General features: G+C 36.3%; 9 protein-coding genes, 3 long non-coding RNA genes, 1 other non-coding gene and 2 pseudogenes across 33 annotated transcripts; 4 read left to right on the forward strand and 11 right to left on the reverse strand.

Annotated features, from left to right (window-relative positions):
- Positions 1-11,793: 11,793 nt before the first annotated feature.
- CPK13 (calcium-dependent protein kinase 13) lies at positions 11,794-20,325 on the reverse strand. Its single transcript, XM_086580461.1, has 7 exons — positions 19,424-20,325; positions 16,055-16,198; positions 15,750-15,902; positions 14,563-14,678; positions 14,301-14,468; positions 12,450-12,680; positions 11,794-12,373 (listed from the first exon to the last, which is right to left on the reverse strand). The coding sequence occupies exons 1-7, from the start codon at positions 20,064-20,066 to the stop codon at positions 12,209-12,211; spliced, it is 1,620 nt and encodes a 539-aa protein (XP_086436587.1). The 5' UTR covers positions 20,067-20,325; the 3' UTR covers positions 11,794-12,208.
- A 402-nt stretch (positions 20,326-20,727) lies between these two features.
- Positions 20,728-22,322, reverse strand: LOC147483266 (uncharacterized). Its single transcript, XM_086580462.1, has 2 exons — positions 21,271-22,322; positions 20,728-21,128 (listed from the first exon to the last, which is right to left on the reverse strand). The coding sequence occupies exons 1-2, from the start codon at positions 22,181-22,183 to the stop codon at positions 20,752-20,754; spliced, it is 1,290 nt and encodes a 429-aa protein (XP_086436588.1). The 5' UTR covers positions 22,184-22,322; the 3' UTR covers positions 20,728-20,751.
- Positions 22,323-23,762: 1,440 nt separating this feature from the next.
- LOC147483267 (omega-3 fatty acid desaturase, endoplasmic reticulum-like) lies at positions 23,763-27,675 on the reverse strand. The gene is made up of 8 exons (XM_086580463.1): positions 27,187-27,675; positions 27,007-27,096; positions 25,502-25,568; positions 25,291-25,383; positions 25,007-25,192; positions 24,783-24,860; positions 24,264-24,401; positions 23,763-24,184 (listed from the first exon to the last, which is right to left on the reverse strand). The coding sequence occupies exons 1-8, from the start codon at positions 27,594-27,596 to the stop codon at positions 23,996-23,998; spliced, it is 1,251 nt and encodes a 416-aa protein (XP_086436589.1). The 5' UTR covers positions 27,597-27,675; the 3' UTR covers positions 23,763-23,995.
- A 19,337-nt stretch (positions 27,676-47,012) lies between these two features.
- LOC147483268 (uncharacterized) lies at positions 47,013-48,135 on the reverse strand. Of its 2 annotated transcripts, none has more exons than XR_015203484.1 (3): positions 48,012-48,135; positions 47,758-47,860; positions 47,013-47,589 (listed from the first exon to the last, which is right to left on the reverse strand). It is a non-coding gene; the product is annotated as an uncharacterized LOC147483268 (long non-coding RNA). The 2 variants fall into 2 exon arrangements; XR_015203485.1 differs by having other exon boundaries at positions 47,758-47,863; positions 48,012-48,131.
- A 499-nt stretch (positions 48,136-48,634) lies between these two features.
- Positions 48,635-57,967, reverse strand: LOC147483269 (RING-H2 finger protein ATL40-like; annotated as a pseudogene). The gene is made up of 13 exons (XR_015203482.1): positions 57,670-57,967; positions 57,509-57,589; positions 57,341-57,399; positions 57,193-57,261; positions 56,641-56,717; positions 56,220-56,334; positions 55,803-55,964; positions 55,585-55,696; positions 54,062-54,224; positions 53,659-53,972; positions 53,474-53,572; positions 49,793-49,854; positions 48,635-49,586 (listed from the first exon to the last, which is right to left on the reverse strand). The product of XR_015203482.1 is annotated as an RING-H2 finger protein ATL40-like (transcript).
- Positions 57,968-58,353: 386 nt separating this feature from the next.
- On the reverse strand, positions 58,354-59,129 carry LOC147483270 (uncharacterized). The gene is made up of 4 exons (XR_015203483.1): positions 58,988-59,129; positions 58,824-58,904; positions 58,656-58,714; positions 58,354-58,575 (listed from the first exon to the last, which is right to left on the reverse strand). It is a non-coding gene; the product is annotated as an uncharacterized LOC147483270 (long non-coding RNA).
- Positions 59,130-60,486: 1,357 nt separating this feature from the next.
- On the reverse strand, positions 60,487-65,751 carry LOC147483271 (U-box domain-containing protein 44-like). Its single transcript, XM_086578076.1, has 5 exons — positions 65,249-65,751; positions 64,372-65,160; positions 63,716-64,022; positions 62,942-63,406; positions 60,487-62,103 (listed from the first exon to the last, which is right to left on the reverse strand). The coding sequence occupies exons 1-5, from the start codon at positions 65,681-65,683 to the stop codon at positions 60,977-60,979; spliced, it is 3,123 nt and encodes a 1,040-aa protein (XP_086434202.1). The 5' UTR covers positions 65,684-65,751; the 3' UTR covers positions 60,487-60,976.
- A 462-nt stretch (positions 65,752-66,213) lies between these two features.
- LOC147483272 (uncharacterized) lies at positions 66,214-66,630 on the forward strand. Its single transcript, XM_086579520.1, has one exon. The coding sequence runs from the start codon at positions 66,214-66,216 to the stop codon at positions 66,628-66,630; it is 417 nt and encodes a 138-aa protein (XP_086435646.1).
- Positions 66,631-69,430: 2,800 nt separating this feature from the next.
- Positions 69,431-69,513, forward strand: TRNAK-UUU (transfer RNA lysine (anticodon UUU)). Its single transcript has one exon. It is a non-coding gene; the product is annotated as a tRNA-Lys (tRNA).
- A 21,795-nt stretch (positions 69,514-91,308) lies between these two features.
- LOC147483274 (uncharacterized) lies at positions 91,309-98,658 on the reverse strand. The gene is made up of 4 exons (XR_015205232.1): positions 98,001-98,658; positions 97,815-97,899; positions 97,492-97,598; positions 91,309-91,557 (listed from the first exon to the last, which is right to left on the reverse strand). It is a non-coding gene; the product is annotated as an uncharacterized LOC147483274 (long non-coding RNA).
- A 2,666-nt stretch (positions 98,659-101,324) lies between these two features.
- On the reverse strand, positions 101,325-101,867 carry LOC147483275 (uncharacterized). The gene has a single exon (XM_086579521.1). The coding sequence runs from the start codon at positions 101,865-101,867 to the stop codon at positions 101,325-101,327; it is 543 nt and encodes a 180-aa protein (XP_086435647.1).
- A 4,380-nt stretch (positions 101,868-106,247) lies between these two features.
- Positions 106,248-109,401, forward strand: LOC147483276 (peptidyl-prolyl cis-trans isomerase CYP22-like; annotated as a pseudogene). Its single transcript, XR_015206304.1, has 7 exons — positions 106,248-106,551; positions 107,084-107,107; positions 107,660-107,747; positions 108,019-108,112; positions 108,268-108,300; positions 109,015-109,071; positions 109,183-109,401. The product of XR_015206304.1 is annotated as a peptidyl-prolyl cis-trans isomerase CYP22-like (transcript).
- Positions 109,402-114,215: 4,814 nt separating this feature from the next.
- On the forward strand, positions 114,216-115,457 carry LOC147483277 (putative LRR receptor-like serine/threonine-protein kinase At3g47570). Its single transcript, XM_086577041.1, has 2 exons — positions 114,216-114,373; positions 114,861-115,457. The coding sequence occupies exons 1-2, from the start codon at positions 114,253-114,255 to the stop codon at positions 115,175-115,177; spliced, it is 438 nt and encodes a 145-aa protein (XP_086433167.1). The 5' UTR covers positions 114,216-114,252; the 3' UTR covers positions 115,178-115,457.
- A 5,469-nt stretch (positions 115,458-120,926) lies between these two features.
- On the reverse strand, positions 120,927-129,949 carry LOC147483278 (uncharacterized). 18 transcript variants are annotated; one of them, XM_086577059.1, is made up of 12 exons: positions 129,795-129,949; positions 129,629-129,712; positions 129,394-129,513; positions 128,917-128,996; positions 128,318-128,387; positions 127,035-127,266; positions 125,329-125,626; positions 124,978-125,081; positions 124,729-124,778; positions 123,446-123,526; positions 122,497-122,556; positions 120,927-121,612 (listed from the first exon to the last, which is right to left on the reverse strand). In XM_086577059.1, exons 3-6 carry the CDS (start codon positions 129,408-129,410, stop codon positions 127,188-127,190), a joined length of 246 nt encoding a protein of 81 aa, XP_086433185.1. In that variant the 5' UTR covers positions 129,411-129,513; positions 129,629-129,712; positions 129,795-129,949; the 3' UTR covers positions 120,927-121,612; positions 122,497-122,556; positions 123,446-123,526; positions 124,729-124,778; positions 124,978-125,081; positions 125,329-125,626; positions 127,035-127,187. The 18 variants fall into 18 exon arrangements, with proteins under 18 accessions (XP_086433185.1, XP_086433180.1, XP_086433172.1 ...); XM_086577054.1 differs by lacking the exons at positions 124,978-125,081; positions 127,035-127,266 and adding exons at positions 125,703-125,775; positions 127,626-128,145; XM_086577046.1 differs by lacking the exon at positions 124,978-125,081 and adding an exon at positions 127,626-128,145.
- Positions 129,950-132,605: 2,656 nt separating this feature from the next.
- Positions 132,606-141,744, reverse strand: LOC147483279 (uncharacterized). The gene is given in 26 exon segments (XM_086579522.1): positions 132,606-132,772; positions 132,775-132,847; positions 133,241-133,264; positions 133,267-133,305; positions 133,380-133,483; positions 133,554-133,625; positions 133,700-133,895; positions 133,983-134,073; positions 134,168-134,223; positions 134,783-134,900; positions 135,125-135,252; positions 135,334-135,572; positions 135,712-136,003; positions 136,130-136,257; positions 136,464-136,539; positions 136,619-136,717; positions 136,847-137,053; positions 137,161-137,496; positions 137,754-138,204; positions 139,607-139,679; positions 139,816-139,919; positions 140,032-140,123; positions 140,910-140,963; positions 141,148-141,232; positions 141,306-141,433; positions 141,545-141,744. Coding segments are annotated over 26 exon segments (3,366 nt in total). The 5' UTR covers positions 141,614-141,744; the 3' UTR covers positions 132,606-132,740.
- Between the last annotated feature and the right edge of the window lie 2,435 nt (positions 141,745-144,179).

Consider the following 144,179-nt stretch of genomic DNA (forward strand, 5'->3'; position numbering starts at 1 on the left):
AAAATAATTGTTTTCTATATCATCAACTGAAAGGCTAAGTCTTTACTTAGCATATTGAGCAGGGGTAGAATCAAACTTCGGTTCACCATCAGTGCTTGCTGCTGCACCATCATCAAGAACTTCTAGTTCACTCTCAGGAACAGACTGTGTGGTTAGATTAGCTCGAACGATTGAAGGCTGAACATAAAACTCACCTAAAGCTGGCACTAGCAAAAAAGGAAGTTGAACGGGAGGCATATCATCATCGGTGTCTTCTTCAGAAGGTGAGGAGGCATCAGACATAAGTTCATTCTGAATAGCTAAAATACTGGTGCTCAGATCAGGAAATAAGATGAAAGGATTGGTCACCCGTCCTTGATCATCCAACTGAAAAACATACCCGGCCAATAGCCTCAATAACCTCTTCAAAATTAACTTATTTGGCTACATTGAAGGACTCTTCAGAAACATCAAGCACTCTCAGAGCAAAACGAATGTCATTTTCAGCTGATCTCCTCTTCACCTCCTTCACCACTTGGGAATATAACTCAGAGGTTTCTGCCAAGAGGTCACCAGCCTTCTTATCAGAGTGAAAATGTTCTCCTTCACCAGCATTTAGAGCCTTATCGTAGCCTGACATGACATCATTTGCATGGGTAATGACTTAGCTAAGGGTTCTCATCTCGGTGTTCCTACGGTGAAGTTCCCCTTGGACTTGGTCATGTTGTAGTTGCAGGGTGGTGAAGTGGGAGCACAGTTCCAAGAACTTCACTTTCCAAGAGGCAGCATCAGTTGCTCTTTTTTGGGCTTTTTTCAGAGAGCTCCAGAGGTTGGAGATAGTGTCTTTCATATTCTTGAAGCCAGTATAAAATTTCTTCTCTTTTGCCAAGAGCTGGTCAACCTGGATCTGCATCTCCTCAGTTCTTTTCTCAGTAGCATCTTTTGCCCATATCAACTCACCGGTAGCCATGGCATCAATAGATGTATCAGCAGAGGCTGCAATAATGGTTTTTTCATGGCCAAAAAGTTATTCACTAACTGGAAAAGAATATAGAATGTGTAAGTAACACAATGAGATAAATAGAACATTGAACAGAGAAAAAGGTCTCACCTTGGCAAGATGAACAGCAGATCGGTGAAAGGACAGATCTAGGCTCCCAGCCATAATGGCTTCAGCTTTGTCAATAGGAAATTGCACAGCTTCTAGAACTCCAAGCACAGTATCAACATCATTAACAGAGTGTTTGTTGGTAACGAGAAGCTCATCAGTTCAGCCCCAACGCCTCATCTCTACAATCATCTCTTTTTTAGGAGAATCTGGGGATCGTGGCGAGAAGGGAATGTCATCACTCATCCTCCTCCTATCACCAAATCAAGGAGGAGGGAGAGCAACAGTTACAGCAGTTGTCTCAGTAATGTCATTCCCCTTATGATTATCAGGGAGGGAAGGGTCAACAGTCAGAGGTACATTGTCACCAGCTTGTTCAGAACCTGTATAAGGATCTAGAACTGGAAGGGATATAACTACTTTCTCAAAAGACTTACCATAGTGGGGAATAATATCAGGAACCTTGAAAAGTGTTTCTTCATTCACAATTAGAGGATAAAATTTTATTTTATTACTAGATGGGGCAATATCAGAAGCAGGAGCAGGGTCAGTTCTCTTCAATCTAGAATGGTTGGATGCACGTACTTCCCTTTTAAAATTGCTTGTCACCAACAGTTCATGAGGCAGTTCAGGGCCCCTCCCACCAGTGATCACACAATCATCACTGACCGTAGGCTTTTGAACTGAGCCCGATGTCACAGCATCACCGGAAGCAGCCACATAGCTCTTCTCCTTGCGGTTTCCTTTTCTTCTAGTACTCAAAAAGGATTCATCCTGAACTAGAGGAGGAAGAAGTCCAGCATCCTGAACCACAGGAGGAGGAAGTACTGTGCGCCCAGAATTCACAGTGTTTATCCCAAAAGGGGAAAAGTCGGGGGCAAGTTGAAGCAAATCTTCAGCAGACATGTTGAAATATTCAAAAAGATGGGTGGGATCATGAACTATCACCCAAGACATCCTTTGTTCCTTGGGGATCTTCTTGATGAAGTCCACCGTAGCAGCATTAGTTGCAGTTAGTTGATTCCAGGGGGAAGAGTCATTTAAGGAAAAATAGTAAAGAAACTCAGTCGAAAGACTCTTATAGTGATTGCAAAATTCCTAAGAAAAGAAACTTACTGGTTGGAGCATGAGTGTGTTTTATGGGAATAGGAATTCCCACAGGTTCACCGTCAGCATCAGAAGGACGAACGTCCCACGCATCACCTAACACACGAAGGTGGTGATCAGCCCAGCCTTCGTCACTCTGCTTCCCCACAAAAAAGACAATCGGAGAGTTCTTGTCTCTGGTCATGAGATAGTAGTAAGATTGGTCTCGAATACACCGGACCTCAAAAAAGTACCCAAACACCCAACGATTCAGAACGAATCCATGCCTCTTGGCCAATATGGTAGAGTACATGACAGTTCTGTAGAACAAAGGTGCTGCTTGACCAAGAGCAAGATTGAAGTGAATCAGGCACTCTCTTAACAGTGGGTGGAGGGGAAGAGTGAGTCTGGCCCTGAGTTGACCAATGGTGATGAGCGCCACTTCCTTGTAGGCTAACTCATTAGACAACCTCCCCCACTCCAGACCGATATCATTAGGGATGTGGAATTTCTCTTAGATTAGTTCCAGGGAGGAAAGATCTCTGAAGTTTACAAGTGACCAGTTGGGATTCATGATCAGAAAAGAGAGAAAGTTTCAAGTTTTGGTTAAACCTTAAACGGGAGATCAAAGGGTTGGAATATACAGGAAAAAAGTAGCGGTAGAGATAATGAGGGTTCTCTCACCAGATCCTTTATATACAAATAAGATGAACGGTTACAATTAGCCCAAGCATTGCGTCTTTTCGGGATAGAACTGCCATCATTACCTTTTTTGGGAAATGGCATGTATATTCGAGCCGTCTTTTCAGAGCCTTAATTAGTTGAGTACGTAATCAGTTCTAGCAATTGTTCAGCAAAAAGATTCTCGCGCCAAAAGCAGTGTCGCTTTAAGCACCCACGTGCTAGATGGCACAAAAGGGGGCATCTGTAAGGGGAATTTCCCGTCATTAGATGGATGACACATGTATGGGAAATAACCCAGGACTATAGGTGTCCAGAATGAGACGAGGACCATCAGATCAATTTTGTGAATAAGTGATCTCGTGTTTAACATGACTGTTTAGTAGGCATGTGTCAGGCACGTGATTGACCGCCTCTAAGCATAACAGTTCTCCAAGTCGTTAGGAACTGATATAGATAGTTTCTGAACAGAAAGAAATTGAAGAGGGCGATCTTTGATGATAAGGAAGGAATCGTGATGACATATCTTTAAGAGTTATCTTTTAGATATAATCTTCCCATGTACGTTGGAACATTATGATCAACAAGGAAACCTACTTCTAATAAGATATTGTCTAGATTCAAACTTCCATGAGGAGAGGATTCCTAATAGAAAGGTAAAATCCAAAGATGGAAGGGAACTCACAAGCGGGGAGGATAGCCCTAACCTTAGGACTTTCAAAGCTCTTCTTATATAAACCATAGGAATTCACTCATAGGAACTACGCAAAATAGGGTTTGATTCTTCTAAATAAACAAAGAGATACATAGGCAGCCGCCAGGCGGTTCAACCTTGAACTCACAATCATCTCATCCCTTCTCTATCAGTAAAAGCTTCTAGATCACAAGGCACAGAGGAAGATCAGGGGATACTCGAAAACTCCCCTACAACATCCATGAATGACAAGAGTTCATGCCCACAAGTTTGGTCGACGAGTCGGTTGATTCTTGGTAAGGGGAAACTATCTTTAGGAGTTTCTTGATTTAGGTTGGTAAAGTCCACGCAAAGGCGAACTGTGCCATTCTTTTTTGGGACTACTACTATGTTAGCGACCCATTCAAGGTAATTGACCTTCCTAATGAAGCCAACTTTTTTGAGATTTTTTACCTCTTCATTGATTGGTTTTAGAAACCTAAGGGGTAACTTTCGAGGTCGTTGGCGAACTGGTTTAGCATTTAGGTTAATATTTAACTTATGGCATGCAACATTGGGATCAATTCCAGGCACATCGATGTACAACCAAACAAAAACATCTTTATTCAATGATAAAAAGGTTACAGGTTGTGCCTTGAGAGTAAGATCAAATTTAGCTCCTACATAAACGAACTTGGGGTCCTCCTCAGTTCCTAGGTTGATATTTTTCTTCAATTCGGGCTGAGAAGCTGCCTCAGTGGGCTGAACCAACCTCTAGGGTGTTGGTCTCTTGGGGTGCCTCCTTGACCTGAAGGGGTGGGGCGACCTCTGGGGTCTTGGCTTTTGGAGGGACGTTTTCTACCAAGCCCCCAGTGTTTTCCTTTGACAGATCGCTTCCAAGGGTCTTGGTTAGGGTATTGACCTCAGAGAGTCTTCTGCCAACTTGGTTTTGGCGATCTCTCCCTTGTTTTTGAGTGAAGCCCCATCAGGCTTGTTGACTGAGAAAATCTAGTTGCAATTGTGAGCACCGAGCTGGTTGTTTATGAGCTCCATCATGCCTTTGGGGCTAGGGAAACATAAAACATGATGGAGTGTTAATGACACTGCCTGCATCTTGTGGATCCAACGGCGTCCTAAAATAGTGATATAGGACGAGTTAACATCTAGAATGCTGAAGCGCGTGTTGATGCTGACTTTATTTTCACGTGACCCGACTGAGATAGGTAGAATGATGTCTCCAATTGGGTCATCTCGAGATCCATTGAAGCCATAGAGGGGGGCTATTGGATCAATCATAACCGACCTAGGCAAGTTTATCTCTTTGAGGGTTTGAGATAACAGAATGTCGCACGAACTGCTTGAGTCGATCAGGATGCGCTTGACTATCCAGTCGTTGATTTTGACGTGGACAACTAGGGCTTCATTGTGTGGGAGGCAAACCTTGTTAAGGTCGGCCTCAGTGAAGGTTATGTCTCCTGAGGTGTGGCTGGCTAGTCGTGGAATGGTGGCCGCTTGGGAGGAGAACAAGTATACTTCTTGGAGAGCACCAACTCTTCTCCTCTTCTCCCTAGAGGACGTGACAGAATCATCTTGGAAGGTGATCATGTTGACATCCTGTTATTATCTCTGTTAGATGAGTGCTGGCGGCGCTCATGGCGAGATCGCTCATTTGAGCATCCTCGAGCGTGAGATCATTCTCTGTTGGTGTTATGTTGTGGAGTTTGGCTTCGCTCTCTACGAGCCATGAGCTTATGGTGCAGGTCACCATCGACAATATCTGTGTAGTGTTTGATATGCCCTGCCTCAATGAGGTCTTGGAGGTAGTGCTTAAACCCCCGACATTCATTGGTCTCATGGCAGTTTGCTTTATGGAAAGCATAGTACGGCTTTCCTGGTATGTCTTTTGGCCATTTTACCTCAGGCCGGTAATAGGCTGTTGTTTTTATTTTCTCCAGTATGTAGCTTGGAGATCTTGTCAGCACAGCGAACTAGCATTTTGTGTGTGTCCTGGTATCAGACTTCTATTATTGTGGTCTTGGACACTTTTTTGAGGATGGGGCAGCATCTGAGATTGCTGCGACTTCCCCTTGTTCACCTTCGTGGTCTAAAGCTTTTTGTAGCTTTATATACTTGTACACGCGAGTGTACATGCATGTCTTCCAATTTTTCAGGACGCTCCTTCATTATCGACCTATATAACCAAGTTTCTGGATCGCCTTGGTGAATGCCAAGGTTGGGAAGGACTCCTTGAGGTTATTGCCCATAGACATCAACTCGGTCTTGAATCGTCCTAAGAAGAAGTGGATTGACTCGTCGCTCTTCTGGGACAGCAGGAAGAGTAAGTCGTGGTCGGTTTTCTTACATCTGTTTTGGATGTAGTGGTTAGCGAACTGATCGGTCAGTTTTTCGAAGCTATTAATGGAGTTCGGTTCCAGTTAATAGAACCAGTTGAGAGCTCCGTCCTTCAGGCTTGCAGGGAACAAGAGGCATTGTAGGTGGTCGAACTCTTGTGCACTATAGAGTGCGAGGCTCTGGATGTAGCAAGCTACGTGTTAAATTGACCAGGACACGTACTGCCATCAAACATCACAAAGCGCGGCTGGATGAAATCTTGAGGGGAGGGTTTACTGAGTACATCCGCTGTGAATGGGGACGCTCGATAAGTTTTCAGCATCTTCTAGACGATCTGAGTGGCGTCCTTCTTCACAGTGCTCTGCTCGATACGCTGAGATAGCTCGTTGATCTGTTGGTTCACCTCGTTTATGCCGTCCTCAGCGGTGACTTCGTTTGGGTTCTGGGTTGCCACCTAGTTTTTTAGTATGGCTTTTTCCTGTCACAAGATGTTGATGTTGTCGTTCATGGCTCCCATCTGGGTGGTCATACTCTTTATTTGTTATTGTAGGCTTTCCATGCTTCGTAGGCTTGAAAATTGACAATTTTATGAAGATGATTAGAAGAAATTGAAATTTGTGTAGATGAATTTTCAAGTAATTTGATCCACAAACGGCACCAATGTAAAGGTTAAGATTCGTTTAACCTTACAAATGTAGACAATTTTGAGTGAGAAAGGGTTGGAAGATTGGATTAGACCAAGTTCGTGTGCACGAACTGCTTACGTATCAAGCTTTTTGTGGGGGGGACTTGAATCAGGTCAGACGTACTGATGTAGTTCCTCTTCTATTTATATAGGCAAGATGCCCGTGTTTCCTCTTCTCCCGCATCAGGTCAAGTTCAGGACTTGAGGCCATTTAATGAGTCATGATGGCGAGTTGTGGTGAGTAATAAAGTGCGCACCTGGAGCTCCAGTCTTAATGATGACAGCTGTGGCATCCATTACTAGTCGTTATAGAGTGAACAAGTGTGGACCTTCTGAAGGTCGCCTAATGGTCGAATTGGTAGGACGGTCTCTCTGAAGAGATCGACCACTTGGTTTGATATGCTAAGAAGCAATCTGGACTGGACGTGTTATAATGAAGCGACCTGAAAGACTACTTGGTACAGGTCGGTTGGTAGTTTTGCTTGTGTTGGGCACGTGTATAATATTCATAGGATTTGGGTATTAGTCCCACACACACACACACACACACACACACACACACACACACACACACGCGTATATATATAAAAACAGTAATTCTCTAAAAAGTAGCTACTTAAGTTAACTTAAAATAAATATGTAGGTAAAACTTCACCTAGAAAATGAATTCAACCCTAATGTTTTGTGGATGTAGAGGTAGTATTTGTTTGACTGAACTCGATTATGTCAAGCTGCCTATGTATCGAGTTCTTTAGTGAACTCGAATCAAGTCAGACATAGTTCAAGCTTTTGATTGGTTGATTGGATGGGAGATGGAGACAGATGATCGAGAAGATGGAGAATTAGCCCCCCTTTGAGAATGGAGAAGACGCCTCCTTTTATAGGCGTATATCCCCCTTTTGCGCTATCTTGATGATTTCTTTTACTCCTTCCGTTATGAAGTAATGATCTCTCATTAATGATGTTATTGACTAGCTTGCAGTGATTACGTTTCCTAGGTCATTTGGATGACATGGCCTTAGGTTGTATGCACGACCTACTTGTAATCTAGACACGTGGTCTGCCATGAGTGGTTGAGAGTGGAGGGTACTGACATAGCCCCTTTTCTTTATATCATTGTTTGTAGAATAGTGGTGTAAAGAAAGATAATAAAGGAGACCGTGTGTCTTACTTAGTTGAAAATGGAGATTGTTGCGAATTGAATTTTATGTATTTGTAGGCTGGATGTCATTTGTTGTTTAGAGCTTTCTTGTGAGTTGATGTGGTAGGTCTTACGTTGTAGTGTGCAAATTGTAGCTTGTAGTGTGTAGATTGTAGTTCGTAGATTGGATTTAACTGATAATTAGCCTTTGAGTGGTAATTACAGTTGAATCAAGCTTAACCCTATCAGAGGCCTTAAGTTAATTTGTGGACATTTTGGGGCTACCATGGATTGGATTTGATTGATAATTAGCCATTGAGTGGTAATTACAGTTGAATCAAGTTTAACCCTATCAGAGGCCTTAAGTTGATTTGTGGTCCTTTTGGGGGTACCGTGGATTGGATTGGATTTGATTGATAATTAGCATTTGAGTGGTAATTACAGTTGAATTAAGCTTAACCATGGCGTTGGTGTTAAGTTGAATTGTACGCCTTTTGAGGGCATTTTTGTTGATAGCTAGCCTTTTAAGGGCATCACTATGGTTGATAGCTAGCCTTTTGGAGGCGTCACTAGCCTTTGTGGGTGTTAAAGTTGTTTAGCCCCAGTGTTGGAGCTTGATTGACATGTTTAGATGGCAATAACTTGTCCCAGTTCAGAGATGGCTATGGCTTGATTGGCTTGCAATAAACTGCAAGGGAGTGAACTTCCATTTTGCAATTCGAGCGACTCACTGGTTTGTAGTATATGTGAACTGTCAAGGAGGGAACTGCGTGCTTTGAATTGTTATATCTGATTTGGGAATACTTAGATGCTTCTCGGTTTGGAATTTATTGATTCCTTGATTCGACAAAGTATTGTTTCCCCTTGATTTGTTATTTCAATTGATGATGGATATGCTGACAACCTTTTGTGTGTGGTATAACTCCATGGCGAGCAAGCTTTTTTAGATTGATTGACATCATCGACACGAGCTTTGCGGTGTGGTCAGTCTAGGACGACCTGGAATATTGATGTTCGTTCAAGCTCTAGTGAACTGATGGCAACCTGTGTACAAGCTAAACTGACAATGATTATGTTTAAGTTGAACTGATAGTTGGAATATTGGTTGGTTCTTCCAGGTTGTAGACCTGCTCTGACCTGACTTGAGGATGACTTGATTTGAGGACGACCTGACCTGAAGATGACCTGAGCTGAGGACGACCTGATCTAAGGATGAGCTGATCTGAGGATGACCTGACTTGAAGATGAGCTGATCTGAGATGAGGCCGACCTGAGCTGATGATGCGCTAATCTGATGGACGACCTAGCTAAGAACGACCTAGCTGAGAACGACCTGGCTGAGGATGACCTGATCAGAGGATGACCTGACTTGAGGACGACCTGACTTGAGGATGAGCTAATCTGAGGATGACCTGAGTTGAGCTAATTTGAGAATGAGCTGACTTGATGATGCGTTGATCTGAAGGACAACCTGATAAGAGGATGAGCTGATCTGAGGATGACCTGACTTGAGGATGAGCTGATCTGAGGATGACTTGAGCTTAGGCTGACCTGACCTGATGATACGCTGATTTGATGGACGACCTGACTGAGTGATACAGGAGGATCTGAGTCAGATGATGTTGAGTTGTCAGATTGCACATTGATGGTACTAAAGTATCATGAGTTGGCGGATTAGCGCAAAGATGGCAAGTAATCGTGATTTTTAGCTAATTGGAGTAAGTTTGGATGTATTTTGGTATTTTGGCCATAACTTTGGCTACAATTGTCAGAATCACACGTGTGACTCCAATTTGGAAAGATCTCGGCGGCGCGCACACTGTCACCATCTAGTTTTACTCTGTGGTGGCCATTTTCAAGGTCAAAATCCACTGTTTTCTCTTGCAAATTCATCTTTTTCTGTTTTTGTCCTGATCTGACGAAGACCTGGCGAAGGACGACCTGGTTTATGGAAGACATGACTGATGACGACTTCGTTGATGGAAGACCTGGCGGAGGTCTTTGCATAAGATATGGATGAGGTTTTGATATAGCTCTGTGATAAGTTGTGCTGGAGTGCGCTTCTCCTCATTGATATAGGTCTATAGATTAGCATGCTCTGAAATTTTTGTTTGAGATTGGTTGAACCAACACCTTAGTTGACCTGGTAAGGAGCGACCTGTAGGATGGATTCCTGAATCTGTATTGTCACTGATTTGCCATAAAAGAACGTGTGACATGGTGGTAGTTGCAGCCCTCAAGTCGATACTGGATCGACTGCAAGTGATCTGTAAGTATGAAGTATATCTTGCAACATAGAAGTGTGCACAGATTATTCAAACTGATCCAAAGATTAAAAATTAGTATAAATGAAGGATAGTTGAATGTAGACTTATCTCTTAGAATGCTGACTTTTCGCTTGATGCCATTGATAATCCACACCAAGCTTTAAGTTATTCTTCCATGGTGGTTTTACCAAGTTTCGTGGGCTTAAGAAAATGGTTTGAATGTTTTTCTCAAAAAGACGAACCGGTAGACGGTGCCAATGTAGAGGTAGTATTTGTTCGACTGAACTCGGTTATGTTGAGCTGCCTACGTATCGAGTTCTTTAGTGAGCTCGAATTAAGTCGAACGTAATTCAAGCTTTTGATTGGTTGATTGGATAGGAGATGGAGATAGATGATCGAGAAGATGGAGAATTGGCCCCCCCTTTGAGAATGGAGAAGACGCCTCCTTTTATAGGCGTAGATCCCCCTTTTGCGCTATCTTGATGATTTTTTTTACTCCTTCCGTTACGAAGTAATGATATCTCATTAACGATGTTATTGACTAGCTTGCAGTGATTACGTTTCTTAGCTTGCAGTGATATATATATATATACAGTAATTCTCTAAAAAGTAGCTACTTAAGTTAACTTAAAATAAGTACGTACGTAAAATTTCACCTACAAAATGAATTCAAACCTAATTTTTTGTGATTATGAAGCACTCACTATAATGATTATCTTCTCAAAATTTCAGCTCATTTGGAAACCTCTAACATAGATAAAAAATATTGTCATCTTTAAAAAAAAATCTAACGGTCTAGAAATGTTGAATTTTTGTAATCATTTTTTGCCAATGTTAGAGGTTTCTAAATGAGCTGAAATTTTGTAGAGATGATCTTAATATTGAGTATATCATATCCACACAAAGATAGTTTAAATTCATTTTGTAGGTGAAGTTTTATTTACGTACTTATTTTAAAGTTAACTTAAGTAGCTACTTTTTAGAGAATATATATATATAAGGAGGGATAGAGACACATTTATTATGCGCACATTATAGCCACATTTTCGACATACAAATGAATTAAGGCCTAGGCTGGTAAGGATTTCTGTACGACTGTCAATGTAACTCGCAATAACTTTAGAAAAATCAAATTGGCCACTGTTCTAAGTGAGAATATTAAGTTACCCATGCATCCTGCTTTGTCACCATATATCCATATATTTTCCAAGTTTTTACAAATGACCAACCATCTCTTGAATTCCGCGTCTAACAAGGTAGAAACTAGAAAGCATGGAGAGATACATTGAACTAATTTGCATGGACCAAAATATCGCCGATATATCCGATGTCGTCAATATATATCGGTATTTTAGTACATTGATATCGATATTTCTGATATATATCCACTGAATATAAAATCTTTTTTTCTCCGATATATATCGGAATTTCCGATATAAAACTTTATATCACCGAGATAATCGATATATCCGATATTTACGATATATCATTTGACTTTTTGACTATTTTTTAATATAAATCTGATATTATATTTCTGATATATCTGATATTTTAAATAGCTTGGACTGATCACAAAAAAATAGATATATCCGATATATATCAGTTTTTAGGTACACCGATATATTAACCGATATCGATATTTTGGTCGTTGCTAATTTGCCCTTTTACAATGATCAATCAGAACATTCACCTAATACCCATGAGGGCCTTCAATATTGTGCTACTGGGTGTGAAACCGTGTCTGAGTGTGTAGTTCCACTGCTCAAGTTAAAAGATCCTAAACAGTTCAATTGCCATAATGAGAAACTGTGCGGACTAGCATGCTGAAATGCCTGCCTTGATGCCTAGCAAGTTTTCCAATAACGATTATGCGCTAGTACAACAAATGCTTTGCATGATTACATAGTGCAAAATGAGTGGTTAGCAAAACGAGAATATCTCGAGTTTATGTGATATCACAACACACTGACAAACACCAAACCTAAGAAACCTTTATATTACAATGGAACAAATCGGATCAACCGGATGTGTCCTTCGAAGTGGTAATGGGGAACATAATCATTCATACCATGGCCAAAACATACAAAAGCCTTGTGTTCCTGACATTGCCAAAACTCACCAAATAATTCCTGACCCCCACCAAAAATGCCCCTAAAAAGAAATAATCAGAGGAAAAGAACGGAGTCCAAGGAATACATAGGCCAATCCCTTGCGCTCAATGACCAAAACCATGTTTTCATACACTAATCACTTGTTCACTTCCCATGTTTAGAGAACCATCTTTCATCAATTTAATGCTTAGACTGTTAAACCTTCCTCTTGAATAATGTCTAGAAGCCTTTCTCCAGTCTGTTCCAGTTTTCATCATTGCTGCAAACTCATCGTAGCTGATCTTTCCATCCTGCATTTTACAACATTATAAGGAAATTAGAAGTAATGGAATTGATAATTGAAACGCAAAGATAAACGGTTTCGACCTTGTCGGTGTCTACTTCTTGGAAGATGTCATTTGCTACGTCTGCAAAATCGGTAGCTCCATCTTCCATCAAGGCATCCTGGAGCTCCTCCAGTTCAATATAACCATTGCCATTTTTATCAAAGTAGGAGAATGCCTTGTGGAGATGCTCATCATTGGCCATCCTTTGTACATGGAGAGAAACAGCTACAAATTCTTCATAGTCCAGTGTTCCTTTCCCATTTGTATCAACCTGTTTATCTTCAAACACTCAGCATCCACCAAATAAAATGATTCCAGTTGAAACCACACCCACGCACATGCGCATGCAACTCTAACCTCATTTATAAAACATGATTACCGTCACAAACACTAAGAGTAACCCATAGAAGAAAATCTAACCCTTAGAAACCCCAATATATCCATGAAGAAAGATATTATGGCATCTCTTAGAATTAGCTCACCGAAGGTTGCGATGTGGATAGAGAACCAAAATTCGGTAGACTTTCTCGACTACGACAAAAAAGAAACAAAACACAAATTCCTCACTGGATCTCTCACCTGAGTAAAGGAGGAATTTGAGCCAAGCAGCTCGGGAACGGCTTGCTAATTGCTCGCCTCGGGCTTGTTCATGTAATATTATATGAGCCAAGCTTGAGCTTATTTTAAAGCTCGCTTAATAAACAAGCCGAGCTTGAGTATAGTGAAGCTCGGTTTGATAAGCTCGAATTCCACCCCTACACCTGAGTAATAAATGACCATCCTAAACAGGAATGTGCTATGTGCCTGTCTTCCTAAAGCCAACATGTTTGACAAGCTGTTCCATGCATTCAGATGTTCCTTAAAATAGTTTATTTCGTAGTAACTAGTGAGCATAAATAACTAAGAATTGGAGTTAAATAATGTTGATAATCAGTATATACTGCATAACGCAAGTATGCAGAAATTTCAGGATCAGACCAGCTTGGGGCACAACATAGTACCATACATCACAATCTAATAGACTGTGTTGTATACAAGAGGGTGTTGAGGTGAAGAATAGCAATTAAGACACCGTTTTAGGGATTTTTTTTTTATTGGTAAAATTCACTCTATGTTTATAATAGTATAATAATTACAAGATTACAATCGTCAAGAATACAAGTAGCAAGAAGCTACTCTACCACACTCAAGCTCCCCAAGACCCCAAGTTACAATAGATCCTTCATCTTACAAGCTCATCCCAATTGCACATAAATTCCCAAATACACCCCTAAACAATGGATTAGCACAATGCCCAATCAAAGAGACACTCTTGGACTTCCCTTACCAACTCATGCCCCTCTCTTGCCTTGTGTTCAAAGACCCTCAAGTTTCTTTCCTTTTAAAGTGTACAGACCATGGCGTTTGGAAGCCATAGTGTCCACACTGTTTTAGGTCATTTAAATCACGAAGGGAGAATCTGGAAGATCAGAGAAGAGGAGCAAAGAAGAGTGCAGAGCTTTGAGCTTCAGGGAACGAAGTGAAGGATTGAAATGAATTTGAAGAGTGAGAATTGAGTGAAATACTGAAATGTGTTACAGTAACAACACGTCTCAACTCTGGGTTATATGATACCCATGTTCATTTAAGGACCAAATAATCATCTTAAAACAAACACAACATCCCTTGACAATTTTCACAACAAGAAATAGTCGAGGTTTAGACATGGCCAAGAAGCTAAGTAATGCTCACTAAACTTCTACATATAACTAGATGAAGTTTGCATAAGAACATTGTCAGTCTATACATTTCCAAGTCACGACTAGATATGCTTGGATCTTGAACAGAAAAAGGTTCACATGTGTGGCATTAGACAAACAAAAAGGCTTAGTATTTGCAGTTATTTACTTACAGCTTCTATAAGCATCTGTACTTCCGACTCTGCTAGCTGGGTACTGAACTTGTGAAGTGCCGCTTTAAGTTCCTCGATCGTAACAATTCCATCATTATCAGTATCTATCTTCTGGAACATTTCTTTAATGTCTTCGACTTCTCCAATAGATAAGTGATCAGCAATAACCTATACAAAGTTTGTTTAATCTGATTGTTTCTAAAAGAGAAATTGACACAGAAAGAGGAGCAGCATAAAAAGACTGTAAAGCTTGTTAACTAACCCTGAGGGCTTTCCTCTTGAACCTGTTCATAACAGAGAACTGCTTAAGCCTTGACTTGACAACATCCCCAAGAGAAACATTTGGAGCCTTTTTAGCATTTTGGATCCATGGATGTTCTGTTAGAAACAAGAAATAACGGTAATGAGATTATTCTATACATGGTTTCTATATGATAGGCGTCCACAACTACAATTCTGTAAATGTCCAAACCTAGTCTTCTTTGTTTTAAGAGAAAGTTATAGCTAAAGAGTAATTTTCTTCTTCGTCATTCTACAATAATACTTGCTTAATAAGCTATTTTTAAATTCTATTGATTAGTGTATCTTGAAATTAATCTCAGAAACAATATGGACCTATAAATAGACTGGAATCTGAAAAGGATGGTGTTATGTGAGCACTGAGCAGAAATCACACTTTACTATCTTAGATCGGGTAAACGGATCTTATTTAAAAAAATAACGGAATACGCCTTTAAAATGAACGCTTATGGGGTAAACAAAGTGTATAAAGAACCCCTAACCAAAATAGGAAGTGGAAATCGTATAGAAAGATGAGGAAGGGCTGACTGTGATCTTTTCTCATCTTCTTCTCTTACGACATTCACATGCATATGTAACAGAAGTGAATAAACTTGTGTCTTCCAAATAATGCATAAAATGCTATGGTACATGGACACGCCATATTTTGAAAATAATCCGTGTCAGATAAGTATCCATGTGCCCGTGTTGGACATTTATTGAACACATTGTCTGTGATATTGTGAGATACTTCATTTTGTTCCATTTCACCATGTCAGACACTTCGTATCCATGTCAGATACGGACACGCCTAGTCGCCTATCCGTGTCAATGTAACGTAGATAAAATGTATGCTTTTTGCTTTTTTCTATCATGTCATGAGAAATATACAGGGATTAAACAAAAGCAGCAACATATAAGGATAGATAGACTAAGGCATTTTCTGACAAAAGTCTCTCCATGCATCACACTTGTAAAGACATCTCCTTTGGAAAAAAGGAAGTTTCTTATTAATTACAACAGACGGATATGCAACATAGCATTGAAAAGAGAAACTCAATATCTAGCAAGTAGTAACACTACAGTAGTGTAAATCCGTAAATATGGAGACATCAAGGCATCCAAATAAAACTTTATAAACACATTTACACATCCGTAAATGCAACTTACCAAGCACTTGCTTTGCAGTTAACCGAAGTTTTGGGTCAGGTTCCAACATCTGCCGGACCAAACTCTTAGCATTTTCAGAAACACTTGGCCATGGATCTCGTTTAAAATCAATTAGTCCACGAAGAATAGCCTGTGCAACACCTTGCTCTGACTCTGAAATTTTTGAAAAATAAAAATCTATGAGGTGGAAGAGAAGCAACACAATCAATAAATGCTACTGACGTAGCAACATTTATTATAAGATTTCCTGTCTTACTTTACAGCAAGTGGTAAATCCATTACTTCCAGTGAAAAAAACACCTTACCAGCCCAAAATGGTGGAACTCCACATAACAGAATGTATAGAATAACACCTGCACTCCATATATCTATCTCTGGTCCATAATTTCTCTTTAGCACTTCTGGGGCCATATAATATGGACTTCCAACAATTTCCGAGAACCTTTCACCTAGATGTTAACATAAACGTTAGACAATAACATATGTTTAGATGATAAGAAAGCATTAATATTTTGTTGAAAAAGTTTAAAATCAACCTGTAACAAAAAAATAAGAAACGAAAAATGGTTGCCTATTCTTCAACTAAATGGAACGTCCATGGGTACATTTGTATTACCTCGGCCGTATAAAAAAAGGATATTCACCAGGTATAAATCACAAACATCAAATGCATAAATGAATTATCCATATATCCGTTCTGTAATGATCTAAGTGATCCGATGAGGTGCTATTTTCGAAATATGGAAATTTTATAACAGTCATAATACAAAATATCTCGATATATCGCGATATTTGGGGATATCTATCCAGATTTCAGAAAAAGATATATAAATATCACGATATGTTCAGAGATATATACAACTGCAAATATTGGCGATATTTTGATGATATTTGCGATATTTGTGATATTTTGAGATATTTAGCGATATTTTGTATATATAACAATTTTATTTAATATTTACCATTATATTTCAAATAAATATAAATAATGTATCATTATATATCAAGATATATCCACAATATCTATAATATTTTAGATATTTTAGATATATCCACGATATTTGTATGTGAAACAATGTCAAATATCCCTAAAGAGAGAGATATATCCACGATACATATCCAGAAATTGAGTATCGATAAATACCCATATCCTGATATTTTGTACTATGATAACAGTAACACTATGTTTCTATAAAGTCTGCATTTATAGGCATGAGACCAGAATGAAAGATTGAATTTTAAAATCATGAACTTCAATCAACAAGGAGGATTTACTTAGTCGATTTTACACCTACAAAGACTCCAGTATGAACTTGATCAGGTTTCGAGCAAGTCTGAATCGAAAATAGGTCTATGTAAAAAACTTACAATTTCGACCCTCACTTCCATATATTAAGTACGTACCATACTTAAAAGGATTTGTTTTCAGTTCGGTATCATACTTTCCATAGGCCTTGGGATCCACCATTAAATGTTAGAGAAGCCTTAGTAAAGCAATTGATTGTGGGTCCTTTGTCTAACAAGTCCAAGTGGCTTGTGGATCATTTTCCTAGTGCTATTGTGTGGACTTTATGGAAAGAAAGAAATATGAGTATCTTTGAGCACAAGGAGAAAGAGAGACATAAGATAGTGGAAGAAGTCAAAGAATTGTTGTTCGAGTGGGCTAGTGTGTGCCCAAGCTTCCGGAGAGTGGGTTATGTAGATTTTCTATGTAATTGGGATACTCTTGTAACTTAAGTGTACGAGTGGGTATGATCGAGTAGCTACTTGCTACCTAAGATCTATATGCAATTGGTAATGTGTCACCTTTTGAACTATATTGAATAAAATTGAGTTTTACCGATCCAAAAAAAAAAAGATGTTCATTCGTTTACATAATCCCAAGAAACAGATAAACCAGACAAGTATTTTGTGCCAGCATTCCTCACCCTACTCCCTTGTAAACTGATTCATCAATGCCAGGAAAGGAAAGCCAACTCTTCTGAAATCCTCCATATACATCCCCATTTTTCCTGCTTCCAATCATAGCCAGAGTATTCTGTCTATTATTTCAATGATGTGCTTAAAACATCCAAAGCTAACACCATGTTTATGTGTTTCGAGGAGAATTGAGTCATTAATTTCTTAGATTACGCAAATTGAAAATGGAATGGGTGTGATATTTGGTCATAGGTTGTATTGCTAGTCTAATATGATGACCTATAGACGCCACTCTCGGTATTTGCACCTTCATCAAGGCCATGAAATTCGTCAAAATACAACCCAGTCAATTATTTCTAACACAGATTTTGGCAGATTTCCTTGTGAGCAAACAAAGAGTAACTATCCCTTCACTAAAAGAATCTTTTATGTCGAAAGTGCCTCTTTAGGATATCAACTGCTGACAGATACAGGCAATAAACTATAAAGTTTGCACTAACAATGGGAATGCACAAGGATTTTTATTATTAATTTCTTAATTTGTTTTTCTATAGGTACTATCATAATGTTGCAAAACACATTAACAAACTCAATACCAAGTACTATCGCATATAAGGAAATAGACTCTCTAGAAGGAAGCAGAGCTGAAATCCCAATAGTTGGGAAAACTTTCCTGAATACAATGTATTATTCTAATCTTTGCGCATACATATCGTTCTTACTTCATTCATAAGTTTTAGAGCATACAGAGCACATGTTTCAGGTTGCACTTGTCAATTTTTAGCAGGCACCCAAATCTGAATGCGAGACTGATAACATTAGAGGAAGATAATTTTCTTGATATATGAATGCATACTATTACATCCATAGGGTTCATACTACATATATAGGATTAAGTTATTCAAAACAGAAAAAAATAACAAGTAATCCAAATGGAACAAACCCTAATCAAATCACCAAGAAATTCAACCCAATCCCATATGCGCTGATGATTTGCATCATATGGCTCCTGAGCTCTTGGGAGAAATGTGAACTCCTCGCACCTCTCTGCTACACATGCTCACTTATATGCAAATCTCTAAGAATCTATTAGAGATATCCTCAAGACTTCACCACGTTTCTGCCATATATGGTGCAAAATTTTGCTCCGTTATCATCCACAGTATCACAACATGTCATTGAACAACAAACTATTTCTCATATAAACACCCCTTACTCTTCTCTATCCTATCTCTCTCTTTCTCGAACATTTGTTTTGATAACTTAACTGCTATTTTCTTTAATTAACTAATGAGGAGAAACTCACATCTTACCGCTTCATTTTAATTTTTCAACTTTCAGTAACCACTCAGATCTTTACCTAACACTTTCCATCACAACATACACTGGCAACAGGCCAACTACTGGAAAGCTGCCATCTATTAAGTTGCTATGCAATCTAACCTTTATCTGATGAACCAGTCCAAAAGTTTAACAGCATTCCAATGGACGCCTCATTCAGTACAGATTATTGTAGGTTAGTTTTTGTATATCTGTAGTTCTGGTCCATTCCATCGTTTGTAGCTAACCTATACTACCATGAGTCATTAATTACAAAAACAACGTGCAACCTTAGATACATAGATAGCAACATGCATTTCCAATTCTAACAACGAAAGTACTAGTGTCTTATCATAAATACCGTAGTTATTAACAGTCAATAAATAAATAGCAAAATGACAATGATAACTATATCGAAAGCATTAAATTCTTACCGGGCTTGAAGAAAATGGAAAGCCCAAAATCAATAGCCTTCAACGGCGAATTCTCCTTCTTATTAGCAAACAAGAAATTCTCCGGTTTCAAATCCCTATGAATAACACCATGTTTATGACAAACTTGAACAACTTCCATAATTGTCCTAGTCACAGCAGCCGCAGCTCGTTCCGTATAATGCCCCCTAGCAACAATCCTATCGAAAAGTTCCCCACCTTCACACAACTCCATAACTAAATGCACAGCATTTTCATCTTCACAAGCTTCTCTCAAAGTAACAATATTAGAATTCTCAGGCAAATGTTTCATAATAGCTACTTCTCTTCTAACATCTTCCACATCAACAGCAGTTCTTAATTTCCTCTTAGATATCGATTTACAAGCTAATAACTCTCGCGTATCGCGATTAACACATAAATAAGTAACCCCAAATTCACCTCTACCTAATTCTCTATCAACCATGTACTTATCTTCAATACCATTGTTCTCTTTGTTAATATCATTTAAAACAGTAATAATTTGAGGGGTTTTCTTGTTGTTACCTTCATGATTTTTGTGATTTTTGGCATGATCATGACCTGAAAAGCTTGATTTCACATCTTCTCTAGCTACAGCAGCTGGAGATCTACAACAATTACCCATTTTTAGTAGTGATTTGTAGTAAAGTTTGAATCTTTATTGGCAATTTGTACTTTTTTTTTTAAGAATAAGGTTGCCCTAATTTTTGAAATTCAAGTAAGGGCATTTCTTTTGCACAGTGTTGTTGTTGCTGCCCCCTTTGTGGAAATGAGTGTCAAGTGTGAATGTTTTTTTTGAGGGAAGAGAGACAGAGAGGGAACAAGGTGGAGCAGAGAGGAACTTAGTTTTCATTACAACTACACGTGTACGGTTCTGATTCACCTTTTTTTTTGCCTCAATTGGATAAAGGTCCTAGACATTGGCTTTTGTGTGCCCAGTTTGCCATGTGACATTTGTGTGGAACGGCTATATGGTTACAAATAAGTGAAAGTTACGTAATTTTCATGTCAAACGAGTGGCAGTGTTATCTTCTACTGAATTTGCAGTCCAAAAAGTCGACTTTGCAGACACTGTAATTTGGACTATGGATAATTGGAGTTGATTATTTGGTCAATGATGGCTTACATACCGTTGTTTTAATTTTATATATTCGGCCTAACCCAGGTTATCATGAAGAAAGCGATATAACAGAAAATGTGGTGAGACATGAAATTTTGAGAGTTTGGTCACACTAGCTGCATGTAGATTTAATGATTTATACACAAGTTTTTAAGACTAGGTGGTGAACCCGTTGTACACAAATTTAACTTCAGGGAGATTCCAACATCAATAGAAGACCCAAATTCTCTGAGCCAAATCCAGAAAGTTCAGCCACGACCTCATGAACAAGGCGGTCGAGGATCCTTAGACCTAACTCCATAGCAATCTCTTCTATGTATACGGACTTCCACATCTCTACTGGCTTCAAACATGTACTGCCCACATCTTCTTTTGCCAACTGGAAAACATCACTCCACAATTTTAAGTAGCAAGCCAACTTGGTCGATTCAGCATACTGGTCACTGATTGCTTTATGGTTCACTGAGTTTGAAATATTAGATGCGAGATTAGGATTCGGATAATCCACTGTAAATTTCCTTCTAGAGCTTGAACATTTTTTCCTTGAAATTTTTTCTGATAAGGAGCCTATACATTAAGAAAGACCGCACATGAGAACTTAATACAGGGAAAATGTTTGTAACAAACTAATTTATATTTAGTTTTTTTTTTCTATAATAATTTATATTTAATTTCAAGTCTCAAATATATACTGAATATGAATACATACCTGTTAACTGTTTTTTTGTTTCGACGGCCAAAATTTTCAACCTACATTCTGGCTCGACTTTCTTAGGTGAATGTCGCCTTTTTCCCTTATTTGTAGATATCTCTCTCTTATGAACTCCTCTGTGTCTTGCTAGCTTAGATGTAAAATTTGCTTTAGAGGTGTTGACGGGTAAGTTTTTGCCAATAGTAGTAGTACTCTTCTTTTCCGAAGGGAGCATTGGACATGCATTTTTGGGTGCCCTACGAGTCGCAGCATTTTGACTAGGTCTATCAGCAATCCATTTCCTCCTGCAATTCTTTTCATTGGAATCTTTCTTGACAGCTCCCTTGCTTTTCATCTCTTGGACTCCTTGTTGACTGTTCTTTTTGTTTGTAACTCTTCCTGCTTTTCTTTGCTTCACTTCTCCAGTACTAATCTCAGGCGTACTCCCCTTAGTTGTCGACTCTTTTTCATATACATTATCTGTTCTAACAGGTAACATCTCATTGTTATCAATCTGTACAAATGGTATTTCTCCAAATGACAATGACGTCCTGACCCGTCGGTGCCTTCCTTGAACTGGATCAAATTCAGACCAATAGTCGATCGAGTTAACTGACCTGCTTCGACGAACTGGATCAACAGTCTTTGCTTTAGGTATCCAGTTTTGTTCCGGCATTGACTCCAATCCCATTAACCTTGCCACTATCCCAGGAGGTACCGAAGCCTTCATTATCTTGTCCGTGTCCAATTCCTTTTGATGGTCAGATTCCACTTGATTGGCCTGTTTATGGACTTCTGGTGGGTGTGTTGGGAGTTTACAGGTGCAAAACAACTGGTTTCGGATAGTGGAGAGACACCCTATAGTTGCATCTCGAGTTGCATAGGTATCTTCATCTATATAATATGGTGTACATTGAGAGGAGTTGCTCATGTTTGTAAATATCAAATAATAATGTAGAACTTGAAAGGTAGAAAACCAGTTAGTTTCTTGTATCTAAGATCATCACCGCCACTGCCAACAACAATAGCGAAGGATAGATCAAGTTTGAAGGGAAGAAGATGGAGCAATGGGATTATGGGATACTTAAATAAGAATGAATGTTAGGTGTTGAATGAGGTAAGGGGACCAGTGGTGTAAGTCGACAAAGAGGTGCACACATTTTTTCCGCAAGTTCACATTAGAGGATTCAAGCAATAGAGGTTTTATGTACGGTTGAAGACTTTCAAAGTCGTTTGATGTCAGGACTCAGGATCGGACCAAGGACTTTTAGACCACCGACCGATTTCCTTAATGTAGAATTGGTGACATTGTTATTCATTTCACTAGGAAAAACAATGGACTATATGCTATTAAGCTTACAGTAGGAACTTATTTCATTAAAACTCTTATAATGGCCATTTCTCTCATGTACCATGGACTTCAAGCTCAGATGTCATTATGCTGTGAGCGAATTAGTATTCTGCTAATTATTTAACTTAGACACCAAGCAAACCACCAATGCATGGTCGATTTAAATTCTGACCGAGCTTGGCATGGTGACCAGCTGGTCATGAAATGTTTGGACAGACCAGTCGTGGAGGTTTGTAGCTGCAGCAGTGGATTCTGTGTCTCATTGTTCTTCTGTCATATACTCACATAGTCACATCTGAAGCATTGAGCATGAGATTGGGATTTTATCTAGCTATTCTACTTGCACATCAAATATTCAAATGTAATGGCACAGGGTTTCGAAAATCAGAAATATCATTGAATTTTAGATGTATGAATTTCCTTCAAGATAATGGAAATGTTTGAAATTTTGCTGAGAATTGCCCACACCTTAATTATTATTATTTTTGTTTCAAAATGAGGCAGGAAATTTAGGATCTGGTGGAACATTGGGCAAGAGACCAGGACGGGGGCACTGTATTAATAATTGTACTGGGTTTTGCTCCATAGGTCTTGCCTGTTCTTATGGAGCTAATTGAAGGCATTCTCAAAATGGGCCTCTTACACCAAATGAAACGTTTTTGTGCTGGAAAGGATATAGCTGGAATAAGGTTACCCAGATTTATCCAGTGGGTTTTGATTATATGATTTCTTTATCAATGTTTTCATTATGCATTAACTACTATACACTAATTTGAGAGGTAAATTAAAATGCCACTGAAATAGATTTCTCAGATTGTGCTTGCTTTTGTTTCCTTGAGCCAAGGATAGTCTTGTGTTCTTACAGTTTAGTGAATATCTTATGACAATAGAAAATGAAGGTCCAGTTGGAACGACTGTGATGCGTATATAATACTAAATGTTTAACATTACTTGATTAGCGGAAAAATGTATTTATATTCAATACTAATTCCAACCTCATTCATTCGTGCCTGTTCTATATTAGTCGATATGATAAATGCTGTCATCCAAAAGATTAGTCATGAATAAGTTGTGTTGTGCCTCAGTGCTCGGTGCTACTGTAGAGTATGTAATAATAGTATACAACTAACAACCCTCAGCATAAGGTGAATAGTGAGAGTTTGAAGAGCATAATTACCTTCAGATTATCTAAAGTAGTCCTTACATTTTCATTTATGATGACTCTAGCACATGTTCATCTTATGAGGCATCTATATTTTCTTGCAATAATCAGAAAATAGAAAATTTATGAGGGCGGGATTGAATCCCACCCTCCACAACATTACATTCTTGAATTATTTCCTAATGATTAATAATCAAAATTTTATTAACCTTTATGCTAACTACAATGCCTTACTCTGATTTGTTTGAGGATCCGAACAACTGAGGATCAGTCTGATAAAACACAACTTCCCCAGTGTCACTGACATAGTGATCCTGTCGCAAACTTTTAGTAAGAACTTCTAATAAATGAATTGGTAATGGCCCTGATCTCTTCGGCTCACGGTAGTATTTCCCAAATACGTGCTTCGCAGACTTTGTCTACAAACATAACAACATACAAGTATAAGGATGAGGAAGAAACGCTTGTCAAAAAATGTATTGAAACAGGGGGACTCACAGCTTCTACTAAGTGATAATGTGGGATTTGAGGGAAGAGATGATGAATAACATGTGTTCCAATATCATGGTGGATGTTGTTGATCCACCCATAGTCACGATCCACAGTTGTGAGTCCTCCTCTTAGATAGCTCCATTCCTGTCCAGAGAAGAATTATGAGAAATCAGAACTTCCACACTAGGAGTTGGACGGTGACTTAATATGTAAACACTAGAAGTTATCTTTCGTTTATAGCTCCAACTAAAGTGAACCTAGAAGAGTTGCATTTTGTGTACAAAGGCATTATGGATCAGCCTTTGATGTAGAATGTTTAAACTCATATACAAAACCTAACACAGCAAGAGAGTGGCTGCACTCTTAGACACTCTGTTATCGATGAGGATTCCATGGGAGGCTGATTATAAACTACTGAAATTTAGAATCATGCAAATGTTATAAGAAGTTTGGTCAATGGGGCAACCAGTTTCTCAAGTGAATGAGCAAGAAAGTCTAGAATAAAATTTATGTCAAAACTCTTACTTTTCCACGATACCAGGGCATCTTTCGTTCGCCATGGTGATGCAAGTAAGTCACTAAATCCAACCACATGACAAAAATCTGCAGTTGAAGTACATTCAAGAAAGTTATTGAAGGTTATAGTAGAGAAGCAAGCACAAATTCAATCTGTCTATCCAGAAAGGAATTAAAGCGCATTTCATGCATAAACGAAGTCTTTTACTGCTTCAGTAAAGAACTTCACCTACCCAATAGGGAACACTGTAGAGCTTAAGAATTTGGATAGGACCCATTACACATGATGCCACCACGAGGAGAGCCGCCATTACTATCCAACAGATGGTTGAGACGATAACCTCCTTCCTCTCATTTGAATGGAACAAATCACTGTTAGGATTGAAGTGAGAACCTTGCTTTCCTGGACTTCTATGCCACTATTATTCCAGAACAACATCAAAAAGCAAACTGATTCAGAAACATACACTAAATTGAAGCATTAAATTACTTACAATGCAAGAAATAGCACTCTCACCAGATACACAGGATACGCAAACAGGGGGAATGGAACAGAGAACCGCAGTTTCCGACTTTGGTCAGGTAATTGCTTGTAAACCTTCTCAGTCAGCTGAGAATGACAAGAAGAGATGAGTAAAATTCCAAGAAAAGACGAAAGAAGGTGGATATCTTCATATGCTTCACCAGGTAGAACCATGACAATAGAACATGAGCTGAAATGTACTAACCGGGTGCCATGACTCATCATTCTCGACATGCCCATGGTTCTGATGATGAGTCCTATGGCTGATTCTCCTACAGAATTCCAGAAACATGATTGTAAGCATAGCAAAGCTCAAAACACGTATTATGTATGCGTTCGCAAATGTACTCTTAATTAAAAATGAATCAACATCACAGCGTTCAGTTCACTAGTACAACGATCACTTGAAAGCCAATCACAGTGGAAATGCAAGATCAAATAGTACGTGAAATCGCAGAACGTTGATGAAAAATATAAGAATAACGGGTACAAGTGAGTACTATATTCTTCTAGCAAGCAACGCAGACCTTTAAGTTGCATACATGCGACCTCATTAAAAACAGTGTACTTGATATTTCAAAGCACAAAACAACAATTATATCTTTTTTTAGGTGGGATAAATACAACTCAAAAGTGTTTTGCCTACTAGCATGACCATGAAACTTCAACTCTTAGATGACATCTATACTTTTGTTTAGTTAAATGTAGTCATGTACAAAACTGCAAATGATACCAGAATATGTTATCACATCCAAATGCCAACCGGTGGACTGTGAGTAAATTTAATAATTGAAAAATGTTGTTCCAGTTAATGGCAGTATAGCAGAGATGTTTGAGCCTGCACAAAATGTCTACATCGCCACACCAGATGATCCTTTAGATATTGCCTACATATCAAAACTTATTTGACCAGTATAGTCAGTCATTCAGGTGAGGCCCTTTTGAGTTTTGAGGTACAGAACTGGTGAATTATTTATACTAGATTGATGCACTCACTTTGTGCGTTTTACTTAAAACATAGAAGGATAATATTGTCAATCTCTACTAAAAACAACGGGGGTAAAATAGTCAAAACAAATCCAAGAGATTTAGAGATACATAAAATAAAAAATTATCACTGCTGCGTAACTGTAGACGAGGGTCGCGCGAATTTTTAAAATAGTTTAGAGTGGAATATTGTAGTATTGTCTATTGGTCCAAATTCTACTCCTTTGACTCAATACTGTCCAATTGCGTATACACGGGACACGGGAGTATATATTGGTCAGTAGGGACTAGGGAGTCGATGTCGATGCGAACTTTACCAGGAAAAAAACACAGAAAACAAAGTTTCATGAGAAATGCCAGAGCACTCTTTATCGAAAAAATAAAGAGAAATGCCAGAGCACTGAGTCAACATGAGGCTTCCTTGTTTAACAAAAAATTGGGTATCTTGTAATTGTGAAAGATCAGGCCCAGTATTTATCTACCAATAAGGTAAACCAACCTTGATTTCCAACTAAAGAGAGCCCAAAATAGATTGCAGATCTGTTAACCTGCCATAAAAAGTAATTCTAGTGTGCACAGACTGTCATATGACCTATGACACGTACAATGCAGTAAATGCAGAAAGAAAGGAATCTTTTTACCAGCTTTGGGAATTTAAAGCCAAATTATATTGGATCTGAAATCGTAAAAAAATCTCCCAAAAAACAGGTACACACTACTTACCATCCATGGTAAGGTACAAGAATGAAGGAATGAAGAAAATGTCCAACCAATGAATTCAGCTTCTGATTATCAGAAAAACTTCCATGACCACTACAATGTCAAACAAATGATAAAAATTAATCAAGTAGGATTAAAACACAAAATTATCTAGACATTAAAATGAAGAATTGTACGACATACCAATCGTGACCAAGAACAAACATTGCCCAGAACATAGTACCTTGAGCAGCCCAATAAAAAAACCAAACAACCACATTATCAAAATAACTAGCAATAGCAGCCAACAAGAAAACTACCATAACATCTCTTAGAACATAGCTCATTGACCTCAATGGATTTTTAACCCAGCAATGTTTTGGTATAGCAGCTCTAATGTCACCTATCTTAAATGGTGGTGGGGAACTTGGGTCAAATGACTCATATCCAACTTCTTCACCAACACCATTGTTTTTCCCTTCATAGTTGTCTGTTTTAGCTAGCTTGTTCTTATTGGTATTTGGTTTAATGGTTGGTGTTGTTAGGAGTTTTAGACCTTTTTGGAATGAAGAAAGTAAGCTTAGTCCACATTTTGAGGTGAACCAACTCTCCATGTTTGTGTTTTGAGATCCAAGTGAATAGAGCAAAAACAAGGATCTCAAATGTTGGAAAGAGAGACTATGAGAGTGATTTAGGGTACTACTGTTAATGTGAATTTATACAAGATTTTTCTTGACAGAGACGTTAACTTTAGTTTGTTTTTTTTAACAGTTTCCGTCAGGTTAACGTTAAAAAGTTGTTTCTGTACTCACTAGGGACCAGAGGAAACAGAGGGATTTGTTACACCCAACTCATACGTTCATGACAAGTGTAATTTGATGTATTGCAGAGATTTAACATTCGGCACTAAGAGTGGACATGCACTCCGCCAGGTGCTGAAACCAGACCATAGACTAAACTCTAATCTCATGCGCTAAATTACATATTTACATGGGACCAAGTGGACAACAGAGAAGACTCAACTACTCAACACATTTGAAGTTTTGAACCCAATGCTACTAGATGTCATAGCGGAGATCCATTTCAATATTTGCCATCAAAATAATCAGTTTTGAAATGTGTACGGTCGAGACGTGAATGAACATGATTCACCCAATAAGAGAATCTCACTCACATAGCAGATGGTAAATGCTGATGACACAACAAGACAGATCATTTCATTCAGAGGAAAAACTATAAGGATATCTTCATAGGGCCGAGATCTGTGACTTTGGTGTGAAAATAAAAAATAAACTCATATTTTTTTTTTTTTTTTTTTTTTTTGATTTTCAGACTATTGGATCACACATCCAATAATTTTGAAACTCTCATCCCTATAAAGATATTTTCGTGGTAGCGCAAACCGAAAAATATTTTATACTTTTATGTAATTGCGCGTTGGTTTTACCTTTTAGCTCAGTTGGTACATTTGGGTGTTGGAATTCTAAATCAAGATCATATGATCATATATCGAACAGATTTCAGTGTCGGCATATTATGGAACTTTGAGAATGAAACAATATTTTGGGCAGTTTTTCACTGAATGAAATGAGGGACTAGAGTTTCAATCCAAAATCCCCTGTCCGAATCTCGAAACTAAAACCTTCAGTGGCCCCACAAATTTGGTATGGGCCAGTTCGTTGCTGTCCGAATCTCGGAACTAAAACCTTCAGTGGCCCCACAAATTTGGTATGGGCCAGTTCGTTGGCTTGGTTGTCTGCAATGGAGACAAAATCTATGGCTCAAAATCCAATATTCTTTTTGGTGTTCGCTAGGGGCACTTTCCATTTGGGGTTGGGCAGACCCCGAAAATAAAGATTTATTTCGAGTTTGTCATTAACCTTTTGTGTTGGGCACCCCATCATTATACACTCCCTTAAAACTCAACTCTCTTTCCCTCCATCTTCCAAAGCTCAATTAATTTACTCACTTTTTTTTCTAACTCTCAAAATTCGTCCACCACTTAATGAAAAAGAACATTTTGAAGTAATTTTTCTGTATTTTTTTTTAATAGTTGGTTGAAATAAGGAAATTGACAAACAATTTAATGATTATCTCATGCAATAAAATCAAGTTTTAATTTTGTTTGTCTTTTTCAATTGGCATAATTGTGTTTTTTGAATTCAGATTTTAAGTTATTCAACAATTTAATTGGATTTGAAGATTTTAAAAAATGATTTACAAGATGGGTTGCACAAATCACACCAAATGACCCCACCATATCGTAGAAATCGCTCCAAATCGATGTTGTAGAGTCGGCCCAATATAAATATTCCAGAACACTTTTCGACTTTTCAACGATACCATTAGGTCGCTGGATAAATTTTCAACCGATGTGATGGTGTCGATCCTGTTAGTGTCTAGCTAGAGAAATATTGATGTCAATCGACCCAACCAAGTCATCTATGGGAGCCATTTGGTTCATCTCAAGTCGTTTGGGAAAAATTGGACTTGGCACGACACTACAGAGTCGACTGAAAAGGCTTGAATCGACCCAATCATGTCGTTCTGGAAAATTGGCCTTGATGGTTGATGACTTGATGTTATGCTAAAGAGTCGACTGGAAAAGAACATTCTCTAATGATTACAACTAGAAAATCAGTAACATTATTGTGAAACCTTGCTTGTGTCGTGACAATTGTTTTTCTTTGTTTACTCTTTTCAAATAGAAGCTAATAAAATCAAACAATTGTCTCTGACCAATGTCACATATTTCATATTATCAATTCCTCTTACTATCCTTGCAGGAAGTTACAGCCATCATCACTTCAAACTACAACAAATCCAACCTTAATAACCTCCTTCTCAACAACCCCAACACCCTCAAAACCAACACACTAGCCTTCAAACTCCTCAAACAGCTAAACAAATTAAAGCTAAGGTTGGGTTTATATTCCAAAACAACAGTATAATTAACAATAATAAATTCACTTAAGTTGGGTTTCCACTTCTTTCTTCCCCACCAACTGGATCAACAATAATAATTTCACCAAAAGCCCAAATTATCAATCAAGTCTCCTAATTCTTCAATTTCGTCTTCTAAATCTTCTTATGAATCATCTTGGTAACTTATCTCTTCTTCATTATTAATTTGTAAAGCCACAAAATTAATTGTTATAGAATGGATTATCTCTTCTTCATTATTAATTTGTAAAGCCACAAAATTAATTGTTATAGAATGGATAGAGGAAGAAAGAGCTTGGTGTGATTGGAGAGAGAGGGTTGTGATTCAATTTTGGTAGTTTGGATTATATAGGTAGCATTTGAATCTTCTCTGTTTACTTAAAAGCGATTGACATGAATTCGTGGAGACGAAGAGTAACTGGTTATCTCGAGTTTCTTTTTGTTCGGATTTGGTCACGGAGTCTGCCCAGCACAAAATGGGGTCTGTCAATAACAGGACCCTTCTTTTTACCTATAAAGAAAACTCCTGGTGTAATGGTCAACTGGATTTTTTTTTTTTCAAATTTGCCCTCTCACTTTCTACTAATTTATGTAGCCAAAATATAATATGTATCAAGTAAATTAATTTTAACACAACTATAATATGTATTAAGTAAATTAATTTTAACACAACTCTTTTACTTGTAAAGAAAACTCCTAGTGTAATAGTAGCATTTGGGTCAATTGGATTTTTTCTTTTCCAAATTTGCCCTCTCACTTTTTACTAATTTATATAGCCAAAATATAATATGTATTAAGTAAATTAATTTTAAGACAACTCTTTTATCGGTAAAGAAAACTCCTAGTGTAACGGTAGCATTTGGGTTGACTGGATTTTTCCTTTTGCAAATTTGCCCTTCACTTTCTACTAATTTATGTAACCAAAATATAATATGTATTAAATAAATTAATTTTAACACAATTCTTTTACCTATAAAGAAAACTCCTAGTGTAACAATAGCATTTGGGTCGACTGGATTTTTCCTTTCCAAATTTGCCCTCTCACTTTCTACTAATTTATGTAGCCAAAATATAATATGTATTAAGTAAATTAATTTTAAGATAACCCTTTTATCCTGTAAAGAAAACTCCTAGTGTAACAGTAGCATTTGGGTCGATTGGATTTTTCCTTTTCCAAATTTGCCCTCTCACTTTCTACTAATTTATGTAGCCAAAATATAATATGTATTAAGTAAATTAATTTTAACATAACTCTTTTACCTGTAAAGAAAACTCCTAGTGTAATAGCATTTAGGTCGACTGGATTTTTTCTTTTCCAAATTTGCCCTCTCACTTTCTACTAATTTGTGTAGCCAAAATATAATATGTATTAAGTAAATTAATTTTAAGATAACTCTTTTACCTATAAAGAAAACTCCTAGTATAGCAGTAGTATTTGGGTCGACTGGATTTTTTCTTTTCCAAATTTGCCCTCTCACTTTCTACTAATTTATATAGCCAAAATATAATATGTATTAAATAAATTAATTTTAAGACAAGGGTATATATGTAATTTTAAATTTGACTTGTTTTATGTAAACGTGGGCTCCAAATAAAATTTGTCTTCATTCTGCCACTTTGTTGCCTTTTGCGACATCTGGAAAAATGGGACTCAAAACTCAACCATTATTCTTTCCGTATTTACGATATTACCATATAGGTTTGGTTATTTCAGTTCAACACCTCAACGCATAGTTCATGATTTTGGAATCGGTGAATTTCGAAAGTTAAAAAAATTGAAATTCTTATCATAATTTCAAGTGAAAATCTAGGGTGCGCAGGGTGTACCCATACGCAGGCCTCTCAGCCACTCATATAGGCAGGGACTCGTGTGTATTGCAAGACAAAAGTACTGTGAACGGCTAGATGTCCTGCGCACACGTACAACAAGGTGCACCCTAGACGTCCTCTAATTTCAATATATTTGGAGTAACATTCAAAATCTACAGTTTTTGGTAGTTTTTTGTTCTGAGTAACTTTTAAATTATCATCATGCCATGCAATGCCGACCAATCAAAACTTTGAAATTTTGGAAATTTTAGGTACTCCTAATAAATTTTAGGTAAATGCTTCATTACTATTATTAGTTTGGTTACCCAGAAAAAAGAGGTAAATGTTTCATTACTTTTTTTATTTTTTTATTTTTTTTAAAACACATCTCAATTCCAACTAGCTTTTGAAATGCATTTATGCATTGATTTTAATTTTTTTTTTACACATATCAATCCATACACGAATTATTGAACAATATTTTGTTAGTGTATGTTTTGGTTTTTACTATTTTTTTAATGAAAAATATCAACCCACTCAGTGGAAAAAGTGATGTTGATTTTAAGGATTTGGTGAATACAAGAAATTGGTCAAGAGGACCAATTTTGGGCCAAAATCATTCTCAAAGACACATTTTTTTAAAATCACTCACAAACCCAATTTTCAGGTGAAAATAACCATTAAGGACAAATACTCCGGATTTGAAATTAATATCTTCCAATTTGACCCTTTATGTCATTTTGGTATGATACTTCCTCATGTACGAACAATGTTTATTCATACCCTAAATAAGTTAACATACCTCATACATTATGTTGAGGTATGAACAAAAATTGTTTATAGCTAATGTTGAGGTATGAACAGTGATTGTCCATACTCCAAATATGTATGGAGTATGAACAATGATTGTTCATACTCCAATATAATATATGTTTTCTTATTGATCATATATTATATTGATATATGAACAATAATTGTTCATACCCTAAATAAGTATGAACAATAATATTCATATTTCAAGGTGTTCTCACTAATCATACACTCTATTAAGGTATGAACAAAGATTGTTCATAGCTCATATTGAAATATGAACAACAATTGTTCATACTACATACATCGGGTCGTTTTGGTTGGGTCGGACTGGTTTTTTTTCCGCGTCAGGGGTATACATGTCATAAAATCTACTCGTCCTTGTGAGTGATTAAAAAAAATCTACTCGTCCTTGTGTTTTTAGAAGGATATGATTTGCTATTCAGAAAGGACTTACGGCGCAGCTTGTTGCACGCTTGTCCTAATTATTTGTAAAATTCGTTATCTCATTATGAATAAAAATTTCACTTAAAAAAAAAAAAAAAAAAAAAAGTGGGTTTGAAAAGGGTGATCTTGGACAGACCCATAAAAACACTCTCATACCCCAACTTTAAAATAAATAAATAAAATTATTTTAGACATATTTAAGTTCCTAAATTACACTTTCTTTATTAAGTGTACCCAAAACAAAACAAGTCATTTACTTATTCTTCTTTCTTTCAAAAAAAAAATGTTCTTGAATTTTTTTCTAATAATTTACCTCGCTCTTTAGCAATATTTTTCTCACCAATAAACATGAGCATGAATAAACTATACCAAAGTAATGAGGATGAAAAAAGAAAAAAAAAATCAAAATTGACGAAAAAAAAAAATCAAATTTTGACAAATGAGATAACTCCGAAAATTATTATATTTTGGATTACTACAATGGACAAGTACAAATACCTATGTTTTTTGTCTAACCTAAGTCTCAATCATCAACTAATGATTTTGAATTTTGAAGTGCAAGATTACAAGGCTGTGTTGTTGTTATTGTTTTTTTTTGCCCTAATTGAAAATATTTTAAATGAATTTGGGAGATATTATTGGATTGAGGCGGTTACAGGGGTATGACAAAAAAATTAGTTAGTTATAGGGTATGGGAGTGGTTTTATGGGTGTGTCCAAAATCAGAGAATGATTTTTTCTTTTTTTTTTGTGAATAATTTCAATATCCAGATTCTATTTTACTGCTGCATCTGGTTCACATAGTATTTTACATTTTTACATGTACTTGTTAAAGTATCCACAAATGCAGAGAGAGACATGTGACAATCTCAATTCTCAAGTACTTAAATTGGTTGGTACTTGGTACGAGCTAATTGAGATTTATAAATTTATATTCCAAACACCCAAGTTGTGTGGACTGATTTGTGATGCACATTTAACAATAGGGCGAAGTAAATTGTTGCCCCACAGTGGAAGTGTACGTGTTGCTAATGAAATTATCCATTGCTCAAATGGTACGCACACCTTTCGTATACTTCGTCATTAAAATGTTTCTGTTGAAAAGAGAAAGCATATCAAATTATTGGCAAACTGTACCATGTTTGTCTCTTCCTTTTTCCTACAACAATTCTCTTAAAGTTTGCAATGCATGCTAACCGTGTTGTGAACTATGAAAGAAGAGGTAGGAATTCATAGTTTCATACTGCTATAATATAATTTGCAATTGTATTTGATTTTGCTATCCGACCATATCAGCCTTGAGAATGTCAGCTGCTACTGTTACATTAGCTTGTTAACATGTCGGTATGGTGGGTTAAAAAGGAATATAATTCTTCGCAATGATCTTAAAATCTAAAATATAGGACTTGCGATTGAAATTTGTTGAAAACTTATGGCAATGTCCTTTTGCTGTCCAAATGTGGTCTTGGTTTTCAAGTTATTTCCAAATGTCACAACCCCTCGTTAATTTCCATGAAATTTCTATTCTGTCTTCTTTATGGAGTCCGTACCTGAAGGAATCATGGAACTAAGGATTATTGGAAGGTATGGTTGCGATTTGGAAGCATCGGAACAAAATTGTTTTTGAAGGTTCTACTCCTAATGTGGATATTGGTAAAAAAGCAATTAGATTCCACATCTTATGAACTGGCCATCTCTCCAAAGTCCACATAGACGACACTGCGAGTGATTAACACTTTTGTATGTTTTGGAACATTAATTTCAAATTCAAGCCATCACCTACTCTGAAATCTTGTTTTTGGATCCCTCCCGAACCGGATATTGTAAAGTTGAATTATGACGGTACCTCTTTTGGCAATCCAAGTCCTTCAGGTATAGGCGTAACCTTCATAAACTTTACTGGTGATTTTCTTATTACTCTTCATAAGAATTTAGATGTTAGCACCAATTACAAAGCAGAGTGTCATGCTATTGTTTTGGGAGTGGAAACTGCGATTGAATGAGGTTGGTTAAAAATTTGGGTAGAGTCTAATTCCATTGCAGTAGTGGCTTCTTTCGCTAGCGGAGAAATCATTTGGGAACTACAAACAAGATGGAAAACATGTCAGCTGAAACTTCAATCCCTCTCCATTACTCACACATGGAGAGAGGCCAACATTGCAAATGTTATCTTGTCAAAAACAGGTGCAAGCTTGCAAGAAAATGCACTGAAGGAAATCCTTTGTGGCTTATCAGATGGGAAAACCCCTATAGCAAATTTGTGAAAATGGGCTAGTATTATATGTTGTGTACCCAACTTGTTGAAGTACACATAACATCTTGGTTAAAATCAGAGTTTGAGTTTCCTATACTCAAACCATTCTTTTGTATTTTTCTCTTTATTAATATTTTTAAGCTTACCTAGCAAAAAAAACTAAAAAAGATAGTTTCCATAATGTGCACTATATATTGTCAGTTTGTCACGAAAGAAATGAGTAACTTTTGCTCTTCGTAAAAGTGGGATTTCCAATTCCTCACAAATCTAGACGTACATACTATATTCTATTTCCTTTTCTTTTTTTCCATCCTTCGGCAACCTTAGAGTATCTCTAGGTGGTAGTATAACCTGCCTTTTTCTTCATATTTGAAGAAAAAGTTTGGAATTTCTCGGAATTCTATCTCTAGGTGGCCTCATTCATGGTCGCATCACCTGCTTGTTCACATTCTTGTTCGCAAATTTGACAATTTGGATCGGATGCGAAGCGACAATACAAATGTCGCCCCACTTTTTTGACTTTGACCACAACTACTAAGCGCCATTACCACTGTCGCGCGCCACTCATAATGTCGCGTGCTCCAACGGGAAAAAAACGGGCAAAAAATGGCCGGATTTCTACATCCATATATCTACACTCATCTCCTTCTTCATTTTCACACACAACACTCTCAACCATTTCACACACAACACTCTCAATGTCACAACCAAAAAGTTGGACAAATGAAGAAAATATTGGTCTTACTAGAGCGTGGATTGAGATTGGAGAAGATCCTATAGTAGGAAATGATCAATCGGGACAAGTTTATTGGGAACGAATTATGGCTAGGATGAATCAAATTCAAGGTTTTGACCGCAACCGTAAGTGGAAGGGAGTCTCACAACGTTGGTCGATTATTTTACCATTCTTCAACAAATATCATGTTATATAAGAAAGCTTGAAGAACAACCTCCAAGCGGGTGGGGACGTGAAGACATTGTAAGATTCGTTTATACTTCGTTTTATATACTACTTGATATTGATCTTTTTTTAAAAAAAAATAAACATAGCTTTCAGATGCAGCAACAACTTATGCGGCTACTACTGGGAAACCATGGATATGGCAAGATTGTTATAATCTAGTAAAAAATACGCCAAAGTGGCAAAGAACTCAGTTACGCAACGAAACGCTTGCTCCAAGACCAAACAATAAAGCAAGATCCGGAGATGTTGAAGCTTTCGATTCTTCACCCTCAACCCCAACCCCTTCAACGCCTTACTCTACCCCTTCACCTTCACTGTACTTGGAATACGATCCTAGCAGTACCAAAGGTTTTTTGGAGAGGTCGGTCGGTAGGAAGCAGAGCAAAGAAATTGAGAAGAACAAGAAAGTTGCTTCTACTGTCGAGGGTAATGTTGCATCCACTGCTAAAAATATGGATGAATTTCTTGAAGCTTTTAAAGAAAGTCAAAGAAATAAAGAAGAGATTCTAAATGGGCAATTTCAAAGTATGATGAAATTGAAGCAAAAGAAGACACAAAAAAAGTTATTTTTGAAACAAGAAAAACTCCGTATTAGAGAGGAGGAAAATGAGACTAGGTTGTTGGCAATATCACTCGACAAAGTCAATCCTCGTTTGCGAAGGGTTTTAAAGCTAAAACAAGATGCAATTGTAGCTAAATATGAAAAAAAAAAAAGCTGGAGCAAGTAGTACAAATGAAGCTTCCAACGACGAAGAAGCCAATGATGAAGAAAATGATGACTGGCTTGATAACTAGAGTAACTCTAGTAGTGTGTAATAAGAGTGATATGTAATAATTGTCTTTTATTTATTTATTTTTATTTTATGTTTCATGTATTAGTTGTCGTTCTATTAATAAAAATTGCAATTCATTTGCTAAATCAAATGAGTAAATTAGAAAATATCAAAATAATCAAATGAACAATTCTAAATCACACAACATAATAATAATCGTCATACAACAACCTCCTCGACTGTCCTACATACGCCTCCTCTGCCATGAACTCCTCCTCAACTGTCCTTGTACTGAACTCTCTGTCTGTCCATGTTGTGATGAACTCACCCTTGTGCGATCAATCTAAACCTGTAACTCATCAACCTGGCGTTGCAAATCGTCATAATCCACATGAGCCTCGAAAAGAAGTCTCTCTCTCTCAACACTGTAGGCGAATACCGAGGAGCGCAAGCCATCATTTACATGAATGCTTGTCTCATATCTCATGCGTAGGTCATCCTGAAATAATTATTCATTAATAATTTATGACATTTTCATAATAAACCAAAACCAATAAAAATAATTACCAGAGATAGATGTCCAAGGTCAGGCTCTAATTGTACGACGCGAGTGTCATTAATAGAAGAAATGGGCTGGTAAATCGTCTGGCCACTTGGATCACTCAAACTGAAAACCCAAGGCCACTCTAACTAAGGGGGATCTGGCGCTGGAACAAATGTGTGTACAGGTCCATACTGAAACGTCGGCTATGACGGCTGGTCAATCTGGAATTCACGTCTGACACCCAAATTGCTAACCGTATGAATGTTGCCTATACGACCCACAGCTGGGAGAAAATGACCAATAGACACCCTAAACCAGTAACGGTAGTACTGCTCATAAGTCTGCAATGTAACTAGGTCAGAAGCCTGTAGCCAATTCCAATGCACGTTACTCTCGATGACTTACTCTAAGATCATGTCCTTAGCCTCTAATACATGGGTAGGCGGATCGGGGAATACCAAAGTATAGTGTGAGCTGTCTGTAACATCTATCCCCTAAATACCACTCCATATCACTCCCACAAGTGAATACCATCCTCCTATGAGAAATGAATAATGCATATCTACAGTCATTTGCGCCGATGTGCACAGATGTCCTCCAAGGCCTCCAAACAATAGAAGCTTGTGTGCTAAGCTCGATCTGGGTTCGGACAGAAGTTATGTTATGACTGATCTCACTGGTCAGACGAGCTCGACGAGGTCCGTGCCAAGCCCTGAGCCTAGGCCTCTCATCGGTATACTCTGTGAGGATAGGATTTGCAACACGAAAATACTCATAAAGTCATACCTGTAAGAGAATGACAAACCCTTCCATCTGGGGACTACTGACAACACCAGTCTGCCGAAAAGCCCTATCTAAACAACGCAACAAATGACAGTATATGGCTCCACCAAAATCAATATCCCCCAACTCATGCAAGTGCTCAAAGTTGGCTAGATACCCCAAGTTAATCATGGAATGGCCAGAAGGAAAAAAGAAGACGCCCATCAAATACATACAGAAATCTCTTACATACTCATCAACATGTGCTTGACTATCATCAGAATCAAGTGACAAATAATTTATCAAAAACTGCAACCCTGAATCAGTAGTCAATGATGTAATGTATGCAGCCTTGATACCAGAAATCCTAACACCAACACTGTCATATGACTTCTCGGTCAGACAAGGGAAGAAAGTCATCATTTGGGCATAACTCGAATTCAGTGCTACATCTCAATGGATTATCTAATCTTATACTCAAACCAGATATCATGCAAAAATCTAGTGGAGTGAAGTCCAACTCTCCCTGAGGGAAGTGAAAAGTATGTGTACTATCCCACCATCTCTCAACTAAACCATTAATAACTCTCTGAATGTCAGTCTTATTATAAGGGATGTCAACTAAATGAGCAAAGGGAGTCGCTAAAATTGCATCTCTAACATGGTCAAGTGCACCGATTTTTTTAATATCATCCCACCACGTCTTAAGTGCACGTGGAGTGCACCGAACCCGATACATAACACATCTCTTATGTACGCAAAATGAAACTAAAATTAAAAAAAAAATGTACGTATTAAACTACTAAAATTAACTACTACTACTAATATATGAAATTAAAATACATACCTGTTGTTCAAGAACAACTCTTGAGACATGCCTATCATGAAACCTCTTAGACATCGGCCAAGATGGCTGAAATCAATAGTCTCCGCAAGAAATTCAAAATCGACTTGCTGATACTGAAGTAGCAATGGATCGTCAGCCTTAGCTCCCTAATTTCCAGCTCCAGAAGTGGTTGGTTCATCATCTAGATCACCAATGAGATTGTTCCAAACATATGCACTATTACTACTGTTTTCTTTTTCCTCACCGTCACCACTCCATCGTGTTTGGTTATTATAGACGTATTCGTCGTCGAAATTCATTTTTTTCCTAGAACTAGAGTGACTAAGTTGAAAAAAAAGTTGTGAAATGACAAAAGTCCGACTGTCGCGCGACATTATATTAAGCATAGCACACGACATTAGTACTGGCGCGCGCCAATACTAAAGTCGTGCAGGGTGGGCTCTACAAGTGATTTTGTAGGCAAAATTTGCGACCACCTAGAGTTGGTCGAAATTTGTGACCAACTTCTTCAAAAATTTCTTCAAATATGAAGAGTATGCTACCACCACCTAGAGATGCTCTTAAAGTGTTGCCGTGTTAGTACTTCATTATGCTCACATCGAAAGACTGTATATTCTGAAGATAATGTTGATCTTAAAAATAGACAGGTGCATTAAACAGTCAACATCACATTAGCCAAAGTGGTAATTACAGGTGGGCTTAATGAATGAACGATGAACAATTTAGTTCATTTAATCTATGTAATACAGTAACTTTCACAACAAAGAGGTGTTGTTCATCTAAAAAGTAGATAATCTATCTAATAAAAAGGCTTGGATGGTATGGGCCCCATCTTACTGCTAACATTGTATTTCACAAGTTGTGACATGGTACTTTTAAGTGAGTTCAAATAGTGTGATGGTTAGCTAAAGGCTGATAGATGACATTGGATCAGACTTACAAGTCAACAAAGGCTATTGGGTTTAGGTCTCTGGGTAAAAGGCTTAAAGGTTTAAAGGGTAAGTGTGTGTCTTGATTGTTCATCGTCGGGCCGTAGGCACGAACAACTCCTAGTCTAACTAATAAAAAGCTTGGTGTGGGGACGTAGAACCCTATCGGGTGGCTACTATTATATTTCACAAGTTGTGATATGGCAGATCCTAAGTCTTATAGAGTATGTGCAGTTTACAATATTAATTTGAAATATTACTAGATCATTGTTGATTTGGACTGGGCTTTTATCATTATGTTGGTTGGGGTTCTTTTAGGCCTAATTTGAAACAGTGACGTGGGCACGGGCTATACACTAGTGATTTTACAATAAAGAGGTGTTGTTATTTTGTCATGCAATCCCCATATTTTTTGTAACACAGCCTCTTTGAAAGCAATGTATTTTGTAACAATTTTTTTCGTTTATGTCTCTTGCGAAAAATAATGAGAAAAAAGAAAGCCATATCTTTCAAAATTAGTGATTGGGAATTAGTAAATCGGGGAAAAAAATATTACGAACTCGATAAAAAATGTGCTAGACCAAGTCCAAAAGAATGGAGCTGGCATGCCACATTTTAGCAAACGGAGTGGAACAAATACAGAGTATGTTCTGCCATTCTGGGCTTAACCAATTCAAATACTTAGAGACCACATTTAACATTATACTAGCCATTTGGCCCGGCCTAAGGCCGGATTTGCTACATAGATAGCTAATGACTCAAAAGCCTAAAGTCCACTTGAATAAATAATATATGTATATTGATAGCTAATGATTTATTGGGCTTACTTTGTTTGAAGGGTTTATATTTTTCTAATTTATTTTTAAGGGGATTGTTAACCAAGCTCTCAAACCTTGATCTAGTAAGTGCAATGCATACATCTTTTCTAGTGTACATCTTTTCTGGTTTATGCATCAGCAGTAGCAAAAGACAAATTGATGTCAATTTCAAATCTAGATGAGAGTCCTATCTTAACTTTCTCAGCTTGCTTGACGAAGCATTTGGACAACTAACTTGTCGATTGTACCATCAATCCCATGAATGCATTTGATCTCACTTACCAAATACTCCACTACGACATTGTCAAAGTCGTCCCCACCCAAGAAAGGATCATGTTTTCCTACAATATTGAGATCACCATTGAAACTTTGTAGTATGGAGACATCAAAGTTCTTACTACCAAGATCACAGATTGCTATTAGACTCTCCTTGTTAATCAACCCATAAGATATTGCAGAAGCAATAGGCTCATTAATAAGTATCAGTGGATCTAGCCCTGCCATTAACCCAACATTCATTATTTCCTTATATTGAACATCAGTAGTCTCTCATGGAAAAACAATGATGGCATTAGATACTGACTTTCTGTAGTACTTCTCCGCAGTCTATTTTATGCCTTTCAAAATCATGGCTGCAATATTTGTTGGATAATAATGTTTTCCATAGGCAACACACACATTGACTATCTTATAGGAAATTAACCATTTCCATTTCTTTCGATCTGGACCAGTGGGTCATCATATTTTATGCCTAAAAGACGTTGAATCCTAGTAATTGTGTTTGTTGGATCGGTCCCGCCAAACTCTTTGCCTACGGTCCAATAATAAAGTTTCCCTCACGGTTAAAGGCAGCCACTATGGAAAAGTTGGCAATAAACTTAGTGCTTTCTCCTTCCATAATGACTACACGTGTATCGCTAGTTCCAAAATTGATACTGAAATAATCATTGGCCCCTGCTGTAGTCTCTGGTTTCATATCTGCTCTATATGACCCATATCTGCCAAACGGGTTCTATGAGCTGAATGTTCCTTGTCAATGCGGTAGTGAGACATTTCTGAGATGGGCGCCTCAAGGATTTTGAAAGCATCCCCGAAGTCATCATGACCAATCTATCCAAGAGAGATTAAAGCATTGTGTTATTTTCTTGTGGCTGCCGAGTAATTTTACATTTTGCACTGCAAGAACTATATACTATTATTGGTTAAATGCTACATGTGCACACCAAATAGAATGGGATACACTATAGGAATCAGTTCTTTCAATAATACCAAATAATTTGTCATCTTATTTGCATTTGGCGAGTTATACAGTAAATCCTTTAATCAAATATACCTTCTTTAATTAAGTACAAAATTGAACCTCCAAATAAGACCTCCAAATAACACTGTCAATAACCTATTCAAATATATAGAAAGCAAGACAACCAAAACCTCAACAGTAATAGCAACCGTTTTATATACAATGAAATCCATTCTAAGAGTTGTGCTTATTCTCTAATTCACTCAACTTTCAACAGGAGTAACAAAAGGTGAGCTAGAGATAAAGTTTAGCTTAGAAACTCAATCACTTCAGCATGTTTCTTTCTGTCACTCCAAACCTATAATTTGTCTTGCGCTTAAGAGAAAGGGAAGGTGGATAAACCAAATAGTACCCACTAATAAAGACTTTTACCTTGCATATTTGGCATCTTCTGTCGAGTTTTTTGGGTTCTAACAAATAGAGGCACAGTAATAAAGTCTTCATCAGTTCCAATCTTCCATGGGCATTCATGACCATCAATTCGTCAAAAGTACACCAGTGCTTAGTGGTACATAAAGATAAGGTGGTGCTTTGAGCTAGCTTCATGAAGAAGCTTATGAAAATGAGAATATCTATATTGGAGAACCCCAATTGAAAGTTGAGTCAATTGGAGAAATAAGCATAATTATGAGAATGGATTTTTGCTCGCGGTGTACTGTGATTTCATCAAGATTAGTCTAAAGAGCGAGAAATAAAATGTGTGCAAAAATAAAATAAAAATAAAAAAAAAAAAATAAAGAAATATGTACAAACCAATTACTTTTTTTTAAAAAAAAGATCAAATCCTGTAAAAAGAAAATGTATATACAATTAGATCTCAAGGTGACTCAAACTTGTATTCATATTTAACAGCTGAAAGGACCACTTTCTAATTTTGTCATCCTTTACAATATGAACATATGACTACAATGGAAAAGGATAAGTAAAGTACATAGGTGACTTTTTTATAGTAAAAGTCTTGTGCCATGAGAGGATAACGGAGAATGTATTCAGGTAATACCAAGAGCTCCTATGCCATAATGATTTCTCACCAAAGTGATTGGAATCAATCCCGCACCTTCTTAAATCCCGAGTACTTGCAAACCCGCATTGTTACTACAATTGCTTTATGCTCTTGAAAGAGTAACCTTCCTCGTTCAGCCACCTGTAACATGAACTATTATCCCAAGTACTTGCAAACCCGCATTGTTATTGCAATTGCTTTAAGCTCTTGAAAGAGTACAACTTTCCTCATTCAGCCATCTGCAACATGAACTATTATGAGTTCTCCATTGCCATTTCTTACATATGGTTTTGGTTATCTGCGATTGGCATATAGTTGCCTTGTACTGATGTTCCTACGTTGTTACTGAATAGGTTTGTATGCTACTTAATTGCATAGGTATTCTTATACCGTTCATCTGATGTCTAGCAGCAGTAGAATTAATCATATAACTCAATGGTGAGAACATTTGGTTTTGACTTCATTCTACATATCAAAAAAGAACTTATACGAAACTGAATAATTTAATAACCTTGGCCAAGTCAGTTTTAAAAGAGACCAAGACAAAGATCTTAATATCTTATATACCTTTCGCCCTCCTTTATTAGCAATGTCAACATATAACATGGGGCCGCATCATATGCACAAAGGACCAACTAGAAGTACCAACCCACTGTATGAGAGTTCCTAGGAGTCAAACTGAGAGTTACAAAGATAGATTCTTAATATTAAAAGTACATCCTTGAGAAGATTAAAGATGCAAAATAGCTTATTAGGATAGAATCCAAGGAGTTAGAGAAAAAGTCTACCAAAATCAATAAAAAAAAAATGAAGAAAAAAATGTAGAATCTTGCATAATAAACAATTAAACACAACCAGGAAACAAAGGTCTGTTTCGAGACTTGCCCTTAGCGATCTCAGCGCTCAGGTAAAGAAAATAAAATAGTTCCATTATATCAAAAGGGGAAAGTTTACACTTATCAGAAAGCTCGTACATGATGACCAAGTCCCGTGATTATCAATAGCAATGCTACAAACCCTGCAAGTTGCAACTGTATGTGCCACATATGGAGGAACACATGTCAAAAGACCCATCTTGACATGTGTTAAAATACTTCAGTCACCATGTGTCCACTTCATGGCTTACATGATCCTGACTAACATAATCCTGCTTGGTACCCAAACACCAAAGCATTTACCCACATGAAGCATAGTTACCAGATTCGTCCATCTCGTATCGTTCGTCCGTACCTTTTAGGGTACTTTTGCAATTTGCGAATCCAAACACTAATTTCAGCGAATTAACGTCCCCAATTGTTATGGAAGAAGAGCGAGAATGAAGAAAATAACTGGCAACAAAGAATAGAAAGAATTACCATGGAATACTAACCTTTCTTTGTCACTGCAGTCTTATGTCTCTCTCCCTCTCTCTTGTTAGATGTTGTATTTCATTCTTTATGCTTGTGTACAGTGTACTGTTCATGAATGTTTCAAGCTTTAATTGTTCTGACCTTTTGTTTCAATATGTTTTCAATCTAAGTTACATTGACACGGGTATATGTATCAATATCCATAACACAATCATTTCACCATATATGCTCATACCCACACATAATGCAATCTGGAACAAAATATTATCCAAGTTTGAAAACTATACCTTGGATCAGTTATAAACCTGCAAAGATAAAATCTGGTGCAATGGAAATACTAAATGAAGGAATACCTCCAATATTCCACTGAATATCCAAAATAAAAATTACAAAACTCACACGGAAACATTGTTGAGAGAACTAACAAATGTTAACAATTGAGCTGCTATAATTTCTTGTTGATCCCTACAACAGATGTTAAACTTTCTTGAAACCACCCGTTCACAATTTACATCCCTAATAAGTTTCCAAAACCATTTATCTTTATAGATTACATGTGCCACTTCAATCGTATGGCCTATATATCTGCAATGGAATTAGTAGGATTGCCAAAGTTTTGCCAAGGTCCTCAACTTCCCAAATGCATCTCTCATCTCAATACTTGAATGGTCTAAACAACCCGTTAGCAATTTACACTCTTAATAAGTTTCCAAAACCAATTCTCCTTATAGATAACTTATGCCACTTCAAGCGTATGGCCTATATCTCTACAATAGAATTAGTAGGATTGCCAAAGTTTTGCCTAGGTCCTGCACTTCCCAAATGCATCTCTCATCCCATGTAGAAATTTAAGCACTCTGGTACTATGATTTTTGTTCAATTCTCTTGAATTCAAACAAAGACCGTTGGAACCGCATCAATTGGCCTGAACTCGGTCTCCCTCAATGTGGTCTTCAACCCCTTCCCTTATGCATTAGCCTTAGGATGTATACCATGTACTGGTCCTTTCATGTATGCCTTGTTCTCCCTCTCTTTTGCAAAAGAGATACCATACCTACCTTTCTCAATCTGCATATAATTTATAATTTATATGGCCAACACATGGGTATGTCAAAATAGATTATCGAAAAAAAAAAATGGGTATGTCAAAATATAGTCAAAATTGAAATTTGGATCCCATTTATGTTTTTTGGAGGTGGACTCCGGAATCTTTATGATTGGTATATTGTAGAGCATCTAGACATATTAAGCACGTATTCTTATTTCATTTTTCGATACAATCGATTATCTTAAACTTAAACATACAATTACACAATGTCGTTGTTTTCTCCCATCATCTTCTTCAAATAAAAAAATTCCTGGCCATAATTGGACCACAACCCTCACTTAGATTCATTAAAAGATAAGATCCCAAGTTTCTAATTTGATCAAAATGGACACATTGATCGGTATAGGCACTTAGCCACAAATCTAAGTGTTCGTCCCCAAAACGACCGATGATTAACATCAGATGCAACTTAAATGCTACAATTACACCACAAAGTTGCACCCACGCACTATTCTATTTATGGGTGTCCATATTGGCAGTAAATCTCCATCTCTAGGGCGTCAGGTAACCTGTAATCATATACAATTCCTTATGAAATGAGGTAGCTAGAGTAGAATTAATGACAACGAATTCCAGATACCTAATAGAGTGAACGCTTAGGATGGCATAAGTATCTATACATTTCACCTTATTATTTGGTTTGGTTTTCTCTTACCCTAGCAAGTCAAACTTTAGACGACTAACATCATCAGATTGAGCTGATTCCTACTGAAGAATAAGTCCTTAGTAAAGGTACCTTACAATTTTAATTTTAAGGTTGGAATTCCATTGACGGTAGGCCTTCAAGGAGAGATAGCTCCATGCATGTACTGGTACCTCGCTTATGATTAGATACAAAGGTTTCACCAATTAGGAGGAAGGGAGAAAACATCACCCAAATAAATATTAAAAGAATTGAATGGGTCACTTTACTTGTGCTTAGTTTGTAGAATTTCACCAGAAAGTTATATACACGCATCCTTACAATCACTTTCCAATATACCACCATAAAAGAAAATAAATTGTAGCTTATATTTACCAAGCTATCAATCCTAAATTTGATTCATACACCTGTGTATGTTAAAAGCTGCATCTTGGCAACATCATTTTTAGTGAGAGACTTAGTGTCCCCAACTTTGGTCCACTATGAGATTCCAAATAAGACAACGATGGCGTGCCGAATGTATTGTTCTCGATATCCTACTACACTTTTTATTAGCCTATAGACATTACAATCGAATGTCTTTGCTATGAAGTTCTCTTAACTAAATCTAATACTGTACTTTTGTGCATTGCAGTTTATGATATTTGCCAGCGGCATGATTAACGTCATCTTGTAATTGAGATTGGAAGAGGATCACCATAGCTACTTAAATCGACCAATCCACGTCAAAAGGAAAAAGACATACTTAAAACTTTAACTTAATCCCAAAGCAACACTAAATAAAATTGGGATACCTAAGCATGAAATTAATATAGCCTAACACCACGTCACACACATGAATCTATTAAGGGATAAAAAAAGATAAATACCTAGTTCAAAAAGAAAACCTTGTGTTGAAAGGGTACCTTCGGTTTATTTCAATTGGAATTATTTAAATTGGTTAATCAATTATCACCATGAGCCCTTCCATATTAAAGTCATCCTATGTCCCAAAGCCACGCCTCGTCAAGCCGCGTAACATACCTAATCCTCCATAAGTGATATGAAGCCTCATGTCCACCACCTCCAATTAAGATACGTGCCAAAACATCTTCTCATCAAGCCACCACCTCCGCCAATTGCGGTGTCAAAGTTGCCTCCATGGGTGAAGCCACCTTACGTTCCAAACCTCTTATAAAACTACCATCTCCACCAAATGTGGTGCATATGTTCCAAAACATCCAGCCACATTCATACTAATTGATTCCCATAGTTGTACATTTCCAACTCATCCATTTTCAACATCCAATGCTCTACTTGCAAAAGCTAAAACCAATAGAAACAGTGTCACCTTTGCCCCTAGCTATAGAACTGACAATGTCTAGAAGTATGTCAGCTCCCATTATCAAATAAAATAAAGTAGTAAGACGTACAATAAACACGTTTCTTATTTCATTCGATTTAAAAAACCCTTGTCAATACAAATCAACTCACCAAAAGCTTTTGCAGCACAATATTGTCCAATGCCTCAACTACTCCGTATCACCTAATTTAGCTATTTCTCCAACCTCCTCAGTCTTTACAACACCAAGGTGGTCTGCTAAAAAAACATTTTACAAATATTCCATAATTCTACCCAACTTCTCTTATGCTAAAAAGGGTTTTACAAATAAATTTCGACAAAATTAATAGAATTGCAAATTTGAATAAATAATGCTTATGGATAACTTTTCAGTTTGATTTCTTACCTAAGATCATTGCAAAACCGTAAAACATCAACCGTTAGATCATCTGAGATCGCGATCAAGCCTTGAAACATCAAAAATTTAGTTAATGAAAACTAATTATATTGATATCTATTTCTCACAAAAGTTCAATTAAAACCAATTGTTGGTGATAATTTTACATTCCTAATTTACACCTGAAATTTAGTTTTAGCATTTGGTCTTTCTTTCAGGAGAACAAAATCAATCAATTATTAGTTGTGGCTATCTGGAATTCAGATGTAGGAGCATATGGTTCTCATAATCTGTGCTCTTAATCAAAATCTTGGAATAAAATAAATGAATAAAAACTATAAAAAATAAATCTAGTATGTGCGTCACCAAAATAACTAATTACCAATTGGGAAACTTCAACAACCTCAAATTAAAATATATACTTATCACCTACTTTTACATACTATTATTGACTAATCGTTTAATAATTAGCACCATCTATCTAGAAAATCAACAGATGAGTACATGGCAAACTATTGTGGAGATACATTGAACACTAACCATTGTCATAATAATTAAATTTTCATCAGAAATTAGTCAAAAAACACTTTTGGTAATATATAACAATAAGAACAAAAATATCAAATGCACGATTGTCAACAGTAAATCGTTCCATAATGGGTCACTTAAGTCCCATAAATCAGAAAGGGTCACTTAACAACACTTTTTATCAGAAGTATTTTTTAGTAATACTACCAGAAAGGGTCACTTAAGTCCCATAAATCATTCGCTATTAAACATGGCGCGAAGGCGAGAAACAGAACTAGTTTGTACATGCAAGAGCATTTCTGTTCCAGACTTCTAGTGTGAATGTACGATTTAACAAAATTTAGAGACAAACCAAAAAATAAAAATAAAAAAAATGCCAAAATTACTTCCTCTAAATCTCTTGCGCAATCAGTTTGCTCATTTGGTCGTAGTCTTCTATCTGATTTCTCCCTACTAAGTTAAAAGAACTTAGTCGCGAACTTGATCCTCCTAGTTTTGAAGATTGTCCTAGTGCACCGTCTGATGTACCCTCTGAACATGGTAAAGTAGGGTTGATTGCATCGACTGGTGGAGCGGTAGCCATGGCTGGAACAACCACAACCAACTCAATAAACTCAGGCTGGGCTCTTGGCTCGATCTGCTTCAGTGTGACAAATGGGGCACGTGGAGTGCACTCTCAACCATGTATCAATGCACTGTGAATGAAATGTGTGCTTGCAGTTAGGAAGAAGTCTAGCCATTTCTTCATCCTCTAAATTACTTAAACACACCGCGCACTCGATATGTCTATCCTTAATTTCTTCTGCTCCTTTATAAACAAATAAGGGTAGGGTGGCAATCACTGCAGCATCAAGTCCTCTTTTTGGTTGCTCATTGGTGTGCACATGTGCAGCTGTGGTGCTAAGGCAGCCTAATTGACAAAGAGCTTCACGACGTCTTGCTTGACGTTTGAGAACACATCTTGCATATATGTCGAGCATGACAATGACTACGACCACGAAAAATAAGAAAACAATTGTTGTAAGCATGATTCTGCTGTTAAGGCTATATTGATATCTGCGGCGATCATGATCACAGTAAAATGAGTTATCATTGTTGTCAAAGCTGCTCATGACTACATTGTGGTTTTACAAATATTCAAGAATTCTACCCAACTTCTCTTATGCTAAAAAGGGTTTTACAAATAAATTTCGACAAAATTAATAGAATTGCAAATTTGAATAAATAATGCTTACGGTTAACTTTTCAGTTTGACTTCTTACCTAAGATCATTGCAAAACCGTAAAACATCAACCATTAGATCATCTGAGATCGCAATCAAGCCCTGAAACATCAAAAATTTAGTTAATGAAAACTAATTATATTGATATCTATTTCTCGCAAAAGTTCAATTAAAGCCAACTGCTGGTGATAATTTTACACCTAAAATTTAGTTTTAGCATTTGGTCTTTCTTTCAGGAGAACAAAATCAATCAATTATTAGTTATGGCTATCTGGAATTCAGATGTAGGAGCATATGGTTCTCATAATCTGTGCTCTTGATCAAGATCTTGGAATAAAATAAGTGAATAAAAACTATAAAAAGTAAATCTAGTATGTGCGTCACCAAAATAACTAATTATAGCTTTAGAACAATGCAACAGGTAGCTTTTTCACATGGTCATGTTCAACACGTGTGAGTACGTATAACATTGTGCAATTTAAACCTTCAGCTACAATAGATTCTCAATACCACCAAGTAGCAATAACACATAGACACAACACTGACAAAAATGATAACAATGATCCATTTTGTTTTTTTTCTTGATTAGTATCCATATGCTTTATCAATTACCTTTGAGGCACCACTGAAACCTAATATATTTGGACTTCCATTTCAACAAAAGATTAATTTGCAAAAAATTAAAGAAAGCCAAATACAAAGCATTAACATGATATTGATTAGTATGACAACTAAAATGCTTGCAGGAACAACTATAACATGATCTTAAAGATGAATACATGCATCATACGAAAAAACTTTATACCGAATCATGAATTTAAACTCTACCCTTTAAATCACTACATAGAAAGAAAAAAAAATCCAGACAACACCTTATTGAAAGAAACCAAAACTTTTGGGAAACCAATTCCTAGTAAAAAGAAACCAAGAGTCTAATAAACTAGCTAGAGAAGGGTAAGAAATAATGTAATAATTCCTCTGTTGCCATATTAGCATAGACTTGGGTCTCGGACTCATTACTATTTTCTTCCTTAGCATTTAGTCAAACACCTATGAGGCAGATTAATAAGGATGATTGGGGTTGCAAACCACAACAAATAAGTTATTCCTTGTCAAGCTGGTCTTATTGTATTATGATGGTAACAAACTATCAGACAAATTCTGGTAACATTACAAACTTTTCTCACCATGTGTAAAATTCGAAGCAATCTATGTAAAGTTAGTTACATTATGAACTCTTCTCACCTGGTTAAAATAATGAACGATCTAATCACTTAGTGGTTGAGAGCTTACACTCCAAACACAACCCGTGGAATGCACAAAGTGCATATCCCAACCACTTGAGAATGGTGTACATGACCTAACAAAGGCCGCAGTAGCCACAACAACAATCTCAATATTGAAGTAGATATGCAATTTCCAATCCTATGAGACAGTATATAGGTTTATCTATGCAGTACATCTACCAAGCTACTCATGAGAAATATGGCCTAATCTTTTAATTGCTAGAATAACACAACACGTAAAGCTCCCAGAAAATCATTTAACAACACTAACTTGTTAGTTAAACAAATGTCTATAATCATTTTAATGTAATGATTAGTAGTATTGTTAAAAAATTGTGACATTAGGGGACGTAAACTGATTAGTTTAACTAACATTACTTTCCCTCCTCTCTATCGTTAATTTAGTGACTAACCCCTTTGTAAAAAGGGGTGCTGACTGACCAACAGTCACAATGTTTATCTAATCAATGAAGCTTAAAGGAAAACCAACCATACCTTCTTGTTTAAGTAAAAATTATGTATGGAGAATGATCATATTTGTTTCATGAACCATGACTTCATTACAACTTTAACAACTAAAAAGTGAAAGTGACACTTAAATTCAATCTAGCTAAGTAGTTCATATGGTCTTTAAATGACTTGAATAACTGTTTAATAAATTTCACGAAGGTTAAAGAGGAAAAAAATGGTATCGAGAGAACACCCAACTTGATGTGATATCGAGAGATCAAGGAATGACACATATCCAATATGCTATGAGAGAGTTTCGTGGAGAAATTAGTAGTGGAAGATGGTTTCTAAAAAGACTAACTAAAAGAGAACGACTCTACGCAAAGTTAGAAAAAAAAAATAAAAAAAACAACAGCACGGCTATGAATCTCTCCAGGTGAACCTAATAGTGAGTTATGGCCTAACTTAGGCCGGAGAGAGGAAGATCTCTAACAATGAATAAGCTGCCTTTCTTTCACTCGTAAGATAATATCTCTAATTAGAACTTCAACAATATAACTATAACTATAAGTTCATAAAAATTCATATGCACTAATAGTTATATTTTTGTCATAAGGACTCTCGGGAAGCACGCTTATGTTAGTAAAACTATTCAAGTCATTCAATTATTCTAAGAAATGACATTGCAACCATTAGCACATCTCAACCTACACAATCTGCAAGGGGTTAAGTACAAACTGAGGAAGCCAAAACCTCAAGACATGATCCAAGCACATATTTCACTTAGAAACCTAACTTAGGAAGCAATTAAAGTGAGCAACACAAACTGTAATGAAAAAAAAATGCTTCATTTGTAGTTAAAATACCTAATTGGTATGCGAATTACATAGATAAAAAAACGAAGTGTTTACCATGTCCAACAAACATCTATGACCAATATCCCGTTGTCATTTTATCTTCCCATTTAGGTGCATGTTCCAAGCCTTTATACCCTTTTATCCTCTATCTAATTTAGTACTTGAAAAGTGAAAGTATAATAACAAATGTAATAAAACAATAGACAAATTTCTTCCAAAACAGATAAAGAGTTTGGGATTGACTACTATTTTCAAGGGAAGTTGCAGGGATACAATGCTCAGGTTTACATTCTCCCAAGTGAAGAGCTTATGAATGTAACCTTTCAAACAAATCCACCGTAGTCCTACCTTAGCTTAGTCTTTCTCACACCTCTTCCACCTTTTGTCTGAATTAGATTTATGTATGTATATTGCTAACATTTTTCTACCCTTATTGTTTTTGCAAATTAAATTTTGACAATTTTCATTTTGGATCTACAGTATTTTGCTTATGTATGTTAAAGTTGAAGGTCTTTTATCGAACAAAATTTTAGAAGAACAAATGGTGTAGTACTATAGATAAAAAAACGAAGTGTTTACCATGTCCAACAAACATCTATGACCAATTTTCATAACAGGTAGGGAGAGAGAACTAATATATATGAATTGTCAGTAAGCATTAAGGGAGTCAAAATCTTCACCAAGGTATGTTTGTAAGCTTTTGAACGCTTCACTGCCAGGCAATATTTTCTGAAATCAGTTTTTTGTTTAGATACATAGGATCCTTATTTTCCTCAATACTTAAAGTACAGTATCAATGAGACATATCCCCAAATACATAACAATATTCCAACTTCCTGAGCTTATTGAGTTCCATAGAAGAGCAATTAGGCAGACTTGACGAATTTTTTTAATTATATTCTTTAACAAACTATAAATTCTATCTAATATATAGCGCGATAGGGAAAAAAACTACTATAGTTGAAGTTGGAATTAGATAGATCAAAACATAAACGAACATAAAAACTCTCGAACCCAAAATCCTACGCTCATTCTAGATAAATCTCTTCAAAAAGATAGTTTATTTTTTTAATTATAAAGTAACCACACCGATACAGAAAACAATGGAAAAGAGTTTTCAAGAATTACCCGAGTCATATTCTCAAAATCCATGCCCTTAATTGCTTTCATAGTTAGTTCAGATTAACTGAATTTCCCCCTTCTCCAACCAAGTCCATTACTTCCCCCCTAAAAACAAATGATGTACAATTGATGAATTCTGAAATTGAATTCAATCAAAGATTTAAAAATATGAAATTCATAGAAGAGTGTACCTGGTGGGTATGGATGATTGAAATCGAGATTGAACTGAGAACCAATAGTTGAAGCGATAGAGAGATAACATATCCATATATCTCCCTTAAGAAATCTGAGTTTTTTTTTTAATGTAGACATTGTAGAACAATATTGGCATAGCAGTTGCACAGTGAAAGCAGAAAAGTTAGCATCGTCCAATCACAGGAGTATAGGTTGTCATACACTCATACCCTTGCACTGACCTGTTCCCACAATTTAAAAGGTCACAAGGGAGGAATCTCACGTCGTTCTAGTTAAAGAGCTTCACAAATTCTTCATAAGGAAATAGAACCTGTGAATGACGCAAAACAATGAGTTTCTCACTGTTGAAGGAGAATATTGTCACTACAAATTCATATAATAACAGCTGGTTACACTTACCTTCTTTATTAGTGGAAATTCTTTAGTAGATTTACCACCAAGAAGCTTTTCCACCAATGCTACTGACATCTGATTTTGCACTCAGACCTCCACATTTTCTGAGCTCCTGACATTTTTGTCTATGTGACTTGATCTCCAATGCTCCAACTGGCAAGTATGAGAGCTGATGAAACAAAATGATAGCCGCCAACATATTACAAAGATTTCTGTAACACTATTAAACCAATAATGATGAGGCCCCTTGGTTAACATAACAGACTACCAAACTTATTTTCCCCAATCAAATTAGTCTTTCTAATCCCCAACAGTAAAGTTGGACACATATTACAATGAACAACACAATGTGCATTAAATTCCTACCATCAAGAAACGAAATTTAACAAAAAATGAAAAAGAAAAATTACCAATACATAACATCCTTGCAACCAGAACACCTCTTACTACTCCCAACTTTCCCACACGCACCACAAACACCACCATCGCCGCTTTCAACAGCAATGACACACATATTATTATTACTATTATTTTCTTGTTCTTGGAAATTGGCGTCGCCTAGAAAGTATGAAGAAGCAGTGGTTTTAAGCAAGTGAAGTAATCCAATACCGATTAAAATAGCTGTGAATATGAATTGGAATAATAATGGGTAAAGATCCAATGCTATACTCATTAATCTCTTCACGCGAAAGGAACAACCCTGAATTTCAGAAAAGGAATTTATTAAATTTGAAGAAAAATGAGAAGTGCACGAATGGTGTTTTGTTTTTTTTTGTTTTTTTTTCCTGGTTCAAGCTAATTGGTTTTGGAGAAAAAAAAGGTCAAGATAGGGTTGGGCGAGTTGACTGATTATCAATCTGTGCGGAGAGCTTTTTAGCTTATGTTGGGGGTGTTTTGTTTTTATGTTTTTCTGTAGCCGAACAATTGAAAAGAGATGATGTAGCTAGGTTTTTCTCTTTTGTTTTTGGTGAAGTTCGGATGGGGTTTTGAGTTTTGACGAATTTTTTTTTTTTTTTTTTATCATTTTTTTTTATTTTTATTTAAGATATTTATGCGAACAGTTCTCAAAACTGGGCGTGAATTTGTTTTTTTATCAGCCGAATCATTCTAAAAGCTGAGGTGTCCACTTTAGAGAAAAAAAGGCGTTGAGGTGGCTTCCTGGGAAATATCCACAAAGCAACCCCAATATCTCACATTTGCGTATTAGCACAAATTAACCTACAAACCCAATAACCTGTAATACTATGTGCATACTGGCTTAACCAACAATTGATCCCACTACTTATGAACAGATTCATTTAATTGATCCAATTACTATGAGCATAGCATGTTAAAATAGAAAATGATTGTACACCATGTATAGCATAAAAAATGAAAATAACGTTTATGTACAAAATTATAACTCTTTCTAGAAACAAAGAAGTATCATGTGTTATATACGTTACACTCGTTAAAATGCTATTTAAAGCTCAAGTGCTTTTAAGATTTAGATTGAAATTCTATATGCATGAAGTCACCAAATAACCTACATGTACCACCATAGAACGTCACATCCTAAGTTTGAGTAGATCCACACTTATGAAGAGCTTATGTCTCTTCTTCATGCCCGCAAATGTGAAATGCAATAGTGCAACCTAAGCTCTTTATGCACACAAAAAGACACCACTAATTAGACTTGAAGTTCAATATTTCATCTAATGTTTGGGAAAAAAAATACATAAATAGAATAGATGAGTCAAATTGTTACCTTTGAATTGCCTGAGATGGGTGACATCTTGGGATGTACTTATTTTCTTATAGCCTTCAACTGGTAACATACATTGGTTGCTTAAATATTTGAAAATTTTATGCTGAATATTTAACCTAGAGTCCAAATTGGTTTATTGTCGTTCAAGTTCACCTCCAGCTTCTTATAAAAAACAATCAGGTCATAGATCAGCTCTAAAATTTGCCTTAAACAATGCACATTCAGCCGGATAATCTGTAACTCCAAAACAATACTATCTAATCATCATAATACTAAAAATACTTGGTTAAGGAGGCCTTGCTCAATAAGTTCAACAACTATCGTAAAAGATTTCTTCTATCTTTGTACATGTCAATCAAGTAATATCAGTGAATAGTGAATAAACCTAGGATAAGAGTTTGTGTAAGGTTGTCTCACCATTTGTAATATCACCTCCATTCCTTTTGTGATCACCATCAAATGTAACTGGGAAAATATCAATTTTCTTTGTATTAGCTTGTTCTCGATCCCATGGGAAATTCACTTATTAAACCTGAAATCCAATATAGTATGGTATTAGCCAATGTTGGCCACTGGAAATCATAGACAAACTCACTAACCTAACCAATCAATTTAGAAACCAATGTGCACAATTATAATCCAAATGTTTGGATCATTAAACACACAGAAACAAAGTAAAAATAAAGTACTCAAAATAGATGAGCCAGTAGTGGCATAGCGGTTTCGAAAATGTTTGCACCGTCCTCTAATCATCAAGCTAAAAATCCTAAACCCAAGCAATAATTTGAACATCCTATTCTACAACTTAATTAGAAGACTTAACCAAAGAGTAACTTACCTCCGTCACCAAAAAAAAATTGGTAGATGAGTTGAAGTTGTGATAACTTCGTGCCAATCTTCCTCATTTATTGTGAGCTGAAAATGCAACCACACTTAAACATTGATAATCTCAAAGACGCCCGACTAAAAAACAATAGAAAAAGTGTCAATTGAGTCATGGAATTTTTAATGTTCATTACTAAAAAATATTATGCTATAAAAGATGGGTACATTTGAGATGAATTTAATCAAAGATGCCTAGCAAAAAAAGCAAAAACTTCCCTAACTCTAGCAAAGAAACAAATCTAGCAAATTAAAGAAATAAGCCACTGGTAAAGCATGAATCATATATAACGCTCTCTAGTAAAGCAACAATTGTAGCAAAGAAATGAGCCACTGGTAGAGCAAGAATCATATATTAAATATAATTGCCATGTAGCATATAGTATTTCTTGTCGCATACTCAGCAAAATTTCATGTTATCCCCGCAAGAATGCTTTGTAAAATTCATACACCTAACCAATTTGTGAAATTGCTGAGAAGTCACTCAATCTAATTCTTTGAAACTTACATAATTATTGAATCCTCCAGCTTCCGCACATCAATTGAATTCTTTGGTGGCGGTGCGACAACATCCAATCTTCATCATCGAGAACACTCTCATTAACCGCACCACAGCTCTATCAACAAATTATTCAAAAATCAAACAAACCAATCACATCCATAGGTGATTGGTCATTATTCTTCAAACGTTATGGTTTTTCCGAATCAGAATCATCTGTAATCATACACATAAAAAAATCTTAATGGTGAGACCTCTATATAAGCATCCCAATGAAACAAAATAAATAATCATCTATAACAAGCAATTTAAACACGCAAAGTACCTCTGTATAAGCATCCCAATGAAACAACACCTCCTGAATGAGTATTGTTGTAATTTCAATGTACTCCCTTTCTCAAGCGAACTGTTTTTAAGAAAAAACAAAGAAAAAAAATACCATACCAGTAGAAAAAAAAATAGAGCAGTACTTCAAACAACATATACCTTTACTTCGATCTCGATCTGGCGGCACAAAGTTGTAGGGCAAAAAGAGAAGAAGGATTTTGGTTTTAGAGGAAGGAGATGAGGGTTTCCATGAGAGAGGGGAGGGGTAATGGTGAGAGCTTTCTCTTTTCTTGGTTAGAGAGAGAGGAAAAGAAGCGTGAAGGGTTTCCTTTTAGACTTCCCTTTTTTTTTTTGGACTTTACTTTTTGTTTTTTTGTTTGGGTTATGAACAATTGAAATTGGGAAAAGAGGGCGTAGAATTCATTTTTTTTTTTGCCAAATCAAAGACTATTAATACTGAGTAGTGGAGAATGTTCCCAGTGAAACACGTCAACCCCCTTTTTTCTCTAATGAAGACACCTTTAGCTTTTCCAATAATTCGGCAAAAAAAAATACTCAAAAACGCCCGTCTAAAAAACAATAGAAAAAGTGTCAATTGAGTCATGGAATTTTTAATGCTCATTACTAAAAAATATTATGCTATAAAAGATGGCTACATTTGAGATGAATTTAATCAAAGATGCCTAGCAAAAAAGGCAAAAACTTTCCTAACTCTAGCAAAGAAACAAATCTAGCAAATTAAAGAAATAAGCCACTGGTAGAGCATGAATCATATATAACGCTCTCTAGTAAAGCAACAATTGTAGCAAAGAAATGAGCCACTGGTAGAGCAAGAATCATATATTAAATATAATTGCCATGTAGCATATAGTATTTCTTGTTGCATACTCAGCAAAATTTCATGTTATCCCCGTAAGAATGCTTTGTAAAATTCATACACCTAACCAATTTGTGAAATTGCTGAGAAGTCACTCAATCTAATTCTTTGAAACTTACATAATTATTGAATCCTCCAGCTTCCGCACATCAATTGAATTCTTTGGTGGCGGTGCGACAACATCCAATCTTCCTCATCAAGAACACTCTCAGTAACCGCACCACAGCTCTAATCAACAAATTATTCAAAAATCAAACAAACCACTTACATCCGTAGGTGATTGGACATTATTCTTCAAACGTTATGGTTTTTCCAAATCAGAATCATCTGTAATCATACACATAAAAAAATCTTAATGGTGAGACCTCTATATAAGCATCCCAATGAAACAAAATAAATAATCATCTATAACAGACAATTTAAACACGCAAAGTACCTATGTATAAGCATCCCAATGAAACAACACCTCTTGAATGAGTATTGTTGTAATTTCAATGTACTCCCTTTCTCAAGCGAACTGTTTTTAAGAAAAAACAAAGAAAAAAAATACCATACCCGAAGTAGAAAAAAAAATAGAGCAGTACTTCAAACAACACATACCTTTACTTCGATCTCGATCTGGCGGCACAAAGTTGTAGGGCAAAAGAGAAGAAGGGTTTTGGTTTTAGAGGAAGGAGATGAGGGTTTCCATGAAAGAGGGGAGGGGCAATGGTGAGAGCTTTCTCTTCTCTTGGTTAGAGAGAGAGGAAAAGAGGCTGTGAAGGGTTTCCTTTTAGACTTTCCTTTTTTTATTTTTGGACTTTACTTTTTGTTTTTTTGTTTGGGTTACGAACAATTGAAATTGAAATTGAAATTGGGAAAAGAGGCGTAGAATTTTTTTTTTTTTTTTTTTTTTTGCCAAATTATTGGAAAAGCTAAGGTGTCCCCATTAGAGAAAAAAGGGGACTAACGTGTTTCACTGGAAACATTCTCCACTACTCAGTATTAATAGTATTAATACTCTTTGATTTCAATTAAATTTTGATACTAACTTGCAAAGGATCCGTGCAGAAGCTTACCCTTGACAGAGATGTGGTCTCTGAAACTCAAAAAGGGGTGGGATGTCATACCTGGATTGTATGCAATAAAACTCCAATAACTCGTTCTAAGTTCTAACACACGAATTTGATAGGGATCACAATTTCAAAAGGTAATTACGGAAAGTGTTTCGAGCTAGACTTCCAAATCTAGATTCGACAATTCCAGGTTGTGCATCAATTTGTGTGGTTGATACAAATAATATGCGTAATTCTTGTTTCCCTGGCACTTAGCCTAAAAAAGAAGAACAGAACAACAAGAGTCAATTTAATCCAATGTTATCATACTCTCTTTAGCACTAACATCACACCCTAGAGACCTCACATGGATCTTTTAGATTAAGTCACATCTAAGCACAAGATGAAATCTATTAGAATAGATGTCTTCTCATCAAGTGAGACAATACATGGATTAGGCCAAACATATACAGTTCTGTTGGTTTGTTAATGGAGCTAATATAATATTGGGTCCAAGAAATTGATCCTATATATTTTGATCTGAACAAGATCGAGGATCACTTATTCACTACTTCCGGCAATAGGAATTGGTGAATATTAAGTATTAACCCACATCGTCTCTTATCGTTTCTTGCTTTCTGTCAACATTCCCAGTGTATGACTGTATCACACAAAAACAAGCACAGATACTGCTGACAGAATCAACATCAACATGATAAACTATCTCATTTTTTGGCCAGGTTAACAGTCTGCACTATTCAACAATAACATTGTAACATGCCATAGTCATCATTCATGATTCATCACATCCATGAACTAAACAAGCTACAGAATTAGAAGCTTGTCAGCAAACTACAAAGTAGGTCACCATTACATTATAACATATTGGTAAGTAAGGAAGAGAAGCAGAGTTTGAGTGAGAAAGGGCGTCCAAGGTGGAAGGAACAAAAGTCATTTTGGACTTTAGGTTTACCAAAAGGACACAAACATACTGAAGTGGAAGGAACCATTTATAGAGTGGATCTACTATCATATGATCACTATCTATGATCTATCAAATTAAACTTTGTAAAACCTTATGGAAAGCCTCTATTATTGCCCAAGGATGACTGTAATCACAATTTTTAGGGATAATGTGCACAAATATGCATGTTAGCATGTATACAAACAAATGAATCAAACTACAAAAAGTGGGACAATGACCTCATCAATGGGCGATCATGGTGCACGTCCCAAACAGACGTAATCAGGATGAAATTATACCACAGGGCACAGACCAGTAATCAAGATAGTTCCCAATTCTCTTCTTTCTGTTGAGGAAGATGTCCAAACATTTCTTACCCGGGCTCCATGGTAATTTCTGAGGTGTTGTGTGCTGGCAAGGACCATCTTTATACAATTCCCAGATCAGACAATCTGATTACTTTAATGGATACAACATTTCTCACTTCAATTTTAATTGCGTAATCATGTGAATTAGAGAGATACACCTTTTTACATGTGATCCATATTTTCAAATAATACAATATAGATGCAGCTTCGGACCTGCTTTGTTTCAGCGCCTGATAGCTCGCATCTGAGCTTGATTATGGCTCCTCCCACTGACCACTGACAATTGTTTCAGATTAGTTAGTGCATCCTGAGCGTGCCTCTTCGTGTTACCATTACCGTGTGTAAAAGCTTCCACCAAGGCTGTCACTAGCGTCTGATCAATAGAATATTGATTGGTTTCACTTTCCACTCTCAATATCTTCTCCACCATCCAAATTGTTCTCTCTTGAAGTTCCCCTGTTCTGACCACTTTGAACAAATCAATCACCACATCAGTCACTCCAAGTTTTTCCAGTTCATCAACAGCCTGCTTAAGACTGTAAGAGGTATCATCATTCAAGAGCGTGGATAGTGCCTCCACTGCAGTTATTTGAACATTAGTGTCTTCATCATACAAAATATCAACCAGGGGCTTAATGCAGTTGCTTTTAAGCAAGCAAAACTGGCTGTCATCCTCACATGGCGCGCTGTGTATCGGACATGTTAGTGGGGCCTTTGGTGCCTTTGCGCACAAATACATCAAGGAAGAGAACAACCCACGAGGAGGTTGGGGTTCCAAGTCTAGAGATGTGATCAGTGTCCTCCCAGACTCAGACAAATACTTCAGTCCAAGGGCAGCTCGTTGTTTCACTCTTGGCTGCAAGGAAGAGCTAAGCTGGTTTCTGAAGACAGTCATAAGCCAATGTTCTTGAACTGCAGCAAATATTATTGGGTCATGGTATCTCACAAATTGCAGTAACAGACCAAGAAGCCCTTCCACCGCAAGTGACGTAGAACGGGAGGTCCTTCCGCTCGAGCTGTGATGATATTCTTTGAGAGCTGCAACTGTCCATCCTATGAGACTGGTTCCTAGGACTGACTCCACTTCATCAGCAGTTAAAGGAAGGTTAGCAAGTATGCACGCAGCTTCCATCCTCTCTCCATCCGTATACTGGGTGTCTAATAGCTTGTCTTTCAATAAGGGGAAGTCGTTAGAAGCTCTCAGCTCATTAGCCAAAATTTGCCCCAACTTTTCAGAAAGGATCCTTAAAAGCTTAAAGGCACAAATCCTATGGCCAGTTTCAGGGTGTCCAAGAAATGGGATGACCATTTTAATGCCACCACCAGAATTTATATGAGTGGCTACTGATTCTGTAAGAGAGATGGAACTGGGTTAGTATATCAGATATGACTGTGCAAGAAATGGTACCCCATTTAGTAAATATGTGGTCTATAGGGAAGTGGAGACTCGAGGCCATTGGCTGAAGAGGAAACTTAATGGTTTTGCAGATATATTTAATTTTACATCCAAAGAGAGGCATGGATGATGCACAAGACAGTATTAACTATTAAGGGAAAAGGTTCTCCCCAATTTTTTTAGGTAACTAGCTAAGTGCCTAACTGGAGATCTGTTTAACAATGATATCTTGAAAGCACTTGAAAATTTGAAATATGATAATAGTAGGAGCATATTGTCTTTCTCGAGGTGGTAAAAAGTTTTAATGGGAAGAACTTCAGGTTGGAACAGACATGAATCGGACAAAGTGTTCTTGGGAGATATTTACATCTAACTTGTCAAGTATCATTGTGCATGAACCATGAAAATCTCAAAAATAGTGCATTTTTCACACATTTAACATGGATGCCACTTCATCATGTGCCATGTCATACTTGCAGTTATAAGATTTTGCCTCATTTATCATGCAAATCTCAAAAGGTTATGTATATGCAATACATTTTCTTTTCAAATACTCTGATATTCACACCAGATGTATGTTTTCTTCATATCCGAGCACAGTATCGAAGAGCGCTTGATAAAATATCTCACAGAAAGGAATTATAAGTCTTCACAACTTTTGCAACAAGTTCATTACATATGCACTTTAACTATAACAATGAAACAGACAATATATCTCAAATCCAGCATCCTGATAACATCAAATCATATCATTTGGGAAAAGCTTATTCAATAAGGAATCAAGAGCCTAACCTGATGCCTGGGGAGAAGATGCAATACCATTAAGGATCTGCAGAACTGCAACTTGACCTTTAGAAGACGCATGAGCTAAAAGCCCCATGATACTGTAAACTATGGCTTCCGACTGCATTGAAAACCCCTCCTTATTTACAGATGCTAGTTCCCAGTGCCCTGGCTTCGTTACTATGTTTGCTATTATCAATAAAGCCAATTCCTTCAGGTCATGAACCTCATCTTGATTTTTAAATAGAATGTCTGTAAGAGGAACGAGGACACCAGAATCAACAAGAATGGCTGCGTTATCATCCAAAGTAGATAGATTATACAATGCTTGCAAGCTTTCCACCCTTCCCTCTGGCTTATATAGCATGTCAACAAGTTCTTTTGAACATTGCCTTCCAATTTGTTCTTTACTGGTGTTTGTCAATGTCATTTTTCCCACCATAAACGCCATTTCTATTCTGATAGCATCACTACCTGGGCATTGAAAAAAAAAACTATCAGACTTAAACAAAGTCAAAGCCTATAAACTTTTAGGATACTTTAACTCTTTAAGTACATACAATAAAAGTAGGATGCATGTTTCTCTGCAATGTGTTAATTGATAGGTTGACATGCCACCTTAGTTGGGCTGTCCAGTGCATCAATAATCCAATTTGAAACATAGATAGAGGGAAGGGGGAAGACATGGGATGACTAGCTGATACTCTCATACTCACCCGAGAAAAAGCTCACTAAACACAAATAGGATGGTAAAATCTGGTAACAAACAAGCTCGGAACATACCTTTGCAAAGTCGATTAAGCAAAGGTTCAAATCTTCCCGCAGCAGCTAAATGTTGAACATTGTCCTCCACCTTTTCCACCCTCTTTAGGACTTCCTCCGCTAAATAAGATAAAGAAGGATGTTCTAAATCTCCTGCCATTCTCGAGAGAAAAACCAAAGCCCCTTTCTCTGCTGCAACTTTTGAACAATATGCTTCATCACTTGAAAACTCAAGTAATAACTTAACAGCGTACTCCCTCTCTTTTTCTGAGCTTCCAATGAGGCTGTGTATAGCCAGTCTAGTCATACCGTCATCAATCATTCTTAGCTACATGAGAAAGGTAAAAGCAAAAAACAAGAACAAATTTTCATTACAAATGGAACATTAATTGTACAAGTTTAAGACCCTAAGCGCATTCTTTTAAATTTTTTCATAACTTGAACTTTTACTGAAAGAGGTTGTTTCACAAACATTTTTTAGAGAAGTTGTAAGATTCACTAAACAAGGGCCAAACACATTAATATGTCATGAAAAGAATATCAAGCTCTGTGCATGACCAAGTTCAATGGTATGAATCATACAAAGTCCAAAATTCTAAAAGAGCAAAAGTATCTTTTACAAAGCATAGTGAAGAAAATCGAAACAAAAAACTAAAGTTATCAAAGCAGAGATATACCTTGCTCTCGTCATCCTTAGACATGTTAAGCATAACCATTAGAGCTTTGCTCCTTAAATGTGAATCAATACTCTTTGAACAATTCTTCAGCATTTCAACAATAAGAGTTAAGACTCCTGCATTTCGTATTTTGTATCTGCACGAAGGATGCTCTTCAGAGACCTTATACATATTATCCAACACTCGTTCAATGCAGTCCACTGGTGGGGAATCCTCATTAAGATATTGCACAGATGATTTAATCTGAATATCAACATTTCTATTAACCCACTCTTCAATAGCTCCAGCAAGACCAATATTTGCTTTCTGCTCTAATGACTTGAGGACCTGTCCTGTAACTGGACAAGTGGGCTCACGACCATCCTCTAAACACCGCTGAAACCAATACTCAATTGCAGTCCTCTCATAATTCTGAGAAGATTCTAAAACAACTGGATTCTTCATTACTTCTTTGGTCAATGGACAAAGGAAGTTCTTGAAAGGCTGAAAATGTGCATCATCTTCAAAATCAACATCAAAACCTCTACTCCCAACATTCGGCTCAATTGCCCAACTACGGAAAATTCTCTCCAGAGACGTTAAAATATTTTTTTCAGCAACTGAATTCGAGCTAGAAATATCATTCCTCAAGAGCTTGATTTGTTCCTCTAGTTCGGCATGGTTATCTTTATCTATCCCAAGTGCCCGCGCTAAATCCATGACTATTGCACTCTCGACTGCTTTAGTAGTTGGTCTAACTAGTACTTCCTTCTGTAAAGTGCAATACACCCTCTCTTCATTCTCCGTCACCTACACCACCTTACGTATAAAAATCTCTTCCAATACACTTTTGCAATAAAAAAAAACTAAAAAAAAAAAAAAATAAATCACAACTTACTCTGAACTGAGCTTGTTTCATATCTCGAGAAAGATCCAAAACCTTCTTACGAAGATCAGAATTAGTATGATCAGATACAGCAGAGTCAAGTAAAGCTAACCAGCCAGCAATAGCTCTCCCAGAATCTTGTAACATTCCACATAATGATTGACAATTAATAAGTATATAAATCCTACTTTTATTTCTATACACTAACAAAACTTCACATGACGTATTTATTTCGTTTTCTATTCCTTTTAAAGCTGTTTGTACTGATGACGTGGAATGGTTTTCAGGTGAGCGGAGGAAATGGTTTAAAATTAGTTGGAGTCGTTTTGAGTAGTTGGAAAACTGTCGGGGTGGTTCGAATGAGTAGGACTCATTTGGAATATTGCAAATTGTTGTGAGTGATTTAGTCAGTGACTGAAAAACGGGAGTGGATTGAGAGGATATCATTTTTTTTCGTTTTTGTTTTGGTTTTGCATTTTTTTTTTATCGTTTCAGTGTGGTATGGGTTGTTTAAGAAAAGAGAGACAAAATAGTCCAATGTTATGAAGACTTTGAAGGTGTCAAAGTTTTGGAATTTTCGGTATTATTTCGGTTTTGCAAGTGTTTGGAGTGAGATTTAGTCGGAATTCCGGTTTTGGAACTGTCCGGATTTCGGGACTTTGGCAATTCCGAATTCCTGAACTATGAGCATCAACATTGTTCATCTAGCTCACGTTCAAAAGCTTTCGACAGAGTCAGCTGGTGTACCATTCTCTCCATGCTTAAGTCTTTGGGGTTTGATCCAAAGATTGTACATCTTATAAATCAATGTATAAACTCTTCTCATTTCTCTCATGTTATTAATGGCACTCCAACTGGTCACTTCAAATCATCTAGGGGTCTCAGACAAAGTGACCCCCTATCACCTATTCTTTTCATTTTGTGTATGGAGGTTTTATCAAGAATTCTAGAAAAAAAGATCTCTGATAATAAAATACATGGGATCAAGATTTCTAGAAACAGCTATATCACATCTTCTTTTAGCAGATGATGCTTTCATTTTTTGTAGAGCTAACATGGAAGAAGCAACTGAGCTTCTTCATGCTCTAGAGCAATTCGGTAATGCCACGGGTCAAGAGATAAATTTTGAAAAATCTGGGGTTCACTTCAGCAAAAAATTTCCCCTGAACCAAGCCAATAGTATTAAGCAGTTACTGAATATGAGATCCATCCAAGTTGAGGAAAAGTATCTTGGGTCCCCCCTCTTTCTTGGGCAGCCTAAATCTGAGATTTTCAACAGTCTTATTTATAAAGTTAATAATAGGATCTCAAGTTGGAAGAGCAAGTTGCTCTCCAAGCAGCTAGAACAGTTCTCATTAAGTCCATCTCATCCGCTATACCTACATACCAAATGAGTACTTTTCTTCTGTCTCTAAAGGTCACAACAACTATGAATGCCCTTCAAAGAGACTTTTGGTAGGGAACTAGTACTGGTAAGAAGCATCCCCTATATCTCAAAAATTGGAGTTTCATTTGTAAATCTAAAAGACATGGTGGTTTGGGTATTAGAGATGCACAGTTAGATAATTTAGCTCATTTAAGTAAAATTCTTTGGTATATCATTTCTAACCCTTCATCCTTCTTAGCACAGCAGCTAAAAGGTAAGTATTTCAACTCCTCTACTACCTTAAACTCACCACATGTCCATAATAGATCTTGGTTCTGGTATGGTATGCAACAAATACTTAATAAGATCAAAGATAACTCTATCTGGCAAACTGGAGATGGCAATACTATCAACATGTGGACAGACTCTTGGATTCCAGGTATGCATAAAGGGAGAGTACCAAACTCTATTATACCAAACCAGTCTTACAAATGTGTGTTAGAACTCATCAATCACTCCACCAGAACCTGAAATATCAACCTACTTAATCAACTCTTTGATCACTTAACCAGCCTCTACATACAACAAATATACCTACCAAGATCACAACTAGAAGACAAACTTCAATGGTCTCTCACAAAGAAAGATTCCCACTCAGTCAAGTCAATGTATCACCTACTGAGATCTCAAAATACACAACCAATCATTCTTACAACTAACCTAGTTTTCTGGCATAACACTCATTGCCCAAGAGAATCACTTTTTGCTTAGAAATGCTATCATGAAATCTTACCAACTAGGGAACATCTAGCTCAAATTATTCATATCAATGACAAATCTTCTTTACTATGTGGAATGCCTGTGGAATCTGTACATCATATATTGCTAGTTTGTCATTTCACTAGGAAAATATGGGCAACTATCCCCTGGAGTGTCAGATTATCTCAATTTCAGTACTTGCAGGTAAAATAGTGGATATACTTGTGGTTTAATCCACCTTCAAAGTAGCCCATTAATAAAAAAAACTTTGGACAAAATTTTGTTTGTACTTGTATTGGAAAATTTGGTTGGAAAGATGCTCTATTTTTCATGAAAAAAGAGGACCAAACTTCTTCAAAATTTCTCTGCTTGTTAAATATTTTTTTTGATTCCACTGTGAACCAGAACTTGCAAGAACCACAATTGAATCCTAAGAAGGAAATGCACTGGATCCCGCCTGCCATTAATCATGTCAAGCTAAACACTAATGCAACGTACATACAAGGAAGACCCTCATGCTATGGGTTTGTTCTAAGGGATTCTAATGGACGTTTTTTAGCTGCAGGATCAGAACATGGGAGAGACAGCAATCCAAAAGAAGCAGAATGCAGAGGAGTGCTCCAAGGCATCAAATGGAGCTTAAAGTTTAACGTATAGAACTTGGAAGTGGAAACTGACTCCCAAATTGTAAACACCTTTTTGGAGAAGAAGAATGTTAACATATCATGGTCTTCTCAACTACTACTTTTGGATGCTTTAGAACTGTTAACTACTGTAGATAGCTACTGTATAAAATGGGTTAACAGAATTGGAAATAAAGTAGCGCGCCCACATGCTTGCAGCGCAGGGTAGATCTAATCCTGGTTTCACATAATGGGTTCAGAATCCGCCACCATGGCTATGGAACATTCTGAACACTGATATATTTCTTGTAACCTCTGGATTATATATATATATGTGATGATTAACAAAAAAAAGAAAAAAAAAAATTCACATTCAGATACGCTTTTCCAAATTTACTAGTTCAATCAAGTAATTAAAATACTTATATTATGCTGATTAAGCAACTAACTAATATTCCTTGAAAACACGAGGAGTCAATTATTTAACAAGGATCCTACATAGTATGTTGTGTAAGTCTTATAGACAACTACTAAATATCTACAATCTTGTCTTCAATAGAAAAAAAACGGATAGAGATAAATAAAAAATTTGATAGCCAGAATAAGAAAGAGAGATTTCCAGTAAGATATACATCCTTAAACACATCTGGCGGAGGTTCGGGAGGCCTTGCATAATTTTATTTTTGACACTCTAATATCATATTTTAAGTAACATTTCTAATTTTCAGCTCTTCCAAATTTCAAGCAACTAAATATTTGTTTGGAAATTTTATCTAAGAACCAAAAGGTTCATAAATTTCGACCAACTAAATATTTGTTGACAAATCCGCAACGATGGCCAACTCTGTGTGTGTGTTTGGGGAGGGAGGGGAGGGAAATTACAAAACCACATCGAGTTGAGTATAGAATGGGCGTTCCTCTTGATATAGTTGGAATTATAAACAATTTTCAACTGCAAGCTCTAGTCTCCATTGAGAATTGAGGACAAAATGCTTTATTTTTTCGTCCACGAAATGTTGCATGTTTGTAAGATAAATAACGTGGCATTATATGGTAGGTGTGTTGACGATCAGTCTCCATAAGCTGAGTAAGAATTTCAACAACATGACTCACAAATGTTTGTCAGTAAGAATTTCAAAACCATGACTCACAATGTTTGTGCACTGTAGAAGTATCCCAAATGTAGTGCCCGCTTAAGGTTTAGCCGTTTGACAACTCTATCCTGCATTCCTTCTAGAATGATTTATAATCTCTCAATTTTAAGATTTTAGAACCACCTGTTTATTTAAATTACATCTCTCATATTTAGGCTCCCCGATCTCTATTAAAATTGAACCACCTCTTTTTCAATAATTTTTAGGATAGTCTTCTTAATTTAAAAGCGTATAGTCATCCAGTAGACTCCATATATATATATTTGTTAATTTGTTAGAACTCCACGTAGTTGCCTTCTTAGCTCAGTGGTAGAGCGCGTGGCTTTTAACCACGTGGTCGTGGGTTCGATCCACGTGGTCCCCCCACAGACGGCGATATTCTCTATTTTATTTTCTTTTGAAACTCTGTTTTTTAAGAAACAGGAGGGAAAGAGAATATTCTCTATTTTATTTTATTTTCTTTTGAAATGCTTTTGAAACTCTGTACACACAAACACACACACTGAGAGAGTAGCTTGTACGCAAACCCTCTTCTTTCCTCTAACAATAACAAGAAAAAAGAAAAATGAGAGAAACTCTCATTGTGTTCTTTGTTTTCTATGTGTGTCTCATTGCTTTCTTTATTCAATTACTTAATCAACCTCACCACCACCTTCATCAACAATACAGCATTTTTAAGGTAAACAAACAAACCAGTATGCTTTCTCCTTCTTTCTTTCTTTCTTGAAAAACACTCAAAGAAACTATCTCATTTCTTGTTCTTGTTTGATGAATGCTGTAATGCAGATCATGAATGAGGACTATGAAAGAATTGGTCATGGCATTACCATGGATATCTATCACAGCCAGACTGTTAAGTCCAGGTCTCTCTTTTTTGTTCTGTTCTGGTTGCATTGTCTTATAAATGAGCTGAATATGACCTTTCTTGATAAATTGAAGAATTAATGCCCAACTTGTGAATTGATTATGTGTTTCTTCATTATTGATCTTGATGAGTTGTTTCTTGATTTCTCTTGTTGGGGTTTAAGAATCGAAGTGTTTCTTCGGCACATGTTAGATAACACATGACGATGGATGATGTAGCCCTGGCATTATAATTAACAAGAAACACCAATTCAGTGAATGCTCTATTGTTTCAAAATTGGGATGTTGATAATTGTTTTCTTTATTGATTTGATGTTACTAAACTTATAAGTAGTTTAGAGATTATAGCTGCTTTTGTTGATTCTCTGGTTTGCTTTCTGTAAAATCGTCGAGGACAAGGCAATCTGTTTTCTGTACTATTCTTCTTGTTAAAGATTTCTAATGGTTTTTGCTAGGGCTGGTCATCGAGCGAGTCGAGTCGAGCTTTAGCGAGTTCGAGTCGAGCACGTGTGTCTCTCGAGTCGAGCTCAAATTTTTCGAGCCGAGCTCGAGTTGGCTCATCAAGTATCCGAGTAGCTCTCGAGTCTAGATCTTGATGGTTTAGAGCTATATGTTCGAACTCCATCACAAGTTTTCAATATTTATTTGATTTGTTTTGTTCATGCATAAGTTTGAATTCGAACATATTCTAGATACAAGTGAGCAAAAATAGATATATATTACTTACTAAATATCAAAATAATATGCAGAGACAATCTCACGATATACGAGAGTGTGATTACAATTCACTGAAATAACAATGAACCTCTATCTAACAAGTATTATAAGGTGAACACATTATTGTTGCAATCAATATGTGATAAGCTATTAAAATTCAACACACTATTATAACAATTATCCTATGTTTTAACAAAATTATCTAAAATATGAGTAGTTTCGAGTAGCTCGCGAACTACTTGATTTCGAGCTCGAGCTGTAAAACGTGCTCATAATTTAAAATGAGCGAGCTCGAGCCGAGCCCAAAACGAGTCGAGCACCGAGTTGCTCACGAGCATCGAGCCTGATGACCAGCCCTAGTTTTTGCTGATTGTATTATTTGATTGATTTTTTGTATATTTTGTACAAACTAGTATCGAAAAACAGTAATAAGAATGCAAGTAAAACTTATCACTGAGGATTGTGCTCGGCACAATTTCCTTAAGACGAAAAACGCCGCCGGTATGGTTGCTGCCAGCCTCAAGCGTGCATCTCCCAGGATACAAGAGTGGATGAGCGTGTCACCAGCCAATGACCAGCTCTGTAGGAACTCTCAGCATACTCCAGACGATTTATGGTTTGACTCGAATCAAGGAAAGATTTTGTAATTGTTACAGTTTTGGAAAGAAGACCAATAGTACTCGCACCCACGCGAAGCCCAATTGGGTGGATTTGCACCCCCCCCCCTGCGCGCGACGTGTGTGGGCACACGTGCACTAAGGTTTTCTGGAGCTCCCACCTCCCGAGAGCCCCCAAACCAAGGAGGCCTTGTGTGCGCGCGAGCACCTCCTTATATCTCTCTACACTATCCCTCCATAAGGACATAACCAATATAAACTTAAGAGTCTTAAGTTTAGTAACCAATGTGGGACTAAAGCCCCCCACATTAGAGTGTAGTTGATACATAAGGTCATGGGTTCAAACCCATGAGGACACAAATTCATTCACATTTCCAACAATCCCCCACATGAATGGAATTATTAAGAAACGTAAGAAAAAAAAACAAAACAAGAATGTCGGAGTATGAAAAAAATGAATGGGTCAAGGTGTCATACGACTTGAACCTTCGCTTGGTGTTTGTCTGTTTGATTACTAGTTGACCGGTGACCATAGTCTTGAACTGCTTCAACATATATGTAAGCCAAGTCAACAGTAACACACATAACTTCAAAAAAAATCATCATAGAGTTCCCTCGGTTGGCTCATTATAGCCATGAGCTTCCCGGTTTCATGAGTGCTCTAGAGAACAAGCCTATAAGTTCTCATAGGAAGCGGCTTTCCGAACTCATATAGGTGCCTCTATCAGGAGTGTACTGTATCTTTACACCCCACTGGAAAAACCAGCTATAGAAAGCATTAAGAGTATTCACTCATCCTTTAAATGATACAGAAGGTACTACTACATCATAGGGATGGGTACAGAGTTTTCACTCTAGGTGTAGTACCCCCACAAATCACGCAGATAACTTGTTTCCCCATTGAACCTTGATCCTGGGATCTCCATTCACGAAGGTTGGGTGTCAGTTATCGGTGATTTAATTAAATAGGCAATTAGTCTTTAAAAGACTTTAGCCCCATCCCCCTCGATGTACTAAAAACCAGCTCTCTAGCTAGGCCTTTAGTTAAAGGATCAGCTAAATTTCCTTTTGACCTCACAAAGTCAATAGCTATGATCCCATCTCTTAACAACTGTCGCACAGTGTTATGTCTTCGACGAATATGTCAAGATTTCCCATTATAGGAAGAATTTTTGGCCCTCAAGATAGCAGCTTGGCTATCACAGTGAAATAGTGAATAGAGACAGGTGGAACAGGTTTAGGCCAAAGCAGGATATCCATCAAAAAATTCCTGATCCACTCTGCTTCCTCACTAGCTTTGTCTAAAGCTATAAACTCAGATTCCATAGTGGAACGGGCAATGCAAGTTTGCTTAGATGATTTCCAAGACACTGCACCCCGCCATAGTGAACACATAGCCACTAGTGGATTTAGATTCCTCGAGAATCAGCAATCCAATTGGCATCAACTGTACCCCTCAAATATTTGGATATCTCGCCATAATGAACACCATAATTTGAAGTATATTTCAAATATCTCAATACTCTTATAAGAGCATCCCAATGCTCATTGCTGGGATTTATGGTGTATCTACTAAGTTTGCTTATGGCGTAAGCTATGTCGGGTCTAGTCTTTTCATAAGATACATGAGACTGCTATAACCCTAGAAAACTCTAAAGGAGATACACCTAATCCAAATTTTTTGTCAAATGTATACTAGGATCATATGGTGTTCTCGCGCGTACACAAATAAATTGATTAAATCTTTTAAGCATTTTCTCTACATAATGAGATTGAGACAAAGTAATTCCATCGAAATTATACACAATCTTAATGCCAAGAATGACATCAGCAATACCCAAATCTTTCATGTCAAAATGCTTACTCAAAAAAGATTTAGTCTTATTGACGGTCTCTAAACTGGTTCCAATGATCAACATGTCATCCACATATAAACAAATAATTACACCAGATTGTTTCTCAAATTTACAATAAATGCATTTATCTGCTCTCATTAATATTAAAACCATTAGAGATTAGCACACTATCAAATTTCTCATGCCACTGTTTAGGAGCTTGTTTGAGACCGTAAAGAGATTTCTTTAGCCTACAAACTTTTCTCTCAAGGCCTTCTAAAACAAACCCTTCGGGGCGATCCATATATATCTCCTCTTGTAATTCCCCATTTAGAAATGCCGTTTTTAACGTCCATTTGGTGAATTACTTAGATTACGAAAGAAGCAAAAGCTATTAACATTCGATAGATGTAATCCTCGCCACAGAGAGTAGGTATCAAAGAAATCAAACCCTTCTCTCTGTTTATAGCCTTTTGCTACTAATCTTGCTTTATATTTATCAATGGATCCATCTGCCTTAAGTTTCTTTCTAAATAACCATTTATTTCCAATAGTTTTACAACCAGGGGGCAACTCAACCAACTCCCAAGTGTTATTGGTTATAATGGACTCATATTCACTTAGAATGGCCTCCCTCCAAAAAATCGCATCAGAAGATGACATGGCCTCTGAATAGGTCTGAGGATCATCCTCTACCAAGAAAGTAAGGAAATCAGGTCCAAAAGAGGTGTTAGTCCTAGGTCTCTTGCTCCTCCTAAGTTCAATTTCATCTTCAGCAGAAGAATCTTCTCGAACTCTAGGAGCAAGTCTAGAAGAACTCGGAGTCCCTCCAGATCTCTCAATAAATGGGAATTTATCCTAAAAAGACAGCATCCCTAGACTCAATAATGGTATTATCATCAACAAATTTATTTTTAGATTTGAAAACTAAAAACCTGTAGGCACTGCTATTTTGTGCATACCCAATAAAGACACAATCTACAGTTTTAGGGCCAAGTTTAGTCCTCTTGGGTGTTGGTATAGACACCTTAGCCAAACACCCCCACACTTTAAAGAATCTATAAGACGGTGTCCTATTTTTCCACATTTCATATGGAGTTTTATCTGTGTCTTTAAAAGGTATCTTATTCAGAATATAACATGCCGTTAGCAAAGCCTCCCCCCATAGGTTCATAGAAGCCCCGCAGCTATTGATCATTGAATTGATCATATCTTTGAGAGTCCTATTTTTCCTCTCTCGCTATCCCATTGGATTGGGGAGCATAAGGGCAGTGGTCTCATGTACAATACCATTATTTTCACAAAATTTATTGAAAGGACCGAATATTCACCTCCTCTATCGGACCTAACTATTTTTATTTTTCTTATCTAACCGGTTCTCAACTTCAGTTTTAAAGGAAATAAATTTAGCTAAGCTATCATCCTTACTCTTAAGAAGATAAACAAGACAGAAACGTGAAGCATCATCAATGAATGTAACAAAATATTTATTACCTCCTCTAGTCATGTAACCTTTAAGATCACATAAGTCAGTGTGAATCAATGCCAACAACTCAGTGTTTCTTTCTACCTTTTTGAAAGGTTTCCTAGCATATTTAGATTCTACACATACTTCACATCTCTTGTTTTCAGAAATAGTATTCTTGGATATGTTACCTAGATGCATCAGTTTTTTAATTGAAACATTATTAACGTGTCCAAGTCTACTATGCCACAGATCAAATGACTTAACCATATAAGAAGAAGTAGATGCTTTATTTAAATCAAAATCAGTTACATTGAGCTTAAACAAGCCTTCATCTAAATAACCTTTACCCACAAAGGTTCCCCTTAGTCGAACAAATTTGTCCGACTCAAAGACAAGTTTGAACCCTTCTTACTTAAAAAGGGAACCGAAAACCAGATTTTTCCTAATATCGGGAACATAAAAACATCCTTCAAATTAAGAACATTTCCGAAGTGAACTTCAAATTAACAGTCCCATTTTCCTTCAACTCTAGAAGCGATGAGTTACCCATGAATAGACTTTCTCCTTCTCCCGGAGGAGTGAAGGACGAAATGCACTTTTAGTGCCACAGATGTGTTTTGGTAGCCCCAAAGTCTACCCACCCGGTCGATCATGTTACTCACCAAGTTAATCTCAAGAACCACAACAAGAAAAAGTTACCATCCCGAACTACATTTGCTTGTGCCTTATCTTTCTTCCCATCATTTGGACCTTTTTGAATTTGATCCCAGTATTATATGACCTCTTGATCCGCACACATAGCAATGAATTTCAGGATTTTAAGGTTTCTTTTTAAAGTGAGGTTGGGACTGTTTATTCTTGTTCGCATATGGTTTCTTTTTGGCTTGGAAATTAGATGATTTAGACTTAGAAGAACTAGCAGCGTTACCTTCAACTAGGTTAGCCTTAGCTTTCATTTCTGAAGTCTCCACATTGATTTCAGCCTTCCTGTTATCCTCCTCGATCCGAAGGTTCTAAGGTCATCTCTTTCTTCTTATGTTTGAGACTGTTTTTGTACTCCTTCCACGAGGAAGGGAGTTTCTCAATGATGGAAGCAACCTGGAAACCTTTGGAGATTTTATAACCTTCCTGCAAAATATCATGAATGATTATTTGCAGCTCCTCCACTTGAGAAACAACAGATTTCCCATCTTCCATCTTGAATTCCAGAAACTTTCCTACAAGAAACTTCTTAGAACCTGCATCTTCAGTAGCATTCTTCTTATCAAGTAAATTCCACAATTCTGTAGTAGTCATAGACACAGCATAAACATCATACAAATCAAGAGAAAGACAATCAAGAATATAATTTTGACATAAATAATCCTTCTTTTCCCATCTCTCCACACTACCAGAACGACCAGGTTCATCTTCATTTTCATTTGAAATGGGTTTCTCAATCGAAATCCATTCAACCAATTTCAGAGTAGTCGATAAAACCGCATTTCATCTGCCATTAACTTAAAATTTCTGCCATAAAAATCTCAGGTTTGATGGACTTACCACTAGGTTTCTCCATTTTAGCAGTATAAAGAACAAACGAGCACAATACTAGATAATAACAGATCGTTACTAGACAATGAATTTTTTCGTCTTAAGATTGTACAAACTAGTATCGAAAAACAGTAATAAGAATGCAAGTAAAACTTATCACTGAGGATTGTGCTCGACACAATTTCCTTAAGACGAAAAAACGCCACGGTATGGTTGCTTTTGCCTCGCCGCACGCCTCCCGGATACAACAGTGGATGAGCGTGTCACCAGCCAATGACCAGCTCTGCAAGAACTCTCAGCATACTCCAGACAAGTTTTTAATTAGAGGAAAAATAATGTTGTGTTACCCTTTTGATAAACAGGAGAGACCTTAGTTTTTATAGATTTGACAAACGCAACTCAAGGCGAGAGTCACGACTCCTCATTGCCTGATTTATGGTTTGACTCGAATCAAGGAAAGATTTTGTAACTGTTACAGTTTTGGAAAAAAGACCAATAAAAATATGCCGCAACGCACCCACGCGAAGCCCAATTAGGTGGATTTGCACCCCTTGGATTTGCGGCGGCACACGCAGCACGCCAAGACTAAGGTTTTCTGGAGCTCCCACCTCCCGAGAGCCCCCAAACCAAGGAGGCCTTGTGTGCGCGCGAGCACCTCCTTATATCTCTCTACACTATCCCTCCATAAGGACACAACCAATATAAACTTAAGAGTCTTAAGTTTAGTAACCAATGTGGGACTAAAGCCCCCCACATTAGAGTGTAGTAGATACATAAGGTCATGGGTTCAAACCCATGAGGACACAAATCCATTCACATTTCCAACATATTTGCAGTGTAAATGCATCAATACTAAAAGAGATGTTAGAAACATATTTTCCTGGGATCAGCGTTAGTCTTCACTATCAACCATCGAGTCCCTGAATTCGTGTACTAATACAAGCTATTCGACTAGGAGTTGTTGCAGTTATAGCTGTTGGTGATCATATCTTTCCAAGGATGGGGATGCCATGTGGAGTATTCTTCTTATTGCTTTGGAATGCTCAAAATGCTTTAGTAGTCGTACTCTCGATATTACAGATGCATTTGAGGTCTACATCAATGGTGAATTGGTAAGTGACCTACTGGAAAACTCCATGTACTTTCATTATTCATACTCATGTTATAGATAAACAAAGGGATCGGATCAAACTGCAGGAGTATCAATGTCTCAAAACGTACAAAGGGATTAATATTTAGATAAATGATACTCTAGTGATACTTTATTCTAGGGTCAGGCCTAGAAGTGCTTTCTCCAAAGTGTTATCTGTATATACCATGGTAATGCCTCAAGTGAGTATTACTTGATAGTATGTGCCATGTGTTGGAATCTCTTGTGTATTTCTAAATACTAGTGTGTGTGTGTAAAGTGGAGGAGATGAACAAATAATGTTCTCTCCACTTTAGTGCATAATAGATAGTCCCACATTGGTTATCCACCACATCGGGTCGGGTTTAGGTTTGGACTTGGGCTTACTGTTGTGGGTAGTGGTTTGACCAATTGCCTAAACTTGTTTTGTTTTTTTCTTGAGCAGCAAGTTTTGGTGTTCTATTAGGAGTTGCTCTCTCTTCCTTATCTGTTTAGGAGACCGACCTAACATCTATAAAAGGACTGTGAGTCCATAGAGGGGATAGACTTGAACAGATCAGAAACCCATCTCAGAGAAACAGAAACTATAACCTATCCTATTCTTATTCTCTTCTTCTTGTAGCCGCCAGAGAGAGTTATATTGCTGTTCTAGAGGGTAGTCTATTCTAGTGCAAAGTCAGACTGCTGTTAACCATTGAATCATGTGAGGAAGACGCCACTACTATCTTTCTACACCATTGGAAGGGGCGAAATCTTTCCTTAAGAACAGCCTAATCCGCGCCTTGGTTATTACCTGTTAATTCTGTCATTGTCTACTGTTCCTTCTGTTCTACTCTAGTTGCTGTGTTGATACAAATATTCTAACACCATGTTCAGAACTTGTGACTTGAAGTGGTTGAGTACATGAAATGTGAGTTTCTATTGTACTAGAAGTTTGATTACTCCTTGTATTTCTGTTTGGGAAAGACGGGTTTTTTTTCCCCGTGCATGTTAAGTATCTGTACGTCGACATACAATGACTTAGTTCTCACACTTATTCTGTTATGGACAATTTAGATTTTCTCTAAACTGAAGGAAGAACAAATTCCCATAGAATTTGAGTTAAGAGAGATCGTTGGTAGAAAAGTGGTAACTATAGCGGACAGTCTTGGAGCTGGAGTACGTGCTTTGGGGATAGAAATCTTCTGATTTGGATTGCAGAATTTTCTTGCTTCCATTTTGTAGAATCAAAGCTACAGAAGTTGGTGGTACACTGGTACATCTTAGAAGGTTAGAGTTCCAGATCGACAAAGCAGTGCATGTTATAGGATCAATTGATCAAAACTTACATAGTAATGCTTTCTTTCAAGCAGATTACTTTGGCACATTCAATCGGGCACTCATCAAATTGGATTGGGCAACCCCAAAAAAAAAGAAATTTTACAAGTTTGCCATATTACAAGTTTGCCATCAAAGTCCAGGCCCAGCAACCAATTCAACCGGTCTAGCCAAAATGAACCCCTCGAAAACGATCCCGCCATGTCGATTGTGTATACACTCAAACGATCCCGCCATGTCATTTGAGTATACACTCACACGATACCACCACGTCGTTTGAGTATACACTCAAACGATACCACCATATCGTTTGAGTATACATGCACTCAGTCTGAGCCTGTCATTTGAGACTTGGCTCTCTAGAATCTCCATGGAACGGTCTGAGCATGCCGTTTGAGTGTCAAACGGTACCACCATATCGTTTGAGTGTACACTCAAATGGCTTGACCACATCGTTTGTGTGTGCATTAAAACGGCTGTGCCATGCCATTTGGTATTACATGGAAGCGGTATGGCCGGGTCGTTTGGAGCTTCTATGGGGCGATATGGTGAAGTCGTTTAGACTAAAATAATTGAGAAGTTCTCAACCAAGGAAATTCCTGATTAACTAATGATTAGCCCAATTAATCAATAAAAATTTATTACATAAACACAAATTACATTTTTCTTATACATAAACACCGAACATTTTTCTTATAATACAAATCATTAACCGATCATAAGTATACAATAATTTATTTAAACAATTATCTGCAAAATTGAATTAGTAATGATCAATTATCAACACATCCCAATTGAATTAGGAAAATTGAAATCCAATTTAAAAAATTGGGTTAGGAACAACACAATTAGCTACACCAACACAATTACATGCACTCTGTACTCTTTATCTGTTATAACATATTATCTATATAACCAAGTTAAAACATGTAATCAAACATGCCAAAATCTAAAATAATAATTTGTTTTATATCTAAACTTGTTATTTTTTATTTTATTTTTCAAATTGTGAATTATAAACTAGTTTGGGGTTTGGGGTTTAGGGTTTATAAATTTTGTACCAACATATTTCACTTAATTATTTGAAATAATAAATTGTTTTATATCTAAACTTGTTATTTTTTATTTTATTTTTCAAATTGTGAATCATAAACTAGTTTGGGGGGTTTAGGGTTTACAAATTTTGTACCAACATATTTCACTTAATTATTCGAAATAATAAATTATTTTATATCTAAACTTGTTATTTTTTATTTTCTTTTTCAAATTTTGAATCATAAACTAGTTTGGGGGTTTGGGGTTTAGAGTTCAGGGTTTACAAATTTCGTACCAACATAAAAAAAATTTAACTTCAAACATATTTAACTCAATTATCCAAATCTAAAATAATAATTTGTTTTATATCTAAACTTGTTATTTTCCATTTTTTTTTTCCAATTGTGAATAATAAACTAGTTTGGTTTAGGGTTTAGGGTTTAGGGTTTACAAACATATTTCACTCAATTATTCGAAATATATCAAAATTTTAAATATCTCTACATAGAATACTCAAGTTTATCTACATAGAATACCCACTTAAAATCCTAAATGGAAAATGAAGATGAAGAAGAAGCATTTGAGGTAATGCTTAAGGTGCAACAACAAATTAGAGAATGAGAAAATAGAAGAAATGTTGAAAATGAAGAAGTGGTACAAAATGTTGAAGGTGAAGGTGAAGAATTTGAAGATGCGACTAGTCGAGTAATGAATGAATGAATCTACAAGATAGCATTGATTAGAATGAATGTAAATCACTTGATTGATTGAATGAATGAATGAATGCAAAACTCGAGCCCAAACAACATGGCTAGGTCGTTTGGGGACACTATGGAACTACATGACTAGGTCGTTTGGGGACAATATGAAACTACATGACTGGGTCGTTTGGACTTTCTATGGAACTATATAGCTGGGTCGTTTGGAATAAATTTAGTGTGAAGTTCATTTTTTTTGGTGACTTTGAAATCCCTCATTACCTAAATGCAAATTGTTTGAGACTCTTGTTTTATTCTATATGTAGGATTCTTTGCCGCTATCCGAGAACCGATCCTCTGCAAATTCGAATGACGTGGATTGTCAACCGATTTTAAGTGATACAACATAAATTTTTTCTACGGAAGAGGTATGATAGATGGAGTAGGCATTGATTTATTTTTATTTTTAATTTTCTAAATGTAATTTTATTAGTGTATTAATAATAGTTGTTGTTTTTTATGTGTTTAGGTCTTTCATACACGTAGCGAGGCAATCGGTTGAGCAACCGCTAGATGAAAAAAAGTTAATGTTGTTGTGGTCATTGAAAAGTCAGAGTGTGCCAAGGGAAACCGAGTAGCAAAATTGAATTTGGCTTGCGAGTGCTCAGGTGTGTATCGGTCACACAAGAAGGAAAGGCTAATAAGAGAAGGTCGGGAACCAAGAAATCGGGATGTCCATTTAAGTTAAAAGGTGTTTTCCAATGCGGCACTATCGATAGTTGGAAAATAGAAGTTAGAAATGGTATTCACAACTATGTATTGACGAAGACCCTTGAAGTACATGCATTTGCTACTCGTCTGACCGTTCCAGAGTTCGAGTACTTGTCAGATATGAGTAAGTGTGGAATAAAACCTAAACAAATTTTAGATTCCATCAAGAATAGGTATCATGAAAACATATCTAGTATATCCCAAGTCTACACTACAAGGCAGAAGGTGAGGAAATTGGATATGAATGGTCTCACACAATTGCAGAGATTGCGTGAGTTGTTAGCAAAAGAATATTATTTTGAGGAGTTGAGACAGGATGAGAATACCGAAGAGATAATGGGGTTGTTATGGGCCCATCCAGAAGATGTTAAGTTGGCTCAGACTTTTCCAACAGTTTTCATGTTAGACGCTACTTACAAAACTAACATGTATCGGTGGCCTTCCGTACAGTTTGTTAGGGTGAGTTCAACGTGGAAGTCTTTCACCGTGTGTCAGGTGTTGCTTCAGTCTGAAACAATAGTCGACTATGAGTGGGCTATGAATCAATTTAGTGGCTTGCTTGGTGACATAAGCCCATCCATGATCATGTTTGATAGGGACTTGGCCCTGATGAGTGTCGCTGACAAAGTTTTCCCTAACACACATAAGCATCTATGTAGATGACATATCGCTACATGCATCCTTTCAAAATGTTACGATATTTTTCCAACTATAGAACTTGTAGAGAAGGCCCAATTCTCGTGGAACACTGTAGTCAAATCGAAGACAGAGGTTATTTTCCAGCGTAGATGGGATGCTTTAGAAAAATATTACAGGGTTGAGTACTCTAATTTTGTTAGTTATTTGCAAGAGACTTGGTTTCCTCATAGGGATCGATTCGTATGTTGTTGGACTGACCAACACATTCACTTTGGGAGTACAATGACCAATAGAGTTGAAGGGTCTCATGCTCAGGTGAAGCGTGTACTAGAAAATGCAAATTGTCATGATTTTTTGAGTATGTTTAGCTTAATCCACCCGATTCTAGAGATCCAGATGTCCAAGATTAGAGCTACCTTCGAGAGGAGTATGATTGTAACTCAGCACCACCACCGGATTCCTTTGCTTCATGAACTCAGAGGCCTTGTCTCACGCAAGTGTTTGGACTTGCTATTTGAAGAAATAGATACCCGCGTAAAATGAGTTAAAGATGGAGAGATTAGGTGTTGGTGCTATTTGCGCATGAGCCATGGACTACCATGTGCTTATGAATTAATTGAGTTTGAAGAGCAAGAGCGGTCCATCCCTTTGACTGGTATCGACCCCTTTTGGAAAATATTGTTTGTTTCTCCCAATGTGTTGCTCCCGATGTTACACCTTTAATGGACTTGTTCATGAAAAGGTTTGCAATGGTTTCTGAAGAAGAGCAGAGGGTTATGATTAGGAAGCTTATGGAGATTGTCGTACCAGAAAGTACATTACTAGTATTGCCTCGTGAGGAAGCAAAAACCAAAGGTCGGCCGAAAGGTAGCTGCAGGAGAAAGCTTCCAACTGGAGATGAGAACTCTTCAAAGCGAGATCCATCTCATTTTGAACATTCTCAACGTGACCATAAAGAGTGGGTCTCGTTACAACCAAACACTATGCCCACCCAAAACACCCACACCACACCAAGAAAGAAGGCTTCTCCAAAAACACCAAAAACAACCACACCAAAAAATAAGGCTTCTCCAAAAACACCAAAAACAACCACACCAAGAAATAAGCCTTCTCCAAAAATAACCACACCACGAAATATGAAAGATGGGTTAGACTTTGGAAAGATGAGGGGTCCTAAGGATTACGGGTTGGATATTCCTGAAGAAATGCATAAATACATTGTTAGAGTCGATGACCCTGATGGCAACTACGGTTATAGAGCTTTCTGCATTGCATTAGGAAGAAGTCAAGAAGAATGGCCGCAGATGAGAAAGGACTTGTACCAAGAGCTTATTGACAACCTCCCCCTTTATTGTATTTTGTATAGTCAAAATGAGGTTGTTTATGTGATGAAGGAAATCCTACATGAAGAAGGTTATGCACCCTTAAATAAGTAGATGAGCATACCCTTTGTTGAATACCTATTTGCTTCAAGATTTAATGTTGTCCGCATGTATTTAGGAGCTCGTCAGTGCTTTCATATCATGCCACTGAGAACCCAAGCAAATCCTGAGAGAGTGAAAAAAGTGTTGGGTAGCGCATATGTTGGTAGAAATCATTTTGTCAATATTGAACTTGTTGAAGATTGTCCGGTTCCTCCAGTAATACGCCAATGGTTTAGAGCTCGATATGATATTACTGAAAGTTGGAATTTGGTATTCATAGAAAGGCAATTGCATTGAACATCCCTAATCTAATATGGGAAAACAAGCCCGTTGAAGACCCAATAGTACATGTTATCGACTAAGTTGTTCGTATGTTGTCGATATGATATTTTGGAAATCGGACGACAATCGAGTGATTTGGAAATAATGTTGTCGATATGATATTTTGATGTAATTTGTAAATTTATTTTAACATGTTATTTTGGTGTAATTTGGAACAAGTGTAATTTTATTTTATTTTTATGTTATTTGGAAATAATGTTAGGGCTTTTATTTGATTTGATTTGAAAATCGAGTGATCGACTAAGTTGATTTAGATATTATTCTGTCGAAATAAGAATACAAAATAATTATTAATTACCGTTTTAAAAGACCGTAACCAAAACACAATTAGAAAATCACAATACTCACAATCGGTGCATAAGATGGAAGTGTCTCCAGGGAGAAATGGATAGGAAGCTACTCGCGATTTATCAATCGAATGTGAGAATGCCTCACATACCACTCCATGTACTTTGAATAACACTCCTATGGATAAGTACAGACGGGTCCTCGATTGTTGGGTTAGATCATGTGATTCTGCCACGACTCTCAATATACAGGCCCAACAGTTGGCAATGTTCATTTCACTTCATACCCGCGTCCGGCTACAGTCCTAGTCATGTAATTTGGTGTTGGAGGAGTTGCAGGTATAAACTGCACATGACCCAACTGACGCATGACCTTTGCAACACGGTAAATCTCCATAACGTTAAAAAAGTAGATCACTCCCTCAAAAAAGGCAATTTCATCGACTGGGCGTATAGCTCTAACATTCTCGTATGGACACCAATCAACCTTAAACAAAATAAAATGTGCCATTAATCACATACTCAAATAATCAATTACTAAAAAAAATTGAAACAAACTGAAATACTTACATTGAACACCGTCATATCATTAATTATCGCTCGGTGATACTGCAATGCATGACATGAGTTCTCATAGTGCACAACGCTAACTGCGTGTCTAAGAACACGCGACCCAGCCAACTGATACTCCAAGTTTGGGATTGGTCTGAATAGCGGGAAGTACTCATAGATCCACGCCTAGATATATACACACATAGTTAACATACTAATAAAATAATATAATTAACATTAAAAAGAATCTGCAAAATATTTAAGTTTTACCTGTATAAGAGTTAGAAACCCTGAAACACCTTTCACCTTCGCACACGTGGCAGTCCCAAGTCTTCTATATGTACAGAAAGACCAAAATTGCTACACCCCACGCATACTCGCCGATCTCTTTGAATTTCAGCAACTTGGTCAAATAATAAACAAGGACTTCAGTCCCAGACTTGTCGGTGAAGATGGTACATCCAAAGAAAAACAGTAGATAAGCTTTTATAGCCCTCTGTACCTCTGCCAAAGTCGACACTTTCCCCTTTATCGCGGACCTTCCCAGCAAACTGGCTCTGCAGGAATTCCAGCCTTACTTTTGAAATGAACCGGCTCGTGTCCATCTCCGCTTTAATCACAGGCTCCGAGACACCCAGAGCACGGTGTAGGAGACTCTCCGATTGTTCACGGGTCAACTGTGTGTTCTCTCTCACTGCTCTGCCTCTAATTGCGATGCCTAGGATTTGGGAGACATCATCCAAAGTCACAGTCATCTCCCCAAATGGCATATGGAAGGTGTTGGTCTCTAGATGCCACCTCTCCACAAACGCAGAGACCAACGCCGGATCTTGATGTTTGTAGCACCCAAATACCAGATCATAAAACCCAGTCCTCCTAAGCTGATTTTCAAATCTGGGAGATCTTTTGAACTCATTCTTGAGATCCCATTGGCTTAACTTGGATAGATGTGGAATACACTTCAACACTCCGCGGTTCGCCTGAAACAACAAAGACTCAATGAAGAGAAGCAAAAGGTTTTGTAAAGACAAAGGAAAATCAAGATACTAAGTCTCTGATAATACCTTATTTTCCCAAATATCATGAGCCACATGCAACGAATAGTCATACAGAAGCTCTGACTCAGTAGGGCCACCACAATATACACCTCGTGTGTACTCCAAATCATCCTTGGATTTTCTCACATAGTCTACCACTGGAGGTGCTTGGACTTCGACCGGTGCTTCAACTTCCATCAATTCTTCTTCTTCCAAATCATCATCCTCCTCCTCTTCATCACCCTCTTCATCACCATCATCATCCCCATCATCTCTATCCTCACCATCATCATCCCCATCATCTCTATCCTTACCATCATCATTAACTATACTATTCCCACAATCCATTGCTACATTTACATTTACATCTAAATCTTTATCTACATCATCTAAATCTTTATCTACATTAATCTCAATTTCACTCTCACTCTCACTCTCTACATTACTCAGAACAACCTCATTGTGGTCCCTTCTACACACTGAGGCCGAGGTGCCCGTACTCCTTTTTCTCTTCTTCTTTCCTTATACATCACCTACATTCATAAGATCATCATATGCTTTTCTATCACCTCTATGGACTGAAGCCGTTGTTTTCAACCCCTTTTCTCTCTTCTTCTCAGGCTCAGGCGCGTCACCGTGACCCGAAGAGGAACCACCGCCACCAAACAACTTCTTTACACCCTTGGATATAGTTTTCACTACATTCTTGACATTCTTTGATCGAGGACCCATTGCTACAAAGAAAAATAATACAAGTATTAGTAACATGTGAGTTCAAAAAGCTCAAACCATACTAAGAAGAATTAGAAACAAAAAACAGAGACAGAACAAAAAAAAAAGCATACACATATAACCTCCACTGTCCCAAAGTATAAGAAGATATGATTTCTTACTACTTTGTATGCCTTTGTAGAAGGAACGTATATCAAGTGAAGAAGTCTGTCTTGGCTGGGTTCACATGAAGTGGTATGATCTCCTTGGTCAAAGGAGCTGTAATGTAAAGAATCTTAGCTAGCTAGGTGTTTTCTACTTTTCTCCACATAGGATCACTATAATTTTTAGTGTCTAAATACATTTCATAATCAAAGTTCAAATATATCTCCGGAAGCCTTTGAAATTTTACTCATATCAAGCTTAAAGGCCGACTAAATGTTTCATTCTTCATTACATAAAGTCCACTTACATAATTACATGGGTATACTACATTGCTACTACTATAAGTGCTATTTCTACGGCAGCTCAATTCCTATGGAAGTATGGAACATAATCTAATTTACCGGATGTAAGATTGGCCAGTAATATAACTACTATATGTTGACGTGTTAGATGGTTGTTTTTGCAATACAAAAGGAACAGACCTCTATGATAAGCAATCAAGTCATGGTCTACACTCTACAGTTGAATATAAGTATACTCATGCCCAGTTCTGAGTTCTGAGTTACAGGTTTTCATACAAAACTCAACAAGTGATAGAATTGTAAACTAAAGTAACCAAAAAGCCTCACTGAAATAGCACAATTCATACTTCACGTCGATTTGAGATTACGACATGGTCGACAGGTACTGCCAAAAAAATCAACTTCTACAAATCTTGACTTTCTTCAAGGCATGAGTTCATAAGTGGAAAAACGATTGGACAGTTACAAAAACATAGATTAAAATACTACGAATGCAATCATTATATACAAAGGCTAGTTATTTACAAATTTACACAATCACTGGCCAATTGGAAATTGCGAATCGGAATTAAAAAAAATCATTGTTATACTATGATTAAAAAATTCGTTGTTATACTACGATCATACTACGAAGTTAGCAATGTTGATAATCAATTATTAAAAATCATTTTTTTGAGCCCTGAACAACAATTTAATCGTTGTCAAAAATCAATGTTGTTAATCAATGTGCTAACAGCAATACTAAAAAATTAATATCGTTGATAATCAATGTTGTTAGCACTCCTATTTGTTGTTCTTAGTATAATCATTGTCAAAAATAAAAAATCAATTATTAAAAAATTCGTTGTTATACTATAATAGGAATATTATAACAACCTACGCCAGTGATAACAAAATTCATTCTAAAAATCATTGTTTACCTTGAAAATGCAGATCCAAACGCGGATTAAAATCAATCCAATCAAAGAAACGCGAATCCAAATGCAAATGCATATCCAATATCCAAATGCTGTCCTTGAATCCAAATGCAGATCCAACATCCAAATGCTGTCCTTGAATCCAAATGAAACTCAAATTAAAACTACAAGAAAACAAAGAAAACAAAGGTTTGGTTGAGTTTGGTTTTGAGTTTTTGAGGTTACAAAGCTCGAAGTTTGGCTGAGAGTTTGGTTTTTGGTTTTGAGCTGCCGGGAAAGAGACGATACCGGTGGAAAAGGTTTTCCCGATTTCGCGATTTAGGTGGGGGGTGTATTGGGGTTTTTTTTGGGCTTTGTTGTTTGGGCTTGGGCTGGAGGCTGCCCAATCTAATTCTAGTGGTGCCCAATATAGGACCCTTTGGAAACTTCACTTTTTATAGACTTGACTTATTGGGCTGAGTTCAAACTGCTATAGGCGGTGTTAGGGGTAGTGGGCTGGAGAAAGCCCAACCCATTAGATTACCGGCAAATATCTTCCTCTACGCCACTGCCTAATGTACACCATCCCAACCCAATATTTGGAATATACGAACTCTACCAAACATTTCCATTAGTTTTTTTTAGAGATTATCCTATCAAAATAAAAAGAAAGAAAAATTACAGATTATACTACAAACTGACATAACAATTTTCTTCAATGGTTTAAGTCCATTAATTTTCTTCATATAACTGGGGGATACTTAATGATAAGGCAACTAGAAGAAAATTTTGCAATTCATCACACTAGCACTATTGAGTGGGAAGGGAAGATATACACTTGGTTTGGAAACTATTACTAACAATACTACAAGAGACATGAGGGTCATGTTGCATTGAAGCTCCATGCGAATAGTAATCTTGATCTTGTTGAATCTAATAATTTATTATTCAATAACTTGTACATTGGCCATGATTAGTACAATAGGAAGTAAAATATACGAGACGACATTAGAAGCAAATAGAATTCTTCGATTGTACGCAGAGAGAACTAATGAAAAAAAAACAAAAACACAAAAAACAAAACTTGGTCATTACCTACCCATACTATGTCATGTTAAGTGTATAACATTGCATATATGGTCGATTGACCATATAGAAGAGATGATAAAATATGTCTTATGAAGGCATGAGGTTAGCGAAACTAAACTCTATTAGTTCTCCTGGGATCTGGTTCCAGTTGGTAGTCAATATTAATGTGGGCACAAACTACTATGAAACTCAAGTTAATATGTTTTTCAGATTTCAAGTTCATGGCAGAAAAGTGTCGGATCAACAACTTAATTGGCAAGTAAATATATGCATCATCAATTTCATCATAGATTGCTTTAATCAACAAACTCAAAATTAAAAACTTACATTGGATCTTGCCATTAAAGCGATTGTATGAAGCCCAATCCGTCCAGACTTATTGTGGGATATAGAACCACTAGGTCTGCATTCCCTTGTTGGATGGCTCCAATCACTTTATATATAATTTTGTTTGCGGTGGGAGAGAGAGAGAGAAATTAGTTATGGATAAGTGCAATAAGAAAAATATAAAATAACAAAGAAGGAAGAAGGAAGAATAACCAAACCTTCCACCTAGCCAGCCAACATGTATGGCCAATAACCAACAGGTGTAACATTCAAAACTGCTACTTTACTAACAACTTGAAGTATTCTCTTACGCAATGCAGGCCCTGCAGCTGGCCACCCTACTCTTATCCTCTTCATTAAACAAAATATAAATATATACATCAGTCGAAGAACCCAAAACAATCTGATGTATACGAAGGCGGAAACAACTTCGAATCAATAACACCAATGAATAAAATTGATAAACACTAAAAACTAGGGTTTCAAAGGGAAAACGAATTTCCTTAATTCAATCTCTTAATTAAACTAGTATATTGCATTGCAGTAGGGGCGTGAGCGGAGCCCCTCCATATGCTATGGTTATTTGACAAATTCACTCTCCCAACATTAGACTACATGCAAAGAAGCTTGATATCAAAGCATAACCAACAAACAAGAAGTTAGATATTGCATGCACAACAGACGAAATATATCCAACAATAATGCAATCAAGTTTAACATAACTAAATAAATTGTAAGGTAATATGTACTCAGTTTTTACTGACATGCTAACAAGTTCCAATATATATGCAACTTAACAAGTTCTAATATATGCAACCTTCACTAGCTCGACTGTAAAATACCAAACTTAACTTCACCAACTCTGGAGCAGGGCCAGCTCAAAGGTGGATGTGGCCTTAGGCGACGATCCAAAGTGAGGCCTTTTTTTCTAAGCTCATTGACAACTTTTTTTTAAAAAAAAAAAAATTATTCCAACATTTCATATCCAATTCATGCAAACACCATAAATCAATCATAATAAGCTGATTTCACGGTCTCAATACATTCACAAATAATTCCAATAAAAGACAAGTATTGATGAGCAATAGCTTGAAAGAATGAAGCAGCAACAAGCTCAGCTAGACATATGCTTCATATTTCTGATAATCAGAGCACATAAAAACAACAAACTACCTCCTTGATCTCGTCTGGTCCATCATCCTACATGTCAGAGGTCCACAAAGTGAGGTTATCTCTCAGGAGCTGCATAATTAAAGTGTTGTCCTTGTATGACTCCTCCCTAGGGTATCCAGCTCCGCAATTGCTTTTTTACGTTCAACACCAGTTTTAAACTCAGCGAGATAACAATGGTAATCACCCTTTATTTTGAGATAAAAGACTTTCAAATCATTTAAAGTCTACTGAACATACAACAACACAATTGCGGGAAAAAAAAAAAAAAAAAAAAAACATATCATAGCTGTAGACACCCCATTTTTGCACCCCAGGCATAATTCATTCACAATTTTGCCTTGAATTAAATATGATCATATAAGGTGATTTGCTTTCTAGAGTCTTCATTTCTACATCAAACTTCTTTCTTTTCATCTTCTTTTAGCGTCTTTAGACTCTCCTCATCATGTTCTAGCTATGGCTGAAGTTTCACGCTTTCGAAGTTTTGAAATTTGAAAATGACCAAAATGCCCCTATAACCCTTTGGAGCCCAAATCTCGTTTTTCCACTCTTTCTTTGGATGAGATTATTTCATATTTGAATTCCCTTGAAAAATCCTTCGAGATGAGTACAAGCTTGCTTAGGTTCCTTTTTGGATTTCGAAACCCTAATCTTGCCTATCCCGCTTTCAAATTATGCGCCTGCTGAGTGCAACGATTTTTGGAGTAAGATTTCGACCCAAGGGTATTTTTAAGAGTTCATGGACCTTCCTAATGGATTAGTTAACAATTTTTGTGAAGAAGAGTTTGCCTAATTTTGACCCGTCCAAAGGGAATTTGCGATTTGAAAATATGGTCAAAGTGGGCCTTTTGTGGATTTTGGACCCGTGCTCATGGACTGTGGATCCAGCTCGAGTTGGACCTTTTATTAGGGTTTCTAGCCCATTTTCAAGCCTCCAAAACCTAGAGAACCTTCCTTAATTGTTTGATTTGATTTGATCCCTAAAATCAAGAATATTCTAGAGAATATGCCATTTTGGAGCCAAGTTTGGAAACCCCGGATTATGGGCTCATTAAGGACGTGTAGGGCTTGATTTTTTGCCCTAATCCATCTGAAATATCCAAAACCAAGGGCCAAGATCGCACCCCTTTATCCCACCTCTTGAATCAAGGGCCGATTTAGGAGGTGCAACCCCGTGAAAAAGAGATCAAGCCATTGGATTTTTCTTCATCAACACTTTCCATTAGATAGATCAAACTCATTACCATATTGAAATCCATCCCAAAAAGCTATAAATATGGGTCTCATTCACCCATAAAAAATAATCTAGAGCAAGCTAGAGCTAGGAATTCGGAGTTAATAATCTGGACCTAGTTATTCAGAGCTAATAGCCTTCTTCTCTTTAGTGTTCTTCATTTTTTCTTCTAGTTCTTCATTTTATCCTTCTTTTCTTCTTGTCGATCTTGAGTAGAAACTTCTTTTCACCAAAAGTTGTTTTTTTCCTCAAATCACCTGTTTCAATCCAAAAATCACAGTTGTCAATTCAAGATCAAGTTTATCATCAATCAATCAATCAATCTACAATCAAGTATGAGGCAATATTCCAAACAAGGTGACATCTTTCTTTTCTCTTTTATTTCCTTTAGCATTGCATATTAGGTTATTTTTTTTTTTAGTTTTATTATAGCATATAGTTATTAGTTTTTAATCCAACTTGGTAGATTAATTTTTCAAGCTTTCTTCATTTGCCTATCTTAACACGCTACACCTCAATAGAAGTAAAGTCGGGTTTTTTTGAGCGATTGTGGGTGCCTAACACCTTCCCACATCGTACCTTGACTCGAACCCAATAATCATCTAGTTTCGAGGGCTAGTCCTTCACCTAGGTTTTACTCAACTTTTCCTTAATAAAGTTAGTGGCGACTCTAAAATCAATTGCATAGACTTAGGTACACATTTTTTTCGTGCTTACAGTTTTTTGGCGACTCTGCTGGGGACATCCCTAGAGAGTCAGACTTACATTTTCTTTGAGGTGTTTCAGTTAAGATAGGAAAGAAGAAGGCTTATCCAGAAGCTAGTTGGAATAGAAGACCAGGGTTAAGGTTATCTCGTGCAACCATTAACTCAATTGATTCAAATGGAGAATCTACCGTATTTGGTTCTTCTCAAGAGTTATCACGCCACCTATACCTTCATCACAGATGTATGTGCCACAAGGAAGTTCTCCACCAGCACCCCCATCTGAGGGACAAATTTTATCAGCGAACATTCGAGGTCCACATACAAGTAATTCTGGTGAATCGTCAATCCCTACCAGTCAAGAGGAATTGATGGAGAAGGCGATGGAAAAGATGTTTCTCAAGATGATGTCAAAATTTGCAATAACTCCAAGTCTGGGTCAACCACAACAACCAGGTATCACACTACCCCCCATGGTTAGTCCTAACCCTACCATTCTACCAACCTCATTACCCACTCCATATGCGACACATAGATCAACCCAATTGCATGTTCCTATGTCAACCCATACTCCGTCCCAATTTTTTCCTCAGGATAACACAACCTACATGCCTCAACCATCCACTCATCAAACTTTTCAAAGCCCAAACCAAATCCCAACTACAACCATGATGTCCAACCCATTTATGTTACCAACCCCAACCTATTTTCCACAAACTCCACAACCACTGTTCTACACGAACCCCCAATACCAAGCGCAAGACCCAATCCAACCACCCACCACCCCCGTAATGGAGGAGATTAAGAAATTGAAAGAAGCAATGACCAAGATGAAAGGTGAAGACTGGACCTTGATAATCTGTGTCCATATCCACAGATCCAGAGTACCACATGGATTCGAATTTCCAAAGATGGAGCGATATGAGGGAACCGGCTTCCAAAGGCTCACATTCTCAGATGTATGCAAGTTATCTACAACCGATGGGAATCGGGCCGAACTAATGGTTCAACTATTCCAGAGGAGTCTTAAGGGTGCAGCCCTTACTTGGTGGATGAATACAGAAAACGCAAAAAAATCAAGACTTGGCCCGAATCGTAAATGCTTTCAGTAGCTCACTTCTCTTACAACACCGACATCCAAATGGGCCAAGGCAACTTGAAGCTTTGAAGCAAGGTCCGAATGAAAGTTTTACAGAGTACATTACAAGATGGAGGACAAAAAGCGCCCAAATCATTGATAGGCCCAATGAATCGAGAGCAAATTAGGATGGTTATGAAGAGTTTGAACCAAGAGTATGCAACCGGGCTAAGTGCTAGTTATCATCCGACATATCAAGCCTTAGTTGCCATTTGGATCACAAATAGAAGATGGGTTATCATCCGCAATATTTCTCCCATCACCAACATCTACAGGGATCTAACCCGTAAGAAGAAGCCTCCCACTATAACGGTGAACAACAAAGAAGCCAATGTTTGTTGTCACACAAGTACCCTCAACCACACGCACAAATCCAAGAAGAGGTGATTTCATCCTTCTTCCAATCAGATTGAATATCCTCCAAGACAACAAAGATATCAAAATAGGGTTCCCTAAGCCACGAGGCAGTTCACGAGCTACCGCACCCATTATCGGTCATTCTCAAGGCTTTGATCCAAAGAAGGCCTAGTTACACCATTGCAGCCTAGGCCTCCTCCCGAATCCACCACCATATTGGTATGATGCTTCTAAACATTGTGATTTCCATCAGTCTATTGGACATCCTACAGAAAAGTGTGGAGCTCTTAAGCATGCGATACAAGATTTGATCGAATCAGGGAGAATTGATGTATCACATCTCGGTGCTCCAAATGTTGTGACAAATCCATTACCATACTATAATGGAGAAGTTCACACATTAGAGCCCTGTCAAGAAAAGTCCGCCTCATTCATTACCCCACTCGAGCAAGCATCCAAGGTTAATGCCATGTCGCTTTTCAAGCCGTTCAATTTTCAAGATGCAATTAAAGATTACAAGGCACAAAAACAAGCAAGGCCCAAGGCCAAGGCTATATCGTTGGATGAAAAAGTAGCACCTCTATTTGCTGAATCACCAACTAAGAAGGCACCATTACCGGCTCCACCTTTGTTGCATGTTCTAGATAAGGAGTTTGATAAGCCCAAAGATAAGGTATATACTTCACCATCTTCTTTCCGACAGTTGAAGGTTTGTGAGTTAAGTTTGTTAGAAGACCAAAAGGCCAAAGAAATGGTACTTGAGAAGTCTACCAAGTCTATGTTCGAATCAGATGGCCGAGATTCTCAAAACGTATCCCCAATAGGTGATTTAGAAGATTATGGTATCGAGCTCTTTGACATGTTTTGTCCTATTTTTTATGAAGAAAAAGATTCCATTTCTGCTATCAAGATCACTTCACTAGAATGCAAGGAAGAGGACTATAATGATGCTTTTGCAATACTTTTCTCTGAAGACCAGTTTATAATGGCTAAGTCGGATTCCGATGATAGGCATTTTGGGCGTCTTACTACTAGTCTCAAAGACTTGACATCTTCCTCACACTTGGAAGATCAGATGCCGAGCTCAAGAAAATCAAAGTCATTTGCCATTGCAATATTCTGGCAGGTTATTCTTCTAATGACCTTATTGGTATTTGGTGAATGGGACTACTCTATGTTTGTCTCTTCAAGATCTAGCTGCCATCAAACCCAAAGTAAGTTGACAATGGAGAGGTTGGGAAACACCACCAACCATGATCATATGAAATGGCCATTCAACCACCACAATCACTTTCAAGCTAGGGGCACGTCTAGGCACTCATGTGTTTTTGATGACATTCATGCACTAGACCCAGGATGGAAACTTGACTTCTCAGGGGGTGTGGCGTACAAATCACATAACGTCACGAAGTTTGATATGTTGCTCATGGAGAAATCACATCATTCAGAAAATTCATCACTCATGCATGGAGCTACAACATTGGTTGATGGGTTCCGAATCAATTTCTCTCCTATATTTGATCCCTCCATTTCCGCTTAGCAATGGATAAGTTTTCTACTCTCAATTAGTTTGAAAAAAATCAGATATATCAAAAATAAAAAATCAGATATTTCAAAAATCCAAAAAATCCGGATATTTCAAAAACAAAAAAAAATTAAAAAATATAAAAAATAAAAAAAAAAAGTTTTCAAAATCCCACGTATTATAATTTACCCACTTGCCTTAGTGCAAGATGATTGAATGACTTGTGCAAATTATTATGATCCCCCCCCCGATGATGAAGAAGGAATGGACAATGAAGTCTGCCGAGTCCATTCTTTCTCATGAGCGATCCGAGGATTGACAGACGCTAGTTATTGTGGAGACAAAGACCATCAACCTTGGCACCACAGATGAACCACATTATGTGCGATTGGTATAACCTTGATCCCCTCGAAATAAGAAGCCCGATCAAATTCATCAAGGAATCTATAGAAGTGTTGATCATACCTATGACAATCTATTATCTTAGGGTGGTGCATGATTTTCATTGTTCAAGATGAGAGAATCACTCACCGAGAAGAAGAAATTGAGGAGGAAGAAAGTTCAAATTATTATGTTTGAGAAAGATTTTTCAAATGTCTAAGATCACCAACATCAACATCGGCGATTCAAAGATTATGCATTTACCCTTTTGGAGAGGACAAAGCTCCACAACATCGTTTGATCAACTATCCTCATCAAAAAGGAAATATTCTACATTCCATCAATCAACGGCTACTTAGCCAATCATCCAATCGGTTACCTTACCGTGGGAGAGGGTAAACTCCATAGTGCATCATTAGCATCCATTTGCATCCATCGAAGACATGAGAGCTATCTATCGAAGAAGTCACCGGTGACTCGAATCGACCACATCAACGAAATTTAATGCTAAGAGGAGTTCATCTACGATCAACATTTTTGAGAGCCGAGATATATGAAGGAGAGCATTGATGTTCTAATGGACTTAGATACCAATGGAGACAATTGTTGCAAGTAAAGGTTGCAAAAGCGAATCCGGACTATAGTGGAATCAATGAACCCGTAAAAGTTCGAACCTAACGATGAATTCACTATGAAGATTCTACATGGAAAATCCTACCAATGCCGACCAATTAAAGAGGTACTACTTTTTTTACCCAACTTTGGTTATTTTAAGGCGAAGAGTATAGTGGAAATCTTAGAGAGACGATGGAACAGGCCATCTTTGATCGTTTTGTTTTTAGCCTCATAAGCCCACCTAATGTCATATGCTACCATCAGAAGCCCATTTGAGCCTTAGCCTATTCTTTTACTTCCCACAATACAAGCCCATATCCTTTAGGAAGCCTAATAAATCTTTAGCCTACCCATAGATTACCCATACCTATTTTTATAGAACTTGTCATATTCCAGGGGCATCATTCCATCCATCTTTGATCACGAAACAATTATTCCCATGTTATTTATCCCAAGAAGGTGTCGAAAAAAATAGAAGAAGAAAAAAAAACTCCTAGTGCAAGGGGTTAAAAAAAAAAAAAAAAAAAAACCCCGTTATAACTCAAAATGCTTAGAGTTGCACAAAATGATCGACACTAGTCCAAAATGGAAAACCTAAACAAGGGGCAGCGTCATTTGAGATTTGGGATTCGTATCATCATCTCACTACTATCATTCCAATTACTCCTCCCTTTATATGACAAGTTCTACTCCAAAAATAATTTTTTGATCCTATCCCTTCTTTCTGAGCCCATCACCTAAGCCTACATTATAGTCCTATGAAAGTCCACTCTTGATCTCTAAGTCCACTATATCTCCTAGTTGAGAAGTACTCAAAAAAAAAAAAAAAAAAAAAAAAAAAAAAAAATGGAAGGCATTGGAGGATTCACTACTAGTGATTGCAATGTATAAGGAAGTTGTCTCCAGAAGATTGGTCCTATGCTTTATGCTCTATCTGTTTTGGAAGAAAGTTTTTGGGTGTCGTTCAGTACGTTGTGAAGGTCAAGCAATCAAAGGGACAAGAATATCATTTACTTCATAGGTGCCAAGTTTGATCGTACTTCTATCCTATGGTCGTCTTCATGCTCATCTTCTTGTCGGTAATTCATTTCCCCACCTTCACTTGTTATTTAATCATTTGTGGTATTTCTTATTCTGTGAAAAAAACTTTGTTTCGTTTTCCATTGGTTTTCAAAATTGTTTTCAAAATGAATTTCCAAAAAAAAAAAAAAAAAAAAAAAAAAAAAAAAATGATTTGTTTTCAAAAACTTGGTTTGCTTTGGATGGCTTATGATGAAAAATCTAGGATGACACCACAAGCATATAGAAAATTCTGAAGCCAATATTCCTAACTAAACCATGTACTTTTTATACTAACATTGTATACAAATAATTTGGTTCATACATGCATCATCATCTAACCACTCACGCATATTCCACTAATAACATAGTTGTATTATAGTTTTATGTATATCATGTATATTGTACTAACTTGTCATGGAGAGAAATAATGCCCGTGCATATTCTTTGCCAAGAATTTGTTTTTCTAGTCTCACAGGTTGTGCAACAAAATTCAAAGACGCGAGATTGAAGGTAAAGCTGCCAAGTATGGATAAGGTAAGTGAGATTCCATTATATGTTACCCAAAAAAAAAAAAAAAATCATTGTTAGTTCGAAAAGAAAAAAAAATGTGTTACCATAGCATGTCGTGGTCGGACGGTGTGGCGCGCTTACCTGCTTCGGCACCATCACTTCTTTCTCCTTGACGTTTGCAAGTTAAAAAAAAAAAAAAAAAAAAAAAAAAGGTTGGCTTACCACGCGTGGTGCGGCAGTACTCCTCAAGCGTCGGCTTGCTGGACGCACAGGTATGATTTCCTCCTCCCTCTTTGTATATATCGAACTGACAAGGTTTTGCATGTAAGTTTTAATTAGTGTTTGATCTTACTAAAAAAAAAAAAAAAACTGTACTGGCTTACCGAATTTGCAACTGTACTGGCTTACCGAATTTGCATGACGTTCTGTGGTTGCCATATTCTCTATTGATGGACGTAGGCTAAGGTACGCCTCTCTCTTCTTTTGTCTGTTTATATAGTCTTGTGTTTTAGACCGCCTCACATGGCTCCTAAGGAAAGCATGAATGTTAAATAGGCATCTTTTTTTAATTAGAAGTGGGTTATTTGCTAAAAGACAAAAGTGTTTGAATTGTCAAAGATTCCTTTCTAATAAAATAAAAGATCTGATTTCTTAAGACTTTCGGTGCAACCACCAAACAGTAGGAAGGTCGGTAACCTTTTGGACCTGGTTCGTCTGTTTTGGGTCTGCTTGACCCGGTTTTACCCATTCAACCCGGTTAGACCATGTTGACCCAGTTTTGACCGGCTTTCACCAGTTGACCCGGTTTTGACCGGCTTTCACCTGTTAGACCCGGTTTTCACCAGTTGACCCGGTTTTGACCGGTTTTCACCAATTGACCAAGTTTGACCAAAAAAAAAAAAAAAAATCCAAAAACTTTTCAAAAATAAAAAAATGATGAATATTAGTACCATGGGGTTCTTACCCTCCAGTATGAGAAAATATTCATCAAGTTTTGTTTTCACCACCGCACTATTGGTAACCACTTGATCATTAATATCATTTCGATAATTCCATTTGTGCAACATTAAAATTGTTCGCGAGAACAATGTTAGTTTTATCGACCTTTCATGGATGGATGGATCAGCTGAACTCATAGTGACAGTCTTTTCCAACCCAAGTGTACTTGAACGTAATTGATTGATTGATTGATTGAACTTGAATATCATCATCCCCAGCATCCATCTTTCATCTCCAGCACATCTCTTATCTTCCCTAGCAGTGTTCGTCTGTGTCTTCGTCCATCTTCTTTAGAATCTCCTATCCCCAGTGGATCTTCTTGCTCTCCCCGGTGAGTCTTTCCTTTCGTCAGTGTTTGGTTATCACCATTATATGAGAATCTTTAATCTAAGTCAAAATCATGAATGAATTGATCTATCCATTTGATTTCACCAGTTTTCCAAAATGAATTTGAAAAATATCAGATTTCAAAAAATTTGTCCCTTGATTTCAAAAAGTTGTTCATCCTTATCCATCACCATTTTTGGCCTAAGTGCTCACTCGAAGCCATTATCCTAGTACACATTGATGTAATGTAAGGCGTAAAATACACGCGTTAGAAGGTGTGATACTTTGGTTGAAATCTTGAAAAATTGTAAAGGCGTAAAACACGCATTTGTAAAGTCACGATACCATCCTCTCTTGAGGGACAACCATTTTCAAACCCAGGCTTTCACAAACAACTTGAAAAAATTGAGGATTTCAAATATCTAGGGAAAAGCCCTCTTTCAAAAATATTTTTTTGAATGAATTTTCAAAAATTGCATGAGATCTTTTGGTTTGGAGCTTGGCAAAAATGGTTTGTCTCCATGGCTTTGCCGTTCAGTTTGCAAGCAACCTCCGACAAAGAGGGGGCAACCCCCACCCCATTTTGCACCCCGCATAATTCATTCACAATTTTGCCTTGAATTAAATATGATCATATAAGGTGATTTGCTTTCTAGAGTCTTCATTTCTACATCAAACTTCTTTCTTTTCATCTTCTTTTAGCGTCTTTAGACTCTCCTCATCATGTTCTAGCTATGGCTGAAGTTTCATTTGCTTTTCGAGTTTTTAAGTTTGAAAATGACCAAAATGCCCCTATAACCCTTTGGAGCCCAAATCTCGTTTTGTCCACTCTTTCTTTGGATGAGATTATTTCATATTTGAATTCCCCTTGAAAAATCCTTCGAGATGAGTACAAGCTTGCTTAGGTTCCTTTTGGATTTCGGAAACCCTAATCTTGCCCTATCCCGTTTCAGCCCGTTATGCGCACTGTTGAGTGCAACGATTTTTTGGAGTAAGATTTCGACCCAAGGGTATTTTTAAGAGTTCATGGACCTTCCTAATGGATTAGTTAACAATTTTTGTGAAGAAGAGTTTGCCTAATTTTGACCCACCAAAGGGAATTTGCGATGTTGAAAATATGGTCAAAGTGGGCCTTTTGTGGATTTTGGACCCGTGCTCATGGACTGTGGATCCAGCTCGAGTTGGACCTTTTATTAGGGTTTCTAGCCCATTTTCAAGCCTCCAAAACCTAGAGAACCTTCCTTAATTGTTTGATTTGATTTGATCCCTAAAATCAAGAATATTCTGAGAATATGCCATTTTGGAGCCAAGTTTGGAAACCCCGGATTATGGGCTCATTAAGGACGTGTAGGGCTTGATTTTTGCCCTAATCCATCTGAAATATCCAAAACCAAGGGCCAAGATCGCACCCCTTATCCCACCTCTTGAATCAAGGGCCCGGTTTAGGAGGTGCAACCCGAAAGAGATCAAGCCATTGGATTTTTCTTCATCAACACTTTCGACCATTAGATCAAACTCATTACCATATTGAAATCCATCCCAAAAAGCTATAAATATGGGTCTCATTCACCCATAAAAAAATAATCTAGAGCAAGCTAGAGCTAGGAATTGAGGAGTTAATAATGCGGACCTAGTTATTCGAGCTAATAGCCCTTTTTCTTTAGTGTTCTTCATTTTTTTTCTTCTAGTTCTTCATTTTATCCTTCTTTTTCTTCTTGTCGATCTTGAGTAGAAACTTCTTTTCACCAAAAGTTGTTTTTTTCCTCAAATCACCTGTTTCAATCCAAAAATCACAGTTGTCAATTCAAGATCAAGTTTATCATCAATCAATCAATCAATCTACAATCAAGTATGAGGCAATATTCCAAACAAGGTGACATCTTTCTTTTCTCTTTTATTTCCTTTAGCATTGCATATTAGGTTATTTTTTTTTTTAGTTTTATTATAGCATATAGTTATTAGTTTTTAATCCAACTTGGTAGATTAATTTTTCAAGCTTTCTTCATTTGCCTATCTTAACACGTTACACCTCAATAGAAGTAAGGCTGGTTTTTACCAGGCGATTGTGGGTGCCTAACACCTTCCCACATCGTACCTTGACTCGAACCCAATAATCATCTAGTTTTGGGGCTAGTCCTTCACCTAGGTTTTACTCAACTTTTCCTTAATAAAGTTAGTGGCGACTCTAAAATCAATTGCATAGACTTAGGTACACATTTTTGTGCTTACAATAGCACTAGCACTAGTAGCAAAACAGAAGAGGGAAATAAATATGAACCAACCAAGCAAATCAAGGCATCATTTAAAGTTTATTTTCTCACCTTTTGAGCTGTAAAGACATCAATTAAATTATCATAGTCAAGTTTTTCAAACATATTCTTTTCAATAGATAACATAGCTAAACCATTAAGTCTTTCCTGTGACATAGTGGATCTCAAGTAAGATTTTATCAATTTTAGTTTTGAAAAAACTCCTTTCACCAGAAGCAACAGTTACGGGTATCGTCAATAATATTCTATATGCTATGCAAGCATTCGAAAAACAATTAATTCTTTGGAAAAAACTTAAAGCCTCAATAGGCAAATTATTTTTAGTTTGTAAAACCTCTTTCACAATGTTTAACTCATGAAACAAATCTAAGCCATTAATATCAGAAACCATATCATGTCGTAAAGAACTTTCAAGATTTAGACAATATTTTTTCAAACTAGTCTCATCCAATGCTTTCAACTTCTTTAAATCATACAAAAAACCAAATACATCTTCATACATTTGAAAATGTTCAAAACTAGTTTTAATGGAAGAAAGAGCTCGATCAATTATATATAGGAAAAAATCAATTCTAAAAGCTTCTTCTGCTGATTTTGTTGCCTCATCATTGTCATTTTCATCAAATTGTTGTTTCCTACAAATCTTACGCTTTTCACGAAATACAGGTTCTACTTCCATTTCAAGTGCAATCTATTTAGCTGAAATTATAGCAGAAGTAAAACCATTTTCCCTATATTTTTCAAAAAATGAAATAAGACCATTTAACTGAGCTATAACAATATCAATTTGCATGTCTTTAGATTGCAAGCTTTTCGAAACAGAATTAACAGCAAATAATATATCATACCAAATGATCATGCCCAATAAAAACTCAAAGTTTTCAAGTTCATAAGTTGCTAGACACTCAGTTTCACTTTTTGTTTTAGGATCTTCACTAGTTTTTGCTAATTGCAGTAAAGCATTTCTTAACTAAGGAGCTTGGTATTTTATTGTTTTAACACTGTTAACACGACTTTCCCATCGTGTTGGAGACCATGACTTAAGTGTGAAGCCTGGTACATTGTCTTTTCCTAAATTTTCTTCTAAGATTTTCCAACGTTTTGTCGAAGAAGAGAAAATTGTGTAAATACGTTGCACAACTCCAAAAAATGAAATTGCTTTTGGACAAGAGTTACCCATATCACAAAGCACTAGATTAAGACTGTGACAACCACAAGGCATATACAATGCTCTAGGATTTACTTCTAATAGTCTTTTTTGTACTCCTCGTTCTTTCCCCTTCATATTAGCTCCATTATCATAGTCTTGCCCTCTTACATATTTAATATCGAGCTCAAGATTCTTTATTGCATTTGTAAGTTCATCAAAAAGTCCTTTCCCTGATGTATCATCTACTACTAAAAATTATAAAAAGTGTTCTTCAACTTTTATCGGGATTGATGGAATATCCACACACCGTAGCACAAGAGACATCTGTTCTTGATGGCTTACATCAGGAGTACAATCAAGGATTATTGAAAAGTACTTTGCTCCCTTAATTTTTTTAAGTATCATAGTTTTAACCTCAAGTGCCAATAGACTTATCAATTTATTTTGTATATTGTGACCAAGATAATGAGTATGAATTTCACCATGTTGAAAACGACGAATATGTTCTTTTATTACACGATCAAACTCTGCAATCATTTCAATCATGCTTAAAAAATTTCCATTATTTTCTTCATAGAGCTTCTCGTTTGTACCGCGAAAAGCCAAGTTGTTTGTTGCAAGAGTTTTCACTAAGGCAATAATTCTCAATAGCACACCTCTCCAATGCTGCCTCTCTATCTCAATTTGCTCTTGTACCTTTCTATAAATTGTTTTACCTGTTTTCAATCCCTCTTTTAAATCTGCCCAAGCAATCATATAGTTAACGTGTTCCATATTTAACTCATGTCTTTGGAGACTACTACTAATAATTTTCCAATCTTTACTTCCTTTACTAGCTAATTGACTCATGCTACTGTTAGAACTAAACAATTTACAACAAAAACAAAACACTCTATCTAAGTTTTTTGAGTAGACAAGCCATGTCCTCTCAGGCGTGCCTCGACTATTTGGTTTTTGAGCGTAATGTACTGCGGGAAAATGCCTAGCATTCCCATCTTTAGGATAATTAAAACCATACTCCTCCCTAATTGGAGCTCTTTCAACCAAAAAATCTCTTAAGTTTGTACTGACATTTTCCCAGTGCTTTGGATCATATATATTTGAAGATCCAAATTCTAGATTGTCATTAAGACCTTCATTTTCTTCAGGAATATGTGAACTATGCATTTCATTATCAGTAATATTTTCATCTCTATCAATTTGTTCCGGTCTTTCGTTATTTTCTAATTGTGTTAAATTGCTTGGTGGCTCATTTACTAACTCTTCAGTAGAACTAGTTGTCACATTTTCTTTAGTTTTAGTGACATACTTAAGAAGAGCCCCTTTTTGCGATTGAATCAATTCTTCCTCTTTTCTCTTTCTTTTGAGTTTGGTATATCCATAATCAAATTTTTTTGCCATACTTACAATAAAATGACATAACAAAAAATGAACAACAGAAAAGAACAAAATTAATCACCTGATTTTTACGAGAAAATTAGCACCCTTTTAATTTCTTTAGTGTGTAACTCTGTCAATAGGCGCCAAAATGCAAAGAATTTCTGAAATTGACAACAGAGAATAATATGTAAATAATAGATTCATATCAAAAAAGAAAATGATCAATTTCACATTAAAGAGTATAAATTGATTACCTTCCAAATACAAAAGTATTAAATACCAATTTGTGAGATTGTGAGAATGTGATTTTAAGATATCAATGGTTGGGAGTGAAACATGGAAGTAGTGAGAGAGAGAGAGACGTTGAGAAAGAGATAATTGATATAGAAATTGGTAAATTTGTCTTTAATTAACTTAAGAAGAAGTGGGAAATGCGCCATAGAATGTGGAGATTTTGCATTAATTGTGGGATTTTCCATTTTCATTTATTCTTTCCAGTTGAGAGGTCTAACTAGATGAGGACACTCCCATAAAAAATTAGACTACTACACATTTGTAGCCATTAGATTTGTCATGTAGTTTTGAGATGCAAACTATGTAGTGGACCACTAGATATTATTTCCTTTAAACCAATTCAATTCCTGAAATTTTGTGTGGTAGGGAGAATTGGAGAAAACAAATAGACGACATTGTCCTTTTTTGTGTTTTGTTTGCCTTTTAAAAAAATTGTAATATCAAACATGTGCAAGGAGAAACAAGGAAATTTTGAGGCCTTCCCAATCTGAGGCCTTAGGCGGCCGCCTAAGTCGCCTAATAGATGAGCCGACACTACTCTGGAGGTATAAGGCCCGTTAACCCCATTACTAGTTACCATCGAGGCTTAAATCATAAGTCAAAGTCTTCAATTCTCCCAGTGAGTAAGAATATATATATACACTATCCTATATAAGTAAAAACATACAAACTTTTCTTTGTTCACAAATTTTGTTAAACAAGAGGAGAACTATAGTAAAACTTTATAATTATAAGAAACAAATAAGGTTGAGAATTACCTTCATTGTGAGAGGAGAGATCATTATAACTAAAAAATCTCTACAAAACAAAATTTAATATAAGCAGTTTTGAATATACTTAATCAGGTCAAAAATATTGAATAGACTTTGTGAGAAAAACATGTTAATCTTATCGTGTTGCATGTTGAAGGGTAAACAATTTCTGCTATTCTTTCAATAATAATAATATTTTAGTAAGAACAAAAAAAGTTGGGGAAATAGTTGTATCTTTTCTCCTTTAGTTTCACTTTTCAAATTCCATGAATCTTTTATTTTTCTCGCTTTTTTTGAAGTTTTAGCTTAATTAACCCTTTCTTTTTTTAATCTTAATTATATTGGATCTTGCCATTAAAGCGATTGTATGAAGCCTTATCCGTCCAGACTTATTGTGGGATAGAACCACTAGGTTTGCATTCCCTTGTTGGATGACTCCAATCACTTTATATATAATTTTATGCCAGAGAAATTAGTTATGGATAAGTGCAATAAGAAAAATATAAAATAACAAAGAACGAAGAATAACCAAACCTTCCTCATAGCCACTCAACATGTAAATATTTATCATCTAAGTTTCTTGGTGCACATATATTATGATATTCTATGACAATTAGTGGGACTGCACAAGTGTTTGATGTTGAAATTGGTAGTGAAAATAAGTGAATAGATCTTTATATAAGAAACCCATTTGCAAAACTTGATTTGCATATTTCACCATCTAAATAATATGCTAGACATATTTTCATGATTTCGCATGAGAGTTTTTTCATCGCATTTTTTTATAATTGTGATGTGAAGCAAAGTTACACACTTGAGAATATCGTGTCATAACAAATCAATGTGGTAAAAGGTGTAGTGGCAAACAATTGATAAAAGTTTATATAAATATTCTAGGACTCCAAAATTTGGTGTGTCTATACTTTTTTTCAATAACATTGTTTTGTTGGTTGAGAATTAATATATATATTTATTTATTTATTTATTTTTATTTTTTTAGATTTGTCTTATATATATATATTTATTTATTTATTTTTATTTTTTTAGATTTGTCTGATATACTAGGAATGTTAATTTAGCCACAACGATAGTGGCCAATGAGCCCTATAATATAATTTAGATCATTTCCAAAACTGATTTTCCATAATTTTTATTTTAATTTACGTATTGGATTGTTAGAAAATAGTAATTAAATATTCATTGACCGAAAATGTTATGTTATACACATATCTTTAGGTCGTGGAGGAGATGTTTCACCGCAATATTGAGATGTCATAAAATATTACACATTTGGCAAGATATTACACATTTGGCAAGAATGTGTCACAACAAACTCAAGCAATAAAAAACTGCAGGTAAACAAAATTTTAAAGTTCTATAATTTAGTCTAAAACTATTGCAAATCTTGGTTTAATTCGTCTACTTTTATTTATTTGTTGATATCATCTCTCTAAAGACTCTAACCCAATCTCCCCACCCCAACCAACCCACCCACGGAGCCTGTTAGATATGGGTTGGGCTTAAAGTCCCGGCCCAGTATTGGAAGTTCAAAGAAACAACCTTGTTTTGTTTCACTCTCAAGTCTCAATTGAAGAAGAAGAAGAAGAAAAAGAAAATTATTACTGCGGATGGCTGGAGCAGTAGTGACAAGTGAATGGCACCAAAGACCACAAAACCCGAAAAACCCAATCGTGTTTTTCGATGTTACGATTGGTACTATTGCTGCTGGTCGTATTAAAATGGAACTCTTCGCAGATATTGCTCCCAAAACCGGCTGAAAATTTCAGGTACTATTTAGTCATTCCTTCTTTTATAACTTAATAAACCCAAGTTGCTACTACAACTAACTATTATGCCAATGCGTGTGTGCTCATTTAATGTTTATTAAAAGTTGCATAAATTTTACTCCAAAGTCATGGGCAGTTTTGTTAGTTTGAATGGAAGAATGGAGGCAAAGTACTTTTGTAATGCAGTGAACTGTTGATATTGAAGAATGAAGAGTTATAGAACACTGTCTTTATATTCGACTATCAAAAACTTGAACCTGAATTTGTGTTGAAACTAATAGACTTTGTATGTAGGCAAATAGTCTTTGTTCATAGCTCTGATCTCGACTTACTAAATTTTGGTTCTTGGACTCTTCCACTTTGACAGATGCTTAAAAGGTTAGAAGTCCCTAGTTTTACGTACTGATAGACCACTGTCACACAGTTTACTCTTTTATGACTACTACACAATTAGTTTAGGGTGTTTGTCAGACGAATATTAGCTAGTAGTGCTCTATTTCTGAGGACTGACCTTGTATCTGTTTGTTTGCAGGCAGTTCTGTACTGGTGAACACAGGTAAGTCAGCACACTTGATATACACCTATCCTTTATTCTGCTTGAGTAGTTATAACTTTAATTTCTGGATGTATTATATATCCATGGTTTTTCCGAGGTTAAAAAACAGAATGTGGCTTTTTATGCAGTGAGTGCTACACATTTCTCTCTCTCTTCAAAAGTTTGACAAGTGAAGAACTGAATCGTCTTCAAAAGTTTGAAAAAAAAACATAAAATAATGGGGTTGGATACCCTGAACTGAATCACAAGTTCACCTTGGTTTAGCTAAAATCAGACATTAAGATTCAGACGGTGATCAGTATGTTTAAAAAAAACATCTTAAAATACGGATTGGTTGTGTCACCTTTGCTGCTTAGTCAATGATGTCTAGTGGATTTTGATGACTATACGGATAAAAATTACAAAGTGTATATCTTCCTGGAATCCTGATGGTGCTGCGTCAGGATCCTCATAAGATGATTTCAGTTCACCAACAATAGTTTCTGTTGTTGCTACATAGAGAGGATATTTGTTTTTGATAATATGTCTCAATTCGTTGGAGTTGATTTGCAGAAAAGGGGTAACACCAGTTGGGTACAAAAATTGTCAGTTTCACAGGGTGATCAAGGATTTTAATATACAGACTGGTGACTTTTTAAAGGTTGGTATCTTTTATCAATCTTCAAACGTTGTGGACTTCTAGTTTATCATCTAGGACACTGTTAAGGTTTCAGACCTACTTTCTACATCATCTTCCTCACACAGAGACGGTTAGATGATGTAGGAGGTAGGAATGCCTAAAATTGAATGATTTTTTTTTGTTTGAGAATCTTCCAGTCTGAAACCTTTCAAGGTTATATTTGCCACAATTTTTATAACGTCACTCTCATATTTGTTACTGACTCTATTTGACAATGTTGTTAATGTTTCAGAACGATGGTTAGTGGGTGTGTATCCATATATGGAAGTAAGTTCGATGATGAAAATTTCATTGCGAAGCATACTGGTCCTGGCTTGTTATCGATGGTAAGAGTTGTTGCTCAAATTAAACTTCAAGTATCTCAGTGTATATTTTTCTTTCGTCGGTCTATTGTAAACTATTTTAGTTTCCTGTTCAAGTTAGTCTAACTTATACTTCCAAACTTAATGCATCCTTTTGTTGTTCATTTGTTTGGTTGCAGGCAAATAGCGGACCGAACACCAATGGATGCCAGGTACTATTTCGTTATTGTTATTTGTTACTTTGATCTAATCTAAGTCTACATGTTCAATTTGAGACTTGTTTTTTTCCCCTCAAGTCTGGTCCAAATTATCCCTTAGTATTTAAGGTGTTTCTTTCTCGATTGTGTAAAACTGGATTTTTGCACATTAAGAGGCTAATATTCTACATTATGTGAAAAAAGCAAGAGTTGTGAAACTTTGATTGCAAATATCGGTGAGTAAATCCTTAGCCCAGTTCTTGAGTACTACAGTTTTCCAGATTGCACATGGCTTTAAAGTAGAGAATTGTTTAAGTGAGTTTCTTGAGATATTGCATATGCACAGCATATGAACTTGAGCCTTCAACTTGAACCAAGCCTTTATTCTAGGTGAAAAACACATCAGGCAAGCAGGTAGTTGCTTGAATTTGGTCTGCTGCTTGGACAGCGTGCCCTCAGATCCCAAAAGAGAAGAAGGAAAACGAACTGATAACCTATTTAAGGCCAAAATGCAATATATTCACAATATTCCAATGTTTGAGTACAAAGTCATTCCAGTTTTTGTAAACTGCACGTCTGCACATGACTTTTGAACATACACACAGATTGGCTATTTATTACAACAGAGGTTTCCTCAAATTTTGCTGTTTTACTTGGGATGTTTCTAATCTTTTAGATGAAATAGTTCAGCAGTCTCTTATTCAGTCTACGATCTCTTTTGCACTGCAGTTCTTCATAACGTGCTCAAAATGTGATTGGCTCGACAATAAGCATGTCGTCTTTGGGGTAAGTTCTTTTTTTTAGTGGAAACCACCTTTTGATTTATCAGTCCTTGTTGTGAAAACTGTTGATAACGTTTCCTCGTAACTGTGTTTGTTTCTTCTCTTATTTTATCAGAGGGTGCTTGGAGATGAAGATTGAGAATGTAGCTACTGGACCTAACAACCGTCCTAAACTTTCCTGTGTTATTGCTGAATGCGGGGAAATGTAGAAACTCGTATTTTTGAGCTAGAAAGTGTATAACTTTGAGGATGATATACAGAGGCATTTTTATTTCCGTGTCATTTGTATTGGATCGTTATTAACCCTAACGTTATCGATTACTGAGTTTTATTATTTGGCAATGATGTTGAATCCTCTATTACCTTCTGCCAGAGCATTTCGTCTGTCACATTAAACAAGAAAACAGCAGATTGAAGTCTTGTAGATATTTACTTCTGCCAAACAAATGTATCAGTGTAACAAATCTTAACCGTCCTATAAAAAAAAACGATATAAAGATGAAGTTCTGGAAATAAAGTGAGCGGTAGCGAGTTGGCTTTGGAAAGTTTAAGCAGTACATAGATTGAGTACTTGAGTGAACCTCCATATTTGGATATATGAAACCGGAATAAGATTAAGCAGTACATTGATTGAGTGAACCTCTACCCGACATTAATTAGATTGAGAAAGACCCAGATTACCAAATTATTCTTCACGGCAATATTAAGGGAGATCTTGACAGGCAAGACCAAGTACACGTCGCAATGCTCCTATATCTACACGTCTACACCACATACCTAACATTCTACAATTCGCAAAGATGATTTCAAAGGCAATATTAATGGAGATCTTGACAGGCAACCGAAGGCCGAAACGGATGATTTCAAAGGCAACATTAATGGAGATCTTGACACTTCAATTCGCAATGCTCCTATATATTATTGCTACACCACACCTTAGTTTCTACAATTCGCAAAGATGATTTCAAACCTGCAGGCATTTACATTACTTAACTTTTACATCATTTTAATACTCTTTAACCAATTGATGTCACAAACAAAACCTTCTATGGCCACCTCAGGAAATGACACTGATCTCAAGTCTCTAATTGCCATTAGAGATGGAATTGAAGGCTTAAGCTCTTGGAACCAATTCTTCCCATTTCTGTCAGTGGCAAGGCATTACATGCGGCAAGCGTCATCAAAGAGTCAAACTTTCCAGCCAGAGTTTGGTTGGATCGTTATCGCCTCATATTGGAAACCTTTCTTTCCTAAGGGACATCAGCCTAGAGAGCAATAAACTCTACGGTGAGATCCCACAAGAAATTGGTCAGGTTGTTTCGTCTTCAAAAACTCAATCTGTCGGATAACACTTACGAAGGAGAAATTCCGGGTTAATTAGACTAAACTCCCTATTTTATGATTCCTTAGACATAAACCCCCATTCTGTTTTCTCCCATCACACCATCGTCAATTTTTTACTTAATACTCTAACTGCCTTTGTTGTGTTTTAGTGCACAAACTCGTCAACTCTGCAAAATTTAACACTCAATTCAATGTCTACAAATATTGAAAGATGAAACATACTATTTGCAAAAGCACGACACAACGGGCATAAGCTAGATTCCTCTATAGGCCTACTATGGTAAGGTTTTTTTTAAAATCAATGGAAGAAATGAAACATACTCTTTGCAGCTTCTAGAAGCAAGTTGAAGACATTCACAATATTTTAACTCCTCCTTATTGAAACCAAACTGACTGTGAGATTCTTGCAGCGAGGTTTAAAATGGACAGGGAGGTAATTAGGATAGTTTTCCACAAACGCTCTGCACCAACAATATAACCAAATATGATGTAAAATAAATTAGATTAGAAAGCCGGCGCACAAGCTCTAAGGATTATACCAAACTTCTGTTAGGACACATCATCACTTCATTGGTAAACCAAATTAACGTGGATGTTAGTTTTTGCACCTAAATGAGCCAATATACATTGGTAATAATGTTGCAAGAGAACAATGCAACTTCCTTTGCAAAAGCAATCTCTACGATCTCCAATCACTAAAAAAGTGGAAAAGAGCATTGGATTATATTAATCCTGGAGGGATGGGTCTAAGGAAGACAACTGCAAAATGGAGCAGAGGCTATCGTGGACTGCAGTTATGGAATTGGATGAAGTCTGGTGGACTTTCACAATCAACAAGCAATCCATAGCTCAAATACGATATTTCCCTTGCAATTTTAATATCTACTACTCCTTTACAAAACAAGGTTCTAAGCTACAACTCCTAGAGACACTACATCGCTGATTAGTATACCACAAAATTTAGCAAATGTTAAATAGCCAAAACTCAAAATAGACCTAAAACAAAAGCGTTTATGAGGATTTTGGTTGTCTTGGTAGGGACTAATTAATATCTTACTACCAAAATCTCCATTTAGGATGCTGCAAACTCAACCAACGCTTTACGCTTCGCTGCCATTTCAAAATTACAAACAAATAATTTAAATTCTGCATTCATGATATGAATTTGGAGTAATAAATTCTGCATTTTGCTCGATCGCCATCAATTTTTTCCGAATCCACAACATTCCCACCTTTGTAAGCACTTTGCTTCCAAACACCACCATAGTGACACCTAAACTCTCTATAACCATATTCATCACCGATATCTATGTACAAAGACAAAATAAGATGTGAAAAACGTAAAACTAATAACGCAATTAACAAGGAGGGTTAAAAATTGAAATTTTGTTAAAACATGAAAAACCCTAACTTAAAAGAAGACAAAATATGACAATATTTTTGAAGAACGAATAACATACCTTCAAAGGAGTAAATGTCAAGATGATGCGATGGAGAGGAAGAATGATGGGAACTCAGAGCTTGTGCAATTGGAGTTTTTTTTTTTTTTTTTTTTTTTTTTTAAAACAACTTTTGTGTCGTAGCTTACACTAAACACAACAAGGGCAGTTAGGGTATTAAGTAAAATATTGACGTTGGTGTGATGGAGAGAAAATAGAATGGGGGTTTATGTCTAAGGAATCATAAAATGGGGGGTTTAGTCTAATTAACCCAGAAATTCCAGTCAATCTAACCCAATGTACTGAACTCTGGGCCATAGATTTAAATTCGAACAAACTGTCAGGGATTATTCCGGCAAAGTTTGGCTCATTGTCAAAGCTTGAATTCTTGTTTTTTGAAACAAACAATCTAACAAGTGCTACCCCCTTCTTTAGGTAATCTTTCATCGCTTCAAATCTTCTCTTCATTTGAAAATAAATTGGTTGGAAGTATTCCAACTAGCTTTGGTAGACTGTCAAGCTTACTACACTTTGATGTTGCAATTAATAGACTGTCTGGTGAGGTCCCTTTAACAATTTTCAACATCTCCTCCCTGAATGAATTAGAAATTGTCGATAACCAATTTAGTGGTAGTCTTCCACCAGACATGGGCATCACTCTTCCTAATCTCCTCGGTTTCTATGGTGGTATGAATCAACTTTCTGGACTACTCCCAGTTTCATTAGCTAATGCTTCTAAACTTCAACTATTTGATATTTCATATAACAATTTCGAAGGTAAAGTTCCTTAGGATTTTCAATTCCCTCAAACTATCGAAAAAATAAATTTTGAATACAATTATCTAGGAACAGGAGAAACTCATAATTTGAGTTTTATCACTTATTTGACCAACTCGAGTAATCTAAAGGTATTGGGCTTGGCCCAAAACAATTTTGGAGGTGTTTTCCCGAACTCTATTACCAATCTCTCCAACCGAATGGAGATATTTGATCTAAACAGCAATCAAATATCTGGAATTATCCCAGAAGGGATTGGGAACCTGGTCAATTTGTTTGTATTAAATCTCCATTCTAATAACTTTTACGGTAGTATTCCATCTTCTGTTGGAAAACTTCATAGTTTACAGGGGTTATATCTGTTAAAAAACAAATTGTCTGGACCGATCCTATCTTCTCTAGAAAACAATACTAAATTGAGTCGGTTGTATTTAGGAAGCAATAGACTGGAAGAAAACATTCCTTCAGGTCTTGGTGCTCTTAGCCAATTGCAAAAACTGTATCTGGACCAAAACAACCTAAATGGTACCCTACCAAAAGAGATCTTTAACATTCCCACTCTGCTTTATCTTAACTTCTCTATGAACTCCTTAACTGGTTCCCTACCTTTAGAAGTAGGAAAACTAACAAATCTTATTGAACTGGATGCGTCTGGAAATAAGTTGTCTGGTTTATTGCTTAGTACTCTTGGTGAGTGTTTGGTTTTGGAAAATTTATACTTGAGCGAAAATTTGTTTGAAGGGACAGTTCCTCAATCTTTGAGTTCTTTAAAGAGTGTCCAAGAGTTAGATCTATCAAGGAACAGCTTGTCTGGTGGAATTCCAAAATATTTGGAGGACTTTTCGTATCTCCAGCTATTGAATCTATCCTTCAATAAACTTGAAGGTGAGGTACCAGTAAACGGAATCTTTAGAATTGCAAGCAATTTTTCAGTAGCTGGAAATTCTTATCTCTGTGGAGGTATACGTGAACTGCAATTGCCGCCATGCCAATTTAACAAATCTGAAAAGCAAGGTGTAAAAAAGAATGGAAGGTCCAATCCTTCCAAAATGGCAATTATGATCAGTGTGGCCGTGTTCATTCTTTTGGCATCTTGTTCTCTAATATTTTACCTGAGAAGAAAAAGTAAACTTAAAACGGCTTCTTCACAAACGTTCAATGATCAAAATGTTAAGGTCTCTTATGGAGATCTTTCTCACGCGACTGGTGGATTTTCTCCAACTAATTTTGTTGGTTCATGTGGTTTTGGCATTATGTATAAGGGACTGCTCAACCAATTTGAAATTGTTGTTGCTGTTAAGGTGCTCAAAATTCAATTGAGATGAGCATTAAAGAGTTTCATGGAAGAGTGTGAATCATTGCGTAATATCCGCCATCGAAATCTTGTTAAGATTCTAACCTCTTGCTCTAGCGTGGATTTTGAAGGAAATGAATTTAAAGAACTAGTCTTTGAGTTCATGCCAAATGGAAGTTTAGAGAAGTGGCTGCATCAAGAGATCAGTGAACAAGATGAAGAATCAAATTTGAACCTACTTCAAAGACTAAATGTTGCCATTGATGTTGCTTCTGCGCTTATCTATCTTCATCGTGATCTAAAGCCGGACAATGTGCTTCTTGATAATGATATGGTAGCTCATGTTGGTGATTTTGGTTTGGCAAAGCTTCTTATAGGATCAATAGAGAACTTGCATGATAATCAAAGTACCTCAACAGAGGTAAAAGGATCTATTGGCTATGCCGCTCCAGGTAAGACTTTAAAGATCATCGACATATTTTGATTTCAGTCCTTTTTCCAATTCATAAATGCATGAAATCAATATTTGTTATACTGCATTAGTTATAATCTTTCTCTGCAGCTAGCCACATATTAGTGAAACTCAAATCCTTTTGCCTCTTTTTCCCCGTGTTAAGTCAGTGGCCTTGAACACAAGCCACACAGGCAACTGCTTGGGGCCTCCACAATATTAACAAAGTTTAGGGCCACCTCATAATGGATGTATCTATACATTAGTCTACCTTCAATAATTTCATTTTTGAATAGGAATTTGCTTTCAAATAGGATATGACTATCACAGACAAGTGCGAAAAATTCACCTTCTTTCGCTCAAATTAAATCTAATTGTGTGTTTGGGCATATATTGAGGGCCACAATTCCAAAGTTCGCTTAGGGCATATATATATTTTTACATTTAAATGGTTTTATGAAAACTAGTGATTGATGTATATATTGCAGAATATGGTATGGGAGCCGATGGATCCACACAAGGTGATGTGTACAGTTATGGAATTCTGGTGTTGGAAATGTTCACAGGAAGGAGACCAACTGATGAGATGTTTAAAGACGGTTTAAGCCTCCATAACTATGCTAGCAATGGTTTGCAAGATCAACTTATAAAGATTGTAGATCCAATACTTCTATATGAAGGAGATGACACTTTAGCAGATATGAATAGAATGAGAATTGGCAGTCACAGAAGAACAAAACTGCTAGAGTGCATGACTGCAATAGTCAAAATTGGGGTTGCATGTTCTGTGGAATCACCGTCATAGAGAATGGATATTAGAAATGTCAGTAGAGAATTGAACGCTATCAGAAAAACATTTCTTGGTACTAGGATTCACGAAGAATGTAACTGACTCCAACGACGGTTTAAATGAAAGGTAAAATCTCATCTTTTACAAATAAATGAATATGAAAGATCATATCGAGGTGGAGAGAGCAGAAGAAATTAGTGTTTTGCTCTGTATTTATTCCTTCATTATTGTTATTATGAGACATATATAGAACATTGTTTAGAAACATTTATAACTTGAATAAAAAGGAAATTGAAGACATATTCTTCATACATGTATTAAAGGATGCTACCAACCAGTACAGGATTGACAAGATAGCGGCCATATGCTCTACTTTTGTGAGGTGAAAGTTACTAGTGATTTTGTATCAATTTGGTTATTGTGCAATATTTGTTCAGAGTTATGACCAACTCAAATAGTTCCTTATCCTTGTAAAGCCATGAAAATGTCCCTCCAATATGCCCCCATACCCGTATTCTTCTATCTGCAACCGAATTTCACGATCATTTCAGTGAATAGTATTCCAAAATCAATTCAATATGTAATATTTCTATCCATTAGAAGGGAAGTTTCAGCATTACTATTAACTTGACATCAATATACATAGGGTATATCAATATTTTCAATGCACATATATTACTCTTTATACTGTATGAATCAATGTGGTGAATATTCCTGTTTGGCAGATCACAGTATCTAGATTATGATGGATGTGCAAACACACGTGTGTTTCATAGCACATGTGAGAGTAACACGTGGTGCACGATAGCAACAAATGTCCAGAAATGGTCAAAAGTAACATACCAATTGTCCTGGTGTATTTCTTTTTATACCTTTACAATACAACATATATTACGATATTTGACAAAGCGCTACCACTAAAATTTAATGATTCAAATAGGGACAAAAATGCCTTTAAAATGTGACCAAGAGTTTTAGAAATGACCCAATTAGGATTGTCCCCACTAGGTGGGAAATTCTAAAATGTGTCTTATATTTGTCTTGTTACATTTTAAATGGTGTGATGTTGATGAAGGTAGTGGAAAGGTTAAAATGTAACCAATTAGGGTTAACTAGTATTACCCTCCACTAGATGGCCCAATTCCCACTAGATAAGAAATTAGGGTCTCCTCCTAAACACACGTCAACTTGGATTGACGGTTAACTTTCAAGTCAAGCAACTGAAAATGACACAAATACCCTCATTGTTTTCAAAAAGAAAATGTTCAATTTTACTTAGGTAGGGGCAGTTGTATCATTTTCAGTTATTTAACCTAAAAGTTAACAGCTCCAAACTAAATTGACCGTGTGTTGCGGGGTGGGGGTTAGTTAACCCAAAAAAATATTAAAACACTATTCTAAGATGGTAGATGAGGGGCGATTTTTAAAGTTGTAAAGATGGTGAGGATGCATCACTTTCTCTGTAGAAGTATAAATCCGTTTCTTGTATGCTAGCTGCTAATTGGACGCTCATAGTCTTGATGCAGACATGCAAATGCAGTCACCTTAGCTTTCATATCATTATTTCGTAGTGGAAATTTCCTGCAAGAACAATCTGATTATTAAGATCATATCTGGATAATAACTCGCTCGTAATTAGGTTTGCAGCATGTTCTACATTCCCACGCCGTTTTTTACTACTAACAGTTTTTTCCGTGTAAAACAGCTCAATTCTTATCTTTTGATAAAATGAATGAAACCCCCATATCTCATACCACAGAATGCCACTGTAGTCAGAATTTTTTGAAAGCCCTCGACGAAGGTGATATTTTATCAAGGCTCAGGAGTCAGGACTGAGGACTGGGAATAAAATTGGAATAATGACCAAGGCCTAATGTTTCAAAATCGGGCGATATTTTGGACTCTTCAAAAAACGAAATATATGGGACAATATATCTCTTTTTGTTAATTGGTCAAAAAAAAATTGTATCAATATATTGGAAAATATCATCGATATATAGTGATATATATCGGAAATATCGAAAAAATAATAAAAAATTAGTCAAATATCGATCAAAATCAACAAAGTCAGCGTTAAAATTGGATATATTGGTCGATATATATTGATATATTAGAAAATCCAATATATATCGGTTTGAAATTATATCAATATATCCATCTGAAATATCTTAATATCTCTATATCGGAGGGACCAAAAACCAAAATATATCACCGATATATCGATATATGAGCCGATATTTTCCGCCTTGATAATGACTGCTTGGTAACATAATGTTCCAATATCGGTACTAGGTAAATAATAGATGATATCGATATACAATTGTTCATAAATGAGAATACAATTCGCAAACCCTTCTCTCTATAGGTGTGTTGACACGTAGGCAAAGCGCGTAGGTTCGTGCAATGTCCTATTTTTGTTAGAGGGCGACTACAACACATGGCCCAGCACAAAAAATCACTTCCGAAGTCAGCTGTGATTGGTGGGTTAAGAGAGAGAAGAAAGAGTGAGGAGAGAGAGACTTGTTATTTTATTGCAAGTAACCAATCAGAGTCGACTTCGGACGGTTTTTTTGTGCTGTGCCATGTGTTTTTAGTTCTATCATTTTTGTTATGACTTGTGAAACAATTAATATACGGAATTTCACCCAGTTTACCAAAAAGATGACAAGAGCTGTTTTATCACTGAAACAGGCAGGAAATAGCTGAAAATAGCTGATTAATCATCAGTGTAAGTGTGTGACCATTAGAAAGTATATTCTGTTAAACATTTAAACCCAAGACCAGCTTCTTGTCTTATGTTCTACTAGGAAAAATGGTGGAACCACGGTGTCCCTATATACTCTCATGGCTCTTAGTCTTTTATGTGGGTCTTATATTTGTCTTGTTACAATCATGTTTTCAACCTAGCTTTCCAGTACCTTCATCAACATCACACCATTATTCTCCCTCTAAGGTATGTACTCTAACCAAATAACAAACCTGAAATCCATTCTAAACCTGAAATGCATAGATGGATATAGGAGGGTGCGTGTGGGGGCAATTGCACCTCTTGAAATTAGAAAAACTCTATTACTACATAGCTAACTAGTTTTCGAACCCGTCCTACAAACGGGTGATGGTATAGTAGCGAAAAGATTTCCTTTTTCCAAGGTATATGTGACAATGAAATCCATCCTAAACACAACAATGAAATCCATCTATATGGGAATTAACATTGATGAACCATTTCTAGCCATACCTGGTTTTAAAATTGAAAAACTCAACCATGCATGAAAATTGTACCACAATCATTCTAGAATATATCAAGATTGTTGGTATTTTATCAATTCTTTTCTGGAATTTTTATCAACTGATTCCAAAAAGGAATACAAACCAATTGATATCATATCTATCAAATTTTCGTTGCTACTTTTCTCAAACATACACTATATCTTAAGAAACATGCAACAGACATCGACACCCACTATATGCACGCTAAAGGCAATGCATCATGTAAGAACCAATTATTGATTAAGGGTAGACTACACTAAATGGATGATGTTTCATGAAAACTATAATGTCGTAGCGTGAATTATTAGTATACTAAAATTGTTAGGATGATGGTGAATGTCTATGCTATTAAGCTATCGACACATTGCTACAAAAAGACAAAGAAACCGCTTACACAAATTGCATAAGAATTGCTCTTTTGAAACATCTAGAAAACCAAGTATATGCAAATGTTCGTAAAAAAAAATAACACACAAAAATTGTGATAGTTTCAAGTGTGTATCCTAACTTTTGGAATTCGCAACTATTTTCATGGTGAGAAATCAATGTTCAAATCCATCTTAACTATAGATGTAACTAATAGGCCATTGCAAGTAAAATTGCATTCCAGAATTTGGGGCCTTTAAATGCGTCAATTTTAATTGAAACCCCATACAAAAATTAACTAAAAAGTAAACCCCAATCTAGGTAGCATTCAAGAATTAAAAACCCAATCTACGTTGATATGATTCATGGAAAAAAAAAGATTAGAAAATAAATAAGAAAATGGTAGTGAAACATTCCAATTCAATTGCAAGTGTGCCAACTTAGAGTATAATTGTTGTCTATTCTTGCTCTCAAATTGCAATTAGGCCAAAAGAGCATCCGATGATATTAAAACTTTGTTTGTTTACTGTTGATGATGGTAAATGGAAAAGCTCTAAAAGAAGGCTATGTGCCAAGAACTAAAGCCTGAAGAATATGGATTAAGAATTGGCTTGAACCAATGCATTTGTACAATCAAAATGGTCACTGATTCTAAGTAAGCTGCTAGAGCTACTATATGACTTAAAGAACCACTGTAGTGTTCTTTGAGTGAAGCAGCAAATATGAAAATGTAAGTAAAGATCATAGACAAAATAGTTTTCTTGAAACTTTGACACAAAAAATTCAAAAATGTTTTCTTACTTGTGCTATTCTATGGCGTAAGCACTTGAGCTACAATTCCTAAAGTGGGATATCATAACAAACCTTTTAAGAGCACAACTCGTGGTTTCTTCAACTTTTCCATGAGTTTACCAAGACTTTCTGATCCATTGACTCTAGCGCCGATATCGATGGCTAATTTTTTTATCATTAGTGAAGCCTACGACAAAGTCGATACTTGAATACTAAATGCACTTTAAAGAAAAAAATAAATGAGCAAAAGCATTAAGCTAGACACTCACATGAAACTATACCACCATAGCACGCTAGTCCTGAGTTTGAGTAGATCTACACATATGAAGAGTTTCATTATCTGCTTCATGCTCACAAAGGTGGAATTGAATGCAATAGTGCAAACTAAACTCTCTTTTCACTTACATACAGACTAAAAAAAACCACTTATTAGACCTAAAGTTCAAAACTTTATCTAATGTTTGCAAGAAAGGAAAACGAAAAACAAAGAATAGATTAAATGAGTCAAATTGGTTACCTTTGATTTGCCTAAGGCACTTAGTATCTTAGAATGAACTTATTTTTTGATAGCCTTCGGTCTCTATTTAACAATTACTAATTTGGTTGTGTGACATTAATATGATTCAATATAATATCGGTTCTTAATCCATCTAACTTGAAAGGGCGATAAAGACATCCATTGGGCTACATGGAATTCCATTATGAGATATGCTGAAACAATTTATGAGTTCTCTTCAGAGGGAAAATGTATTAAATAAATCAAACAATTAACTAACCTTAGTTTGAAGTTAGCAAAGTTTCATAACGATTCATGTCATGAATATGGCTTTGGCAAAATCTCATATTGACCACAAAACCAATAGCGAAAACAATCCTTCATCACAATATATAAAAAATGAGAATAAATCAAGTGGTTTGAAACTTTGAATAATAGGATGCATACATGGTTGCTAGTTGCCAGGAAGCTTGTTGAGGATACTAAAAGAGGAGTCCTGAAGAAGGCAAAAGGTGGTGAATCATTTGATAAATTTGTAGATTTATTGTTGAATAAGAAGATGGAGTGATCGTTGGGGAGGGAGAGAGGAGCATTTTTTCGGTTCTAAAAAACTCCTTCGTGGAGATGGTTTAAAGTATCAAGTAATAGAATCCGATATAAATCAAAATTCTTTGTAAGTTGGGTTTTTTGGTGTGGCAAACTTCCTTTTTTGTCTCCTGTTTTTTCGTAATCCCCATGTTGACGTGGACACCCTCATATCACTCCAAAAGGGATTGCTATTATATATACTAGCCAAAATGCACGTGCTTTGCACATGGATAATAAATAAAGCTTATTAAAGATGATGAAACTCCACTACGTATAGTTGGTTTGTCAACCATTTATGCAAACTGCAAAGAATGGATTACAATAACATATTAGCATCTATGCAACATTTCTATGTATTAGAAAGGGCCATCCTGAATCCACATAGGAGATTACACCAATAAAAATAAGAGCGCATGCGTTAGCCACTCTGACTTGTCCATTTCTTAGTAACAATGACAATGTTGTGTGAGTTTTCTTATGCAGTAACAATGATGGTGTTGTCTAGTTGGTATATGAAGAAGATGCAACCATCTGCTCATTGTAACCACCTACCCCTCACGTACAAGTGAAGTCAATTGATATGGCTGCATTGCCCATACACATCAAGAACTTGTCCTAACGCTTGACAAACACACTAAAATTCTGCCAATTTGGCTTGGGAGCCAAGATCTAAGAAGATGAGAGTCTGCTGTCAGTCAAGTATCAACAATTCGACATCTCTACAACATGGAGAGGGATGAACTTCGGAGAAAATAAATATGGCAATAAAGGAGCAGCCCTCTCTCAACATGATAGAATATGGTGGGATGATGACGTAGCTTGATGAGGTGAAGTGTAACACTTTCAGTGCCTGTTGTTCACTTTCTTGCTTTTTATAGCCCAAAGAGCTTGATCTACAGTCAATGCTTGGATCAACTGAAGAAACCTATGGTAATGGCCTACCAACATTTCATGCCCACAGAAGAGGAAATGTTTAAAAATAAATTGTCATATATATTTTTTCTCACCAATCAAACACAATCTAAAGTTTTAACAAAGAAGAAAATTTATTTCTCATGGCAATAAACGAAAATAAACCAGGAAAAAATGGAATTGACATAATTATAAGGTTTTTCTAAATTTACAAAGAGTTTGCTTGCAATTACACATATTTCAAAATGTTTGGATGAAAAAAGCCTATACATGAAGGCCTATGGATATGATTTTACCAAAAGCAAGAAAATTCCAAAGAAAAAACCAACTAAAAAGTTTAGACCTATGGATAGTCAAGTAAATACAACCATATCAATCTATGGAGCCTTGTGATAAGCTACCTAGCATTGTGTTTTCAAATCCTTTCTGCATGTGAATAACAAATAAATAAATCTTTTCAACTGAGTATATGACTATGAACATGCTAAATTTGGGTTCTAGTTTTTTTAGCATACTTACAATTAGGATATCATAATAATAGATATGTACAAATAAAAAAACAATAAACAACGCCAAAAGCGCTAACTTCACGGGCAGGCTAACTTAAACAAGATTTGACATCAGTTGAAGCTGTCGTATCTCGAAAGATGAGTAATTTTCAATGTTTACACCTTGTCAAGATAGTCCCTCCGGGAGCCTAGAATTGCTTCCTTTTTTTTTAAAAAAAAATCCATGAACACAACATACTTTTATGGATAATGTTCCATGAACACTACATACTAAGAAGAGGTTTTAAGTCTATCATGCAAAAGTAATATAGCATGTCTTTGAAATACGTTGGCCTCAAGACAATTAAGACAGCCACTATATTAGCAGGAAAAAGAATTGTAATGGGAATTTTTTATAATACCTTTGCCTTGAAGACAAAAATCTTTCGGAAATCGTAAAACTTGAAATGGCATCGATGTACCTAGAACCAAGGAAATTCATAAATTCATTTCATGCCACTCCACTATATTACCAACATTTGTTAGAAGGGAATCCTCTCCGTGCTTCAGCATATTTCCAAATTATCAGAACACAACAATAACTTGAGGACCAAATAAGCGAACCACCCAACAAACCAAATTGGATTATTTACTTAATCTAGTAAGCGGAGCACATAATTAACTCCAAAGATCTTAAATGGGCTGTAAAACGTGCAATTCTCAATAATCATAATATCCTCATCCTACATGCACCAAAATATATTACGTAAGAAAAAAGCATGATGTGATAGGCCAGAAGAACCATCCAAATTAGGCTCATCTTGTGACAGTCTTATTTGGCTGACCAGCCAAAAACATGGCACATAGCACATGAAAAAAAGAAATATGACCACTCACATAACTTGAATGATACCTCTTTATGGAAAGTACGCCACACCTATGGGTGGCAAGGGAACCCTCACCCAGTCTGGAATTGGATAACTCTCACTAAACAGCTAGTTATACACAAAATAATAGTTTGTTCTTTGTACACACATATAGTACTCAGCTAGCTTTGCAAGCATGCGGACTTGACCAGACACTGTTTTCTCTGCAAAATATGAGTCAAGGGATTTCTCATCCTTATCGAGTTTAAGGAGGGATACATCTAGAGTCTGTCCATTTTTCAGTTTCATTGAATGCAATTGAGAATAATGAAAATACAATAGTTTCAGTTTCAAAAGGCTGACATTCATTTTACTAAACCCTGCTGCTTTTTAAAAAAAAAACAATAACTAATATGGGGTTAATATTACAGCTATAATGACAGTATGACACAGTTCTTGGTAATTACTAATAATTAGTAATAATAATAGTAAATAGGATACCTACCAATAGTTCTTCAATTTGACCCTATGAGTTATATCTTTGGTTCTTAGCCTCTCAGTGCGAACAAGCCTGCCTGCATCATCCCTGCATCAAAGAGAAATGAGAAAATTGCAATGTTGTAACTTTCTCAAGTGGTGGAACACCAATGCCGTGACAAAAGGAGAAGAACAGAAACAACTATCATTAAACTGAATCAATTTTAGCGTGAATGCAATAAGAGTTCGCTCTGCAAATATTATCTATGAAGTTTTTGGCTTAAAATGTGTGGGTATGCGCACAAAGGGGGAAGGGGGAATAGAACAGTGGAATAAAGAGAATAAACATAAAATAAAAGAGCTAGAAGTGTACGAAAAGCATTTTATTATTTCATTAGATTGCAAGGGAGCAAGCTCCACATTGTAGTTAAGAAAATATAAGAAAAAAATAGTTTTAAAATTTTGTGTGTTACATTGCAAGGGAAAATTCTGGCGAGTAAGTCCCACTTTGTAACTATAAAGTTTTCACAAGGTAGTAAGTTCCCTCTTTATTTTTCACTTTACACGTGAAATTTCTCCATGCCCCTCCCTCTACTACTAAGCATCCCACAAAATTTGTAGAGGGTGGAGAATATATTTGGAAAATACTTCCTACCAAATGAAAAATCTCAAATACAAAAGTGAGACGTAGTAATCTCCCATACTAAACAATCACACCCTAAATAAAATTAAATTAAATTAATTTCCTTGTCAGTTAATTCTCTAAATAAAATTATATTTGTTCAAATCGAATAAATTTTTGTGAAGGGAAACTAACAGGGCACACAACGCATTAGCATCTAGAGAAGGTACTAATGTCGTATTCTCTTTCAGTGTATGAGACCTGTTGTTCCTACAGGATACTTTTGTCTAAACAGAAACAAGAAGGGGGTTAGCCATCACAATGATGTAGAGCCCTACCCTTCTAAGGTCATTGGCATTTTTAGTTGTTCTCATTCAATTACTTTAGTAACACTCGCCTTCGCCAACCAAAAAGATAGAAAAAACTTCAGAGCATTTTACCTCAAAGAAAGATTCAGAGCTTATCTCAAAGTTTGTTTACAAGTTAATTTGCCACTTTATCATTTCTACACTTTTACTTCCATATTTCCATGGCAAAGGTCTTTTATAACAAAGATATTGGTAGTTATGGAATTAACTGTGCGCTTGCAAATCTCGAAAAATTGGAAAACATGAATTAAATTGGAGCAGTCAAAGCTATTGAATAAGAAATAAATGCCTTTAGAGAGGACGTAGAAATTCACAACTGACCTGATAGTACAACATTAGCATGACGTAAATGGGATATAGCAAGCACCTCCCTACATACCATGTCATAGTCAAAAAGAGCAAATCAGTGCCAACATAAGTTGATTATGTCTACTTTCTGTGACCATGTAATGGGCAGAAAACCAAAAGGAGAATCTCTATAGTTGGCAGACAAATATACCAAAGTATGATAGTTTATCAATGTTAAACAAAGTAGAAGGAAATTTACAAGAATTAAAAAGGAATACATACTAACTGAACCATAATAAGCAAATTTCCTTGTAGTAAGCAAATTTCAATGTGATTCACCTGCCACGTGAAACTCCCCCTCCCTTTGGAGGTTTGAATAAAGCTTACTACCACATGAAATTTACCAGACAAAAAAGTGAGAATCAGTATCAATTAATATTCTCCCCATACTCTCATACAGACCACATCTTTTTTGAGTAAACAGAAACAACAATTTTATGCATGAAATTTTTTGTTTTGAAAATTCTTCACTTGCAATGTCTTCTCGACTTCAAACCTGTAACAGATTCCATTTATGATGGCTTTGTTAAAAGTATTAAGTAAAAAGACTGTAGGAAAGGTGAAAAAAACAACCTTGAAGAGACAACTCCGTTGTTCCTCACACTGCACAAGGTTGGCCCAATGCTTATCTCACTTCAAAGAAGAAGCATAACACACCACCTGAAGGCCATTCCAGGTCTACCGTACATCAATTGGAGGAAGAAGCACTCTGAACTCGCCATAGAGAATATCATCTGAAGTAGCAACTATCCAGGACAGAAAACCTTGCTCTTGCAATCCCAACATTCATCTGCCAAAACCTGCCACATACCCGATGCATTTATCTTTGCTTGCTATTACACAAGAAAAGATTGCAATCTTCCTCCAGGCCCTATTAAGAAAAGTAACTATTTAATAACACTACTATACTTTACCAAAAAAAAAACATGAGTGCCAATAATACAAACAATTGCTCCTCTATCTCTTCATGAATGCTAGTCACCAGCAACATCGTACAAAACTCCCCAGCTTCAGTTCTTCCTATCATCTTGAATGTTAAAGTGATATCTTCTCTAAAAAGCCTTCCTTATTTTAATAGATGCTCGAACAAACAAAGAAAAGCACTTTATAAAAACAAACAAACAAAAAAAAACAGTTTTAAAATTTTGGGTGTCTTAGATAGAAATGGAAAAATTTCGCGAGTAAGTCCCACTTTGTAGTTGTAAAGAGTTTCACAAGGTAGTAAGTTCCCTCTTAATTTTTCACTATACGCGTGAAATTTCTCCATGCCCCTCCCTCTACTAAGCATCCCACAAATTTGGTAGATGGTGGAGAATATATTTGCAAAATACTTACTACCAAATGAAATATCTCGAACACAAAAGTGAGACGTAGACGCTAGTAGTCCCCCATACTAACAATCACACCCTCCATTCTGGAACAAAAATAATTAACAATTTTTGAAAATTCTGTTTTAAAAAAACAATGTGCTGCCTTTCTTCCCCCATTCCCCAAAAATCATCAAATACATGTTAGTATGTTAAAACAAAGAACTCTAGTTTTGAAACAAACAATTTTTTGGTAAAGTACTATTGAAGAATACGTACTTGGGTAAGTTAGATTACAGGGGAGAACTTTTGCGAACAATCCCCACTTTGTAGTAACCAAATTCTTAGTGGTAGTACATTCCATCTTTATATTTCACATGCCACGTGAAATTCCTCCATGCCCCTCCCTTTAATGAAATTTTTCTCCCACAAAATTTCACGAGGATATATTGAATAAAATTCACTACCACATGAAATTTAGCAGACCACAAAATGAGAATCAGCCACTAATATTCTTTTTGAAGTTAAAGTGAGCAACAATTTTGTATTTTGAAATGGAGAATTTTGTGTTGAAAACCATGAGAAACCCTTCAACCAACAACAACAACAAAGTAAAAAGTTTTAAAATCAATTATATAAAAAGAAGTGAACAATTTTTGCGCTAAATGGAAACAAAAGTAGAAATTGTTTTTGCAAACCAAAAAACTGTACTAAACTACTGATTTTTTTTTTTTTTTTTCTATTGTGGGAGTGTCTCTATTATATATTTGAACGAAAAAACTAATCCTAGAAAACTTCTAAATATTTCAATCAAAACAAATTATTATAAGTAATGCTTCAAACCCTAAAAACTTTTTACACAAAAATTTGGCTACTTAGTTCGGAAAAAGAGATCCCCCTTAAAAAACCCACCATATGGACCTAATTAGTATCTATAAGAACTTAAGAAAAACAAACAGATGAGGATGGTACCTCAGAAAAGAGTTCTTCAGAGGGGAAGGTTGCTTTGACTGACTTGCTTCTAGTTGGCCAATTTGCAGTGAGCCTCATCAAAAGCAGAGCAAAAACCAAAACACTGATCAGGAAAGATCGTCCAAGCACATTTAATTGGAAGAAAAACCCAAGTTAACAGATTGTTCTCCTATAACCTTGTAATTGGCAAATTAATCGGTATAGGCTTTTGCAAATGAATACATTATTGTCCCTAGAAATTCAACATTGAAAATAAATTAAAATGACTTTTAAGGAAGCATCAAATGGTACAATAATAATGACTAGCCAAGAAAATCAAGGTGTAAGAAGTTCACTGTTGCAATCCCCCTACGTTGACTGCTTCACAAACCCAGCTCCAAGACCACTGTTAGATTGGATTTATTCCTGCTGCTTGCTGTTTGAGGTTTAACTAAAAGTCTTCCATTCAGAACACATGACTCCTGAATTTCAATATATATCCACAACTTTGACATTACCATGCTTATTTTAAGTTCTATAAAATCGTTTAAAAGGTCCAAAGTACACTCTATGTCAAAGGAGGAATAGCCTATATCCTAAAAGTAAGCATACCATCCAAGAACCAGGATTGTCAACGGCCCAGACCAGTTTAGGCATATAACGTCCAACCAGCATTGGCCAACCAGGTGTCTTTTCCACTCCCTTCCTTCGTCACTTTCCTTGCATCATCATATTTCACGTCATCTGCATACATGGTGGATAGTAGTACGTAGTCACCACTATGACGCTCTAAGTTCTGACTGAAGGAGCCTTCTCAGCTGCAACACCTAACCAATCGTGTTTCTAGGTAATCGCCAGAAAAAGAAGTCAGAGTTCCTCTCCAAGCTTTTGGTTGTTGAGAAGTGCTACATTAATTTGGTGTTTATTGCACACCTTTTGCCTCTTCAAATAACCCAGCTCAGCTAAGAAAGTTTATTGTACATTCATAATGTTCACATTTTGGTTGAACACCACAGAACTTCGAGAGGCATATCTGAATCCACAAGCACTAAAACTAAAGCGAAAAGTGACATCATTAAGGCATAAAACCAGCTTCGTTCCATGCAGTTGAAAAGATAAGGATAATGTGCAACTGAAAAAACCATATGCTTTAATACTTCTTCATGATATAATTAAGAATGAAAATGCTTGTGTTAGATCTGTGTACTAAGGCATTTACTAGAGTCTAGAATCACCTAATCATTTCAAGACAAAAGTACTAATTTTCCCACTTGATCTAGCTAAGTAATTTTTAGGAGAGGTACCTGTCCAATGTAGACCTTGCATCGTGGCGTAAAGTATCAGATATTGTGATAGCTCCAATGACACCTTCTCCTTCACGTCCAACATATACAACAGTTTTTGAGTCATTTGATGATGATATCCCAATTGAAGTTTGTTGTTTCAAAATATTCCCTAGATCTATTAAAGCAGAGGGTGATGTTTTATTCTGGAAATGCTCATGAACCCACTCTATCGCACTAACAGCAACCAAGGATCCATCTACCTCTGCTAAGGATCCATAACCTGGTTCCGTCAACTATCCTCTGCTGCTAGGAACAGTCAAATTTAAGAGCTCTGCTTTATTTATAATAGCTTTCGCAATTGGATGAGATGTCGTTTTCTCCACTGCAGCAACAACCCGAAGAATTTCCAATTCTTGGTAATTTAGAGAAGCAATAGCAGAAACAGAAGGTTTCCCTTCTGTGAGGGTTCCTATCTAGAAACGTTGAAAATTTAGAAGATTTGACTTTTTAGTAATACAAGTTCAAAATGGTGCACTTTCCTCCTTGGTTTAAATAACACAAAATAAAAAGAAAACAGAAAACAGACTAACAAATTCTAAAGGCACTCAATATTATACTTTGTCTAAAGCAATATAGTCTACGCCAGCCAAACGTTCCAATACATCTCCTCCTCGAATAAGAAGCCCTCGTTTTGCCCCTAGCCCAAGTAACAAAGAAGATACTAAAGTTAGTACTGTACTGAGGACCAAGAAGTTGTAATTTCTTACAGAGCAATCAATCAATTCTTACAAAATCCACACTGAGGTAGTATGTAGTAACAAAAAGTTAGACAACAAACAACACATGGCTGCAGATAAGATAAAACCAAATAGGCTAAGGCTAGATGATGTACCAAGAGAGGTAAGTTCTTTCTTTCAATCCCCATGCAAATACAGAAATAACAACGTGCAACAAATGGCAGGTCTTTCTCTCATGTCATCAGTCAAGTTTTTAGCTAAAGCCAAATTACCACACTTTGGTGGGTGGCCCTCAACCATTTCTATGGGACTTGACATTTACCAATTTCGCACTTTTGTAGAATACAAAAGACATACCTCCTTAATGCTGCCATCTTCAGTATCCGTATTGAAAGAGAGCATCATGTGTTCATCATTCATCAAGCAAATGTGAGTAGTGTGAAGGTGTGGTGCAAGCATCTTCAATACTTAACGCTACTGACCAGCACAATAAAGAAATTCAAATCAATACCCAAATCAAAACATCGATAAACACTAAATAAGAAACACGTAGACATGTTCTTGAGGTCTATTAAAGTAGAAACTGAACTACCTTTAGGTTGAGAGAACCAAGATAAAATATCAGTTGCAATATTCTCTGATTTCTGAAGATGTTGAAGGTGAGAAAGTGCGCAGTCTATAAAGCAATAATACAGTGAAAAAAGAAATCGAAGAAGAAATTGCAAAAACTACATAAAATAACTCAGAGCATGGCTGACCTCAATTATTGAATTAAAGGCAACTCTGATCGAAAATAGTGACAATCAAAGAGATAGACAATATGAGAAACAGAAGAGATGGGAGAGAAGGGAAAAGAATCGCTTTGTATTCTCTCCTTATATTTTTTCTTTTCTTTTCTTAACGTCTTATTAAATAACCCATTATTACTAATTAAATTTATAATTTATAATAATGTGTACAATTCAAAATGGTTTTTTAATATCCACATGACACATGAAAAGACTAATGGCTCATATTCAAATGTGTTAAGCAATATTTTTATTTAAAGATAATATCGGTATTGAAAATTTATAAAAAGCATAAAAAGGCAAAATAGTCCTCATTAATAAAATATCTAGCCATTTGATTTTATTATTCATCGGGAGTATTATACGTAAAAAAAATATCCAGATAAATTTAAGAAGCCACGATTATTATAAAATATACTACTAGTAGAAATATAAAGATTGCCTAAAAAAATCTTAGAAAAGACTCGCACCCCCAAATTTTTACTACCGCATAGAATATAAAATATAATCAACAAAAAAATAATATGAAAAAAAAACTAATAAAAAATATTCTAATAAACCAATATTTTTTTTACTTCTCTTTTTGCCCTTATAAAATTATTATTTATCATTTATTTTGAGTTCAAAACCGTTAAAGATAGACAAATGTGTATTTGAATGTTTGATAGGTTAATAAGACTAAAACAAATAGCCAAATAACCAAATGACCAAAACCCCAACAGGTTAGTTTGTATAATTTTAATCACCCATAACAAAACCCGTAAACTCTCCCACTTTTTTTTCACTCTCAATTCTTAATCAGAACTCAACCCAAAAAAAAAAAAAAAAATTCAAAAAGTACTTGTGTCGTAGCTTGTTGCGCGCTTGTCCTAATTATTTGTAAAACTCAGTTCGTTATCATTATCAATAAAATTTTCACGTGTTAAAAAAAAACAAAAACAAAAAAAAACAAGATAATCGTTTACTTTCAATATTAATTTTTTATAGTTTTCTCTAAATGATAATAAAGTTATATATACTTATAATATTATAGGAAGTTAACAATTTGTTAAATTGTTATAGACTAGATTATATAGATATATATAGACATAGTAGTATCAATTAATGACTTAAGTGTTTAAGTAATTAACTTCATTAGTGGAAAAATTGCATTTTTTTTTTTTGGATTGGGTGAGGTATGCACATAATCTTGCACCCCTGGCTTAAACAAATATCTATCCACTTGAAAATTGGTGTATTTAAGTGAACATTACTTAAACCCTGTTCACTACGTAATTACCGAGGAAATGGAAACTTTGAAATTTACTCTACATCGATAGAGCACACTACTGTTTTTCATGCGCATATACTTCATCTTCTTAATAAATCTGTATCATTCTACTGGGAGATCTAGGGTTCTTAAGATCACATTATTCGTAAGGTTTTGACTTATGAGCATCCGGGATCGATCTATCTTCCAAGAGTCTATGGCAGTGCTTGTTTGCATGTTAAAATGTCAAGGGGAAATCGAACTCGAACTAGAACAGAGTTGTTTTGTACAAAAACAGAGTGTGTCTCAGTAGATAGTAGGAAATCCCACAACCTAAAAACTAGCAACAAAGATGCCAAACTATTGAAAACTTTGCTGCTATTTCAAAACTGAGAAAACTTTGCCTGCATGTGCATTTGGAAACACCTACCAACACCCCTAATCCTGCTCAAATTTACGTGGACACTTTTACAGGCAAACTAGCACAGCCAGCAAGTTTCCGACTCTATATAAAAAAAAGTTGGGAGAATCCAAACTGAGTTGCCCGGCCAAAACTAACACATGTTCAACACGAAAAGTAATACAGATATTCAACAAACTTCGTTCTATTAAAGGGACCTGCCGTGCGTTGTCTGTTGCATAGACCAAAATATCACCGATATATCCGATATATTGCCGATATATATCGGTATTTTGGTACACCGACATTGATATTTCCGACATATATCCACCGAATATAGAATTCTTTTTTTCCGATATATATCGGAATTTCCGATATATATCGGAATTTCCGATATGAAACTTTATATTGCCGATATAATCGATATTTCCGATATAATCGATATATATCAGTTGACTTTTTGACCATTTTAAAATATAAATCCGATATTTCCAATATATTTCCGATATATATCCGATATTTCCGATAGTATATTTCTGATATATCCGATATTTTTGATATTTTAAATAGTTTGGACTGATTACCAAAAAAATAAATATATCCGAAATATCCGATATATCCAATATATATCGGTTTTTGAGTACACCAATATATTCATCAATATCGATATTTTGGGCCTTGGTCTGTTGAGTCATCGCAGAGGCAACCTATGGGAACTGGGAATACATTCTTTTCTTTTTAATTTTGTTTTTCTTACTATCTTGTTACATTTGGTGTAGACTGTTGGGTTTTGCCGCAGTGGATAGTAAGACAACAACGCCTTGAGATCAAGCCCCATCCTCACCACAAACAAGCAGTTCATTATAAGTAAAGAGATAATTCAGGGATATGGACAGTACTTGTGTCATTGTGTATGCTGAACGAAATTATCACGCCAATGTATTTGGCAAGATTATCTTCAAAATACTAATCATGCATACAAAATACAGTGAAAAGAATAGAAATCAGAAGTTACATTTTTACAGTGTTAGCCAATTTACATTTGGGTTCAAACAAGGTTAGAGTAGTCTATCATACACTATCAGAAACGTGAGCCTACAACGCGGCAATTTTCATTTGACACAGCCATATGTGATAGAATAATGTGGAGGTATTCATTGAGATCACCCAAGGAAGCCATTATCAGAGCCGAAGTCCAATAGCACCAATCAGGACTGATTAAAAAATCAATAAATCTCAAAAAGAAGAGAAGAAATCCTAGCTTTTATCAAATTTTCCACCACTTCCGAGCTTCCATATTTTTGCAAGTTCATTTGCCATTGATGCAAAGTTTTCAGCCCCATTTTGTAGTTCTTCAGTACGTCTGCTGAGCCTCTGAGACAGAAACGACAGATGATAGTTTTAAGATGCTTTGATTGTAGCAGCTCCAGTAATCTCAATAGAAAACAAATGAGTAGTTCTAAAATGTTTCCGAATCGAGGTTCATGTGGAGTTGTGGACATAATGAAGGAAGGTGATTTTCAAGTTTTACATCAGCAAACAATAGGAGTATCACGTGTTACATATTAAGCATGCAAACAAATTATAGGACTGTTTTGTGAGACACTTCTTTCCCCTGAATTTGTGTAAAAAGACTTGCAACACTTCCAGACACTCTTACTCATCAAATGTATGACATTTTCTCTAGGTACTATATTACTTTCAACCAGTTCATGGAAATGAGACTCAAAAGAAGATAGGAAAAACTTTACAGGAAGAATGCCCTACCTCAAGTTTTTCCTGCCGTTGTAAATTAACTTGTCTCTAGCCTGAGCGGCTGCTGTGGAAGCATCCTGGCATTGATTTTCAAGTCAGACAGAGATTTATATGGTATACAAATTGAACTATATTTGTTAGCTGTAAGTACCCCGGTTTTTCTATATTTGGCAATGATTTCTTCAGGCTTTCTTAGTCTCGGTTTTGCATCAGCAGTCGCACCTTGAAACAAATTTTCTCTCTCTGTCTCCTTATCTGTGGGAGAAAATCAATATTGTTGTTGTTGGAGAGTTAAGATAGTCAAAAGGTAATAGATCAAACGTACCTCTTCCATCATTCTTTGCTTGCTGAGATACAGTAGACATTACATGTCTGGGCTCATCAATTTCAATATCATCTATCGAAAAACAAAAGCACAAGATAAGATAGAAGGGTTTGGCAAGGGCATGAGAGGAAAATAGTGATGGATACCTATACTAAGCTCTAGAACTTCATCATTATCTTTGATTGATTCAGATGGTTCTGGGAATGCAGCCTTTGAGAATATTATTTCCAAATGCTGAGTATAATTTGACTTGGTAAGACTTCCACTAAGATCCACGCCACTTTCCTGTTTCTTTTCTTTTATACCCTTAATAATACCGCCAAAAACACCAGAGGATGTACCCTGTGATAATACGAGTAAGTCAAGTACCAGACTCAGAATATTTTACACAAAATATACTGTATAAGCCTGATATCATATATAAGAAACCTGTTTCTTCTTCTGATTTGCGGAGAATTTAATAGTGGCATCAGCAGACTCTGCAATTACTTTATTGTGGAGTGATGGTAAAGTCTCGAAATACTAAAGAAACAAAAAATAGTTTGTCTTAGATTCTCTCATTCTTATTTGCAATCAAGTCACAGAATGATAACTTAAGAACACATAAACATTACCTGAAGTCATTTTCACAGGCCAAAAGAGAGATGAAAGCCAATTCACAACCATTTACCTAAAAAAAATTACACGGAAGTATTATATATCGTCACATGAAGGTACATATTGCTTCTAAATTAATCATGATCCTATTCTGAATAAACCATACATGTTCTGATAAACTTTTTATTTCGTTATTTATATTGCTTAGTCTGGAACGCATATAATATATTTGCTGAAAAATTAGAATAAGCAGCTCCTTTTGTCCTTCAAAAAGAGGAATTAACTCTACGTATAGTAGGTGACCCAAATTTCGTTACAGTAAAGAAGCTTGGAACTCTCAAAGACAGGCCTAAAGTTTCAAGCTAGAAGTGTATCACAGAATTGGTTGCATAAATATAACTCTATGGGAGGAAGTTGGTTTGAGGAGCTGATTTTTTCAATAAACCTCGTTCTTCAAACTTTTATAAGTTTGTTGGTATTCCTTTCTATATTCTATGGGTAAGCCTCCTTCACGTTGTACTATTCTTGCTGATTCTTCGGAAATAGGGGAAAAATAAAACCTAAATCAATTAGCTGACCCATAAAATAAAAATGTAATAATAAACATTAGAGAAAAAAAAGGGAATCTCAACCAGAAAAATGTGCCCATTCTCAGAAGAACAAATTGTTTTCTCCATGTTTGCCTTGAAGCTCCACCTTAAGATTGACATTAGAGACCATTCTCTCACAACTTCCAAATCGGGCAATGACCTAAGCAAAGACAGGCATCAATATTCTTTTCCCCTCAACAAGAAACACTTAAGTTGGATCTAGTTTTGAAGTCTAAAAAAGTTATATGTATTTCCAAATAAACTGAAATGTGTATTTATAAATATAGCAATTAGAGCCACCTCATCATTGATGTTTATAAACTTACTGTTTAATGAAGAGCTAAATTAGAAGCTAATAATAAAAGCAGTAAAGTGGACTCCAACCTTATCTCAACTACTCCAGTCTGATAGAGTAAAGCTAGTCCACATGCTTTCCCATCTTTCCCTTTAAAAGTTGTAGTCCAAGAACAAGGTTTTGCAAGGCTCACTTTATGGATGGAGCTACAATCACCCTATCGCAGATGTGGTCTCCCAAAGTGTAAGCAACAATAAAATATAAGAACACAAAAGAGTGATAAAGTCGAAAAAATCACCTTTAGCAAAGATCTTAAAGAGAATAAGCGCAATGCATCCACGCTACAAAGCAATATAAGTGAATCGGATGAACTTTCCCCAGAAGTTGCAGTTTCACTAGAGGTGTTTAGTTCAACTTCTTGTCGTGTCTCCCCACTGTGATTATCTGCTTCTATAGGCTCAATCTGAGTTGGACTGCTTTTGGACAGCTGCTCTGGATATTTCTCTTTGGAAGTTTCAGAGACTGAAATGCAGCTCTCTGGTATAATGAAAGTACTCAGGGAACATAATAGTGCCAACATAACATAAATTTTCGATTTCTTTGTAGAAGGAATTAAGTTGTTTCTGATTTCAAACTAAAAGAAAGAGAAAAAATTTAATTGTAAATAAAAACTTGCCTATGATATACATAGAAATGGCAGTTGACTCCTTTTTCAGATGTAATGGTCTCGAGCCAATCATATTACCGCTGACGCTATCCACGATAACCAAGTGTAAATCCCTAGTTAAAATGAAAATAACATCTGCAGGGTCCTCTGTGTTTTTGGATTCCTGGTGTTTTGGACTGTTTACGGAGTTGTAAATATCTGAAAATGCCATCTCAGTCAAAGAAATGACTGGGGAGCTTGAGCTGGAGACAGGGTCTGTAAGAAACAAAACTGATGAGGAACGCATGTCAAGCATTCCAACCTGAAACCAGAGCAGATGAAATGTCAACCTTTGACAGGAACTAACAAAAGTTCCCAACTAATATGCTTGCTGATCAAAAGAATGTGCAAATATATTAAGTAAACCAGTAGGAAGATAATAACTCACCCGACCACATGCAAACCCTAGGGCAAGCTTAGCTCCAGAACTTGCATATTGTAGAGTCCGAATCGGAGAGCTTAGGACGGAAAAGACTGCTGTACATTGAAGTCCTTTTTCTTGATGAATTTTATGAACTGTAAAACAAGTTTCTCACTGTTTCAAAATACAACAAAGAACATAGATGACGCAAGCTGATGTGGTGAATGCTTTATGAATATGACAGAGACCACAGAAACAGCCTAAAAGGCAAAATGAAACAATTGTTTTCTATTAAGTGAGAATGGAATTCTGAGATAACATTAAACGTTTCTGTGTGCATGACACAAAACCACAAAATCACCTTCATGTTTCTCTTCTGCTGCCACAAAGTGTAGATCAGTCGCTCCAGGACTCCCACTGAGCTTGTAGACACGAACCTATGCAAGAAAAGAATGTAAGCTACTATAAAAACATAAAATCTTGAAATTCCAATGATGCATTATATGATTTTCTTACCAATCCACATTCATTGCCAACAGCCAAACTCAATGTAAGGGGGCAAAAGTCCAATGCTGAAACTGAAGCATTGGCACCAGCAACTTTGACATTATCCACCTGACATACATTTTTACTATATTTAGCAATCCCCACAATATTTATAACAGTCAACATAAAAGTGTAGTATTCCAGTACAGCATTTCAAAGAAAAAAGATATTTGTGGATTGAGGTAATTAACTTCAAACCTCGCCTTTTAAAACAAGCATAAGTGAAAGGACTGCATGAGTAGCGTTCCATATTCTTGTAGATCCATCTTGATAGCCTGCCATATATAGTCTCTCAACCCTGTTATCTTCAGAAGAGGACGTTTGACTGGAAGCACCACCAGTCAAAGGCCATTTTGAACCTGTTCTCAGGGTAGGCGCAGCTCCAATATCCATGACCGAGGTCATCTATTAGAACAAACAAAACTTACTTAAATGAATACAGACAATTAATATTTATCGGAAGTAAGAGCATAATAATGCTTGAATAATTGGTGTTATTAGAAGTATGCAACCTCTATAAGAGCCTTTGATGATATTCCACCGATGGGTAATAAACTCAGTTTAGCTACAGTCATGTATGGATCAAGTGTGGGTACTACCACAGGAAACTGAATTGCAGGAACAGAAGGTTTTTTCTCCTGCTGCGATGATAGTGCCAACAAGATAGAATCATCATATACTTGTAATTGTCCCGGGTTTGTCAATACAAAGAGAGTGTCGCTGGGATTTTTCATCGCCCCTCCACTCGGTACTAAAATTAGATCTGAGAAAGAGCCATCAAGTGTAAGATCCACACGACTGACACATCGTAATGTTTCTCTCCCAGACATCCACTCAAGACTCAGGACCTGTAACAATAGATACACAAATTGAAGGAGACTAATAAGAACTTTGTGCTTTATGTTGGGGATGTATTGAACATAAGTGGTACATTTCCCATTACATGCTTGCATTCTTTTACCCATTTTCTGAATATTATTAAAAGCCGAAGGTATTTTGAAACATTTGCAAGAAACTAAATAACATTAACAATTAGAAGTTGAGCCATAGAAAGTTTGCTAGTAATGAGAATTATTGAGGAACAAGTCATTTTCAGGAAATATACCGTTAGAACTTCTTCAGATCCTATTTCATCTCCCCCATAAATGAAAAGCTGTCCACCACTACTGCCACATGCAGACCAATGCAAGACAATGACAGGGAGCCTCCTCTCACCGGAAGATAATTGTAGCTTGACAACATCATTTGATGATACTCCAGTTTGCTGGCTTTTGTTAGCAGAAGCACATGACATGTTCCATAACATGATATCTCCATCAACATATCCCACAGCAAGGATAGACCCATCAGAAGATGCCCAACAAAGAGAGCTTATCTCTTTATCCTCTTGTTCATGGTCAGAGATGTCATCTAGAATTTCACTACTTGATCCTTTTGAAGAACCATCTACTTCCCCATCCCTCAATTGGAGATCCTTATAGCCTCTGATACAAACAACCTGAGCTTCAGAAACATCCCACAGAATAATCAACCCTTTCTCATACGCAATCAGCACTCTGCAGAAGAAAAATATTAGTGAGACACATATGTGAACAAGCTTTGAAGTTTATTCAGTATATAAACCTTAATTTCAGGTTTTATTTAGCAATCATGCATCCTTATGTCCTACCTATAACAACATAGCTACATTCACTTGGAGAAACTAAAGTTTTGATATGATGAAACCAAAAAAATTCCAGGACATAAAATTACTGGAGCGTGTATATTATCAAGCATTGGGAAAGTGGTGCTTTTGCAGCATCACCCTTATATAAGAAGGTTACTTGCATCCCTCCCGGACTTCCAAATTTTAGGATTTATCCCTTTGGCTCAAATGTAGCAGTCATTGACTCAGAAGCGCATTACATACCAATAAGCAATGCTGCTGAAACACAAATCTAATGGAAACCACGTTATAAAGTATTATTAATCGGCAAGTGATTCAAATTTGGCTCAATGATGTCCACAGTTTTCGGCCATACACGGGATATTTATAGTATAAAACCAAGAGTGAGTGTTACTAAATCTCTCAAAAAAATATCTTCAAAAGCCATCACTTGTAGATGCAAATTTGTGACATGAGATGTCTCATGATCATTCACAGTATTTTTTTACCACATTCCAATCCAAGCAGAGATCTAAAGCCCTGCAGGCGGGAAAGTCCTAAGAAATTATGACATGTCAAAATAATGAAGTAAAAGTGCTTAAAAAGGATGGTATAGTTGCATCCTGTTTATGAGAGTTATAGATGACCAGACACAGTTTCCCCAGATTGCATCTCTTTAATATCATACTAATGTACTGATCTTAATTATGACCATAAGTACTTAGACCTGAACACTTAGTCACTTACTACACCCAAATATATAACCGCAATATAGATGACCAAGAATATACCATAGATGGGAACAAGTGTGATTTACATTTTGTCCTCTTTGGTTTTGTATTTGGCAGTGAAGGATACATTGAACTAGAGGATGTTCTACAAAAAGGTATTGGAAGAATAATTTTTAAGGGTGCCTTCGTTCTCAGAACAAGCTTATCATTTCAATCTAAGGTCTCTTGTAGTACTGGTCTAAGAGGTGGAGGAACATAGTGAAATACGCACCTTTAATTATTTCGGTTTTAAAAGGGATTCTCTTGTGTTCTGATCGTGTATCTTTTCATTCCTTGCCTATGTAAGTAGGTAAGCTCAATATACAACCTATTTAATTGGGTAGTTTGATGAAATGATCGATTTGCAAGTGTAAAACAAAATGTTTAAAATTCACAAGTTCAAGGTTCAAAATATGAACAAGACTCCATCAAACAAAAAAGGGGGATATAATAAAAATGAAAAGACCAAAAATACTTAATAACAACAACATTTACTAATAGGAACTTGAAATATATAAAACTGAAGAGATTCTTATGTCTTGCCTCTCAGAAGCACAAGGTTCCAGAAGGACTCCAACAATGGACTGATGGTTGGCAATTGAAATACCAGCTGCTTCTGTGACAGAAATAGTCGCATTTAAATTTCTTGTGTAACAACATAAAAAACTAGTGTTACATTCAACATCTGTAACATTTTTTTGTCAGTATATAATTTCGTATGTGTAAAAAAGGAAACAAGGGAAGTTAGTTACCAGCTACAGAGTTAGCGGGAATATGATATGGTAACTGCACTATCTTTCCTTCTTCAGCATTGTACTTCAATACAGACATCAATCCACAATCGTCTCCAATGTACCTGTATGTCATAATAACAAGACTGTTACATGAGATGTACTTAGGTCTACCTACTTTTCCCAGCGTAATAATAAAAGCTTGAAAGGAGACGTTACTAATTCATACGTCCGTACATAAAGTATGTGCCATGGATGACAGAGAAAGCAGTAATGTTGGATTCCCATTGTAACGAGCATGCTATACACCTTTGATCCAGATCCCAGACCTGATGAAGAAACAAGTTATTATCCTCCGCCATAAGTATGGGAAGAGAATAACTTTTCCAGTTTGTAAAGATATGATTAAGTTCAGTAGTTCATGTGTAGACAAGTATTGAGAAAATCCACTCATCACTTCATTCCAGAATCCAGATATCCCACCAAATGACCAAAGCCAACTAGTCTATTTTCAGAATAAACGGATAGACACAAACAAAACCAGAGGATTCCAACTTATCAAACCAACAACTCATTGTTTCTTTAAAACAGAAGAAAGAAAAAAGAAACATCACAGGTCTCTTAGGCAAGCCGAGTTTTGGGGAAAGCATATGGTCAGAATCGCAAGCAATAGTTAATAGCATGTTCGGTGTGATTATCTTATTTATATGTACCAGTAGCATATACTTCTCCTAGAGCTTCCGCACAGATAGAGACAGTGGTGGGATATACGCTAAAATGCAATCATCAATTACAAAAACAGGTGTAGTTGATATACATGTCTTCATCAGTTTCCTCTGTCCCTCCCAAGCCCATCTCCTTAACATACAATTTAGGTAGCTTCAACATATTTATGTTTTAAGGAATAACTGAATAAGTACACGTAGTCAACCTACTTTTGTGAATGAGAACATACGTGTCTTCACCAGACTTTTATGTCCTCAATAAGGTTATATCTTAGTTAGAGAGGGATTTAACAAATATTAAAAAGTAGGCAGATAAAAAAAAATACAGCATCCAAATGTAGGAAGGTAAAACAAATGACTCAACAACTAACAAAAATAAACAATCAATACCTGGATAGCATTATTATTTGAGACGCTCACTAGAAAACCTTTGTTCTGTAGGAACTGTGGGGTAAAAAAAAAAAAAGGTGCATTTAGTAATAGTAACAAGGCACTTTCCCAGAAAAGAACACAGCAAACGAACTTCTTTACACATTTAGAACTAAAGGATTTAAAAGTAGTGAACAGACAAAAAGAAAGAAGAATCTTTAAGTCTTCCGAATCACTGTAATTGTGTATGCTTACAAACCTCTAAACTTTTGTAAGGCAACTGATGTGGGGATATGAAAAGCCCTTGAATACTATCACCACCCATCACTTTTATCCTCCCATCCCTGCAGTAAAACAAGCAATAAAAAAGGTTAATACATAGTGATAGGATAACTAACAAGGCAAAAGAAAACTCACAGTGTTCCAATGGCCATAAGCCCCTGAATAGGATCAAAAGCAAGTACCGACGCGGTAGATGGAATCCCATAGTGAAGCAAAATGCGTGGGTCCAAATCCATTGGTGCTACACTTCCCCGTCTCGCATTCTTTCCTCAAGAAAAATTCATACATGCAAAATAAACTCAACAGATTATCATCATAACTTAACATTTCCACGTACTCAAAATGACATTATTTTGCAAAAAAACAATGATTACCTGAGAAGAGGAAGATGAAGGAGAGAGATTATTATTAGTGACTTTTTGCAGCAGGCGTTTGGCGAACATTGCTAATTAATTTGTTTAGATTAATTACGCTTCATTTCTCTCGCTTATGTTTGTGTTTTTTGTTTCCTAGGGATGCGTGTTGGGCAAGGAGATGAGATGGGGTTGTTGAAACTTGAAACTGTAGAATAGACCGGGGTTTATTGGAACAAGAAATGTTTATTTAAGGAAATGAGGCCGGTAATACCCATTTTAACCCTGATGTTTAATGGGCTGGACCTTACCTTTCCGTCCTTCTGTTGATGCCCCACCAGGTTCTTTTCGGTTTCGAATATTTTTGCTACAACAATTCTGCATTCTTTGACTAAACATGGTTAACTAATTGAGCCATGGGCAGTGACTGAGCCAGGATTCTAAGTCAAGGTGCGAGATTATGTGCATACTCCATCCCACAAAAAAAAAAAAAACCGTATGCAATTTTTTTTTTTTTTTTTTTTTATCAAAAGATTAAAACAATAAAAATCAACAAAATTATGCATTTATTTTAATTCACAAAATTAGAATGCATTAACTACTAGGGCTGGCAATGGGTTGGATCGGTCCGGATATAGGCAAATCCAAAACCGATCCGCTTTTCAACAATACAGACCCAGAACCGGATCCGACCCGAACGGATATTTGAGTTAGAGAACCAGAACCGAACTGAAAACTTTTTTTTTTTATTTCGGATCCGATCCGATCCGTTCCGAACCAATAAGCTCAATTTCAACCCGGTGAACCGAGTTTTTAATAATTGGATCCTAATTTTCGTTATATAAATATTAAATAATTTTTTTTGCTAAACACAAAAACAATATATACAAATAAAAAAGGCATAATGAATGATTTGAAATCCAAATTTGTAATAGAAACCATCTTTTTATTATGTAAAAAAATATCGTAATATTACATATGTATTTTGCATATCTTATTTTGGAACTTTAAATATTGCAATGTTGTATAAGGTAATAGAAATATATGGTGGAGGAAAATTAGAAAGAATAAGACTAAAAATTTTAATTGGATTAGGTCCATAACGGTTCGGTATATACTTAATCCAGAACCAATCCAATAAGAGTCCGGTTCTAATTTTCAAGACCCAGAACCGGTCCAATATACTAACTACCTGTCCCAGACCCGTTTTTATTGGTTCGGACTGGATCGGGTATCGGTTCTTACCCGACCCATTGCCAGCCCTATTAACTACTAAGAATTTAAAATGAACTGATGAAGTTAACTACTTAACCACTTATGTCATTAATTTTATACTACTATGTTTATCAAGTGAGCGTATGCGAACGTTCTTGAGTTGGTTTTTTTCAGAGAGGTATAAAATGACTCTCGGCTGATGTTTGTCTGTTCCCCTCCCCCCTACCAAAAACACTTTCTTACACCTTTTCTCTCCTTCTCTCTTGGTTCACTTTCCTTCTCTCTAATTTCTCATCTAATCTCACCACTCAATAACTCATACCACTCACCATTGTTGAGAATGGTACCCACGTCCGCGAATTGAATCAGTTTCTTCTCGTGAGAAACCCGCTTTCTCACTAGAAATTGTGTGACCAACCCCACAACTTTTGCGTTTAATCTTTTCGATTCATTCTCATGTCGCGTTCCGAATTGGTCTCCTTCTCGTGACAACCCATCGTTTGGTTTCTACTTTCTAGTGCTAAAGGTATATCAATAGCTTTTCAATTGTTTTTTATTTCATTTTAATTTTTGGGTTTTCGCCTTTACCCCATTTTTTATTCATTTTGGGTTTGAAGAAGGGTGACTTTTGAATTAAATACTAACTTTGTTAGATTAGTGTTTAGATTGAAAACATGAGCTCAATTATTAACTTAAAAAAACTTGATTTTTTTGTTTCATTTGACTCTGCAAGTGGTAAGCTTTTCTTTTTAAATGCATATCATTCGGCCATCCACCTATAATGGAAGTTATTTGTCAAAACTTTCATGGATATGATACCCTTCATTCCTTCAATGCTTGTGACATGAAGTGATGTGGTTGCTTACTTAGGTGACAGTAACAAAAGAAAGCCTTCATAGAGCTTAGAAAAGGAACACTACATTGGTCAGCGGTTTATGCCCATGTCCAAAGTCCCCCCTTCATTCTAAAAAGTTAGTCTTATTGCATTCTATTTCATTTTATGATTGAATGAGATTTATCGATCGAGTGTGCCCACAGTTTTCGTTGGCTTACTTGAGTCATGTCTGTATCCAATAATTCTAAGCATTATGCAAGTATTATAACTTTAAGCTGCCCAGTTTTGCTATTGTTCTTGAATTTGATAAAAAACAGCATTCCTAACAAGGGCTTCATATAGCAACTCATAGGAATATCATCTGACATTTTATGACGTGATCAAAGGTTGGTTCAGAGACCGTTTGCACAATCTCAAACCAACTCTTAATTGTGCATGTCCCAATCCACATATTACGCTTTATCGGTGACCTTGCCCTGGCGCTAGGAGAGTACGTGGAGTCAGGCCAAGCATACTCAAGTTGAGCATCTTAAGTGTAGGCCCTTATCTTGAGTTTCATTTGATGTTATTTTAAGAGGGAGTAAGGGCATATTCAAGTTAAGAGAC

This window comes from Coptis chinensis, chromosome 8 (assembly GCF_015680905.1).
Source record: "Coptis chinensis isolate HL-2020 chromosome 8, ASM1568090v1, whole genome shotgun sequence".
In the NCBI taxonomy this organism is placed as follows: domain Eukaryota; kingdom Viridiplantae; phylum Streptophyta; class Magnoliopsida; order Ranunculales; family Ranunculaceae; genus Coptis; species Coptis chinensis.

What these genes read in the sequence shown, in the direction of transcription:
- LOC147483272 (XM_086579520.1), top strand. Translation starts at nt 66,214, where the DNA reads ATGGGATCAAGATTTCTAGAAACAGCTATATCACATCTTCTTTTAGCA.
- LOC147483271 (XM_086578076.1), bottom strand. Translation starts at nt 65,683, where the DNA reads ATGATATCCTCTCAATCCACTCCCGTTTTTCAGTCACTGACTAAATCA. An exon ending in TGAAACAAGCTCAGTTCAGA is followed by an intron (nt 65,161 to 65,248) that starts GTAAGTTGTGAT and finishes AAGGTGGTGTAG; the next exon opens with GTGACGGAGAATGAAGAGAG. An exon ending in ATCTTCTCCCCAGGCATCAG is followed by an intron (nt 62,104 to 62,941) that starts GTTAGGCTCTTG and finishes TCTCTCTTACAG; the next exon opens with AATCAGTAGCCACTCATATA.
- LOC147483277 (XM_086577041.1), top strand. Translation starts at nt 114,253, where the DNA reads ATGGTAGCTCATGTTGGTGATTTTGGTTTGGCAAAGCTTCTTATAGGA. An exon ending in TATTGGCTATGCCGCTCCAG is followed by an intron (nt 114,374 to 114,860) that starts GTAAGACTTTAA and finishes TATATATTGCAG; the next exon opens with AATATGGTATGGGAGCCGAT.
- CPK13 (XM_086580461.1), bottom strand. Translation starts at nt 20,066, where the DNA reads ATGGGTAATTGTTGTAGATCTCCAGCTGCTGTAGCTAGAGAAGATGTG. An exon ending in AACTGCAAAGCAAGTGCTTG is followed by an intron (nt 14,679 to 15,749) that starts GTAAGTTGCATT and finishes TGTTTCTAACAG; the next exon opens with AACATCCATGGATCCAAAAT. An exon ending in TCAAGAGGAAAGCCCTCAGG is followed by an intron (nt 14,469 to 14,562) that starts GTTAGTTAACAA and finishes AACTTTGTATAG; the next exon opens with GTTATTGCTGATCACTTATC.
- LOC147483266 (XM_086580462.1), bottom strand. Translation starts at nt 22,183, where the DNA reads ATGAGCAACTCCTCTCAATGTACACCATATTATATAGATGAAGATACC. An exon ending in AACAAAAAAACAGTTAACAG is followed by an intron (nt 21,129 to 21,270) that starts GTATGTATTCAT and finishes CTTAATGTATAG; the next exon opens with GCTCCTTATCAGAAAAAATT.
- LOC147483267 (XM_086580463.1), bottom strand. Translation starts at nt 27,596, where the DNA reads ATGGAGAGTTGGTTCACCTCAAAATGTGGACTAAGCTTACTTTCTTCA. An exon ending in CTTGTACCTTACCATGGATG is followed by an intron (nt 25,569 to 27,006) that starts GTAAGTAGTGTG and finishes GGAATTCTGTAG; the next exon opens with GAGAATCAGCCATAGGACTC. An exon ending in TCTACAGTGTTCCCTATTGG is followed by an intron (nt 24,861 to 25,006) that starts GTAGGTGAAGTT and finishes CTTCAACTGCAG; the next exon opens with ATTTTTGTCATGTGGTTGGA.
- LOC147483278 (XM_086577055.1), bottom strand. An exon ending in ACTATATTGCTTTAGACAAA is followed by an intron (nt 128,388 to 128,916) that starts GTATAATATTGA and finishes TTGGACGTGAAG; the next exon opens with GAGAAGGTGTCATTGGAGCT. An exon ending in GCAAGGTCTACATTGGACAG is followed by an intron (nt 128,146 to 128,317) that starts GTACCTCTCCTA and finishes TGGTTTTTTCAG; the next exon opens with TTGCACATTATCCTTATCTT.
- LOC147483275 (XM_086579521.1), bottom strand. Translation starts at nt 101,867, where the DNA reads ATGGAAGTAGAACCTGTATTTCGTGAAAAGCGTAAGATTTGTAGGAAA.